We start from the raw sequence: 144,179 nt of genomic DNA on the forward strand, positions 1-144,179 counted from the left end.
CAGTATAATATGCATACAGTGTATAAGTATTGAGCAGTAACATTAATGAAGTCCGTGATGACCTGTGGAAGGAATTATATAACGCCACAATATTGAGGTAACCGACCAATAAGGTAATTAATTTCAGAGGAAAGAAGCTAAATCGTAATCTCTATTCAGTCCACAAACTCCTGACCCATTCCGGCCTCTCACTTAACCAGATTCACCTATGCATTGAACTACTAACCATCATTCTTACTCGGAATTATTTTCTTTTTCAGGACGACTTCTATTTACAAATTCGCGGTACCGTGATGGGCTCCAATGTAGCACCCCCGTATGCTAACTGCTACATGGCCGATTTTGAGGACAGTCTGATATACCCTCACTCTCTCTTTCATGACAACGTCATCACGTGGAAACGCTATATAGACGATGTCTTTTGCATATGGGGGGGCTCATTGGAGGCCCTCGAGGTTTTCTTCGATTGGCTCAATACGGCCTGGCCAGGAATCTCCTTCACCATGTCTCATAGTACAACACAGATTAATTTCCTTGACACTCTTGTCATTCTCCAACCTGATGGCTCATTAGAGACCGACCTCTATATAAAAAATACGGATCGCAACAGCTTGCTGCATTTCACAAGCTTTCATCCCCCTGCCACTAAAAATTCAGTACCCAAATCACAATTCCACCGGGTCTCCAAAATTGTGTCAAACACAGACCTTAGACCAGTCCGCCTCCAAGAAATGGCCTCCAAGTTTACCCAACGGGGATATCCATTATCTATACTAGAAAAAGCTGCTGCCCCCCCCCACCCCACGATCTAACAGAGCCTCCAACCGAATCCCGTTTGTCCATTCATATCATCCATGCACATACATCCTGCATAGGTCGATTCGTCGACACTGGCACCTGCTATCCAAGGGATACCCCAAAATACCTGAATTCCAGAATCCTTTCCTTCCTTGTTTTAAACGTCCACCCAACCTTAAAGACTCTCTAGTTCAGGCCGACCTGGGATCAGGGGTTTCAGTTCCTCGCCAACGTTTTCTACAAAGCCCACGGACAGGGACTTTCCCATGCCTCAATTGCGCCCAATGCCATAATGTCCTCAAAGGCTCTTCTTTTCACCACCCCCGGTCCGGCAAGTCATTTCATATTCCTGATTTCTTCACATGTGCTTCTTCGTGGGTTATATACCTAATCAAATGCCCTTGCGGACTGATATACATAGGGGAAACTACACAACCTATACGAGATCGTCTCTAAACATAAGTCTACAATACGCCGAGAGAACCTATTGCTACCTATCCCCCTTCACTTTCACAATCAGGGCCACAAAGTCTCACAGCTACAGTATCAGGTGATAGAACATATCCCCCCCATCCGGCGGGGTGGTGACTGGATTGCCCGTTTAAAGCGAAGGGAGGCATTTTGGATTCATACGCTAGAGACCCTCCACCCCCGGGGACTCAATAGAGATTACGATTTAGCTTCTTTCCTCTGAAATTAATTACCTTATTGGTCGGTTACCTCAATATTGTGGCGTTATATAATTCCTTCCACAGGTCATCACGGACTTCATTAATGTTACTGCTCAATACTTATACACTGTATGCATATTATACTGTGAGCTAACTCTCTTTTTCCTCTTCTATTAGAGTCGCCTGTACTGAAATTTCTTTCACTCCACCCGTATGTCACACTCCTGCTTATCGTGTCACAAGGCAAAATGCTAGGACACAGGAGCACCAACACCAGGAGTCCGTCTACCTTCTAAGAAATCTCGTTTTGGGCACCCCAGCTCTAAGTCACCTGGTCCCGCAATCTATGTAATTTATTCCACATCCATGTTCTTAGTCTCTATACTATATCTTCCTTCTAACTCTATGCACCGGCTATATTTTAGCATCGGTCCGTCTCTATAGCAACGTGACGCAGCTTCCGCTCACTACACTCTCCAGCGTTATACAAAACTGCATGTCGCGGCCAGCCGCGTACCACGTCACTTCCGGTTTGTGGCCCGGCCGCTGATTGGCTCACGGGCATCTATCGTCCCGCCTCTTCCCCTTTTCACGGCGGCATTATCCCATACTGACAGACCAGCGGTGGAATCCGCGTCTGCCACAGCATCACCCAGTACGGTCTCCACAGGTAACACCCGCACTAGCGCATACCTTGCTCCGTCGTTCTTCCACGGCTTTGTAATTCCTTTTCTTATTATCTTACACCCACAGTACCGCTCCTATTGGGCTCAAGTACAAGGTATAACTTTTTGTATATCCCCCCGCACTACCTATTTATCAATTGAGATGAGTCTCATATATATATGGGGGACTTTTATACACCCACAGACGCTGCTTCTTAGAGCCTTTAGACCCTTTGGTCCCCTCTTTTCTTTAGTACGGTACGTATGTCACTTCTCACTTTGCTGTCTGGGTGGTCCTCTTTTGTTTCAGCTACAGTGGAACGTTCTAGCCTAGATCCTTTTGAGCTCTACCTGACGTATACTTCTTACATACAATCGACCAGATATTGTGTATTTATGCTGTAATCTTTCTCCAAATACCCATGTATATACTTTATTTGTACATTTATTCTTTTGTTATGGTGTTCACATTTGTTGTTTTTTTCACATGTAGTTACTGACGAAGGTCCAAATGTAGGACCGAAACGTTTATTGGGTAAGTAAACACAAACACACACACCTGAACACACATTGTCGCCAGCCTATGTAGGAGCATTAACAGAATGAACTTACATAGGCTTTAACCAAACAGCAACTGTTAATTTCAAAGAAAAAAATGAAAGAAAAATTGCGAGGGCTCCAGCGTAATTTTAATAAATAGCAGAGGGAAAGCCGATGGCTAAGGGCTGATGTTAATATTCTGGGAAGGAGCCAATAGCCATTAAGGTTCCCAGGCGATTAATTTAAGCTCACAACTGTTTGAATATCCTTTACTGGTTGGTTTACAGTAGGACCCCAGAAAAAAATTGACATAGTGTCCCCCTATAAAATCTAACCAGCAAAGGATGGGCAGACCAGTGCGAGCTGATATTAATAGCCTAGGAAGGGACCATGGATATTGGCCCCCTCCCAGACTAACTAACATCAGCTCTCAGCAGCCACAGAAAACGCGCTTCTATAAGTTGCTTCAAATCTGGCACTTAGCCTCGCTCTTCCCACTTGCCCTGTAATGGTGGCAAGTCGGGTGTTATGACCCCAATGGCAGAGGGTCTCAGAAGTTATTTCCAAGTCTGCAAACACAAAAACCAGCTCATAGGGCAGTGGTAACTAGGCTGACCGTATACCTGATCCTAGCACCACAAATAGCAGCAGCCGGGGAACGTACCTATGTTGGTTCTAGACGTCTCGCGCCAGCCGGAGAACTAACTAACCCTAGAAGGGAAAAGATAGACCTTTCTTGCCTCCAGAGAAAAGACCCCAAAAGTTGGATACAAGCCCCCAACAAATAATAACGGTGAGGTAAGAAGAAAAGACAAACGTAAGAATGAACTAGGTTTTTAGCAAAGAGAGGCCCACTGACTAATAGCAGAATATAGGAAGATGACTTATATGGTCAGCAAAAACCCTATCAAAATTTCCACGCTGAATACTCAAGAACCCCCGAACCGTCTAACGGCCCGGGGGGAGAATATCAGCCCCCTAGAGCTTCCAGCAAAATCAGGAATCACATTTAGTACAAGCTGGACAAAAATAAGAGCAATGCAAATAACCAAAAAATAAGGAAGCAGGACTTAGCTTATTTTGCAAGAACCAGGACCAGCAGACAGGAGCAAACAGAAAGGAACTGATTACAACGATGCCAGGCACCAGACTGAAAATCCAGGAAGCTTAAATAGCAACACCCCTGGACTAACGAGCCAGGTGGGTACCAAGCTGAGGAAAGAAACTCAAAGTGTCATGTCGCTAGTGACCACAAGAGGGAGCCAAAAAATCCAATTCACAACAGTACCCCCCCTTAAGGAGGGGTCACCGAACCCTCACCAAGACCACCAGGACGATCAGGATGAGCAGCGTGAAAGGCACGAACCAAATCGGCCGCATGAACATCAGAGGCGACCACCCAGGAATTATCCTCCTGACCATAGCCCTTCCACTTGACCAGATACTGAAGCCTCCGTCTGGAGAGACGAGAATCCAAGATCTTCTCCACCACGTACTCCAACTCGCCCTCAACCAACACCGGAGCAGGAGGCTCAACAGAAGGAACCACAGGCACAACGTAGCGCCGCAACAAAGACCTATGGAACACGTTGTGAATGGCAAATGACACCGGAAGATCCAAGCGAAAGGACACTGGATTAAGGATTTCCAAAATCTTATAAGGACCGATGAAGCGAGGCTTAAATTTAGGAGAGGATACCTTCATAGGAACAAACCGAGAAGACAGCCACACCAAATCCCCAACACGAAGTCGGGTACCCACACCGCGGCGGCGGTTGGCAAAACGCTGAGCCTTCTCCTGTGACAACTTTAAGTTGTCCACCACATGATTCCAGATCCGCTGCAACCTATCCACCACAGAATCTACCCCAGGACAGTCAGAGGGCTCAACATGTCCCGAGGAAAAACGAGGATGAAAACCAGAGTTGCAGAAAAATGGCGAAACCAAAGTAGCGGAACTAGCCCGATTATTAAGGGCAAACTCAGCCAATGGCAAGAAGGTCACCCAATCATCCTGATCTGCAGAAACAAAACACCTCAAATAAGCCTCCAGTGTCTGATTTGTTTGCTCCGTTTGGCCATTAGTCTGAGGATGAAAGGCAGACGAAAACGACAAATCAATGCCCATCTTAGCACAAAAGGATCGCCAGAACCTGGAAACAAACTGGGATCCTCTGTCAGACACGATATTCTCAGGAATGCCGTGCAAACGAACCACATTCTGAAAGAATAAAGGAACCAGATCAGAAGAGGAAGGCAGCTTAGGCAAAGACACCAAATGGACCATCTTGGAAAAGCGATCACATACCACCCAGATGACAGACATACCCTGAGACACCGGAAGATCTGAAATGAAATCCATGGAAATGTGTGTCCAAGGCCTCTTCGGGACAGGCAAGGGCAAGAGCAAACCGCTGGCACGAGAACAGCAAGGCTTAGCTCGAGCACAAGTCCCACAGGACTGCACAAATGACCGCACATCCCGTGACAAGGAAGGCCACCAAAAGGACCTAGCCACCAAATCACTGGTGCCAAAAATCCCCGGATGCCCTGCCAACACCGAGGAATGAACCTCGGAAATGACTCTGCTGGTCCATTTATCAGGAACAAACAGTCTGTCAGGTGGACAAGAGTCAGGTCTACCAGCCTGAAATCTCTGCAACACACGTCGCAAATCCGGAGAAATGGCTGACAAGATTACTCCCTCTTTAAGAATACCAGCTGGCTCTGAGACTCCAGGAGAGTCAGGCACAAAGCTCCTTGAAAGAGCATCAGCCTTCACATTCTTTGAACCTGGTAAATACGAGACCACAAAGTCAAAACGGGAGAAAAACAATGACCAACGGGCCTGTCTAGGATTCAGGCGTTTAGCAGACTCGAGATACATCAGATTTTTGTGATCAGTCATGACCACCACACGATGCTTAGCACCCTCGAGCCAATGACGCCACTCCTCAAATGCCCACTTCATGGCCAACAACTCCCGATTGCCAACATCATAATTCCGCTCAGCAGGCGAAAACTTCCTAGAAAAAAAAGCACATGGTCTCATTACAGAGCAACCAGGGCCTCTCTGCGACAAAACGGCCCCTGCCCCGATCTCAGAAGCATCCACTTCAACCTGAAAGGGAAGTGAGACATCAGGCTGGCACAAAACAGGCGCCGAAGTAAACTGGCGCTTCAGCTCTTGGAAAGCTTCCACGGCTGCAGGAGCCCTGTTAGCAACATCAGAACCTTTCTTGGTCATATCCGTCAAAGGTTTAACAACGCTAGAAAAGTTAGCGATAAAACGACGGTAGAAGTTAGCAAAACCTAAGAACTTCTGAAGACTCTTAACTGACGTGGGTTGAGTCCAATCATGAATAGCTCGGACCTTGACTGGGTCCATCTCCACCGCAGAAGGGGAAAAAATAAAACCCAAAAAGGGAACCTTCTGTACTCCAAAGAGACATTTTGAGCCCTTAACAAACAAAGCATTCTCACGCAAAACCTGAAACACCATCCTGACCTGCTTTACATGGGAGTCCCAATCATCAGAAAAAAACAGAATATCATCCAGATAAACAATCATAAATTTATCCAGATACTTCCGGAAGACATCATGCATAAAGGACTGAAACACTGAAGGAGCATTAGAGAGCCCAAAAGGCATCACCAAGTACTCAAAATGACCTTCGGGCGTATTAAATGCAGTTTTCCATTCATCTCCTTGCTTAATGCGCACAAGGTTGTACGCACCACGAAGATCTATCTTGGTGAACCACTTGGCACCCTTAATCCGGGCAAACAAGTCCGACAACAGAGGCAAAGGATACTGAAATTTAACAGTGATTTTATTCAGAAGCCGATAGTCTATACAAGGTCTCAAAGATCCGTCCTTCTTGGCCACAAAAAAGAATCCCGCACCAAGAGGGGAAGAGGATGGACGGATATGCCCCTTCTCCAGAGACTCCTTGATATACGAACGCATTGCGGTATGCTCAGGTACAGACAGATTAAATAATCTTCACTTAGGAAATTTACTACCTGGAATCAAATCTATAGCGCAGTCACAGTCCCTATGAGGAGGAAGAGCACTGGACCTGGACTCGCTGAATACATCCTGATAATCAGACAAATACTCAGGAACTTCCGAAGGAGTAGAGGAAGCAATAGACACCGGCGGGGAATCACCATGAATTCCCTGACAGCCCCAACTTGACACAGACATTGCCTTCCAATCCAAGACTGGATTATGGGTCTGTAACCATGGCAGACCCAAAACGACCAAATCATGCATTTTATGCAAAACAAGAAAACGAATCACTTCTCGATGTTCAGGAGACATGCACATGGTCACCTGTGTCCAAAACTGCGGCTTATTTTCCGCCAATGGCGTAGCATCAATACCTCTAAGAGGGATAGGATTTACCAACGGCTCAAGAACAAAACCACAGCGCTTGGCAAATGACAGATCCATAAGACTCAGGGCAGCACCTGAATCCACAAACGCCATAACAGGGCAGGAAGACAATGAGCAAATTAAAGTCACAGACAAAATAAATTTAGGTTGCAAATTACCAATGGCGACAGGACTAACAACCCTTGTTAGGCGTTTAGAGCATGCTGATATAACATGTGTAGAATCACCACAGTAAAAACACAACCCATTCTGACGTCTATGATTTTTCCGTTCATTTCTAGTCTGAATTCTATCACATTGCATTAAATCAGGTGTTTGTTCAGACAACACCACCAGAGGATTAGCGGCTTTGCGCTCCCGCAAACGCCGGTCAATTTGAATAGCCAGCGCCATGGAATCATTCAGACTTGTAGGAATGGAGAAACCCACCATCACATTCTTAATGGCTTCAGAAAGGCCATTTCTGAAATTTGCGGCCAGAGCACACTCATTCCACTGAGTAAGCACGGACCATTTCCGAAATTTTTGGCAATACACTTCAGCTTCATCCTGGCCCTGAGAGATAGCCAGCAAGGCTTTTTCTGCCTGAATTTCAAGATTGGGTTCCTCGTAAAGCAACCCGAGCGCCAGAAAAAACGCATCAATATTTGCCAATGCCGGATCTCCTGGCGCTAACGAGAAGGCCCAATCCTGAGGGTCGCCCCGCAAGAAAGAGATAACAATTTTAACTTGCTGAGCTGAGTCTCCAGACGAACGGGGTCTCAGAGATAGAAACAATTTACAATTATTCCTGAAATTCCTAAACTTAAATCGGTCTCCAGAGAACAGTTCAGGAATAGGTATTTTAGGTTCAGACATAGGACTACTGGTAACAAAATCTTGAATGCCCTGCACACGAGCAGCAAGCTGATCCACACTAGTAATCAAAGTCTGGACATTCATGTCTGTAGCAAGCTCAAGCCACTCAGAGGTAAAGGGGAGGAAGAAAGAGAAAAAAAAAAAAAACTCAGAATTTCCTTTCTTATTATCCCACTTCTGCAATGCATTAAACATTCACCTTCGGCCTGGCATACTGTTATGACCCCAATGGCAGAGGGTCTCAGAAGTTATTTCCAAGTCTGCAAACACAAAAACCAGCTCATAGGGCAGTGGTAACTAGGCTGACCGTATACCTGATCCTAGCACCACAAATAGCAGCAGCCGGGGAACGTACCTACGTTGGTTCTAGACGTCTCGCGCCAGCCGGAGAACTAACTAACCCTAGAAGGGAAAAGATAGACCTTTCTTGCCTCCAGAGAAAAGACCCCAAAAGTTGGATACAAGCCCCCAACAAATAATAACGGTGAGGTAAGAAGAAAAGACAAACGTAAGAATGAACTAGGTTTTTAGCAAAGAGAGGCCCACTGACTAATAGCAGAATATAGGAAGATGACTTATACGGTCAGCAAAAACCCTATCAAAATTTCCACGCTGAATATTCAAGAACCCCCGAACCGTCTAACGGCCCGGGAGGAGAATATCAGCCCCCTAGAGCTTCCAGCAAAATCAGGAATCACATTTAGTACAAGCTGAACAAAAATAAGAGCAATGCAAATAACAAAAAAATAAGGAAGCAGGGCTTAGCTTATTTTGCAAGAACCAGGACCAGCAGACAGGAGCAAACAGAAAGGAACTGATTACAACGATGCCAGGCACCAGACTGAAAATCCAGGAAGCTTAAATAGCAACACCCCTGGACTAACGAGCCAGGTGGGTACCAAGCTGAGGAAAGAAACTCAAAGTGTCATGTCGCTAGTGACCACAAGAGGGAGCCAAAAAATCCAATTCACAACAGTCGGGTTCATATCTGTGGGCTTGATGTTATCTTTGTATTGTCAGGTGACATCAATTCCACAGGTTAGTAAAGGAGAGGCGCCTATAAGACACCTATCCATTCGTAATCCCATATTGATATTGTATAAAAAAACACACACCCAGAAGTCCTTTATTTGAAATAAAGACACAGACTCTTTTAGTGAATCTTAATTAAACCATACTTGCCAAATGCCTAATCCATGCTACTGCCTGTAAGACTGTCAGAGCAGTGCGAGGTCATGCTGTTAGATGTCAGTGTAACCCCGCAGCTGTGACCCGCAGCATTGACCTGCGGTAAAAAGCTTATCACAGGTCAGGAGGTGTGGGCTGATGAGACTACTGCTCCCATCGGGCTACATCTGCCGTCACTGATAACAGTGACAGCATGTGCCACTAATGGAAGAAGTAGTCTCATCTGCCATCACCTGTGCTCACAGTTAAAAAGAAAAAAGTTAAATAATTGTATACATGTTCAAATAAAAATAAAAAAGCCCATTATACGCACCTAACACCAAATCCCCAATGCCCTCATCTCCTAAAAATAATGTAAAATAATAAACAGCCATATACTCGCCTGTCCGCCGTAGTTCTCGTAATCCTGAGTGTCCCACGGCTATCACATGTGTAGAACAGTCACATTCGGAGCTGTAACTGATCTAATCGGTCGCTGACGATACACTGAAAGGAGGTAATCGCCCACGCAAGGTATCACTGAGCTGGCATGAGAGTTTACCAGAGTTCATCAGATGATCAGCTCTCACTTTCGGCACTGCTGCATGAGAATTTCTCTTGGCAGCTCGGTGCTAGACACTGTGGGAGTGATTACCTCTTGTCAGTGTATCACCGGCTGTCTTTGAGAACAGTCACATAACTGACCAGTGATCGTTGTGGGACATTATGGATTATCTTCTCTGTGGGCGGATGAGGAATATTGTGATTTATTATTTTATTTTTGTTCCAGGAGACAATGGCTTCAGTGGATTAGGCATTTGGTGGGTATGGTTTAATTAAGATTCATTAAAGGAGTCTCTGTCATTATTTCAAATAAAAGACTTTATTATTCTGTGTTTTTATACAATTTCACTATGGGGTTACTAATGTATAGGTGTGTTTTAGACACCTCTCCATTACTAATCCATGGGGTTGATGTCACCCGACAATACAAAAGTGACATCAATCCCACAAATATGAACCCCACTTGCCACCATTACAAGGGCAAGTGGGAAGAGCGAGGCTAAGGGTGGCTGAGAGCTGATGTTTTTAGTCTGGGAAGGGCGAATATCCATGACCCCTTCCTAAGCTATTAATATCAGCTGTCTGCCTAGCCTTTGCTGGTTAGATTTTACAGGAGCACCCTATGTCAATATTTTTCTAGGGTCCCCCTGTAAACTAGTCATTAAAGGCTAAGCAAACAACTGTGAGCTGATATTAATAGTCTGGGAACCTTTATGGCTATTGGCTCCTTCCCAGAATGTTAACATCTGCCCTCAGCCATTGGATCTCCCTCTGCTTGTTATTACAATTACTCGAAAGCGTATGCAATTATTTTTTTTCTCATTTTTTTCTTTAAAATTAACAGTTGCTGTCTTGTTACAGCCTATGTAAATTCATTCTGTTAATGCTCCTACATAGGCTGTTGACAATTTGTGTGTTTGTGTTTACTTATTGGCTTAGTAATGAGGGTGTTGGGCTGACACCTTTTCATTACTAAACCTAGGGCTTGATGTCAATGACAGCTGCTGACACTAAGCCCTAATCTCATTACCACTCATTGCCACTGCATCAGCATGAAAAAGGTGGAGTTTAGTGATGAGCAAGTGTGCTTATTACTTGATATTTCGGAGCATGCTCAAGGGTTCTCCTAGTATCTTGGGCGTGCTTGTAGATTACGTATATACTTGAGCATAAGCCAACCCGAGTATAAGCCGAGGCACTTAATTTTTCCACGGAAAAATGGGTACACTTTTTGACTCGAGTATAAGCTGGGCATGTCCCCTCATTCCTGTCCTGGTATGCATGACTCCTCATCTCTATCCTGGTATGCATGGCTCCCCCATCCATGTCCTTGTATGCATGGCTCCCCCGCAATGTCCTGGTATGCATGGCTCCCCCAATCGCTGTCCTTTTATACATGGCTCCCCCATTCTGTCCTGGCATGCATGGCTCCCCTGTCCTGTCCTGGCATGCATGGCTCCCCAGTCCTGTCCTGGTATGCATGGTTCATCTTCCACATGCCCTCGCAGCATCTCGTTGGTCCCGGCACCCTCACAGCATCTCATTGGTCCCAGCGCCGGCAGCTCTTCCTGTGCTGAACGATCACATGGTCCGCTCATTAAGGTAATGAATATTCCCTCCACGCCTATGAGAATGGAGAGGCGTGCATATTCATTACCTTAATGAGCGGAGCCATGGGATTGCTCTGCACAGGAAAAGCTGCTGGCACCAGGACCAACGAGATGCTGCGAGGGTGTGCAGGAGGGTAAGTAGGATGACTTCTGGAAGCCAGTGGCTGAGTGTGTCACTGTGCGCGCTATAAGAGAAATGAATATTCAATTCTCTTTAGCAGCAGCAGTACAGGCTTTAGCCACAGTTGCCGGCTCTTGCCTCTGTCACCTGCTGCTCTCCTTCCCCCACTGGCATTCTGGGAGTGGAGAGGCGTGTACATTCATTACTATAATGACAATTGACTCATGTTTAAGTGGAGGGGGGTGTCTTCAGCACAAAAAAATGTGCTGAAAAACTCGGCTTATACACGAGTATATGCGATATGTTTGTGTTGCCGCAGCTGCATGATTTACGGCTGTTAGACAATCTGAACAAATGCAGGGATTACATGTTTGTTACGGAATCCCCACATGTATTCAGGCTGTCTAGCAGCCACAAATCATGCAGCTGCTGTGACACAAACATAATCTACGAGCACGCCCAAGATACTCGGAGAACACCCAAGCATGCTCGGAAATCTCGAGTAACGAGCACACTCGCTCATCACTAGTGGTGTTGAACCAAGAAATTACATCACAAAACTTTTTTTCTAAAATATCTTTATTTAGCTCAAGAAAGCCTTCATTGCTGTAGAAAAACACATGCAAAAAGCGCATACAAAAACACGGCAAAAACATGCGTTTTTGCCATAATGTTTTTCCTGTCAAGAAATTTCTGTAAGCAAATACTCAATGTTCGCACATAGCCTTAATGTGTTTTAGTTATGGATTTTCCCCATAAAGTCCACAGATAAAAAAAAATTAGGTTTTATTGTGTTTCTGCAGAGGAAAGGCACTGAAAACTGAAATCCATACAATTGTGTCAAAGCAAAATAAAAGGTAGTGTCTAAAATAAGACAGTTTTGTTTTAAAAAAATACATATCAAAAATAGTTAAAATAATCATATAAAAATGTAATTAAAAGAACCCAAGTAACCTAATTTAGCTAATTGGTGTAGAAATGATGCAGAAAATCTGCAACATCAAAATCTCACCAAATACTCATTGTGGGAAAATAACCTTAGGGCTCATGTAGACAAGCATATAAATCGAACTTGTCCTGTTCGATTTTTGATCGGATAGTACACGGACACTGATCTATATTATTCAATAGGCCTGTTTAGAAGAACAATTTTTCTCTTGGTCTGACTTTCCATGAGAGAGAAATTGCAGCATGCACTACTTTCTTCCGAGTCTTCAATGACAGTAGCCTATTCAAGTCTATGGGTGGGTAAAAATAGTCGGATCCCTCCCACACAGAACATCTGAGTGGCATCTGATTTTTATGGAGACATTTCTATTATAAACCAAGGAAACTGCATTTGATCATGTACATTTTTTAGTGTGGATGTATGAAAATGGATCTCACAAGGATGTCAAATGGATGTTAAAAAAAAAGGACTCACGGATGGCACAGGGATTAAAATTGGGTGAAAATTAAAAAAAAAAACAATTCTCTGAGTTTTCTGGATGAAACTCCAACGATCTCCCAGATGCTCGTGTGCAGGGGGCCTAAATCAAAGTGCATGCATTTTAAGGAAAAAGAACTAGGCACACCACATAGAACAAAATACATAGAACTTAAATACCATCCGCAACTGAAGCAAAATTCAGGGAGAAAAAAAACTACAATTTTGTTTTTCGTGAACCAATCAATTCACACTAAATGATTTCATCTTGTATTCGCTTGGAAACTTTCAGCCATATTTCTTTCCCTGTCAAAATATTAGTTTTAGCAGCTAAAGAAACACTAATAAAAGGTTATTTTCTGGGTAATGATTTAGGTTCTGAAAATAGACCACTTGTGTGAATGAGAAATGGTTTTAACAACTGTATTTGTAGGCTGCGGAGATTGTGTCTCTTTCATGTTAAATGGCGCTGAACTTGTGGTCGTTATGTGTGATTGTAGCACCCTCCAAAGACAAAGGTAATGGGGACTTACATTATATTTTTGTGATTGCAAATGAAAGTTTTGCTATATGACTCATCTTTTTCTATCCAGTGTCATTAGGATTTATAGAAATTGGTTGTTTAAATTGTCTTTATCCATCACTAACTAAAAACCCAATTGTAAGGCTTAATCTGTTTCAACATGTGATATCCGTTTTCCTAAAAAAGAGAGGTTTATCAATCCAAGAAGAAAATTACATCCGCATATAGTTCAAATGTATTCATATCTCAAGACCACTTCTATCTCCACTGCCTAATGGATTACTGCCAAAGGAGAATCAACCTCTAACAGCTAATCAATGGCAAAGGGCACTTAGTTAAAATGGTAATTGTCTTAGTCGAATGCAAAATCAGCTGCCTGTTATATTGCGGAATAATCCTAAAATCCCTCTCAATGTAGGTTTAATTTTTCCTTTAAGCTATTGGATCTTTGAGGGTGTAAAATGTAATAGGTCTGTATTAGATGCTGCTAGCTTATGGAAATAGTTGGCTAACTGCATCCAAGCACACAGTGCAATTAAGTGCATTTCTTCAAGGACATATTGGGACAGATTTATCAAGATTGGCATTTTATATTACAGTTTAAGAAAGATTGATAGAGTAAATAATGAGACATTTATGAAACATCACAGCTTCTAAATAAATTTAGCTCCGTTTCAGTGTTCATTCAGATGTTTTTTGGGTACCAGTTTTATCTGTCTTTTTCATGGATAGAACTCGTACCTATTAAAGTCTATTGGGTTATTCACATGTCCATGTATTTTTGCAAATATCAAAAGACTGACCATCACTTCCAAACAGAAATCAGGTGTGAACAGGTGCTTACTAAGAGTAGCCATCTCCATATGCAACCAACAAATAAAGTTGCACTCTGTAGCGCCATAGCATGCAAAATATGAAAATTGAATTGCATTAATGCACTAGAAAATATGAAAAATTGAGAATACTTAGCACATAAATTGGCCAATTCATGTGTACCCGGCACACAATAAGGCGATTGTGGCTGCCGGGTACACAAGAAAGGATTCACACAGGCAGCTTACCAGCAACGAGAGTCGCCTTATTGTGGCTGCCGGGTACACATGAATTGGCCAATTTAGGCCCTAAGCATTCTCAATTTTTCAATTTTTCATATTTTCTAGTGCAGTAATGTACAGTGGGGCAAAAAAGTATTTAGTCATTCAGCAATAGTGCAAGTTCCACCACTTAAAAAGATGAGAGGCGTCTGTAATTTACATCATAGGTAGACCTCAACTATGGGAGACAAACTGAGAAAAAAAAATCCAGAAAATCACATTGTCTGTTTTTTTATCATTTTATTTGCATATTATGGTGGAAAATAAGTATTTGGTCAGAAACAAAATTTCATCTCAATACTTTGTAATATATCCTTTGTTGGCAATGACAGAGGTCAAACGTTTTCTGTAAGTCTTCACAAGGTTGCCACACACTGTTGTTGGTATGTTGGCCCATTCCTCATGCAGATCTCCTCTAGAGCAGTGATGTTTTTGGCTTTTCGCTTGGCAACACGGACTTTCAACTCCCTCCAAAGGTTTTCTATAGGGTTGAGATCTGGAGACTGGCTAGGCCACTCCAGGACCTTGAAATGCTTCTTACGAAGCCACTCCTTCGTTGCCCTGGCGGTGTGCTTTGGATCATTGTCATGTTGAAAGACCCAGCCACGTTTCATCTTCAATGCCCTTGCTGATGGAAGGAGGTTTGCACTCAAAATCTCACGATACATGGCCCCATTCATTCTTTCATGTACCCGGATCAGTCGTCCTGGCCCCTTTGCAGAGAAACAGCCCCAAAGCATGATGTTTCCACCACCATGCTTTACAGTAGGTATGGTGTTTGATGGATGCAACTCAGTATTCTTTTTCCTCCAAACACGACAAGTTGTGTTTCTACCAAACAGTTCCAGTTTGGTTTCATCAGACCATAGGACATTCTCCCAAAACTCCTCTGGATCATCCAAATGCTCTCTAGCAAACTTCAGACGGGCCCGGACATGTACTGGCTTAAGCAGTGGGACACGTCTGTGTCATGATCTCTGCAGGCAGAGATCATAGCAAGCCTATAGAGGGACAAGCTCTCGGAAGATGGAACTATACTGACCATGAACTAAGCCTGCCGCGCAACTAGAAATAGCCAGGTAGCATTTCCTATTTATCGCTAGATGCCCAGCTCTGGCCTAAGACCTAAATAGCTAGCAGAGGGAAATATAAGACCTGGCTCACCTCTAGAGAAATATTCCAAAGAAGACAGTAGCCCCCCACATATAATGACGGTGAGTTCAGATGAAACAACAAACGCAGCAGGAAAATAGTCTTAGCAAATTTGAGGTCCGCTTACTAGATAGCAGAAGACAGATAGTATACTTTCATGGTCAGCAGAAAAACACTAACAAAACACCATCCAGAGATTACCTTAAACTCTGGCATTAACTCATAACGCCAGAGTAGCAATCCCTGATCAACGAGAGCTTTCCAGACACAGTAACAAAACTTCAGCTGTGAACTGGAACAAATAGGCAAAACAAAACATGGACAAAAGTCCAACTTATCTAGTCGTTGTCTAGAAGCAGGAACAAGCACTGAGAGGCATCAGATAACATTGTTGACCGGCAAGAAACCACCAGAGAAATGAGCTTAAATAGCGACACCCACTACTGATGGAATCAGGTGAAACAGGAAAGAGGATGACAAGTCCAATTCCACAAGCGGCCACCGGGGGAGCCCAGAATCCAAATTCACAACAGTACCCCCCCCTCAAGGAGGGGGCACCGAACCCTCACCAGATCCACCAGGGCGACCAGGATGAGCCCTATGGAAGGCACGAACAAGATCAGAAGCATGAACATCAGATGCATTGACCCAAGAATTATCCTCCTGGCCGTAACCCTTCCAGTTGACCAGATACTGGAGTTTCCGTCTGGAAACACGAGAGTCCAAAATTTTCTCCACAACGTACTCCAACTCACCCTCAACCAACACCGGAGCAGGAGGCTCAACTGAAGGTACAACAGGTACCTCATACCTGCGCAATAACGACCGATGAAAAACGTTATGAATGGAAAAGGACGCAGGGAGGTCCAAACGGAAAGAAACAGGATTAAGAATCTCCAATATTCTATAAGGGCCGATGAACCGAGGTTTAAACTTAGGAGAAGAGACCCTCATAGGGACAAAACGAGAAGACAACCACACTAAATCTCCAACACAAAGCCGAGAACCAACACGACGATGACGGTTGGCAAAACGCTGAGTCTTCTCCTGGGACAACTTCAAATTGTCCATAACCTGCCCCCAGATGTGATGCAATCTCTCCACCACCGCATCCACTCCAGGACAATCCGAGGATTCCACCTGACCGGAGGAAAATCGAGGGTGAAACCCCGAATTACAGAAAAACGGGGACACCAAGGTGGAAGAACTGGCCCGATTATTGAGGGCGAACTCTGCCAATGGCAAAAAAGCAACCCAATCATCCTGGTCAGCAGAGACAAAACACCTCAGATATGTCTCAAGGGTCTGATTAGTCCGCTCGGTCTGGCCATTAGTCTGAGGGTGAAAAGCAGATGAAAAAGACAAATCTATGCCCATCCTAGCACAGAATGCCCGCCAAAATCTAGACACAAATTGGGTACCTCTGTCAGAAACAATATTCTCAGGAATACCGTGCAATCGGACAACATTCTGAAAAAACAGAGGAACCAACTCAGAAGAAGAAGGCAACTTGGGCAGAGGAACCAAATGGACCATTTTAGAGAAACGGTCACAGACCACCCAGATGACAGACATCTTCTGGGAAACAGGCAGATCTGAAATAAAATCCATCGAGATGTGTGTCCAAGGCCTCTTAGGAATAGGCAAGGGCAACAGCAGTCCGCTAGCCCGAGAACTACAAGACTTGGCCCGAGCACAAACGTCACATGACTGCACAAAGACTCGCACATCTCGTGACAGAGAAGGCCACCAGAAGGATCTTGCCACCAAATCCCTGGTACCAAAAATTCCGGGATGACCTGCCAATGCAGAAGAATGTACCTCAGAGATGACTCTGCTGGTCCAATCATCCGGAACAAACAGTCTATCAGGCGGACAACGATCCGGTCTATCCGCCTGAAACTCTTGCAAGGACCGCCGCAGATCAGGAGAAACGGCCGACAAAATTACTCCCTCCCTAAGGATACCTGTGGGTTCAGAATTACCAGGAGAGTCCGGGTCAAAACTCCTAGAAAGGGCATCTGCCTTAACATTCTTAGAACCCGGTAGGTATGACACCACAAAATTAAAGCGAGAAAAAAATAAAGACCAGCGCGCCTGTCTAGGATTCAGGCGTCTGGCAGTCTCAAGATAAATCAAATTTTTGTGGTCAGTCAATACCACCACCTGATGCCTAGCCCCCTCGAGCCAATGGCGCCACTCCTCAAACGCCCACTTCATGGCCAAAAGCTCCCGATTCCCAACATCATAATTCCGCTCTGCGGGCGAAAATTTGCGAGAAAAGAAGGCACAAGGCCTAATGACGGAGCAGTCGGAACCTTTCTGCGACAACACTGCCCCAGCTCCGATCTCCGAAGCGTCAACCTCAACCTGAAAAGGCAGATTCACATCAGGCTGACGCAACACAGGGGCAGAGGCAAAACGGCGCTTAAGCTCCTGAAAGGCCTCTACAGCATGAGGGGACCAATTAGCAACATCAGCGCCTTGTCTGGTCAAATCAGTCAGTGGTTTAACGACATCCGAAAAACCAGCAATAAATCGGCGGTAAAAGTTGGCAAAGCCCAAAAATCTCTGAAGACCCTTAAGAGAGGAGGGCTGAGTCCAGTCACAAATAGCTTGCACCTTGACGGGATCCATCTCAATGGAAGAGGGAGAAAAAATATACCCCAAAAAGGAAATTTTCTGGACCCCAAAAACGCACTTAGACCCCTTCACACATAAAGAATTAGACCGCAGAACCTGAAAAACTCTCCTGACCTGCTGGACATGAGAGTCCCAGTCATCAGAAAAAATCAGAATATCATCCAGATATATTATCATAAATTTATCCAGAAAATCGCGGAAAATATCATGCATAAAAGACTGGAAAACTGAAGGGGCATTAGAAAGACCAAAAGGCATGACCAAATACTCAAAGTGGCCCTCGGGCGTATTAAATGCGGTCTTCCACTCATCCCCCTGCCTGATCCGCACCAAATTATACGCCCCACGAAGATCAATTTTAGAGAACCACTTAGCACCCTCTATACGAGCAAACAAATCAGTAAGCAATGGCAATGGGTATTGATACTTAACAGTGATCTTATTCAGAAGCCGATAATCAATACATGGTCTCAAAGAGCCGTCTTTTTTTGAGACAAAGAAAAACCCAGCTCCCAAGGGAGAAGAAGATGGACGAATATGTCCCTTTTCCAAAGACTCCTTTATATATTCCCGCATAGCAGCATGTTCCGGCACAGACAAATTAAACAAACGACCCTTTGGATATTTACAACCCGGTATCAAATCTATGGCACAATCGCACTCACGGTGCGGAGGTAACGACCCAAGCTTGGGTTCGTCAAAGACGTCTTGATAATCAGAGAGGAACTCAGGGACTTCAGAGGGAATGGACGACGAAATAGAAACCAAAGGTACGTCCCCATGAATACCCTTACATCCCCAGCTCAACACAGACATTGCTCTCCAGTCCAAGACTGGGTTGTGAGACTGCAACCATGGCAATCCCAGTACCAAATCGTCATGTAAATTATACAGCACCAGGAAACGAATAGTCTCCTGGTGATCCGGATTGATACACATGGTTACTTGTGTCCAGTATTGTGGTTTATTATTAGCCAATGGGGTGGAGTCAATCCCCTTCAGAGGAATAAGAGTCTCCAAAGGCTCTAAATCAAAACCACAACGATTGGCAAAGGACCAATCCATAAGACTCAGAGCGGCGCCAGAGTCAACATAGGCGTCCGTGGCAATGGATGACAAAGAGCAAATCAGGGTTACAGACAAAATAAACTTAGACTGAATGGTGCCAATGGAAACAGACTTATCAAGCTTCTTTGTACGCCTAGAGCATGCCGATATAACATGAGTAGAATCCCCACAATAGAAACACAATCCATTCTTCCGTCTAAAATTCTGTCGCTCGCTCCTGGACAGAATTCTATCACACTGCATACTTTCTGGCGTCTTTTCCATAGACACCGCCAGATGGTGCACCGGTTTGCGCTCCCGCAGACGCCTATCAATCTGAATAGCCATTGTCATGGACTCATTCAGACCTGCAGGCAAAGGGAACCCCACCATAACATCCTTAACGGCATCAGAGAGACCTTCTCTGAAAGTTGCCGCCAAGGCGCACTCATTCCACTGAGTAAGCACAGACCATTTACGGAATTTTTGGCAGAAAACTTCAGCTTCGTCTTGCCCCTGAGATAGTGCCATCAAAGTTTTTTCTGCCTGAAGTTCCAAATGAGGTTCCTCATAAAGCAAGCCCAAGGCCAGAAAAAACGCATCCACATCGCGTAACGCAGGATCCCCTGCTGGCAATGAGAAGGCCCAATCTTGAGGGTCACCCCTGAGCAAGGAAATCACAATCCTAACCTGCTGAGCAGGGTCTCCAGCTGAACGAGACTTCAGGGACAAATAAAGCTTACAATTATTTCGGAAATTCTGGAAGCTAGCTCTATTCCCTGTGAAGAACTCCGGCAAAGGAATTCTCGGCTCAGATACCGGAGCATGTACCACAAAATCTTGTAAATTTTGTACTTTCGTGATGAGATTATTCAAACCCGCAGTTACACTCTGGAGATCCATTATTGTCAGGTGCACACAGAGCATACAGAGATTAGGAGGAGAGAGAGAAAAAAGACTGCAGCAAGGCAGACTGGAGGAAAAAAAAAAAAAAAAATTCCAGCAGACTTCTTATAACTCTCCTTTCTCAACCTGGGTCTTTAACACTTTATTGGCCGGTCAAACTGTCATGATCTCTGCAGGCAGAGATCATAGCAAGCCTATAGAGGGACAAGCTCTCGGAAGATGGAACTATACTGACCATGAACTAAGCCTGCCGCGCAACTAGAAATAGCCAGGTAGCATTTCCTATTTATCGCTAGATGCCCAGCTCTGGCCTAAGACCTAAATAGCTAGCAGAGGGAAATATAAGACCTGGCTCACCTCTAGAGAAATATTCCAAAGAAGACAGTAGCCCCCCACATATAATGACGGTGAGTTCAGATGAAACAACAAACGCAGCAGGAAAATAGTCTTAGCAAATTTGAGGTCCGCTTACTAGATAGCAGAAGACAGATAGTATACTTTCATGGTCAGCAGAAAAACACTAACAAAACACCATCCAGAGATTACCTTAAACTCTGGCATTAACTCATAACGCCAGAGTAGCAATCCCTGATCAACGAGAGCTTTCCAGACACAGTAACAAAACTTCAGCTGTGAACTGGAACAAATAGGCAAAACAAAACATGGACAAAAGTCCAACTTATCTAGTCGTTGTCTAGAAGCAGGAACAAGCACTGAGAGGCATCAGATAACATTGTTGACCGGCAAGAAACCACCAGAGAAATGAGCTTAAATAGCGACACCCACTACTGATGGAATCAGGTGAAACAGGAAAGAGGATGACAAGTCCAATTCCACAAGCGGCCACCGGGGGAGCCCAGAATCCAAATTCACAACACGTCTGGCACTGCAGGATCTGAGTCCATGGTGGCGTAGTGTGTTACTTATGGTAGGCCTTGTTACATTGGTCCCAGCTCTCTGCAGTTCATTCACTAGGTCCCCCCGCGTGGTTCTGGGATTTTTGCTCACCGTTCTTGTGATCATTCTGACCCCACGGGGTGGGATTTTGCGTGGAGCCCCAGATCGAGGGAGATTATCAGTGGTCTTGAATGTCTTCCATTTTCTAATTATTGCTCCCCCTGTTGATTTCTTCACTCCAAGCTGGTTGGCTATTGCAGATTCAGTCTTCCCAGCCTGGTGCAGGGCTACAATTTTGTTTCTGGTGTCCTTTGACAGCTCTTTGGTCTTCACCATAGTGGAGTTTGGAGTCAGACTGTTTGAGGGTGTGCACAGGTGTCTTTTTATACTGATAACAAGTTTAAACAGGTGCCATTACTACAGGTAATGAGTGGAGGAAAGAGGAGACTCTTAAAGAAGAAGTTACAGGTCTGTGAGAGCCAGAAATCTTGATTGTTTGTTTCTGACCAAATACTTATTTTCCACCATAATATGCAAATAAAATGATAAAAAAACAGACAATGTGATTTTCTGGGGTTTTTTTTCTCAGTTTGTCTCCCATAGTTGAGGTCTACCTATGATGTAAATTACAGACGCCTCTCATCTTTTTAAGTGGTGGAACTTGCACTATTGCTGACTGACTAAATACTTTTTTGCCCCACTGTAATTCAAATTTCATGTTTGCATGCTATAGCGCTACAGAGTGCTACTTTATTTGTATCGTATTGTATCGTGTAGGGAGCAATACTCAGCACTTTAATTTATTATTATTATTATTATTTATTGTTATAGCGCCATTTATTCCATGGCGCTTTACAAGTGAGGAGGGGTATACATAATAACAAGTACAATAATCTTGAACAATACAAGTCATAACTGGTACAGTAGGAGAGAGGACCCTGCCCGCGAAGGCTCACAATCTACAAGGGATGGGTGAGAATACAGTAGGTGAGGGTAGAGCTGGTCATGCAGCGGTTTGGTCGATCGGTGGTTACTGCAGGTTGTAGGCTTGTCGGAAGAGGTGGGTCTTCAGATTCTTTTTGAAGGTTTCGATTGTAGGCGAGAGTCTGATGTGTTGTGGTAGAGGGTTCCAGAGTAGGGGTGATACGCGAGAGAAATCTTGTATACGATTGTGGGAAGAGGAGATAAGAGGGGAGTAGAGAAGGAGATCTTGTGAGGATCGGAGGTTGCGTGTAGGAAAGTACCGGGAGATGAGGTCGCAGATGTAAGGAGGAGACAGGTTGTGGATGGCTTTGTACGTCATGGTTAGGGTTTTGTACTGGAGTCTCTGGGCAATGGGGAGCCAGTGAAGGGATTGACAGAGGGGAGAGGCCGGAGAATAGCGGGGGGACAGGTGGATTAGTCGGGCAGCAGAGTTTAGAATAGATTGGAGGGGTGCGAGAGTGTTTGAGGGGAGGCCACAGAGCAGAAGGTTGCAGTAGTCAAGTCAATTTAGTCACATGCAGCCTTTGTAGGATGGGTTATACTTGTCGGCAATAGTGCGCGCTGTTCCTATTGCTCGCTCCTGGACTCTTCTTCTTCCGGCACACAGGAACCCGGCTGACACGCACAGTGGCCGTTGTCATGGCTGCCTGCTTGTTTGCAGTTCATTTGCCAGACGTAACGAGTCACCTTCCGGGAAAGTGGCTGAGGGATTCAGTGCGCTGCTCTTCAGTGACAATGTATAACATCACACGTGATACCAGCCGGATGGCACATTGATCACATGGGGATTCTTAAGGTCCTGCTTCCCTCTTCCCCAACACGCCCCCTGAAGAAGTGTGTAGGAAACACGTATCGGGGTGGAGGGACACGGCATCGAATCCACACGTCCAGTAAGGGTACCGTCTCACATTGGCACTTTGATCGCTACGACGGTATGATCCGTGACTTTCCAGCGACATCCATACGATATCGCTTTGTCTAACATGCTACTGCGATCAGGGACCACGCTGAGAATCGTACGTCGTAGCAGATCGTTTGAAACTTTATTTCGTCGCTGGATCTCCCGCTGTCATCGCTGCATCGGTGTGTGTGACACCGATCCAGCGATGCGTTCGCTTGTAACCAGGGTAAACACCGGGTTAGTAAGCGCAGGGCCGCGCTTAGTAACCCGATGCTTACCCTGGTTACCATCGTAAATGTAAAAAAAAACAAACAGTACATACTTACATTCCGGTGTCCGTCAGGTCCCTTGCCGTCTGCTTCCCTGCACTGACTGTGAGCGCCGGGCGTAAAGTGAAAGCAGAGCACAGCGGTGACGTCACCGCTCTGCTTTGGCCGGCGCTTACACAGGATGCAGAAGGAGTGCAGGGAAGCGGACGCAGGCATCGGAATGTGAGTATGTGTTTTTTTTATTTTACGTTTACGCTGGTAACCAGGGTAAACATCGGGTTACTAAGCGCGGCCCTGCGCTTAGTAACCCGATGTTTACCCTGGTTACCCGGGGACTTCGGCATCGTTGGTCGCTGGAGAGCTGTCTGTGTGACAGCTCTCCAGCGACCACACAACGACTTACCAACGATCACGGCCAGGTCGTATCGCTGGTCGTGATCGTTGGTAAATCATTTTGTGTAACGGTACCCTAAGTCATTGAGGAGAGATTTTTTGTATATTTAGAAATTATTCATGTATTAGCCATGTCGGTGATCACTGATAGTGGCATATCAGGCGTGATAAGAAGTAAGGACATCAATTGACCAAGCTCATTCACAAGTTGCTCTGATACATAGTCCAACTATACAGGAAGGTTATCTGGACATATTATCAGCTAAGGGGCATTAGGGATTCATTTGGCTTCTTTTCTCTCAGTGACTTTCTGTAAAGCTATACAGCAAAAGAATATTCGATTTTATGTGTATAATGGATTCTTTAGCCATGTGTCTCTCACATCTGAGGTCTTGATTTGTATTTTAACTTTTTGGATTTACTTTAAGATATTTGTAATAAAAATATTATTTTAATTTTATTTGTGATTATATGTGCTTTTTCTGTTCACTTCCTCTAATATAGGGAGCAGAGTGTTACGGAGTGGTTTGTCATATATGTGTTTAGCACATGAAATTGTTGGATTTTGTTAGTGATGTAAACAATCACTTAATTGTGCAGGGAAACAGCGTAAAGACCACTATGGCTCAGGTCTGCTGCTGTTAAAAGCTGCAGTGTGACCGCTGCATGTGTACGCAGCCAAAAAGTTGTTGACTACCCCCCCTCTTGGTATACCATGCAAAATTTTCCAAAGTAAAGAAAATGTTCCACAATTTGCCACTTTGTGAGGCATATTTTTTTTTGCACGTAATGCTTTTTTAGGGCTTAATTTAAATAACTTGCAGAAACTACTTTATCATAATTGTGGCCATTTATATTTCAATGTCTGCTAAGTCTATAAGTGATCAGTACCGTTTAGATGTTATATGAAGTGCACATCTCTGAAAAGTTTATGTACAAAGAACTTAACTCAATTTCAAATATTAATAACACTGGTCAACGCAATTTTTCTGGCAAAAGGTTTTAAAACATATTTTAAGTCAATTTTGGCTGCTGATTACGAATATGAATTCTGTTTTTGGCTATCAGGATTTCGAGATATTTTCAATTTTTGATGAAAATTACTCCTCATGTTTTATAAAAGCACATGATTTTCGGTACTACATTTTGTATATTTTTAATCAAGGAATAACAAGATTACAAAGTCTATGTACAGCAAATCAAATATACTTACAGAATTAAACTACAAAATATAAAAACACATATATATGGCACACAGATGAATGACAAATGGCAGTTATTTGAACTTTCTTTTCTTGGCTGATCTGTGATGTACAGCTTCTGGGTTGTCTCTCATCAAGCTCCAGCAATAGTCAGCCATCATATGTGAGTCCCACCGGCCTTGATACCATTCTTCCATTGTTTTAGTGTCCTGATGAAAACGCTCCCCTTGTTCCTCGCTCACATCTCCAAGGTTCTCTGGAAAAAAGTCCAAATGGCTGTGTAAATAGTGAACATTGATACTCATTCTACAGCCAAGATTTCGCAGACTCATTAGTAGCTCTTCCACAATCTCTTCGTAGTTGTCTGCTTTCTTATTTCCTAGAAAATTCTGCACCACATTACAAAATGCATTCCAAGCTCTATGCTCTGTCTCATTCATTGTGTCTCTCATAAGTGTTCTTATTTGAGGTCCATCAAATATTCCAGCCTTTTTCTTCTCTTCACTAAGACCAGGAAAAGTTGAACATATATAGTTAAAGCATTCTCCACTGTGATTGAGAGCTTTGACGAACTGCTTCATCAATCCAAGTTTTATGTGTAAGGGAGGAAAGACAATGTCCTTCCTATCCACTAGAGGATCATGGATGACATTCTTATGGCCAGATGCCAAACTCTGTCGCTGAGGCCATTCAGTTTTCACCCAATGCTCTGCTGTAGCTCTACTGTCCCAGTAGCACAGAAAACAAGGGTGTTTTGTGTACCCTCCTTGCAGACCCAAAAGAAAGTTAACCATTTTCAAATCAACACAAATTAACCACCCAAATTAAACTAAATTTACCCTAGTGAACCGTATAAACCAGCACTTTTCATACACTACTTATATTTATCATGGAATTCATGAAAATGGGCTATATACCTATAGCGCAAAAACGTGATGTGATCGAGAATTTATAAGATCAGATTTGAATTCAGCACCCTCAAATTAGTCTAAAACTGTTCTTAAAGTCCATGCCATAAAATTTTCTTTTTTTTTTTATAGACCAGTGTAATCATTGGATGCAACAACATTTTTTTCAACATTTACAATCTATGACGATAACCAGTTTCCCATGATTGGTGGTTAACCCCTTTCCGATGTGTGACATACATGTACATCACAAGTTAGATTTCACTGTATAGTGTGTGCTCCAGAAGTGATATACATCTAGTACCTGCTTCTAAGAGCAGCTAGTTATCCACAGGACCACAGAACGGAGTGGTGGTCACACATGCGCACCACTACACTGTATTATCTATAAGTCTGCTGGAGACAGCCAAGTGAAGCACTCAGCTTTCTCCAACAGTCTTATAGTATAGCACTTGGCTTTCTCCAGCAATCCTATAAACCATTGTGATGCATTTCAGAGCGCAGTCCTTAGGATCACTGTTAGTCACAACAGTCAGAGCTCTGAAGTGGTGATAACATTCATAGTTGGTGGAAGGAGATGGGCGGCTTTCTTGTACTGCTGTCAACATCCCACAAAGGATAACAGAGAATCAATAGGATAAAAATATTTGTTTATTTTGTGTTGTGGTTCTAAGGCATTAGGGAGGAATCTCATAGTTGGACAGGTGCTCTTCAGGACTGGCAGAACTTAGATGCAAAAGGTAATTAGACAGAGGTCAGGCAGGCAACAAACAAGTCCAATAAACAAGCCAGACAGATTTAGAACAATAAAACTTTGCAAAGTACAGGAAGAGAATTGATCTAACTGCTTTACCATTGAGGGAAAGGCTAGAAGCCTAGAGAAACTCAATTAACTATTCCCCTGCATGCTCACCCGTGAAAGAGCTATGAGTTAGTGCATTCAAAGAAGATAGTGGTGGAAGGGATAGGAGACAGACAATGGCCACAAGCAAGGGAAAAATATAGGAAAACAGCAGGTAAGCAGTGATGGGGAGCATGACAAATAGCACAACAGCCCTATTATCACTCCACAAAAAAGCTGTTATATGGCGATTGTAACAAGGGTAGGGCATGACAGGCTAGCCAGGGATATTAGCTGGCAAAGAATAGTCAGGAACCCCGATAAAACCAGGATGCCCAGAACAGCAGCAGATTGCCAGGCAGGCGATTGTTCAAAAAACAGACTGAGGTCAAAACAGGAGACTACTGTGAAAACAGAAGTGGGTAGAAATGTATAGACCAGATATAGCAAAACTATAACTGGCCATAGGAACAGGTCTCCAAGATCTTAAATAGCCAGTCACCCAGCCCTGGATTAACAGCAGGAACCAAAAGACTATTAACCCCAGAGTTACAGATAAGGACGATACAACAAGCCCCAAAACCATTGAATATTAACCCTGCATCTTCTGTGACAAAGACGCAATGAGACTCAGCAATGGAAGCAGAAACTAAGTGGGCGGACACTGACACGGATGTCACACCTGTGTGAGTTGGATGGTAGAATAATTAATGTGGTATTATACTGCACAACATTTATTGTAATAACAAGTCATTTTAAAATGTCACGTGTCATATGTTTAGAATTTTACAGTTCAGCTACTCATTTTTCCAACTAATGTTACAGGTTGTCATGTAAATAATGGTTACAGTTTAGAAACCATCTAAAAAAGCCATAAATAACAGAAAATTGCTTCAGTGTGATGTAAAAATGTGTTATTTTGAAAGTAATGACTGATATTTGGGAAAGAGAACCCTGATTTCAAATCCTAATTACCCAGATGGAGAAATCACAGTGAAATTGTTCAAATGACAGATTTGTTGAAATTACAGCTTTGAGCTCGTTCTTTGTCTGTGAGAGAACACCTAATTGCTACATTAATAAATGGTAAAAAAAAAGTCTTACAATAGATTGTCCGTAACTGTGATATGACCTTGTTTTACTTCTACAAAAAATTACTTGTATAGAGCAATGTATGAAAATACTTCGTTGGGCTACATGAAAAATGTTTTATAGTAAATTATACTATGTCACATTTTTCCTCTTAAATTCATGGTCCTGTAGTACAGCTCTGAGGCAGCATAATACAGGTAGAAATGTCAGTCAATAAAACCGTGACTATAGACTATCAAGATACAAGCTACAGGTTGTTTGGCACGGACAGGGTAGTCGGATATTTAAATAGCTTGTTGTAAGTCAATCTTGGAGGTATTGTTAAAGCTGTCCCATCAATAAATATCATGGTCATTGCCTGTTTATAATAAAAAATAACAATGTTTGCCAGTAAAATAATGACCAGAAATAGTTTTATTCCTCATTTATACACAAATTACAGCTTATTCTAAAAAGTTAGCTGAAACAACAGGTTTGCTTTAAAGATCTGTATACTAGAGATTAGCAAATCGATAATCAATTCAATTCGATTTGATTTCGGTCAAATTTTTAGGAATTCGCTAAAAGCATTGTGTAGATTGTCTAAAATGGCCACCAGCATTTTACACATTGCAGATGATTGCTTTAGCTAAGAAAGGTTTGCAATCCCTTGATTATCACATCACCTAGTACAGCCAAATAGGAGAGATTTTCATAGCCTGTGTAAAAACAGAGACAGGGAATGCAGCTGCAGAAGTTTGGCTTTGTTGCTTCACAACTATTGCTTGTCACAAAGTACTGATTTTTCTTCATGGCCATTTTGGGCTAAGTTTTGGTGAGTTTTGTATGCTGAGTATTTACAAAAAAATGCAAGAAACCTATTTTATTTAATGGGTGCAGAAAATCTGCGACATCAAAAACTCACCAAAAGCTCATTGTGGAAATGTGACCAAATTTGTCACAGATAGCTAGAGCTGCATCGTCTATCAAATATATTTCACTTCAGTGCTGCATTCGTAGCTACACGTATACTGCCATATATTGTCTAGCATTCTGCTGCTACATGACACAGATACTGTGATCTGTTTCCCTGCTGTTTTTTGGGCTTGCCATGGGCCTAATATTTCTTAGTGTTTCCTTTTGGGGTACGTGCAAATTGTGTTGAATAAATACAAAAGAGAATTTTTGAAAAATGCAAGCATTTAACTGTACAGTAGAGATAACAGTGTCTTAGAGCCATTATTTTATAAAGGACCTGATAGGAGCTCAGCAGCCTCAGACTTGCTGGTGACTGTCTATGAGTTTAGAGTGTAGAGGACTAGTTAGAGGGCTAGTTCTCTCTGAGGTCTCCCCTATGTGCTGAACCCTTAGGCTACTTTCACACTAGCGTCGGGCCAAGGTTACCGACGCTAGCGTTCTCTGCGCCGCACAACGGGGGCAGCGGATGCATTTTTCCAGCGCATCCGCCGCCCCATTGTGAGGTGCGGGGAAGTGCGGGGAGGTGGGGGCGGAGTTCCGGCCGCGCATGCGCGGTCGGAAAAAGCGGACCGTCGGCAGCAAAAAAGTTACATGTAACGTTTTTTGCAGCCGATGGTCCACCACAATACGGCGCATCCGTCGCACGACGGTTGCGACGTGTGTCAATTCGTCACAATGCGTCGTTAATGTTAGTCTATGGACAAAAAACGCATCCTGCAAGCACTTTTGCAGGATGCGTTTTTTGATCAAAATGACGCATTGCGACGGAGGACAAAAAACGCCAGTGTGAAAGTAGCCTTAGCTATGCCTATAAATGCACAAACAGAGAAGATAGGGATTCTGTCAAGTAAGAGGCAATTTGTTGGGCTCCAGTCTAGCATCATGGAAAACTGACATGGTCATTGAATTGGGTCCTGCCAATCAATTCACACAATTGTAAGGGGTCACAGAGACTGCTTTATACCCCAAGCATGTCCAGGTTTAAATGTTGTACATTTAGCAACATTTAACATGTTTTAATACCTTGTTCTGCTAAGTGTACTTTTGTGTGTGTGTATATACACTCACTGGCCACTTTATTAGGTACACCTGTCCAACTTCTTGTTAACACTTAATTTCTAATCAGCCAATCACATGGCGGCAACTCAGTGCATTTAGGCATGTAGACATGGTCAAGACAATCTCCTGCAGTTCAAACCGAGCATCAGTATGGGGAAGAAAGGTGATTTGAGTGCCTTTGAACGTGGCATGGTTGTTGGTGCCAGAAGGGATGGTCTGAGTATTTCAGAAACTGCTGATCTACTGGGATTTTCACGCACAACCATCTCTAGGGTTTACAGAGAATGGTCCGAAAAAGAAAAAAAATCCAGTGAGCGGCAGTTCTGTGGGCGGAAATGCCTTGTTGATGCCAGAGGTCAGAGGAGAATGGGCAGACTGGTTCGAGCTGATAGAAAGGCAACAGTGACTCAAATCGCCACCCGTTACAACCAAGGTAGGCCTAAGAGCATCTCTGAACGCACAGTGCATCGAACTTTGAGGCAGATGGGCTACAGCAGCAGAAGACCACACCGGGTACCACTCCTTTCAGCTAAGAACAGGAAACTGAGGCTACAATTTGCACAAGCTCATCGAAATTGGACAGTAGAAGATTGGAAAAACGTTGCTTGGTCTGATGAGTCTCGATTTCTGCTGCGACATTCGGATGGTAGGGTCAGAATTTGGCGTAAACAACATGAAATCTTTGGGATGTGGTGGAACGGGAGATTCGCATCAGGGATGTGCAGCCGACAAATCTGCGGCAACTGTGTGATGCCATCATGTCAATATGGACCAAAATCTCTGAGGAATGCTTCCAGCACCTTGTTGAATCTATGCCACGAAGAATTGAGGCAGTTCTGAAGGCAAAAGGGGTCCAACCCATTACTAGCATGGTGTACCTAATAAAGTGGCCAGTGAGTGTATATATATATATATATATATATATATGTTTCTAAAGCTGCTATGTATATATATTTATGTGGTGTGTAGATAGGGAGAGTTTAGTACCTCAAGATGCACACTAGATGTACAACAGTGTACATAGTTTTTATAGGAGGAGCTAACTGTGTAAAGAGAGAGGGTTTTTCCTGTTCCTAGTCAGTAGGGGCCATAGAGCCCAGTCAGGGTGGTCAGCTCTGCAACATTTAAGAAGGTTACAGTAGGAAAAAGTACACAGGTCGCGCCAATATGTGGCAGCTTTCTACATGGGCAGATGCCCTCCTGACTGGTTGGAAACAAACAAGGGAATCCTCCTTTTGCATCAAAGACCTCGCTCTATCCTGGATCTCCTCATACCTTTCCAACTGCATATTTAGTGTCTTCCACTCCCACACTATCTCCTCATCCCACCTTCTCTCTGTTGGAGTCCCCTAAGGCTCTGCTCTAGGACCCTTACTCTTCTCAATCTATACACTTGGCCTGGGACAACTCCTAAAGTCCCATGGATTCCAGTACCACCTGTATGCTGATGACACTCAGATCTACCTCTCTGGTCCAGACGTCACCTTTCTGCTGTTCAGAATCCCAGAGTGTCTATCAGTCATTGTTAGGTGTCGAGTTCCCACCTCTGCACAGGGGGAATCTCAAACCATCTCCACTGCAGTCTCCCATTCTTCTCCAGCTGCAGTGGAGTCTGCTCAGCAGAGACGTCAGTCCCAGCGTCTTGCTCAGTCTCACTCTGTGCATAGGGTTACTGCTGCTTTTCCAGCTTCTGCCATTGAAGCCAGTGCTGGGCAGTGGTGAGCAGATGCTTTTGGGACTAAGTCCTGCTTTTCCCCTTCTGAGCATGCCCAGGGCAAGATCTCCCATTGGAGACCGAGCGTCACATGCTCAGATACTGCAGCAGATCCCATTGGTCCTCCAGGAAGGTCCTGAAGGTGCTCAACTTCTGTGGCAGCTTCCCATTGGTCCTTCTGGGAAGGTCCTGTACATGCGGCAGCTATAAAAGGTTCGCATGACCGCACGGCCATGCGCTAGTGTACATTTGTATATGTGTGTGTGTTGATGAGTGCAAATCGTCCTTAAATATCCCATCCCTATTGAATGACTGCTCGCGTAAGGTGGATGATTGATATCTAGTGCCCGACTTAGCCATCAGCACGTAACACACCAAACAGCGTCTATTGCTGTGACCGCCAGTGCGGCGCCGTGCGCTTTCACATCGCTTTCCTGACCCAAGCCTGGGTGGTTAGTGGCGTCCGCCAGTGCGGCACCGTACGCACTCTCGTGCATCTTTATTAATATTATTTCTTTCTCTCTGACACCCCAGTTGCGGTGTCGAGCGCAAGAGGTCTATATGAACTCAAATCCTGTGTCTTGGGATTGAGTTCTGGGACTCCTTGCTTGCACTCTTGGTGGGGTACCGCGGCCCTGTGACGCAACAGGGTTCGCTTCCTCCACACAGGGTGAAGTTAACCCGTGTGTGTATCCACATTGTACTGCCATATAGTCCGTCATTACTTAGCAGCAGGTTCCATCTCTGCACGGTGGACCCCGGGCTGCGAACGCACCTTACTCTATCTATTCTAATTATTTGGTGCGTTCCGCTAGCCCTAACAGCCATATCCTCTCTTTCACCTCTCACTTCCTTAAACTCACTGTGGACAAATCTGAATTCATCATCTTTCCTCCATCTCACAGATCTTTCTTACCTGATATATCTATCACCATTAATGTAATCACGCTTTCCCCCGTACCGGAAGTCCGCTGCCTCGGCGTAACCCTTTACTCTGCCCTGTCCTTCAAACCATACATCCAAGCTCTTTCTGCCTCCTGTCACCTCCAGCTCAAAAAATATACAGAATCCATCCTTTCCTCAACCCTCAATCTACTAAAATGCTTGAGCATGCCCTCATCATCTCCCGCATCGACTACTGCAACATTCTTTTCTGTGGCCCCTCTGCTAACACTCTCGCACCTCTCCAGTCCATCCTTATCTCTGCTGCCTGACTAATTCATCTCTCTCCTCGCTACTCCACCGCTTCTCCCCTCTGCAAAACTCTTCACTGGCTCCCATTCCCTCAGCATATCCAGTTCAAATTACTAATAATGACCTACAAAGCCATCCATAACCTGTCTCCTCCATAATTCTCTGACCTAATCTTCAGATTTCTTCCCTCACGTAATCTCCGGTCCTCCCAAGACCTCCTTCTCTCCTCCACACTTATTCGCTTTTCACATCATCGCCTCCAAGACTTCTCCCAAATATCCCCCATCCTCTGTAATTCTGTGCCCCAACATGTCCGACTATCAACCACATTCGGATCCTTCAGACGAAACCTGAAAACCCACCTCTTCAAGAAAGCCTACAGCCTGCAATGACCCCTCTGCCTCCTCACTACCACCAGAGCTACCATCAGAGCTACCCTCCTCACCAACACCAGAGCTGCCGCAACCCCCAACCTGTTGTCTCCATCCCCACCATCCTGTGGAATGTAAGCCAAAGCCAAGTAAGGGCAGGGTCCTCGCCTGTTGTGAACTCTGTTTTTGGGCTCCTTCTTGTGGTCACAAGTGGTACTGTGTGAGTGTTGTCTTTGGGCTCCCTCTGGTGGCTCTTTGTGTCATTCTGCAGGTCTGAGGTTGGATCAGCTGTCTAGTTATCTGTTAGCTGGTTCCTATTTAGTTCAGCTGGACTCTCAGTGGTTGCCTGCTGTCGTTGTATTCAGTGCTATTCTGATTGCTCCTGTCTACATCCGTTATCAGTCTCTCCAAGAGAAGCTAAGTTTTGTTTGCTTATTTTTGCTCATCTGTGTTCAAGATGTGTCCTAGTATATGATGTGTTTTGGTCCAGCTTGCTAATATGTGATTTCCCTGCTTGCTGGTGCTCTGGGGTGCTGAGTTGCTCCCCCCACATCGTTAGTTGGTGTGGGGGCTCTCGCATTCTCTGCGTGGATATTTTTGCATAGGGTTTTTTACTGACCGCACAGATCCCTTGCTATTTTCTGCTATCTAGCGTTAGCGGGCCTCATTTGCTTAACCTGTTTCATCTCTGCGTTTGTCTTTTCCTCTTAACTCACCGTTATTATTTGTGGGGGGCTTCTATATCTTTGGGGTATTTCTCTGAGGCAAGTGAGGTCTTACTTTCTCTTTAGGGGTAGTCAGTTTCTCAGGCCGTGAAGAGACGTCTAGGATTTCAGGAAACGTTCCACGGCTACCTTTAGTGTGTTTGGTTAGAATCAGGTTTGCGGTCAATCCAGTTACCACATCCCCAGAGCTTGTCCTATTATCTCTGACTTAGCTGGTTAGATTTGTGATCCTAAGCCACTGGGATCATAACAGTACAGCATGCCTGAAAAGTGTTTAATGCATCGCAGAAGTGGGATAAGAGAAGTCCTGAGTACAATTTTTTTTTTTTCCCTCTCCCTTTGCTGCAGTCTGTCCAGCTTCTCTCATCCCCTTAATCTCTGGGTGGCTTTGAGTTCAGCTGCAGACATGGATATTCAGAGTCTGACTTCTAGTGTGGATCATCTTGCTGCAAGGGTGCAAAGCATTCAGGATTTTGTTGTTCACAGTCCTATGTCTGAGCCAAAAGTACCTATTCCTGAGTTGTTTTCTGGAGCTAGATCTAGGTTTCTGAATTTTAAGAATAATTGTAAATTATTTCTTTCTTTGAGACCTCGTTCCTCTGGTGATTCCGCTCAGCAAGTTAGAATTGTTATCTCCCTGTTACGTGGCGACCCTCAAGATTGGGCCTTCTCCCTGGCGCCGGGAGATCCTGCATTGCTGAATGTGGATGCGTTTTTTCTGGCGCTTGGATTGCTTTATGAGGAACCTAATCTTGAGAACCAGGCAGAAAGGGCCTTGCTGGCTCTCTCTCAGGGCCAGGATGAAGCTGAGGTGTATTGTCAAAAATTTCGGAAATGGTCGGTGCTTACTCAATGGAATGAGTGTGCCCTGGCTGCAAATTTCAGAGAAGGTCTTTCTGAAGCCATTAAGAATGTTATGGTGGGGTTCCCCACGCCTGCAAGTCTGAATGACTCAATGGCTTTGGCCATTCAGATTGATCGGCGTTTGCGGGAGCGCAAGTCTGCGCACCATCTGGCGGTGTTTTCTGAACAGAGACCTGAGTCTATGCAATGTGACCGAATTCTGACCAGAATTGAGCGGCAAAATCATAGACGTCAAAATGGGTTGTGCTTTTACTGTGGTGATTCAACTCATGTTATCTCAGCATGCTCTAAGCGCGTAAAAAAAATTGCTAAATCTGTCACCATTGGTACTATACAGCCTAAATTCATTTTGTCTGTTACTTTAATTTGTTCTTTGTCATCCTACTCGGTTATGGCTTTTGTGGATTCAGGTGCTGCCCTGAACCTGATGGATTTGTCGTTTGCCAGGCGCTGTGGTTTTGTCCTGGAGCCTTTGGAATTCCCTATTCCACTGAGGGGTATTGATGCTACACCATTGGCTGAGAATAAGCCTCAGTATTGGACTCAAGTGACCATGTGCATGACTCCTGTACATCAGGAGGTGATTCGCTTTCTCGTGCTGCATAATCTGCATGATGTGGTAGTTTTGGGTCTGCCATGGCTGCAGGCCCATAATCCAGTTCTGGATTGGAAAGCTATGTCTGTTTCAAGTTGGGGTTGCCAGGGGATTCATGGCGATGCTCCTTTGGTGTCGATTGCTTCTTCCACTCCTTCTGAGGTCCCTGAGTTTTTGTCGGACTACCAGGATGTATTTGATGAGCCCAGATCCGGTGCCCTGCCTCCTCACAGGGATTGTGATTGTGCTATAAATTTGATTCCTGGTAGTAAGTTCCCTAAGGGACGACTTTTTAATTTGTCTGTACCAGAACATGCCGCAATGCGGAGTTATATAAAGGAGTCTTTAGAGAAGGGACATATTCGCCCGTCCTCCTCCCCTCTTGGTGCAGGATTCTTTTTTGTGGCCAAGAAGGATGGTTCTCTGAGACCTTGTATAGATTATCGTCTTCTAAATAAAATCACGGTCAAATTTCAGTATCCTTTGCCATTATTGTCTGATCTGTTTGCTCGGATTAAGGGGTCCAGTTGGTTCACCAAGATAGATCTTCGTTGTGCGTATAACCTTGTGCGTATTAAGCAGGGGGATGAATGGAAAACAGCATTTAATACGTCCGAAGGCCATTTTGAGTACTTGGTGATGCCTTTTGGACTCTCTAATGCTCCTTCTGTGTTCCAGTCCTTCATGCATGACATCTTCCGAGAATATCTGGATAAATTTATGATTGTGTATCTGGATGACATTTTGGTCTTTTCTGAGGACTGGGAGTCCCATGTGAAGCAGGTCAGGATGGTATTTCAGGTCCTGCGTGCTAATGCCTTATTTGTGAAGGGCTCAAAATGTCTCTTCGGAGTACAGAAGGTTTCCTTTTTGGGTTTTATTTTTTCTCCTTCTACTATTGAGATGGACCCAGTCAAGGTCCAGGCTATTCATGACTGGACTCAGCCTACATCTGTTAAGAGTCTTCAGAAGTTCTTGGGTTTTGCTAATTTTTACCGTCGCTTCATTGCTAATTTTTCTGGCGTGGTTAAACCCTTGACGGATTTGACCAAGAAGGGTTCTGATGTGACTAATTGGTCTCCTGCGGCCGTGGAAGCCTTTCGGGAGCTGAAGCGCCGGTTTTCTTCGGCTCCAGTTTTGTGTCAGCCTGATGTCTCTCTTCCTTTTCAGGTCGAGGTTGATCCTTCTGAGATTGGAGCAGGGGCTGTTTTGTCGCAGAGAAGCTCTGATTGCTCTGTGATGAAGCCTTGTGCTTTCTTTTCAAGTAAGTTTTCGCCTGCCGAGCGGAATTATGATGTTGGTAATCGGGAGTTGTTGGCTATGAAGTGGGCATTTGAGGAGTGGCGACATTGGCTCGAGGGAGCTAAGCATCGTGTGGTGGTCTTGACTGATCACAAAAATCTGATTTATCTCGAGTCTGCCAAGCGGCTGAATCCTAGACAGGCTCGTTGGTCGTTGTTTTTCTCCCGTTTCGATTTCGTGGTCTCGTACCTGCCTGGTTCGAAGAACGTGAAGGCTGATGCTCTTTCTAGGAGTTTTGTGCCTGACTCTCTGGGAGTTTCAGAGCCGGCTGGTATCCTCAGAGAGGGAGTGATATTGTCTGCCATTTCCCCAGATTTGCGACGAGTGCTGCAGAAATTTCAGGCGGATAGACCTGACCGTTGCCCACCAGGGAGACTGTTTGTCCCAGATAGATGGACCAGCAGAGTTATTTCCGAGGTTCATTCTTCGGTGTTGGCAGGCCATCCTGGGATTTTTGGTACCAGGGATTTGGTGGCTAGGTCCTTCTGGTGGCCTTCCTTGTCGCGGGATGTGCGTTCCTTTGTGCAGTCCTGTGGGATTTGTGCTCGGGCTAAGCCTTGCTGTTCTCGTGCCAGCGGTTTGCTTTTGCCTTTGCCTGTCCCGAAGAGGCCTTGGACGCACATTTCCATAGATTTTATTTCGGATCTTCCAGTCTCTCAGAGAATGTCTGTCATCTGGGTGGTGTGTGCGTTTTTCCAAAATGGTCCATTTGGTGCCCTTGCCTAAGTTGCCTTCCTCCTCCGATTTGGTTCCTCTATTTTTTCAGAATGTGGTTCGCTTGCACGGCATCCCTGAAAATATTGTGTCTGACAGAGGATCCCAGTTTGTGTCCAGATTTTGGCGGATCTTTTGTGCTAAGATGGGCATTGATTTGTCTTTTTCGTCGGCCTTCCATCCTCAGACGAATGGCCAAACCGAGCGAACTAATCAGACCTTGGAAACTTATTTAAGATGTCTTGTTTCTGCTGATCAGGATGATTGGGTGACTTTTTTGCCATTGGCCGAGTTTGCCCTTAATAATCGGGCTAGTTCTGCTACTTTGGTTTCGCCTTTTTTCTGCAATTCTGGTTTTCATCCTCGTTTTTCCTCGGGTCAGGTTGAGCCTTCTGACTGTCCTGGGGTGGATTCTGTGGTGGATAGGTTGCAGCAAATTTGGAACCATGTGGTGGACAATTTGAAGTTGTCACAGGAGAAGGCTCAGCGCTTTGCCAACCGCCGTCGCGGTGTGGGTCCCCGACTTCGTGTTGGGGATTTGGTATGGCTGTCTTCTCGGTATGTTCCTATGAAGGTTTCCTCTCCTAAATTCAAGCCTCGCTTCATCGGTCCTTATAAGATTTTGGAAATCCTTAACCCGTTGTCATTTCGTTTGGACCTCCCAGCGTCGTTTGCCATTCATAACGTGTTCCATAGGTCTTTGTTGCAGAGGTATGTGGTGCCTGTGGTTCCTTCTGTTGAGCCCGCTGCCCCGGTGCTGGTTGAGGGCGAATTGGAGTACGTGGTGGAGAAGATCTTGGATTCTCGTATTTCGAGATGGAGGCTTCAGTATTTGGTTAAGTGGAAGGGCTATGGTCAGGAGGATAATTCCTGGGTTGTCGCCTCTGATGTTCATGCGGCCGATTTGGTTCATGCCTTCCATGTGGCTCATCCTGATCGCCCTGGGGGTTTTGATGAGGGTTCGGTGACCCCTCCTCAAGGGGGGGTACTGTTGTGAACTCTGTTTTTGGGCTCCCTCTTGTGGTCACAAGTGGTACTGTGTGAGTGTTGTCTTTGGGCTCCCTCTGGTGGCTCTTTGTGTCATTCTGCAGGTCTGAGGTTGGATCAGCTGTCTCGTTATCTGTTAGCTGGTTCCTATTTAGTTCAGCTGGACTCTCAGTGGTTGCCTGCTGTCATTGTATTCAGTGCTATTCTGATTGCTCCTGTCTACATCCATTATCAGTCTCTCCAAGAGAAGCTAAGTTTTGTTTGCTTATTTTTGCTCATCTGTGTTCAAGATGTGTCCTAGTATATGATGTGTTTTGGTCCAGCTTGCTAATATGTGATTTCCCTGCTTGCTGGTGCTCTGGGGTGCTGAGTTGCTCCCCCCACATCGTTAGTTGGTGTGGGGGTTCTCGCATTCTCTGCGTGGATATTTTTGCATAGGGTTTTTTACTGACCGCACAGATCCCTTGCTATTTTCTGCTATCTAGCGTTAGCGGGCCTCATTTGCTTAACCTGTTTCATCTCTGCGTTTGTCTTTTCCTCTTAACTCACCGTTATTATTTGTGGGGGGCTTCTATATCTTTGGGGTATTTCTCTGAGGCAAGTGAGGTCTTACTTTCTCTTTAGGGGTAGTCAGTTTCTCAGGCCGTGAAGAGACGTCTAGGATTTCAGGAAACGTTCCACGGCTACCTTTAGTGTGTTTGGTTAGAATCAGGTTTGCGGTCAGTCCAGTTACCACATCCCCAGAGCTTGTCCTATTATCTCTGACTTAGCTGGTTAGATTTGTGATCCTAAGCCACTGGGATCATAACACTCGCCCCTCTGTATCAGTCTGTCATTGTTAGTTTGCTTACTATAAGTGATGTCCGTAATTAGTATGCAACCCCTCCTCATGTACAGCACCATTGAATCAATGCTGCGATATAAATAATATTAATAATAACTTCTGAACGTAGTAAAGTTGAACAGGGAGGACGCTGCAGTATCGGTCGAGACGGGATGAATCGGGTACAAACTGAAGGACATAGGAAAGAGCACAGGGAAAGTAAAGGATGTGAATGGTGCAGAAATCTATGTTGATGCTGCAACTGATGTGGATGTGCTGCGATTGAATACAAGTAAAGTTCTACATTTAAAGTTGGAATTGGACTCTCTTTATGTGTGACACTGGCAGCAGCAGAACTTCAGCAGCGCCGATGGGACTCTGATGATGCAGAGGGTGAAGCCGAAGGTATGCCAAAAAAGTGACATTGTATTTATGTGACAGGGAACCAGGGCACAATTGAGCAATACATGTCAGCCACCTCTACGGCCCTGGCACCCCTCACACAATCAATGGCACTGGATCACTGAAAATTCACAATGACCGCTTGAACAGACACGAGAGTATCCAAAAATTAGCATTTGGTACAAATGGACAATGGATACTTGTATTGTGAATCCAATATTCTTTGATTAAAATATGAACCCAGTTGTTTAAGTGACATCTTAAAGCAAATGCTATGGACAGTTACCTGATAAAGAGAGTTTTTTTCTTTCAGCAAGAAATAGGTTTCTTTCATCATGGGCAATCTGTATAATTTTACTATTTATTCATATAATGATACCTTACTGGTCCATTCCACATTATCTTCTTGTAGTCGGAGTAAGATGTACTATTTATTTTTGGGAAAATCCCATTTTCTTACATTGCGTGCGCTTGCTTTATATCAACCTGGAATAAAAGATTAACAGTTTGATTCAATGTCCATATTGTAATTGTTAAATCATGAATAAATTACTTAAAGATAAATGAACAACAGAGGCTTGGTAATTACCAGTCGAGCTCCAAAATATGATTCTGCATCATTAGCTCAGCAAGATTCTAGCTTGTGATGCCGAACTGTAAAATCAGAAATTTCTTCTAACAAAGTCATGTAAAAACCAAATCTGCAAGCAGTTGTTACTATTATTATCACAATGAATACATCAAAATCTGCAGTATAAATAGGTAGAAATTAAGCTACCATGACACTTAAGCGAGAGTCAATTGGATATTCCAGAATGTATTGACGAGCCGGTTCTCTGCGCTGCAATATACGCCACCCGACAAATAGAGGCTGGTAGCTGACAGTGATGCACGGGCACAAGGCAGCAACATCATGTGCTGCCCAAGCTGGCACTCTGAAGTCTTCTGCTGACTTCTGCGACATGAGGGGTGAACATATATGTCTTTACAGTATCTAGAATGCTACAAGGGCCCATACATCTGACTAGCATGCAGGTTGGGGACAAAGGCCAAATTTTGCATAGCGGCCCATCATACTCTAGTTACACCAGTGCTCCTGTCACTTAATATTAATCACGGGCAGCAAATTTACTGTACATTGATGTCATCCATGTACTGATTTTCACGGACCCACAGACTTGTATTGGCACTTTTCATCCATGACACTGGAAAAAAATGTACATCACCATGATTTTTGCATGGACCTACAGTCTTGGGTGACATAAGACAGTATAAATCTAGGGTATATACACTGCTCAAAAAAATAAAGGGAACACTTAAACAACAGAATATAACTCCAAGTAAATCAAACTTCTGTGAAATCAAACTGTCCACTTAGGAAGCAACACTGTTTGACAATCAATTTCACATGCTGTTGTGCAAATCGAATAGACAACAGACAGAAATTATTGGCAATTATCAAGACACCCACAATAAATGAGTGGTTCTGCAGGTGGGGACCATTGACCACATCTCAATACAAATGCTTTCTGGCTGATGTTTTGGTCACTTTTGAATATTGATTATGCTTTCACACTCATGGTAGCATGAGAATGACTCTACAACCCACACATGTGCCTCGGTAGTGCAGCTCATCCAGGATGGCACATCAATGTGAGCTGTGGCAAGAAGGTTTGCTGTGTAGATCAGCGTAGTGTTCAGAGGCTGAAAGTGCTACCAAGAGACAGGCCAGTACACCCGGAGATGTGGAGGGGGCCGTAGGAGGGCAACAACCCAGCAGCAGGACCGCTACCTCCGCCTTTGTGCAAGGAAGAACAGGAGGGGCACTGTCAGAGCCCTGCAAAATGACCTCTAGCTGGCCACAAATGTGCATGTGTCTGAACAAATGGTTAGAAACCAACCCTATGAGGATGGTCTGAGTGCCCGACGTCCACAGATGGGGGTTGTGCTCACAGTCCAACACCATGCAGGATGCTTGGCATTTGCCACAGAACACCAGGATTGTCAAATTTGCAACTGAAGCCCTGTGCTCTTCACAGATGAAAGCAGGTTCACACTGAGCACATGTGACAGATGTGACAGAGTCTGAAGATGCCATGGAGAGCGATCTGCTGCCTGCAACATCCTTCAGCATGACCAGTTTGGCAGTGGGTCAGTAATGGTGTGGGGTGACATTTCTTTGGAGGGCCGCACAGCCCTCCATGTGCTCGCCAGAGGTAGCCTGACTGCCATTAGGTACTGAGATGAGATCCTCAGACTCCTTGTGAGACCATATGCTGGTGCGGTTGGCCCTGGGTTCCTCCTAATGCAGGACAATGCGAGACCTAATGTGGCTGGAGTGTGTCAGCAGTTCCTGCAAGGTGAAGGCATTGAAGCTATGGACTGGCCCGCCCGTTCCTCAGAACTGTATCCGATTGAGCACATCTGGGACACATGTCTCGCTCCATCCACCAATGTCATGTTGCACCACAGACTGTCCAGGAGTTGGCGGATGCTTTAGTCCAGGTCTGGGAGAAGATCCGTCAGGAGACCATCCGCCGCCTCATCAGAAGCATGCCCAGGCATTGTACAGTAGGGAGGTCATACAGGCACGTGGAGGCCACACACAATACTGAGCATATTTTCCTTGTCATGAGGCATTTCCACTGAAGTTGGATCAGCCTGTAGTTTGATTTTCCACTTTGATTTTGAGTATCATTACAAATCCAGACCTCCATGGGATACTCATTTTGATTTACATTGATAATTGTTATGTTTTATTGTTCTGAGCACATTCCACTATGCAATGAATAAAAATTTGCAACTGGAATATTTCATTCAGCGATATCTAGGATGTGGTATTTTACTGTTCCCTTTATTTTTTTGAGCAGTGTATATGCACAAGCTAACAGAATTTTTTTTTTATAAAATATAACCTTTATTAGGTATGTACTAAAACATTGAAATCAAGATTCCTGTTAGATTAAGTATAGATAAAAAGCATCAGTAGCGAAAAGATAATAACAAATGAGAGTATCAGAGGGGTACTGTAGCCCTGTAGCCTTATACTCAATGAGCACTCTACAAACTGCAGAAGGTGACAGCTTAGAAAATACACTAGCCATCTTTTGTATCAGCTTTATAGCTAGATAATCCTTAGTAAAGGACAGATAAAGACCGACACACCATGCATTTTATCTATACTTAACCTAATAGGGTTTCTTGATTTCAATTTTTTAGTACATACCTAATAAAGGTTATATTTTATAAAGATTTTATAGGGTTTTGGCCAGTTTTTATAGGAAGAGGGCATGACCAGATCAGAAGGAGCTGAAATGGAGCTGCATGTTTCTGACAAGCATAGAAAGGGTCCTTAGCCTCTTCAGCACCGAAGGAGACTAAACCTTTTAATATGGAACACAAATCACACCATCCCAACTAAAAGTTGTTTTCATCATTAAAATGTCATTTTGATTAAAAATCATGACATCATTAGGGGTAAAATCAGTTTTACCTGCGTTTTGCTTGATCATTCTCCCTGAGAGATATCTTTTTGTGAAAGTAATCCATATTCTTTCCTTATCGCGAAAAACAACTCCATGTATTCATCCACACTTACATTACGCCTGTTCCCCTGGAATCTGTATCCTTTTCATTTTTTCGAGTTTCCCTACTTCTTACCTATACTTGTTTTTTCACTGATTTTTTATTACTATTTTTCTGCCCTTCTCTTTCAATCACTCATTCACTCTTAAACATTTATTAACACAATCCTCATATATCTCTTTTTCTCCATTCCCGCTTTTTCTTTTTTACTTTATTAAAGGGGTTGTCCACTACTAGGATAACTCCTTCATAAACTAAATTTTCTACCCCTATAAAATAATAAAGCCTATACTCACCTGCCGTGTCGGCTTCGTTCCAGCGTTGTAGGCACTCATGCTACCGGGGCTGTGATGCGGTAGAATGACCCATGATGCCCGGTGCCCAATCAGTGCTGTGGCCATTGTCTCTGCCTTAGGACAAACTGAACATGAAGAGAAAGCCAGGGCCGCAGCTCATCCCGGACTTCCTCTTCATATTCAGTTTGTCTTAAAGTGGAGACAGTGGCCACAGCGCTGATTAGGCACCTGGTACCACGTGTCATTCCACCGCATCAAAGCCAAGTGCCGACAATGCTGGAACAGAACTGACATGGAAGGCGAGCTTAGGCTTTATTACTTTATTGGACAAGGATATGGTTCCTGATCATTTGGCACTGGTTTTTAAAAAAATTTAAACACCAGTGTATTTCTTTGTATGTTTAATTTGGTTTTCTTCTGAGAAAGGGGTCTGTCCGACGTGGAAATGCTTTGATAATAAACTTCACAACTTCATTCTTTTGACTCTTGGATTTCTTCATCTCCCAGCAGCGATGCAGATACATCCATGTTTTTGTTTTCATATCTTCCAAAAGGATAAGTTTGTAGCTTTACTTTTTCTAATTTGTGTGCAATTTGCTGCAGATGAATAGAAAAAATGAGGTTGGAAATTAGCTTGAATCTCTGGCTAGAAATGGTGTAGACCTAAAATTTTTGCTATTTTCTCTTCATCTGATCAAACCTGATTAGATGCCAAGAGAGTGAGTTTGAGAATAAGCTGAAAGATGACAAGAAGCGAAGCACACATAGGGCATTTTACACAGAGCATTATTACAGCAGTATGTGCTCCCATGGTTGATTCGTGAAAAGCACAATACTCTTAGATGGGTTTTATGTGTAAATCCAGCTGCTCTTGCCCCACTTGTTAGAGGGATTCCAACAAATATTAATTAATTAAAATTGAGTGCAGAGCAAAACCCCTTCCGGAATCTTGAAGTGAACTGTACTCCACGGTCAGAGATGATCTCATCCGGAACCCCATGCAACCGAAAGACATTCTGTATAACCAAGTTCACTGTATCTTTAGCTGAGGGGAGGCCGATGCATGGAACAAAATCAGCAGCTTTAGTCAGGCGATCAACTACCACCATGATTGTATTCATGCCCCTCGATGTAGGCAGCTCCACAATAAAGTCCATTGATATAGACCCCCAAGGGCGGGATGGAACAGGTAATGGTTGTAGAAGACCCGTAGGTTCCACATGAGGAGTCTTGTAACGGGCACATACCTCGCAAGAGAGAGCATAGTCCTTGGTATCCTTCAGGCAAGTTGGCCACCAGAAGAATCGGCTCAGGAACTCTTGTGTCTTCTATACCCCCCTGTGACCAGCCAACTTGGAGTCATGTACCAACTTGAGGATCTGCAGACGGACGACCTCAGGGACGTAGATACGTCGATCTCTGAACTACATGCCACCCTTAAAGACAAGATTAATATCTACAGGTGGGTTGGTCAGAAATACATCACCGTCATAGGCCTCCCTGCACTTCTTCCACAAGTCCTGATCGTGGATAACTCTGATGAAATTGGCATCAGATAGAATGGTCTTGGACGAGGCTCCAGGTATGGAATCTGCAGCATGGATTCGGGATAAAGCATCAGCCTTCCCATTACGAGAACCTGGACGGTACGAGATAACAAAGTTAAATTGATTTAAAAATAAGTTACAACGAGCCTGATGAGGAGAAAGACATCTAGCGGATCTAAGGAACTCTAAATTGCGATGGTCAGTTAGCACTATGATCTGTTGTGCAGCTCCTTGCAGATGATGCCTCCATTCTTTGAAAGCCGCAATAATAGCCAGCAATTCCTTGTCTCCCACGTCGTAATTCTTCTCTGCTGAGGTTAGTCTATGGGAAAAGAAAGCACAAGGATGTAGCAGACCCTTCTCTCCAGTTCTTTGGGAGAGAATAGCCCCCAAAGCATTATCAGAAGCGTCCACCTCCACAATGAATGAAAGTGTTGGATCTGGGTGTATCAACAGTGGTGCTGATGTGAAACAGATCTTAAGCCGATCAAAAGCTTCTTGAGCTTGTGATGACCACTTAAAGGGCGTTTCCTTCTTTGTCAAGGAAGTAATGGGACGGACAATATCAGAAAAATTTCGAATGAAGCGTCTGTAGAAATATGCAAAACCAATAAAACGTTGGACCTCCTTAACGTTCTTGGGTACCGGCCAGTCAAGGATAGCCTGAATCTTACCAGATTCCATGTTCAGCCCCTGGGGAGAGATGATATAACCTAAGAACTGCATCTCAGAATGATGGAACTCGCATTTCTCCGGCTTGATATACAGATGGTTCTCTTTCAGACGTCTTAAAACAGCTTTGACATGTTCTTCATGATCCTGTAGAGAGTCAGAAAAGATTAGAATATCGTCCAAATAGATCACCACAAACTGGTCCAACAAATCTCTGAAAATGTCATTAGCAAGGTGTTGAAACGTTGCAGGGGCATTACAAAGCCCGAAGGGCATCACGAGATATTCAAAGTGTCCATACCGGCATCGGAATGCTGTCTTCCACTCATCCCCTGGACGAACACGCACCAAATTATAAGCCCCATGAAGATCCAGTTTAGAGAACACCTTAGCATGGCGCACTCTTTCCAGTAATTTGGGAATCGGAGGCAAAGGGTAACGGTTTTGTACGGTTACCTTATTGAGTTCCCGATAGTCAACACAGGGTCTCAGGGTCCCATCCTTCTTTTTTACAAAAAATATAGGTGCCCCTGCTGGTGAGGAAGGATGTATGAAGCCTTTGGCCAGATTTTCATCAATATACTCTTTTAAGGTTTGAAGCTCAGGTGCCGCCAAAGGGTATACGTTACCAAAAGGAATAGCTGCCCCAGGAAGCAGCTCAATGGGACAGTCATAATGCCTGTGTAAAGGAAGCTGATCTGCATTCTTCTTGTCACAGATGTCAGAGAACTCTTTATATGCTGGAGGTAAAGAAAATACCTGTACATGTGGTTCCGTAGCCGTGGACTGAGGGACAGCTTCTGTTAACGCTGAGTTGCTCCTTGTTGGAAAGATAATCTCCTTGGTCTCCCAGTTGATAATTGGGTTCTGAGAGCGCAACCAAGGAATGCCTAAAATCACAGGAAAATGAGGAGAATAAATAAGCAAGAAAGAAAGTTGCTAGTGTTGAGCGATACCGTCCGATACTTGAAAGTATCGGTATCGGAAAGTATCGGCCGATACCGGCAAAGTATCAGATCTAATCCGATACCGATACCCGATACCAATACAAGTCAATGGGACTCAAGTATCGGAAGGTATCACTGATGGTTCCCAGGGTCTGAAGGAGAGGAAACTCTCCTTCAGGCCCTGGGAACCATATTAATGTGTAAAATAAAGAATTAAAATAAAAAATATTGATATACTCACCTCTCCGACGCAGCCTGGACATCACTGCTGGTAACCGGCAGCCTGCTTTGTTTAAAATGAGCGCGTTCAGTACCTTCCATGACGTCATGGCTTCTGATTGGTCGCGTGCCGCTCATGTGACCGCCATGCGACCAATCAGAAGCCGTGACGTCATCCCTCAGGTCCTAAATTCCTAATTCTAGGAATTTAAGACCTGAGAATTACGTCACGGCTTGTGATTGGTTGCGTGGCGGTCACATGGGCGGCCGCGACCAATCACAAGCCGTGACGTCATCTAAGGCCCTGAACGCGCTCATTCTTAGGAAGGAAGGCTGCCGGAAAGAAGCCGAGGGTGAGTATATTCCTATTAGGTATATACTCACCCTCGGACGCGCCCTGCTTCTTTCCGGCAGCCTTCCTTCTTAAGAATGAGCGCGTTCAGGGCCTTAGATGACGTCACGGCTTGTGATTGGTCACGGCCGCCCATGTGACCGCTCACGCGACCAATCACAAGCTGTGACGTAATTCTCAGGTCCTAAATTCCTAGAATTAGGAATTTAGGACCTGAGAATTACGTCACGACTTGTGATTGGTCGCGTGGCGGTCACATGAGCGGCACGCGACCAATCAGAAGCCGTGACGTCATGGAAGGTACTGAACGCGCTCATTTTAAACAAAGCAGGCTGCCGGTTACCAGCGGTGATGTCCAGGCTGCGTCGGAGAGGTGAGTATATCAATATTTTTTATTTTAATGCTTTATTTTACACATTAATATGGTCCCGATACCGATTCCCGATACAACAAAAGTATCGGATCTCGGTATCGGAATTCCGATACGGCAAGTATCGGCCGATACCCGATACTTGCGGTATCGGAATGCTCAACACTAAAAGTTGCTCCTGAGGATTAGGCTCCAACAAAATTTCAAGGGGTACGGTCTCCTGATCTACAGGCCCAGAGATTAAAGGTGACCCATCCACTGTTTCCATGGTAATTGGAGAGGCTCTTTGCTGAATTTCAATACCATGTTCCTTGGCAAATGCGATATCCATGAAATTGCCACCTGCACCTGAGTCAATCATAGCTGCACTGGAAATCCACTGTCCTGAACACAGGATCTTAATAGGGAGAGAACAGTGAGATTTCTTCTCCTTCAACTCCTTGGGGGGTGAAGTCATAGAAAGTGAATGGAACACAGCGTTTAAAGGCAGGCTATATTCAGAGATGTCAGATTCATCATCACAGTTGTCATACTCCCCTACTGCTGCTAGCACCTTGCTAGGCCGTCTAGGACACTTAGGACAATTGATCAAGAAGTGGTCAGACTGGCCGCAGTAGAAACATAGACTTTCACGAAGGCGATGCTCCCGGCGCTCATTGATCTCACGGCTCTGAACGGAATCAATTTGCATGGGCATCTGTTGTGAATTCTGCTTTTGGGTTCCCTCCGGTGGTAGTAGGTGGTAATGCAGTTGTCCCTGGGTTGCAGTCCTGGTCAGGTGTGTCTGCTGATTGCAGTTCTGACTGGGGTATTTAGGTGTGCAGGATTCATTAGTCCTTGACAGTTGTCAATTGTTGTTGGGAGGTGTAGGACCTCTGCCTGGTTCTTCCTGCCTTTCTGCCAAATCAGCAAAGATAAGTTTCTGGGTTTTTTTTCCTGTGGCACACATGCTGTGTGCTTCACAATTCAGTGCTATTCTTTGTGTTTTCTTGTCCAGCTTAGATTGTGTCAGTATTTTCTCAGTCTTGTTGGATTCTCTGGAGTGGCAGATATACATTCCATGTCTTTAGTTAGATTGTGGAACTTTTTGTATTATCTGTTGTGGATATTTTTGGAAGGGTTTTAATATTGACCGCCTAGTAATCTGTCCTATCCTTTCCTATTTAGCTAGAGTGGCCTCTTTTGCTAAATCCTGTTTTCTACCTGCGTGTGTCTATTCTTCTCCTACTCACAGTCATTATTCGTGGGGGGCTGCCTATCCTTTGGTGGTCTGCTCTGAGGCAAGATAACATTCCTATTTCCATCTATAGGGGTATTTAGTCCTCCGGCTGTGTCGAGGTGTCTAGGGTTTGTTAGGCACACCCCACGGCTACTTCTAGTTGCGGTGTTAGTTCAGGATTTGCGGTCAGTTCAGGTTCCACTGACTCCAGAGAAAGTTTTCATGCAGCTCCAAGGTCACCACATCATAACAGGCACCTCCTCCACCTCCCTAGAGGTTTTACCTGCAGGCTCTTTGGAAGGAAGGGAAAAGTTAGAAATACGGTTATATGAAGCAAATTTCTCCTGCCTACGCTCAGTAAGGCGAATGTCTATGCGCACATAATGCTGTATAAATGTCTCTAGCTCTTGTGGTGACTCAGAGCGAGCTAGTTCATCTTTTATTATACTAGACAGGCCCCTTTTAAAAATAGGCAATTGTGCATAACTGTCCCAATTGGTATCTACTGCTAATCTCCTGAATTCAGTGGCATACTCAATAACAGAACGTTTAGCCTGGTGTAAAGACAACAAAGCAGATTCAGCGGTTGCATGGCGATTAGGGACATCAAACCTTAATGCCACAGCGGCCAAGAAATCATCCAAGTTATTTAACCGTGGGTCACGAGACTCAATCATCGGATTCGCCCAGGTGAGCGCTCGTGAGGTCAGTAGCATTATTACACACAATACTTTGGATCTATCAGTAGGAAAACGGTCAGCATGCACATCAAAATATAGCATACATTGATTCACAAAGCCACAAAATTTGTCGCGATCACCATTAAATCTGAATGGGGGCAACTTAGGTGGGCTAGCTGGTGGCGGTTGCCCAGAGGGTAAAGTCACTTGTGCAGCTATTTGCGTGCTTATGTCCTGAAAAGCCCATCCATACTGGGACTCTATGCCAGCAAGTTTGTTTTCCTGGGCTGCCATGCGGTTGCTTAAGTCCTGCAAAGTTTGTCCAAACACTTGTTGATTGTGTTCAAAGCTTCCAAACTTCTTTTGCAAACCTTCCACATCTTTCTGCAGTGATCTAATTATGGGAAACACCTGCTCTCCTTTTCCTTTCTCCTTTTTTTTTAGGCTATGGTATCCTGTAATACTTATAGGGGATAACTCAGGAGACTCTTTGCGTGGAACAAGACAACTACAGGACACAGTTTTATAAGTGGTAAAGTCTATATTATTACACGGTGATTCAAACAGGTGCAGAGAGAAACTCAAGTCCACAACACTTGGTGCAAATAATAAACGCAGCTTAGCAGTCTATAGGAAACTTCAGAGGAAAATGCAATCAAGCAGAAAGTCTATGAAGCACAGTTATTCTTGAGGATACTTGACACGAATAAATCCTTGTCTTAGTCCAGGCACAGATAGATATGCTTATTAGACAGTTCAAATCATATCTTAGCTCAACCAGGGAGGCCTGGTTAATAGTCTCAGGTTATTGCAAAGCAGCAACAGCTTACATGACCAGCAAATGCAGATGGAAGTAAACACGAACAGCAGATGAAGGAGGATTACTGGAAACTTGTGTATGCAGCAGGAACTCAGAGCAGAGTAGCAGGATCACCACACAGGTTCACAGGAGCAGGTGTATAGCCAGGGAGCAATCAGAGGTCAGGAGCTGGATGCAAGGCAGAATACTCTAGCACAGACTGAAGGCTGGGGTGGAGTTTTATAGCAGGAAGACACAGTGCACATGAGACCAAAGACGCCATCTTGGAAAAGGGCAGTAATGCACAAAAGGTAAAAAATGTTCAGAATCCTGACACAGGGTCTGCCTATAGGGGCTCTGCCGTATAATACAGGGTCTACCTATGGCGTGCTGCCTTATACTACAGGGTCTGCCTATGGGGGTGCTGCCTTATAATACAGGGTCTGCCTATGGGGGTGCTGCCTTATAACACAGGGTCTGCCTATGGGGTGCTGCCTTATAAAACAGGGTCTGCCTATGGGGTGCTGCCTTATGCTACAGGGTCTGCCTATGGGGTGCTGCCTTATAATACAGGGTCTGCCTATAGGGGTGCTGCCTTATAATACAGGGTCTGCCTATAGGGGTGCTGCCTTATAATACAGGGTCTGCCTATAGGGATGCTGCCTTATAATACAGGGTCTGCCTATAGGGGTGCTGCCTTATAATACAGGGTATGCCTATGGGGGTGCTGCCTTATACTACAGGGTCTGCCTATGGGGTGCTTCCTTATACTACAAGGTATGCCTATGGGGGCGCTGCCTTATACTACAGAGTCTGCCTGTGGGGTGCTGCCTTATACTATAGGGTCTGTCTATGGGGTGCTGTCTTATACTACAGGGTCTGCCTATGGGCCTATGGAGCCATCAAACAGTTTGGAGGCTACTAAGGGGTCAGTATACTGTGTGGGTAGTACTATACAATGAGGGTGCATTATACTGTGTATAAGAGAGCATCATACTGTGTATAGGGGAACTGTACAGGGGGAGACTCAGGACATTATTAAATGTAAAGTGGGCACGTATTGATATAAGGGAACTCAGGTTACTGTGACTGTCAAAGGGGCACACAGGGCAATATTACTCTCTAGGGGGCAAAATGTGGGCACTGTTTTCTAGGGCTCTTGCACCTGGCATTGCTATATTATAGAGGGTGCTTTAGTATTTAGAGGGTACAGAGAACCACACAACAGGTGCAGTAATAGGGACAAATACGGCAGCAGCGGCTCAGTATTGGGATATCAGGTGGCGTAATAGGCATGATTAGCGTCAGCTCCCGGTGCACCCGGGCAAGTGCTGGGGCCCTGGCGAGATGGGGGGGCCCATTCACGGTACAATACACTGAGGCTCCTGGGGGCCCCTGCAGAAAGGACCGGCATTAGGGACAGGCAGCTGCCTAGGGCCCCTGCTCCCCCAGGGGCCCTCAGCTAGCGGAAATCATGCAGCAACTATGGGGCCCCTGTGAGGCAGGGGGCCTGCCTGCCACCAGCACCGACTCTGCCGCCGCCGCATTGAACTATACCGGCGTCTGCCGGTACAGATCAAAGCAATGATGGAGGAGAGAATGTCCCTCCCCCATCATTCTCTGCTCTGCCTCTGACACTGTGGGTGCGCGATGATGTCATCCTGCACTAACTGTGCCAGGCAGTGCAGCCACTGAGACAGGAGCAGTGAGGAGAGGTGAGGAGTGTGTCTCTTTTTACTATAACAGTGAGTACTGGACTGTGGGGCCATTCTTGGGGGGGAGATGCGGGCTGTGCTATATACTACATGGCTGTGCTACATACTATGTGGGCTGCATTATATACTACATGGCTGTGCTATATACTATGTGGGCTCTGCTATATACTACATGGCTGAGCTATATACTACGTGGGCTGTTACATACTATATGGCTGTGCTATATACTACGTGGGCTGGGTTATATGCTACATGGCTGTGTTATATGCTGCGTGGCTGTGCTATATACTACGTGGCTGTGCTATATACTACGTGGCTGTGCTATATACTACATGGGCTGTGTTATATACTATATGGCTGTACTATATACTACATGGGCTGTGTTATATACTACGTGGCTGTGCTATATACTACGTGGGCTGTGTTATATACTATGTGGCTGTGTTATATACTACGTGGCTGTGCTATATACTACATGGCTGTGCTATATACTATGTGGCTGTGCTATATACTACGTGGCTGTGCTATATGCTACCCATTTTGCACTTTTTACAAATGTTCTACGTTAATACTTTCTAATGTTTACTTTAAAAAGCTTTCCATTAAAAATTGTCATATTCAATGTATGCAGTTTTTTCTTTGGAGCAACTTCAGCTAACAATAAAATACCTACTGGTAACTGAGGAAGAGAGAGTAGGTCACAAAATGTGGCATATAAGGGGTTGACTTATATAAAGCCCCTCTGCTGTATGGTATTGTAGAATTTACAATGTAAGAAGTGAAATCTGGCATTGTACTATACCTATATTTCTCTGCTGTGTCTGTGCATCATAAATCGTGGTATGTGTTAAAGGGGGGCCCACTGAGACTCTTTCGCCGGAGCCCACAAAAACCTGGAGCCGCCCTGGTCATAGGGACACATATGGCGCCAGCGGCTCAGTATTGGGGTATCAGGTGCAGTAATAGGGACACATATGCACTGGCATAGCTAGAGCTTTTGCCGCCCGGGGCTGTTCCCGAGTTTGGCGCCCCCCCCCATTGCCGTCACTCAACGCCGGGCACCGCCCCCTCAGCGCTGTTTACCCATGAAATCCGGCGCCTGCGCTGTGTATCGCTGTTTGGTGCAGGCGCAGAGAGCTCTGGCCGTCTGACGTCACAGCCAGGCTTGCAGACTGCGCCTGTGCGGCGAGTGCGGCCACCCACCTTGGTAATCCCAGCCCCGCAGTGTGTTATGCATTATGCAGAGTGCGGGGCTGGGATTCACAAGCAGGGTGGCCGCAATCTGCCCCAGTGTTCAGCATTGCCCCAGTGTGTCCAGCAATCTGCCCCAGTGTCCAGCATTTCCCCCAGTGTGTCCAGCAATCTGCCCCAGTGTCCAGCATTGCCCCCAGTGTGTCCAGCAATCTGCCCCAGTGTGTCCAGCAATCTGCCCCAGGGTCTCCAGCATTGCCCCAGTGTGTACAGCAATCTGCCCCAGTGTCTCCAGCATTGCCCCAGTGTGTCCAGCATTGCCCCCAGACAGTGTGTCCAGCAATCTATCTGCCCCAGTGTGTCCAGCATATTACCCCCAGTGTGTCTGAGTCAGTCAGACATAAAGAAAAAAAAAGAAAAATCCTCACCTCTCCCGTTCCCAGCGCAGGTCCGGTGCACTCAGCGTCTCTCCGGCTCTGCAGGACAGAGAGGCTGAGCATGCAGTGATGACGTCATCGCACCCTCTGCCCTGAGACATCGCAGAGTCAGAGGGCGCTGAAGACGCTGCAGCTGCCGCAGGAACCAGGAGAGGTGAGTATTAGAACAGGGGGCCCAATGCCAGCGCTGTAGAAGGGGGGCCCAATGCCAGCGCTGGCATCGGGTGGGGCCCTGGTCGTGGCGGTGGTCGGCGCCGCCCGAAGATTTAAAGGGCCCGCGTCTCTTTTTTTTAATTTTCTTCCTCCTCCTCCTCTCTGGGTCGGACCCGCCCCGGCATTGTTATGCCCGTGGCGGCCGGCCCCCCCTGCACCCCCCTTCCTACGCCACTGCACATATGGCAGCAGCGGCTCAGTATTGGGGTTTCAGGGGCAGTAATAAGGACACATACAGTAGCGTCTCAGAATTTGGGGTATCAGCAGGATGACGAGTTTGTGCAGGTTGGGAATAGATGTTGATGGGGCAAGAATGTCAGAAGAGAAACGTGTATTTGTTGTATTCTCTGCAGCCGAGTCCTGGTTGGAAGAAGTTGTCATGTCGGTCTGGGCCAGATGGAAAAGATGGGAAAAGTGAACGATTCCATCAGAAAGAACGTCAGCGGTAAGTCATTATCTGTAACTGTGCTGTGATCTCTTATATGTTCTGCAGGGCTGGAATCTTCCACTGACCATATGGCGGTAATATCAATGTTGGTCGTTATTTATAGATTATCTTCAGTAGCAGCGCAGTCATCTGCTGATGTTCTCCTCCACTATAAGGGCGCGTCACCAAGTTGTAATGAAGGTTACCTGGTTAGGGGCCCACTCAGAAGTTTCGCCCCCCTGAACCAAAACCCTAGCTACGTAGTTTGCTTTTATCTCTTCACTTGATTAAAGCTTATAAAATGCCAAGAGGGTGAGTTTGTAGGGGCGTAGAAATGAGCAGGTGATGTTGCTTCATATGCTGATGGAGACTTGTAATTCCCAGTCTATAAGAGCTGGGATGTCCACGGATTATTTTCGTCTTGCACAGCCTGCAGAGTGCCATAGAATTGTTTGGTGACAACGTGCAAAATAACTCACACACACGAGAAGCACGCTCCTATTGTGGTGCCCCAGGGTCCTGGTCATCACAGTAGCACTGCTTTCCTCACGGGGAGAGTGATGTTACTCTTGAAGGCAAGGAGGGATAACTGCAACCAGGTGCCTCAAACATGCAACACATTCACACTTCAGGCCACCAGGGGGAGCTTTTGATCCTATTTACTAGGTGACTCCCCATATATAAAGTAGTTTTTGGAGGGAAAGGTCTGAACAGTTCCTGTCAGAGAGACAGAGGGGAAGGAAGCAAAAAGATGTGCTAGAGAGATTGCCAGAAGGGAGCTTGTCATGGAACATCAGCTGAGGCGGAGCTGGTACGATTAGAGAATAGCTGAGCAGACGTGGGGGTCTGCAGCTCCTGGCAGAAAGAGGAAACTGAGAAGGAAAGAGAGAATTCAGTCTTGCCAGTAAACAGATTGGATCAGTCTGAGGCAGAGAAGAAGGTTTTACGGAGCTGTGTAGCCGCAGTGCAGCAGTTCCTGGAAAGAGACATTCAGAAAGCCGAATTAATTGCAGTGAACGTGCAGGAGAGCAAAGCACAGGAGAGGATACCAGGGGGAGACCAGCCCCGAGCAGGCTGCCTCCTTCTGAGGCACAGAAACCAGTAGCTGGAACACCGAGGTTGTAACAACCTCTATGTCTTACATCAGAGACCAGCAGGACAGCTGAACTCCACGTTACTTGTCCGACCTAATACCCAGGAGGCACGGTAACACCCTTCAGAGGCCGGGGTGTGCTAGAGTCCCTATAAACAGCCTCAAGCCACCAGTCATACGAGTTATGTCCTATCCTATCCGGGGGACAGAGAGAGAGATAACATCTGTGAGGACCTTATGTAAAGCCCTAGGCAGTAAGGGACTACAACACCACGGCGCTAGAGGAAGGCTTTTGATTTCCACCTGGATAAGGGGACTCCTAACTTGACTCTAAGCTGGCCAGACCCTGCCTGCCCTGTGTTCTGGTGCCCTGGACTGTGGCTGCCTGAAGTCGACAGTAAACAAGGTAAAGAGACTGCAAACTTGTGTCCTCATTCTTTACTGCGCCATTCACCACCTTCCATCCACACTTGGAGCCCTGGGGATATACTTCACCTGTGGGAAGTTATACCATCTAGCTGCCATAGCATCACCCCAGAGGACCCCTTAAAGTATTGTCAGTCCCCACTGACCGAATACCACAGGTGGCATCACGAACATAAACTTTATTCCCTTTAAAGACCTTTCCCTTTTGCATGGGCACCCAGGGCCATGGACCGGATCGCAGCCACCGTGACATCCCCCTGTGAGACACCGGACCCGGTACAGAGTACCCCACGGCCCTGGCGGGTGACTCACTATAATGTGACATTTCAGACACTGTAGAGCCTCCTCGATCAACAGCATGTGTGGTGGTCTCCAGAGGGGACCTCAGGAAAAGCTGATTCAGATGCACATGATTTTTTTTATGTATGTCACCTGCACTATGCATTACCAATGACACCAACCTTCATCTCTGATGATCGAAACTCCTGGTCCCCCTACCTAGTTCCACAGTTTTGATCAACACAGAATCACCATCATCATCTATGATTCAGTTGGCAGGTACCTCTATGTGTGTGAAATGGCCAGTGCTCTGTCCTCCCTCCTCTGATTCTTATCCAAAGGTTTGGCCTGCTGTCCATTGTTTCTGGCACATGTCTTCCAAGAACAAAAGTTGACTGTTCATGTCTTCCAAAGTGTCATCTGGAATACATTTTTCTAGTGTAGCATGTTCCTTAGCCCCCAGAGTGCTGCTATGGGTTAGGGGACAATGGGGCAGAATAGAAACAGGTATCTTTGATGTTTTGGAAATAACACTATAATACAACATTAAGTATTATCGTCTGATTGATGGTGTCGCTGTCAGTAACTACATCATATGCTGTGATCTGAGATGAGAGATGGGTTATGTACTCCATTAAACCCTCTGCTTCCTCCTTGCTAATGTGCTTGCCAGAGGCAAAGGAGGCTAAATGTGACTTACCCGTATATACTCGAGTATAAGCCGAGATTTTCAGCCCAAATTTTTGGGCTGAAAGTGCCCCTCTCGGCTTATACTCGAGTCATGATCGGTGGTGGGGTCGGCGGGTGAGGACTGTCATATACTCACCTAGTTCCAGCGTTCCTGTCGCTCCCCCTGCCCGTCCCACTGTCTTCGGTGCCGCAGCCTCTTCCCCTGAGCGGTCACGTGGCACCGCTCATTAGAGAAATGAATAGGCTGCTCCACCTCCCATAGGGGCGGAGCCGCATAATTCATTTCTCTAATCAGCGGTGCCGGTGACCGCTGACAGAGGAAGAGGCTGCGGCACCGAAGACCAGCTGTCTGGGGGAAGGAGTGGGACGCCGGGAGCAGATAAGTATGTCATATTCACCTGTCCTCGTTCCACACGCCGGGCATCGCGCCATCTTCCCGGCGTCTCTCCACACTGACTGTGCAGGTCAGAGGGCGCGATGACGCATATAGTGTGCGCGCCGCCCTCTGCCTGATCAGTCAGTGCAGAGAGACGCCGGGACGGGACGCTGAGGAGCTGCAAGCAAGAAAGGTGAGTATGTGTTTTATTATTTTTATTGCAGCAGCAGCAGCAGCACAGGTTTATGTGGAGTATCTATGGGGCAACGGTGCAGAGCACTATATGGCACAGCTATGGGGCAACGGTGCAGAGCACTATATATATGGCACAGCTATGGGGCAACGGTGCAGAGCACTATATGGCACATAGTTATGTGGAGGATCTATGGGGCAACGGTGCAGAGCACTATATGGCACAGCTATGGGGCAACGGTGCAGAGCACTATATGGCACAGCTATGGGGCAACGGTGCAGAGCATTATATATGTGGCACAGCTTTGGGGCAACGGTGCAGAGCACTATATGGCACAGCTATGGGGCAACAGTGCAGAGCATTATATATATGGCACAGCTATGGGGCAACGGTGCAGAGCATTATATATATGGCACAGCTATGGGGCAACAGTGCAGAGCACTATATGGCACAGCTATGGGGCAACGGTGCAGAGCACTGTATATATGGCACAGCTTTATGTGGAGTATCTATGGGGCAACGGTGCAGAGCATTGTATATATGGCACAGCTTTATGTGGAGCATCTATGGGGCCATAATGAACGGTGCAGAGCATTATATGTGGCACAGCTTTATGTGGAGCATCTATGGGGCCATAATGAACGGTGCAGAGCATTATATGTGGCACAGCTTTATGTGGAGCATCTATGGGGCCATAATGAACGGTATGGAGTATCTATTTTTAATTTTGAAATTCACCGGTACCTGCTGCATTTTCCACCCTTGGCTTATACTCGAGTCAATAAGTTTTCCCAGTTTTTTGTGGCAAAATTAGGGGGGTCGGCTTATACTCGGGTCGGCTTATACTTGAGTATATACGGTACTTTCGATGCTGTTACTGCTAGGATGGTTACTAACAACACTTCCTGGGATGTTAGAGCTGCTTCTTGCAGCAACTACATTATTTTCCATGGTATTGGGGTCTTTCTATTGCCCTTCTACATCTGTAATGTGATGTTTTGGTTTGCATACATTTTGGTGAAAAGTATAACTTTTCATTTGTTCTTAAAGTTTGTCGAAAAACTTAACAAGCTTAATTTTTTTTATTTAAAGTTCTCCCACCCCTAACAAAAAAAATGTTACCCTAAACAATGAGTTTGTTATGGAGTTACATGCACAGGTAGTAATTTATGGCAAAAGCCAACAGAATTGTTGTTTATTTATTTATTTTTTTTAAAGTATAATTTGTTTTTTTTTTAAATAATGATGAACTACAATGAGCTCAATAATCTGTGGTGGATCAATCCTGAGTCGAATTTCCTGAAATGAACGCAAATACTTTTATATTCAATTTGCAGCTTGAAAAAAAAAAAAAAAACTTGCCCAGCACCATTTCCCACACTGCTGAAACACCAGAGAGAGGGCTGATGTCATTTTTCGTGACCTTCCCATGATGCCCTGCATCTCCTGTATAGTGTAAGCTATTATGGTCAGTGATGTCCTCGCTCTCTTTATCTCTCTCTAATCACAGATTGTTCAAATTCACATGGAACCACAGATTTCAGGAAATTTGACTCAAATTTTATCCTCCACAGATCAACCTCTCTTCCCTAGTAAATATATGTCTAAACAATAAAGGTTATGTTACTTACCACCATAATAAAATACTTTGTCGAACATACCCAATTAGCCAAATAGATACAAAAAATGTCATTTTAAAGTACGTTTAGCTGCTATATGATTCTATATTAACAAGCAAGGTGAGTAATCCAACGGAGTCAAAATTGAAAATAGCAATTGGATACTATAAAACTTATCCTTCCTTAAAAATGTACTTAAAACTACAGAAAAACAAGGGGGGAGGGAAACCCTAATGAGAAAAAGTGCCCTAATACCCAAACACAGAATTGGAAGACTGACAAAAAATAAACGACATAAAACATTAACAAATTGACAGTGCTAATTGGTCTCTGAACCAGTGATATCACCATCAGATAGACAAAGACAGTCTCTACTGAGGTGAAAAAAAGGTTCTCTCTTAGAACACTTTACAGAGATCCAGAGTAGAAGACACAGCCCTTGATTGGGCAGGTATAGGGAATTTGATGATCAAAGTTGCATACGAGCTAATTTTCAATAAGGGCTGAAACCCTGTCTATTACGATAAATGCAGCCCTGTATCTGTTTATTACGTGTATACACAATACCTTGCAATCCAATCTAAGAGTCTAGCAGCTTGTGTGACTCCAGACTCTAATATTGTGTCAAGAGGCTTGCTTCACAGTACATGTGACAATTATCAATGAATTATTAGCTTCTCATAAGCCCCATATTTACTGTCAATAAATTCAGCAGCATATCCGTAAGGTTTCAGAACTGAAGAATGAAAAAAATCATCATTCCCGCAAATATATAGAACCACATATAAAAATGAAACCATGCTTCCTCATCAACTGTTTATGAGAGTTCCCCTGTGGTTAAGTTGCGGTCATTTTCAACAATTTACCATATAGTTTTATTTGAATGCTGACAAATGTAGGACAGCATAATGATAAAAGAATCCCACAAATGTGGGTGGATCTCACCGCAGGTTGGAGCAAAAATGTGCCCTATGTTCAATTTCTTAAATGCGGTGCGATAAGGTTGAAGCCTCGGCTATGGATAGCGTCTCCCGATGCGTTTCATCCTTGCGGAATCATCAGGGGAGTATAATGACCTGCTTTCGCCACTTTACCGATCTCCCCAATTCTGTGATATTTAAAGATTCAGCCCAAAGGCGCGTCGGGAAAAACCCCGCCCCTGGCGTGTGACGCGTCCTGTGTCGAATCAAGTACTTCCGGTATCGTTGGAGCGCTTGTCCGAGATAGTGGAGCGCAAACACACATCAAGGTGGAATACAAGCGTTCACCTGTGATGTGAGCCTGCGCGTAATCGGAGCTATGGCTTATTGGCCCCTATACCTCTACTGCGGGAAATATATCACGCACGGGTGAGTATCAAACCAGTGCTAGAAAATCCCGATTTGTGCTGCGCATATATTTATGGATGTCTAAGTGTATATAGCAGGCATCCTTTATGGGCTAAGCACTCAAAATAAGACAGATGCGTGATATATTTCCCGCAGTAGAGGTATAGGGGCCAATAAGCCATAGCTCCGATTACGCGCAGGCTCACATCACAGGTGAACGATTGCGTCCCACCTTGATGTGTGTTTGCGCTCCACTATCTCGGACGAGCGCTCCAACGAAGTACTTGCTTCGACCCAGGACGCGTCACACGCCAGGGGCGGGGTTTACCCGACGCGCCTTTGGGCTGAATCTTTAAATATCACAGAATTGGGGAGATCGGTAAAGCGGCGAAAGCAGGTCATTATACTCCCCTGATGATTCCGCAAGGATGAAACGCATCGGGAGACGCTATCCATAGCCGAGGCTTCAACCTTATCGCACCGCATTTAAGAAATTGAACATAGGGCACATTTTTGCTCCAACCTGCGGTGAGATCCACCCACATTTTTGGGATTCTTTTATCATTATGCTGTCCTACATTTGTCAGCATTCAAATAAAACTATATGGTAAATTGTTGAAAATGACCGCAACTTAACCACAGGGGAACTCTCATAAACAGTTGATGAGGAAGCATGGTTTAATTTTTATATGTGGTTCTATATATTTGCGGGAATGATGATTTTTTTCATTCTTCAGTTCTGAAACCTTACGGATATGCTGCTGAATTTATTGACAGTAAATATGGGGCTTATGAGAAGCTAATAATTCATTGATAATTGTCACATGTACTGTGAAGCAAGCCTCTTGACACAATATTAGAGTCTGGAGTCACACAAGCTGCTAGACTCTTAGATTGGATTGCAGGGTATTGTATGTATACACGTAATAAACAGATACAGGGCTGCATTTATCGTAATAGACAGGGTTTCAGCCCTTATTGAAAATTACCTCGTATGCAACTTTGATCAACAAATTCCCTATACCTGCCCAATCAAGGGCTGTGTCTTCTACTCTGGATCTCTGTAGAGTGTTCTAAGAGAGAACCTTTTTTTCACCTCAGTAGAGACTGTCTTTGTCTATCTGATGGTGATATCATTGGTTCAGAGACCAATTAGCACTGTCAATTTGTTTCAATTTGTTCAATGTCGTTTATTTTTTGTCAGTCTTCCAATTCTGTGTTTGGGTATGAGGGCACTTGTTCTCACTAGGGTTTCCCTCCCCCCTTGTTTTGGTATTTTCTGTAGTTTTAAGTACTTTTTTTAAGGAACTTATTAAAGGTTAAGTTTTATAGTATCCAATTGCTATTTTCTGTATGATTCTATTTTCTTTGTTCTATTTTTTCCTACCATTGTTAAATATTCATAATTAAATTGCTTTTTAATTCAATAACAGACATATGTAACTGTAAGGACACATAGCTGCAAGCTACAAGTGGAATTTCATCAACAATCAGAATCAGAATCATCAGCAATTAGAATATCATCAAAAAGTTAATTTATTTCAGTTCTTCAATACAAAAAAGATGTTATATGATTGTGGAGCCTACTGAAACAGACTAAGGGACCTTTTCAAATGCTTAGGAATCCTTTGCAGGTGTTTTTTGCTATTTATTCTAATTTACTAAGATCATTACTTTTGGGTTTTCGTTGGCTGTAAGCCATAATCATTAACATTAACAGAAATAAACACGTGAAATAGATCACTCTGTTTGTAATGATTCTTTATGATATATGAGTTTCACTTTTTGTATTGAAGAACTGAAACAAATTAACTTTTTGATGAAATTCTAATTTTGTTAGAAGCATCTGTATGTTCACAGAAATTCTTTAATAATACACTGACACAATTATCTTCACATCAGCTGTATGTTAAAGGAGTTATCCAACCTTCAAAAAACAACAACAGATATAAATATATAAAACAATATCCTTATCTGTTTATCAATTAGTGGCCTTAGCAATTATATACCATCGCTTGGCAGTGAGAGCCACAATTTCCAATGCTGAGTCCTGGGCAGCTCATACTGTTGTTCTGCTCTCATGGCCAGTTTGGTCATGGTCGGTCACAGCTTGGCGCGGGAGCGCCGCTTCTTACAGCAAACACTACAGATCCACATTACTGGACATCTGCATGTGGACAATTTTATCATAATAGTGTATGTATATCACTACTGGGACTTTCCCTTTTCTACACACCACTGTCTTAACTGGAATAAGCGATCACGTGACAAAGGCTCTGGTTGAGCCGAAACGTTGTTTAAAGATCGCATAAGCTGTAATATTCTGTTACGCTCCCAGATTATGTACACCAAATTTTGCATATAAATCTTATAGAGTGTGCGGTGAATTTTAATCCCTATGGTTATTTGGGGCCATTAGTCCATTACTCCAGCACCTCGCCCCATTAAGGCTGAGTGCACACCAAAATCTTTTCTCTCATGGCCAGTTTGGCGTTAGCTATGACCTATGGAAAACAACATGTGGTCTCTATAACAATAAGAAACTTTGGGAGCTCATGTATCACATCATGAACTTTTAGTTGTTGCCTGAAATAAACAAAATTAGGGAACTGTAGATTGAATAAAGAATGTAACTTTTTATTCATTTTACAAAAATATGTAAAGACAGAGCACACAAGAAAAATATCATGATGACCTTATATCACAATTCTACCTTTTCTCACCTTCTTCTATTGTATATTCCATATAATATCTTAGATATAATATTCTTTTGTCTTTGTAGTTCTTCTTTATTTTGCTATAAAAACACAGATTCCATGAAGCGATGTCTTTTACATGCTGTTGACACACATTTTTTGCGTAACTAAGGTACACTGCTAATGTTTCTGTTACCTCCAGTAGAATAAAAGATGTTTTTCTAAATAGGTTAAAATGAAAAGGTAAAATGGAAACCATGACATACAGTACACAAGTAAGCTTTCAATGTGTAAAAAATATGAAATGCCGTAGAAAATAATAACCGCAAACAATCTATTCAGCTTACTAAAGGCTAATGCATCAACTGAAAAGAAAATTTTCAAAAAGAAAGTAAGAGAAAGAAAATGATATTTTTGTTCTGTGCAACACAAATCTTGTGAAATGTTTAAATACTGTTTCAGCATTATATTATTGGCCTGCAATAATGTAGCCTGTGTGCCTACCTGCAAGTAACATGCAGTCAAGGGGCCCACCACAGCCTTTAGAGTATGATTACACAATGTAGTCACAATGTGTTTTTTGTGCAATTTTGCTAAATAGTCATAACAATACACAGCTTTTGTCAGAGTTTTCCAAAATTGCTTTAAAAATGCATAAACTTTACCTATATTTTGGAACATTGTGGCAAAAAATAACCACAAAGTAACACACTGTTTCTTCTCAGTGCTGCAGGTCCCTTCCTCTGCTCTCCTGTGTGCTTTCTGATAGAAATAGATCTCAGACAGTGAGAGAAAAAAAAAGGAGAGAAACATTGAATGAGTGAAAGAAAAAATAAAAAAAGAAATAAAGAGAGAAGTAAAAGTGAGAGGAAGAAATAGGTGAAGATAAAGGAAAAGAGGGGAGAAAATGGAAAGAAGGTAATCTAAGAAGTAATGTAGTTATTGTATTAGGTAATCACTGTCAGTACATGCCTGGTTTTCTAAAAAAAAATCCATAAGATGACTTTGTTATCCACAGCAAATAATTCATGTGATGAATAATCAGACTGATGGGCTAGAGAACAAACAGTGCATGTTCTAGTATCCCCTAGTAAACATGATCATATTCTCTCCTGAATGAATAGCAGAACAAAGTATAGCATAGCTGAGCTGTTCTACAAGTTGGCTGTCAGGGCAATGAGGATCTACTGAGGGTGTTTTATCAGGTGCATCTTCAAATAGCTTTGGTGGTACCTCCAGGAGTTGGACATAGCATAACCAATCTGTGTTACACCCTCGCTGTTAGATCAATGGGGACAATATGAGAATGTTTTATTAGACACTATTATTAGGCTCATTTGTGCATGCTCAAATGACATCATTAGAACTGCTGGAGGAAGGACTCGGTGACGATGGATGTTAAAGAGAGCCATGGTAGGGGACATCATTAGGAGGGTGATGACAGCCAATTAGTGCAGCTTTAAGAATAAGTTGTATTGGCACACATGATTAAGGTACTTAAAACTAAGAGTACATTATGATTTTTAGAATGACTATTTATGTTAATCGATTTTTGCACAACTGGATCCAACTTCTCTTTCTTAATGCGAACATGTCAGGATGATTTCAGCCTCCAATATCATGACCACACTGACCAGCTCCTCACTTGATTGACATGCCAAAGCCCAGGAGGATATGTCATTACAGGCCAATTCTGACAGCTTCCACCATATGCACAATCCATAGATGAAACCAAGGCCATTACGCCTTTCTCAATTGTGCATGTGTGAAATGAAACTGGAGGTCTGCTTGTTATAATGCTTAATTCCCATGGCATGTCAATCAAGCCAGACTGCCCTGCATAACTCTTCAGAGGAATAAGTCCACCACAGTGACTCTTTATATGTAACTTTAATATAGTTCATGCAGTTCTTCAAAAGGTTGTTGGTGTTTTGAAGGCCTCCTAAAAGTATAAATCCTTAAATAAAATTTCACTAAAAAAAGTAACTCAAATGGCCAGAGGTGAATATGTGTTACTATTTTACAAGGTGGACCATGAAGATTGAGAAGTTGCCAAAGTAGTGGACAACCCCTTTAATGCCATGGCTGGCTGTTCATTAGTATTATAATTATACATGCATACCTCCAATCCAAGTAGAGTACTTTCAGTATGACCTATGGCTATGGCTTATCCATAAGTCCTAAAAGCACTAAGGTTGTTCTGATGGGCTATCCTCCTGAAATCTCATATGGGTTTTAACTTGACATTTTTATTTAAACCCTTCACAACTTGGAAATTTTCCCTTTTTTTATTTATTCTTTCTTCCCTTTCTTCCAAGGGCCGTAACTTTATTATTTTTTTGTCAACATACGGCAGCTTTATGACTGCTTTCTGTTTGTGGGACTAGTTGTATTTTTTAATGATACTATTCATTTTATGTTTTCATTCCATATACTGAAAAACGGTAAAAAAAATTCATGTGCAGTGAAATTACGCAAAATATGTAATTCAACATTATTTTCGAGATTTTGTTTTTACAGTGTTTGTTGTGTGCTAAAAATAGCCAGTGATATTATTTTCCAGGTTAGACTGATTACAGCAATACTACACTTGTATATACAGTATATATATATTTTATTTACTTTGCAGAAACAAATTCATAGAAAAAACAAAGTACCAATGTACTGGAGTATATAGTAAAAATAACGGTCTCCTATGGATGCCAGCCCCAAACTGGTCGACATGGGAGCACTGTCATGGCCATCACGGGGGTATTAAGTGGTCCTGCAGCTGCCTTGGGGGTAAGTAGATGGTGGCATGGAACGTCAAACCCTGGGTTGCACCCTGTAAATGAGATTGATAGCATCATATTAGAAGTTAACAGTAGCTGTCGAACTTCAACTCCATTCTCTGCTTTGGAGGGAGCCATCATCTGCCAACAATAATGCAGGCTCAGCTTCTGAGCCTGCTTCACAGACTGAGACCCTAACCTATGATAAATAGTATACCATATTTCAGGAAGGGGTTAAATCAAACCAGCTACACAAATGTACTGTATAAAACTAATATTTTAGTATACAATGCCATACTAGTTCATTACTTTTCTGTTACCAATGGACGCTTGGATTCAGGATTGTGAATCTGGATATTAATAATTCTATAAACCATTCCACTATTCAGTGGAGCACCACTTTTTTGTTGCAAAACTGTTTTAAATGAAAATGTGCAAGAGTGAAAAGAAGATAAGGTTAATTGAATGGCAAGGTAAGTTTTTATTTGACTGCTCTTGTTCTGAAGTAATTGGATTCATAATTCATGCATGTTTTGTCATTGAAAATGGAATGATTTGGAAATGCATTAATCAGTACACTGCGCTGGAAAATTTAGATACATTTTCTGCTTTGTGCATTATCATTACTATGCTTCCTCTTTAAGTGGAAAACATTTATCTTTCACTTGTAAGACAAAAATAACAGTATAATATGTGCAGTCAAGTATCTGAAACTTACTTTGCTATAAGTTGTGCTTGACGGAATCTATTAACAATGTGGTTCTTAAGGCGTTTTGCCACAACTTTGATACTAGTTATTAGGGTTGAGCGACCTTTACTTTTATAGGATCGGGTCGGGTTTCACGAAACCCGACTTTTTCAAAAGTCGGGTCGAGTGAAATCGGCCGATCCTATAAAAAAGTCGGGGTCGGGGTCGGCCGAAACTCGAAACCCAATGCAGTGCATTGGGTTTCCAATGGTTCCCAGGGTCTGAAGGAGCGGAAACTCTCCTTCAGGCCCTGGGATCCATATTTAAGTGTAAAATAAAGAATTAAAATAAAAAATATCGCTATACTTACACTCTGACGGGCCCTGGTACTAACCGGGAACCTTCCTTCCTTAGAATCAGCCTTCCAGGACCTCGCGGTGTCGTCGCGGTGACGTCGCGGCTTGTGATTGGTGCGCGGCCGCCCATGTGACCGTGACGTCACCGGAGGTCCTGGAAGGGCTGATTCCTAGGAAGGAAGGCTGCCGGAACGAAGCCGAGGGTGAGTATATTCCTATTAGGTATATACTCACTCTCGGACACGCCCTGCGTCGTTCCGGCAGCCTTCCTTCCTAAGAATCAGCCCTTCCAGGACCTCCGGTGACGTCACGGTCACATGGGCGGCCGCGCACCAATCACAAGCCGCGACGTCACCGCGACGTCACCGCGAGGTCCTGGAAGGCTGATTCTAAGGAAGGAAGGTTCCCGGTTAGTACCAGGGCCCGTCAGGGGGTAAGTATAGCGATATTTTTTATTTTAATTCTTTATTTTACACTTAAATCTGAATTCCGATACCAATTCCCGATATCTTAAACATATCGGGAATCGGTATCGGAATTCCGATTTTAGATTCAGAAGATCGCCGACTTCATGGCCGACCCCACACAGGGGTCGGGTCGGGTTTCATGAAACCCGACTTTGCCAAAAGTTGGCGACTTCTGAAAATTGCCGACCCGTTTCGCTCAACCCTACTAGTTATCACTTAATGCTAATTTTACCCTTGAGAAGTCTAGCAATTAACCAATGTCATTATCAAGGCGCTAACTAGAACTCTGTCTATTAATGAAAATAACGGGAGATTCAATGATACCATTGCACAGTATACTCAGTGCTCCAGTCTCTCCAACTTGCATCAGATTTTTAAGGCACACAAATCAACTATAGGTCAAACCTGACACTGTTTTCTGACATTCTCCCAAGTACAAAAAATGTTGAAAAATTTACATATATTAATCAGAACACATTCAAACATATTGGAAAATGTGCCTTAGGTGTTTATTAAATATCTATTTTTATTGGCTTCCTGTCATACTTTCCTCCAATGCAGATGCGAATAGAACTGTTATGATGCCAGCCATGAAAAGCACATATGGAAAACATTCCCATATCTCTGCACTGCACTTTCAGAAACAGCAGAAATATGGAAAATATAAAACTGTACTGAACAGTGTAACTGTGAATTCAGCTCTAGGTTGAGGTTTAACAATCACTAGAAACTGTAGCAACGGAGATCTATGTGTACCTCTTCCTCTGTCTCTGATCAGACTTTTGTAAACAGATTTCAACCTTCAAACCTTCAATTCAGATAGAGATCTTAGTGCAGAGTGTGAGCAAGGGAACTGACAACTCATCATATACACACACAGACACACACACACACACACACACACACACACACACACACACACACACACACACACAAAGTCATAGCTGAAGGTTTTGAAATTGTTCCAGAAAATGAAGTATTTCTCTCACAAAATTATTGCAGTTACACAATTATTTTGTTATACACATGGTTATTTCCTATGTGTGCATTGGAGCAAAACAATAAAAAACACAGAAAATTGGACATAATTTCTCACAAAACCGCAAAAATGGGGTGGACAAAATTGTTGGCACCCTTAACTTAATATTTGGCGGCACACCTTTTGAATTAAAGAACTGCAATCAATCGCATCCTATAACCATCAACAAGCTTCTTTCTCCTCTCAGCTGGAATTTTACACCACTTATCTTCTGCAAACTGCTCCAGGTCTCTCATATTTGAAGGCGCCTTCTCCCAACAGCAATTTCAAGATCTCTTCGCAGGGCTTTAATGGGATTTACATTTGAACTGATTGCTGACCACTTCAGCACTCTCCGTTGCTTTGTTTTCATCCATTTCTGGGTGTTTCTTGAAGTATATTTGGGGTTATTTTCCTTCTGGAAGTTCCATGACCTAGGACGCAATCCCAGCTTTTTGACACTGGGCATTTTGACCCAAAATCCTTTGGTAATCTTCAGATTTCATGATGCCTTGCCCACAGTCAAGGCACCCAGTGCCTGAGACAGCAAAACAACCCCAAAACATCTTTGAACCTCCACCATGTTTGACTATAGGTATTGTGTTCTTTTCATTGTAGTCCTCATTCCATTTTCGGTAAATGTGTTGAGATGTGCTTTACCAAAAAGCTATATCTTGGTCTCATCTGTCCCAGAAGGATTTGGGCTTACTCACATAATTTTTGGCAAACTAGTTTAACTTTTGTATGTCTCAGCAGTGGGTTCCTTCTGGGTCTCCTGGCATAGTGTTTCATTTCATTCAAATGTCAATGGATAGTTCGGCCTGACACTGATGCACCCTGAGCCTGCAGGAGAGCTTGAATTTCTTTGGAACTTGATTGGGGCTGCTTATCCACCATGTAGACTATCTTGCGTTGCAACCTTTCATCAAATTTTCTCTGCTGTTCATGTCCAGTGAGATTAGCTACAGTGTCATGGACTGGAAACTGCTCACCGTGGACAAAGGAACCTCAAGATTTCTGGAGATGGACTTGTAACCTTGAGATATTGTTATTTTTCGAAAAATTTGGTTTTCAAGTCCTCAGACCGTTTTCTTTTCCTCTTTCTTTTCTCCATGTTTAGTATGGCACACACAGACACACAATGCAAATATTGTAACAAGAAAAAAGAAAAAATGCTAGGACTAATTTTAGATTATATAGCAAAATTGATAAACTTTATTAGCTCAATATTAGTGTTGAGCGATACCGTCCGATACTTGAAAGTATCGGTATCGGAAAGTATCGGCCGATACCGGCAAAGTATCGGATCTAATCCGATACCGATACCCGATACCAATACAAGTCAATGGGACTCATGTATCGGACGGTATTCCTGATGGTTCCCAGGGTCTGAAGGAGAGGAAACTCTCCTTCAGGCCCTGGGAACCATATTAATGTGTAAAATAAAGAATTAAAATAAAAAATATTGCTATACTCACCTCTCCGACGCAGCCTGGACCTCACCGAGGGAACCGGCAGCGTTCTGTGCTTAAAATGCGCGCGTTTCCTTCCTTCCGTGACGTCACGGCTTCTGATTGGTCGCGTGCCGCCCATGTGGCCGCGACGCGACCAATCACAGCAAGCCGTGACGTAATTTCAGGTCCTGAATACCTATTTCTGCATTCAGGACCTGAAATTACGTCACGGCTTGCTGTGATTGGTCGCGTCGTGGCCACATGGGCGGCACGCAACCAATCACAAGCCGTGACGTAATTTTAAAATGCGCGCGTGTCCTGCCTACCATGACGTCATGGCTTGTGATTGGTCGCGTCGCCCATGTGACCGCGACGCGACCAATCACAAGCCGGAACGTAATTTTAAAATCCTGAATGCCTAGAATTAGGCTTCCAGGACCTCAAAATTACATCACGGCTTGCTGTGATTGGTCGCGTCGCGGCCACATGGGCGGCACGCGACCAATCAGAAGCTGTGACGTCGCGGGAGGCAGGAAACGCGCGCATTTTAAGCAAACAACGCTGCCGGTTCCCTCGGTAAGGTCCAGGCTGCGTCGGAGAGGTGAGTATAGCAATATTTTTTATTTTAATTCTTTATTTTACACATTAATGTTGTATTTTACACATTAATGTTGTTTCGATACAGATACCCGATACCACAAAAGTATCGGATCTCGGTATCGGAATACCGATACCCGCAAGTATCGGCCGATACCCGGTACTTGCGGTATGGGAATGCTCAACACTACTCAATATTAAAATTAAAAAAAAAACAGACACAGGAAAAGATGGTGGGTGAGACAATGCGGGGCATACATGAGAATTAATAACAGATCAATAATCTATCTTAAACAGATTATGCATTTATCCACAAAGCAAGTGCCCCCATATAGGTAAGGAGGTGTGAATATATTGCCATGTGCATATACATTTGCATTGATCTTTGAGTGTGTTACTCAGTAAATTCTGCCAAAAACTCAAACACTCCTAGTGTCAGGTTCAACACACTAAAGGCAAAGCAACCATTTATTCATTCAAGAAGAATTAGTAAGGTTAGAGGAAGTATAGTCATGCATTGTATGCACATGGAGGAAAACTCCCCAAAGAAATGGATAATAAATCACATAAAAAGCACATAAAAGAAGTGGCTTACTCACCCACCAAGTACCCAAGCACATTTATTATTAACACAGTAAACATGAGATTATGCTGCAGCGCAGGTGCCACATGCATCCCCCTGACTGACTGGGCTGTGGGCGGCGTTTCACCTCCAGCACGTGCTTGTGGCCAATTAAGGCAGAGGAAAGAGGGAAAGAAAGCGCTGGATATTGAGCTCTGAAATGCAGTGAAATTACAGTATGTCCACAGCCCAGTCAATCAAGGTGGATGCTCGCAACTGGGTCAAATCCAGCCAGGTGTGACCCTGTTGCATGCATCCCCTCTGATTGACTGGGCTGTGGGTGGCGTTTCACTGCACTTCACAGCCCAGTATCCAGTGAGGATTTGCGGCCAATGAAAGCGGAGGAAGGCGAGAGATGCTACTGTGCCATCAAAAAAATTAGGCGCCATCAAGATGGCACCAGCGGCACCTGAGCAGTAGCATCTGTCGGAACACAATAGATGCTACAGCACAGTCGCAGCTACTAGCTCCATTTTGATAAGACATTTATTTTTTCTTACAACAAAACTATATGTCTAAAATAACATAAAAACACATAAAAACAGCCATATTATCCACCTTATCATGCTAAAGCACAACGAATGTGAATATTTTTTCTAACCCTAACTATGCAGTATGTAAAATAGGGGGTGGATCACTGAGGGATCAGTGACTTGTCATAAGCCATACAGTGGAATACGTAATCAGAGCACCACATGAAGCCCCACCCATAGGCCTCCCACAGCCCCATCCACAGGCCGCCCACAGCCCCATCCACAGGCCGCAAACATCAGACGATGGGCCATAAACCCTGAATATAAAAGCCCACAAGGATTAGATAAAACCACCAGAGACAGAGGTTAAATAAACCTTCATGTTTTACTAAAACAAACAACAAACATAGAGAAACATAGAACTGTTTGTGAGGTACAAGCTTTCAGACAATAAGTAAACAGTCCTCAAGATTGTTTCACTATGAACATTGTCTGTCTGTAAATGTATGACCAGCAATGCTGCTCTCTCATGGTGTATATGCATTCTGTATGTTTCAATATGGGTTCAGAGCTGGCCACACAAGGACCAGGAGACTTCACAACTCACTAGTAGACTACACACTGTCTAATGATTCAAGGTTGCTTGGAACCTCCCTATTGGGCAGGGTGCATTTTAAACAAGATGCCTCCCAGCTATTGGCTGGGAGCCATCTTGCAGACACACTCTTATACTAAATGCCTCACAGCTATCGCCTGGGGCATATAACTATATGGAGAAAGGGAGCACACTAGAAACCACGAGGCGAACCTGGTGCGGTATACTGGCATCCCTGCATGGAGGGGGAAGAGGAACCATGTAGGGGCCCCGGCAATGGCGTTACAATACCCACTAGGCTATTGTCATTGCTAGTTGTTGTACATATTATACTGCCATGTTAAGTTATTGTGGATTGACATTGTACTTCACCTGGCTTGTTTTTGTTTATTCTGCCATGGATCACCAGACTACTTCTTTCCCTAAAGTTACTACCCATCCTTCTGTCTTTGAACCCAACTATTCTTCATTACACTTTGACACCCATTTTGTCCTTTTCCCGAACTCTCTGGCTCTGACTTTGCTACATTGTTTTTTTTCCATCAAACCCATTTCACCTACCAGTAACTATTACCAGCTAGGAGAATGCCAGGTCGAATCTCTGAATTGAGGTGAAAAGGTGAACACACCATGGTGCTACTGGGACTTGCTTAGCGGAGTTACTAGTGCAAAGTCCGACCACTGATAACTATTTTAAGGTTTCTTTTCAAGAATTCCTGGGGAGTAGTTGTCAATCCTTGAATTGTCTTTGTCATAAATGTTTTCAAAAGTTGTGCTTTCTGTCCAAAGACATACTGATATGGAATTTAGATTGTGAGCCCCAATGCGGGCAGCAGTGACAATGTGTGCAAGCGCTGCGGAATATGTTAGCGCTATATAAATAAAGAGATTATTATTATCAGTGACAGAGCAGGGCAGTGGGGTACTCGGTACCAGGTCCGGTCACTCTTAACGGGGATGTCACGGTGGCTGCGACCTGGTCCGTGGCCCTGGGACTCACTGTAACAGGGGAACGGTCTTTTAAGGGAAATGGTGAAAGTCTATTGTCGTGACGCCACCTGTGGTTTTTGGTCAGGGTGACCAACGCTGCTTTAAAGGGGTCCTCTGGGGGATATTGATGCAGCAGTGATGGTGACGCTTCCCACAGGTGAAGCGGGGTCCCCAGGGCTCCCAAGGTGAGTGGCGATGATGGTGTATTCCAGTGAATGAGTAAAGGACACAGCGTTGCAGTCTTTACCTGGTTTACTGAAGATGTAGCAGGCCTCAGTCCAGGGTACCGGCAACAGGTACATAAGGAGTCCAGGCAGCCCGAAAACAAGTGAAATCCCTTTGGCAAGTCATGTTGGAAGCCTTCCACTTTAAGCTCGCTATAAGTTCCTTGCTGCCTGAGGTATCCTAACAAGGTCCTGGTCCTCTTTCTGTCCTGGGACAGTGCCTGTATGATAGGCAGCTTGAGCTGTTCCTTCTGGGGTCTCCGCACGGTGACTCCAGGCTCCAGAATGCTGCTGTACCACAGGCTTAATGTGGGCATATACGTATAGTTTTATGCCCTCCTGTTCTGCTGTGGGGCTTGCAGCTCCCCACAGCCTCAGGCTCCTGTTACCCGGTCTCTGCGCTATGGCTCCTCAGAGGCCCAATAGCAGCCTCTTTGGGCCCTAAATCTCTCCTCTGCTTCTTTCCCTTCACTGTCTGCTCCAGACTAAACTAACTCCTCCTCCAGACCGGGATCTTTATTCAGGGAAGCTGCCCTGAACCCGGGTTTAGAGCTCCCCCTCCTGGCCTGGATTCAGAAGGTGTTGTGTGCGTGGTTTACCTGCCAAAGGAATTCCTCTTGTTTCCAGGCATAGCACTACACTCCCTGAGAGGAAGGCAGCACTACTGTGGTACCCGAACTCCTGGGGTGCCACATCAGTAGTTCAACTCTATTATTACACTGGCCAACAGTGAAAATGTGTCTGAAATGAAAATAGCTGGTTTGTAATAATTTTAGCATCCTAAAAACGAATATGTTACTTAAAAATCATTATTAGCTCTTGTTGCTGAGATACATGTCATCCCTTCACCCCCGGAGCTTTTTCCGTTTTTCCGTTTTCGTTTTTCGCTCCCCTCCTTCCCAGAGCCATAACTTTTTTATTTTTCCGTCAATTTGGCCATGTGAGGGCTTATTTTTTGCGGGACAAGTTGTACTTTTGAACGACATCATTGGTTTTACCATGTCGTGTACTAGAAAACGGGAAAAAAATTCCAAGTGCAGTGAAATTGCAAAAAAAGTGCAATCCCACACTTGTTTTTTGCTTGCCTATTTTGCTAGGTTCACTAAATGCTAAAACTGACCTGCCATTATGATTCTCCAGGTCATTACGAGTTCATAGACACCTAACATGACTAGGTTATTTTTCACCTAAGTGGTGAAAAAAAATTCCAAACTTTGCAAAAAACAAAACAAAACAAAATTGCGCCATTTTCCGATACCCGTAGCGTCTCCATTTTTCGTGATCTGGGGTCGGGTGAGGGTTTATTTTTTGCGTGCCGAGCTGGCGTTTTTAATGATAGCATTTTGGTGCAGATACGTTCTTTTGATCGCCCGTTATTGCATTTTAATGCAATGTCGTGGCGACCAAAAAAACGTAATTCTGGCGTTCCGATTTTTTTTCTCGTTACGCCGTTTTGCGATAAGGTTAATGCTTTTTTTTTATTGCTAGATCGGGCGATTCTGAACGCGGCGATACCAAATATGTGTAGGTTGGGGGTTTTTTTTATTGATTTATTTTGATTGGGGCGAAAGGGGGGTGATTTAAACTTTTATGTTTTTTTTATTTTTTTCACATTTTTAAAAACTTTTTTTTTTTACGTTTGCCATGCTTCTATAGCCTCCATGGGAGGCTAGAAGCAGGCACAGCCCGATCGGCTCTGCTATGCAGCAGCGATCATAAGATCGCTGTTACACAGCAGAATTGCAGGTGTGCTGTGAGCGCCGACCACAGGGGGGCGCTCACAGCCACCGGCAATCAGTAACCATAGAGGTCTCCAGGACCTCTATGGTTACCTTCCTGATGCATCGCCGACCCCCGATCATGTGACGGGGGTCGGCGATGCGCTCATATCCGGCCGCACGGCCGGATGCGGTAGTTAAATGCCGCTGTCTGTGTTTGACAGCGGCATTTAACTAGTTAATAGCGGCGGGTGATCGCGATTTCACCCGCCGCTATTGCGCGCACATGTCAGCTGTAAAAAACAGCTGACATGTCACGACTTTGATGTGCGCTCACCGCCGGAGCGCACATCAAAGCGGGGGTCCCGACATGTGACATACTATACCGTCACATGTCGGGAAGGGGTTAAGATTATTATGCAGGAAAATAGGGAAATTTTGAATTTTCAACAAATGTGTATTGGTAAACCTGATTACAGACCTGTTGAACCAATGTCAGCCATTTTATTCATTGTGTCTGCATAGTTTGTACTAATTGAAGTCTCTTTCTCTTGTTGCAGTAATTTTGTGGAGAGAATTTACACTTTGAAAATGCCTCGTAAATGTGCAAATATTGTTAACAATTTTTGTTACGTGTGTGGTTATGTGACATTTGCCAACCAAAGAAGACCAATTACTCCACTTGTGAAGACTGCTTACCATCATTACTTTGGTGTAAAGGTTGGTGATCAGGAGAAGCCCTGGGCTCCACACATTTGCTGCAATAGTTGTTCAGTAAATCTGGTTGCATGGTTGAAGAATAAAGGACGTTCTATGCGTTTTGGTGTGCCAATGATTTGGAGGGAGCCAAGAAATCATGTAGACGACTGCTATTTCTGCATGGTTGCTCCTCTTCAGCATGGCATGTCAAGTAAAAAGAAGGGGACTATTGAGTACCCTAACATCCCCTCGGCTATAAGACCAGTCCCACATGGGAAAGATCTTCCCGTTCCTCGCCCTCCAAAGGAATATGTACTGGAATCAGATCAGGAGGAAGAATCGCCCGGAAGTTCATCACAAGATCTTGAATATGATTCACAGTCTGCATCAAATGAACCACATTTGCTTTCTCAGGGTGAACTCAATGATCTGATACGCGACCTGGACCTGTCGAAAGAAAAGGCAGAGCTTCTGGCTTCAAGATTAAAACAATGGAACTTTCTACTGTACAATGTTAAAGTGACTGCCTATAGGCATCGACAAAGAGATTTACATGTTTATTTTAAAAAGCAAGACAATCTCGTTTTCTGCACCAGTGTTGATGGTTTAATGTCCGCTATGAATGTTCAGTACAACCCACTAGATTGGAGACTTTTCATCGACGGTTCAAAGGTTAGTTTAAAAGCTGTACTATTGCACAATGGAAATGTTCTTCCTTCCGTTCCTGTAGGCCATGCTGTTTGCATGAAAGAAACCTACAACAATATGAAACTGCTTCTGGACGCAATAAAATACAGTGACCACCAATGGCAGATCTGTGCAGACTTGAAAGTGGTTGCAATATTGTTAGGCATGCAGTTGGGATACACAAAATATTGCTGTTTCCTATGTGAGTGGGACAGCCGTGCTAGATCTTCTCACTACAATATAAAAGTGTGGCCTACAAGGGACAAAATGTGTCCTGGAATTAAGAATGTTCAACACTGTCCACTTGTTGAACGCAGTAAAATCATTCTGCCGGCGCTACACATTAAACTTGGTCTTATGAAAAATTTTGTTAAGGGAATGAACCAAGAAGGAAATGCTTTTAAGTACCTCAGAGGGAAGTTTCCACAACTCAGTGATGCTAAAGTGAAAGAAGGTGTCTTCATTGGTCCTCAAATTCGTGACCTACTTAGGGATGGAAATTTTGACGAGATCCTACAAGGCAATGAGAAGGCGGCATGGCAAGCCTTCAGAGATGTTGTACGTGGCTTCTTGGGAAACAGACGAGTTGATAACTATGTTGATATTGTGAATAACCTTCTTACGAAGTATCATAAATTAGGCTGCAACATGTCATTAAAAATACACTTTCTGGACTCTCATCTGGATTTCTTCCCGGACAATTGTGGTGCAGTAAGCGATGAGCATGGTGAGCGATTCCACCAAGATATTTTAAATATGGAACAAAGATATCAGGGCAAGTGGAATGCTTCCATGCTTGCAGACTACTGTTGGACATTAATCAGAGATGTACCAGAAGAAAACTTCAATAGACAAGCAAAAAGAAAGCGTTCTCGTGAATAGGTCTTGTCTGAACTGTTGTGTTCAGTTAATGTATTGTGTTCTTGCTATTTTAATCATATTTTAAACAATATTTCAAGTTTGAACATGACATTTGTGTGCAATTTATACTCTTGTAATGAATGCTTCTCGCTACCTACAGCACATACATCCATGGCGTGTATCTAAAAAACGAGAGCTAATTAAACAATTCTGTGGGTATATTTGAGTTTCTCGACCCAAAATTAGTAATATTTGCCTATTTTCATCAAAGAAACATAAAAAAAGTTGTTTTTTGTTGGCCTGTGTTATTATTATTATACATTTTTATAGCGCCATTTATTCCATGGCGCTTTACATGTGAACAGGGCAAATATAGACAAGTACAATAAACATGAGTAAAACAAGGCACACACAAGTACACGAGGAGAGAGGTCCCTGCCCGCGAGGGCTCACAGTCTACAGGGGATGGGTGAGGATACACTAGGAGAGGGCTCTATGCAAATAATATTTCATATTGAACTATATAACTTTTTTTTATTATGAATTGTGTAATAATAATAATATGTATAACATGCTCCTTGTATAAAATCAGCTATCATGGATTGGTATTACACATCTCCCTCTTTCTCTCATTAACTTAGCATAAAACCTTTTTTTTTCTAACAGGGGTCACTTACAGAAAAGAAACTTTCTATCGTTTTGAGAAACAATTCTATATAAAATATGGCTTTTGATCTGTTGGAATCCATATCTGTAAGACAAAAATAAAAAGTATATATGAAAGTGAAGAGAGTTTTCATTAACTGCTTACAGATTCTATATTTTTGAAAACAAGCACCTACATTCACCATTATAAAAATGGGATTTGTTAAATCCTTTATATACAATCCTATCAGCACTATGAGCAGAGAAACAAAAAGCTTTAATCTATTTGATCAGCTTCTACAATTGGAGTTTTCTAAACATCATTACATTTAATTATAACATACACTGCAGCAGATAAATGAAGACTCTGAATTACAGAAAATGAATTCCTTTCATTTCAGACCCAATAATGGCGACGCTGTAAGCTTTTCATAGGAAGAACTACTGATGTTGGAAATTTTGTACAAATGATAGTAATACTAGAAGTCGCATTCACATTCTTCAAACATAACTTCGGGATACACCAGCAAATAGAGTTGTCCACATTTCATACGTCCCTATATGAATAATGAAACATGAACCTAAGCATACTGAAACATGAACCTAAGTGGAGACAGATTTCTCACTTCTGTGTGGAAACCAGCAGGGAACAACCAGTTCTAACATTGAGATCCATGGTCTCACCAATGATCACATCCTTCTGCTTGACCACCATTACTGGGAATTTTTAGCAAGCTTTAGATACTTGTCTTATTGGAGTGATTTTACATCTGATCTGAATTGGACAAGCTGCTATCAGTCACACCGACATGTCATAGACAACTCATGGAAAGTACGGGGTTCTCCTTGTGGATATCTAGCTGGTGTGTGAAGTCATACAGGCAATGCTATACAAGCAAAAACTATGCAAACTAGCTTTCATCTAAATAAAATTGTCACTCTAATTACACTGATTACACTGATTGGTACAATAGCGACCGTGTAATTAGATTTCTTTAATGTACCAGGTCCAGGTACAGGAGCTCCACTTCTGGTCCTGTGCTTGACATTTCGTGTTGGAATCTATACCTGTAAGAAAAAAAGAAAAAAGTATATATGATAGTGAAAAGAGTTTTCATTAACTGCTTAAAGATTCTACGTATATCTTGGCAAGCACCTACATTTACCATTATAAAAATGGGATTTGTTAAATCCTTTAATACAATCCTATCAGCGCTATGAGTAGGTAATTTAGAAACAAAAAGCTTTAATCTATTTGGTCAGCTTCTACAATTGGAGTTTTCTAAACAGCATTACATTTAATTATAACAAACACCATTAGAAATAAAAGTATTATATGAACATATTGGGAATGGCGATGAGCAGATATGACAAAATTCAAATTAGCCAGATCGTGTTCAGATTCAATTTGCAGGGGATTCGAATCTCAATGCATAATTAATGGAAGATGTAAAAAACAGAAAAAAACTTTTACCCACCTCATCCCCTACTTGCCAGGCCCTTCCGCTGCTCTCTGCCCACTGTCCGGTCCTCAGAGCTGCCTCTTCTTTCCCATTTTGTGTACCATCTCTATCAACCTGTTTGCTCTAGGCTGGGACTTCTGGCCTTTACAGAGGTAACGTCTTGACTTCATAGGCACACAACTCTCAGTGACCTCTAAGACCTGGTTGCAGATGGAAATCCCGGCCTAGAGTAAACAGGCAGGCGCTATGACAGCAGAAAGAAGAGTTCCAGTGAGCACTGCCCACTGTCTGGTCCTGCTCTGTCTGCTGTCACATCATCGATCTGCAGCTTTAGGCCGGGACTCCCAGCTTTGACCAGGCCTCAGAGGTCACTGTGCATCACATGTTTGTGAGGTGCAACTTGTAGGGACCTCTGAGGCCAGGTCGTGGCAAGAACTCCAGGTCTAGTGGGAACAGGTTGAGAGATACAGCAAGTGTTGGAAAAAAGAAGAGGCGGCTCTGACCCTCAACTTTCGGCAGCGAACAGCGGTGGGACCACACAGGTGAGCAGTGGGGTGACCATAAGATTTTTTTTTTTAACTTTTACAAGCCGTCTACAGTTCAGCACAATGGTGGCCATACGATGTAAGTGTAAGTGTATACAAGTGTAAGTCGGGGATGGACATATTATTGGTGCAACCAGTGTAGCCGCACCAGAGCCCAAAGGGTAAGGGGAGCCACATTCAGCTCCTAAACCGGAGGAATTTTGCATTCTGGTCAAAGCAAGGGCCCATATACTGTTCTTGCACAGGAGCCCTATTTTGTCTGTGTCTGCCAGTGGTGTAAGTGAATAAGTGACTGTCTCATCCAAAAAATGTATAAACATAATAATTATGGAAATTATATGTATAGCGATGATTATTGGTGGTTATTACAGATAGTAATAATAAAAATGGAAATCATATACACGATTGCATGTCAGGAAAATGGCAATACAAGGCTTACAGCATAATGATGAACATAATAATTTACATGGATTATATAACAATATAATACACTGAGTGAATGGGAGAAAGAAAGACTGGCACATGAGTCTTGAATACAAAAGGAGCAGTGATGTAGAGAAAGTGGAATATAATGCGAAAAAAATGAAATACAATGATGAGGTGTGTGAAGATGAATAAAGAACGTCAAAAGGAGTGAAGATGAGAAAAAAACAATGTACAATGAATGAACACAAGTGTAGGAAACGTGGTGTGTAAGGAATGAAGGCGGTAATGTGATAGAACAATGCAAAAGATAAACAGTGGACCTATATGGGGCACAAGTCATCAAAATCACATAAAAGATGCGCCAAAATTAAAACAGACACCGGAAAGTACAAACATTTAAAAAAAAAAACTGGATTGAATGGGAAGTGTAATACTTAAATATATACTCCAAAACACTAACTAAATACAAAACTTTATTGAAAATCTCCATTAGAGAAACGAGACCATATAAAAAAATAGACAACAAAATTAAAACAGGGAAAGAGAGGGCAGTGCACACCATGAACAGTAAGCAAAATGAGGTAATAGGAATGATTAGAGGCATGATAGATAAATACATAATACACCTAATAATAACAATAATTAAAATAAGTAATTTACCCCCTTTAAAGGGAACCTGTCAGCAGGATTGTGCCCAGTAACCTACACACAGTGTCAGGTCAGCGCCGGTATACCTTGGTTGATGAAATCCGTCTTGTGGTTGTTGCTTAATCTTTATTTTCAGTTTTGTGTTAATGAGATTCTCGTGCCCTAAGTGGGGTTCAAGTATGTGTGCTCTGATTATACAGTATATTCATAACGCAGCCTGCTGACAGGTCACTGATCCCTCACTGACCTGCCCCCTAGTTTGCATAATGAATATACTAATGGGTGTATTTGAAAAAAAGCATGTCACTTAATCAAAATGGTGGCACACTTTCTCTTATTGGTTAGTGCCTATTATCTTCCTGTGTTTCAAAAGAAAAAAAATCACCATCAATATGGCGCCATCGGGTGACCCCATTTTGGAAAACTACACTTGTCAAACAATTCCACATTTTAAACCCACAAGTATTTCACAGAATTGAATAACATTTCAAAAGGGATAATAGCAGAAAATGAACCACAACATTTGTTACGCAATTTCTCCTGAGTATGACAATGCCCCATATCTGGTAGGAAACTACTTTTTCGGCACAGTGCAAAGCTCAGAAGGTAAGGACCACCATATAGGAGTGCAGATTTGCCTGGAAAAGTTTGCGGGTGCCACGTCACATTAGCAGAGCCTCTGAAGTATCAAAACAGCAGGACCCCACATAAGTGACCTCATATTTTATAAATTACACCGCTTAGTAAAATCATCTAGAGGTATAAGATTTCAAATGCCAGGTTTCCCACATCTTATCATAGCCCATCTCCAGATTCAAAATCCAGTAGCTCTTGCAGCTTCGTCGGGGAAAGTGACGCAATAGAGCAGCGATACGCATGGGAATTGCCTTCCTCCCCTGACAGGGTAACCATGCACAAGGGCACTTTTCTAACAGACCAACCTTAAAGCCTCTCATCATTGGGCTCATTATGCTATATCTACCACTCTACAATTAGATAGGAACCCTTTGCTGTTTTACTGCAATTACCACAACACATACGTATGGGTCACTTTCAACATTTCTGAGATTGCGTTTGCTTGATCTGCTATTTTAGAATTCTATTTGTATTGTGCTTGCTTAATAGTTATCACAGGATAAGAGGTCTTGTATTAACTAGATGTTAGCTAAGTTCTATGCTAATCCCGTGCTGCTATTATCTTTATTTAATTTACTTACAGCACCTGTTGTCCTATGGTTGCTACATTATAGATGAATGTGGGGATGCCCACTTGGATATACATGTGTGCATATTCATGATTTTGCTCTTTTGTACACTCGTCTGCATATTTGTACTCTTATGTGCATATATACATTAGGGTCCGCTACTACTTTTGGTCTCCAGTTGCTAACCACCTACCAGTATCCATTACCTAACATTTTACCAGGGGATGTTATGTATGTCACCTTTTTGTGTGATTTTTATGTGGTTTTAATGGTATGTCAATAGGTGTAATAAAGTTATATCTCTTTTATACTTGAATATTCCATGTGTGCGCAACATATTGCGTGGTCTCTTTTCTTCTTTTCCTTACATAGTTGTTTCATGCAGGATGCAGCACCCACTTCTCAATTTTTGTCCTATTAGTAGTGCACCCACTTTTCCGTGTTTATTCTCCTTCCGCGGTGGGACCTTGAGGAGCAGGTCAGCTGTCTCATTTTTTTTCCAATAACTTCCAACCAGACACTTTTTAATACTGACAAAACAACATTCAAGACAGCCTGCTCGAGTGCGAGACCTTTAAGCCATACTCTTTCCTTGTCTTATTCCTTGCTGATTGATCCTGCAGATCTTACGGTCGCCCAGTTTCATACACAATGGGAGGAGGGAACCTGAGTCTATTTATATTAAAAGACCAATGAAGTGTTTTCCATAATGCATAAAGCATCGATTTGTTCTCGTTTTCATTAAGCCAGTTATTAACTGCTTTCTCGAGAGTCACGACACTCCTGCACTCTATTTTCATTGAGCCAGTCCCTTGTGCTGGATATGCGGGGAAGAAGAGGGGGATCTCTTACATATCTTTTGGTCATGTAAGTTAATCACTCCCTTTGGGAATAAGTGCAATTATAAATACAAAGGATCACAGATCTTATGTCAGATCTGTCTTCCTTCTCCATCATTGTTACATCCCTCTAAAAATGTGCAGGCATTCTACACTTAGACACTTAAATGCGGCAGCCCGTGCATGCAAAACCCAGCTCTGGAAAAAGACTCCGCTCCGACGATCTGGCTCTGATTCTCTAAAATAAATGAAGTGATGTTGATGGAGGAATTGACCACTACAGTTGATAACTCTTATGACTGCTTTACAAAACCTGGTTTTATTGGTTGTAATTTAGATCTTCATCCAAATACCGGGCCCATATTGCGGATAACTGAGCGTAGGACCTTATAATTTGGTTAACATATTGGCTATTGATCATGACATCTGGAGGGTTAATCAACCAGGGGCGGTGCGAGCTTCGGCCCTGGCTTTTACGGCAGGAATTAGGCTGTCTGCAAAGTGCTGTTCGTGCTGAGAAATGCTGAGCATTTCAGCATTTTCCACCAATCAGAGACTGTGATTGGTCAGTCAGCTTGACTGACAGATCACAGTAATCAGAGAGTGGGGACTGCTGAAATGGGTCCTTATATCTTTAGCCATGCTGGTCAGCTGTCAGTGACAGCTGTCAAAATGGAGCTGTCACTGTGTGTTTTCATACAGTGACAGCTTACAGTCATGACGGGTATAGCACGTCATGAACCAAGAATTGACACCTGCTCAGTCATGATGTACTATACCCGTCACGCGGCGATGTTAAGGGTTTAAGGTGTCAGTGCCTACATGCTAATTAACTAGTAGTACTCATATGTAGAGTAAAAAAAAAAGGTAAATATGTAGACACCTTAATTGCACTTGATTTACTTGATTTTCACCATGGGATACATTCTAAACTGCTTGTTTAATTATCATTTACTTTATAACACCAGCATTAGAGTTGAGCGACTTTCATTTTTTTAAGATCGAGTCGGGTTTTGTGAAACCCGATTTTGTCCAGAGTCGAGTCGAGTGCAGTCGGCCGATTATCGCTAAAAGTCGGGGATCGACCGAAACACGAAACCCAATGCAAGTCAATGGGGAAGCATAGTCGGCAGTGAGTGGAGGCCAGGAAAACACCTACAGTGCCCATTTTAATGCCAAAAACATCCATTCTTGTTTCTGAAGCTTGTCAATCTTAATTAACTTTATAATAATAGTTGGGCATAGGGAATTGGGGGTCATTTGGCAAAAGTTGTGGGGGGAGTAGGGCTGGCTCAAGTTTTTCGTGGGCCCAGGAAATGCGGACTACGTCACGGCGGTGTTGCAGGGAAAGGTAAGTATTTCAACGTTGCAAGTGCTGTGATCCTGAGCAAGCAGGGGGGGCCCACTCGTTCGCATTGGCACTGGCACAGGGCCCCTCAAAGTACAGCGGTGTGTTTGCATGGCGGGGGCGCCTCCCACCGGCAGCGACACTTTTGCGTACTCTGAGGGGCCCTGTGCCAGTGACGTCGCCAACGAGTATGCCCCCCTACCTGATGAAGGAACCTGCACTTTCATCTGCACCTTCCTCTCTGTCCCTGTGTAAGGTGGTATAACATGCGGGAAGGGGAACCTTACTTTCAGCAGGGTCAGATTCTGGCTGTGTAGAGTATAAGGGGAATGTAGTGGTCTAGGTCAATGTACCAGCAGACTCATCTAGCAGTGGCTGGGCAATGGGCAGGATGAGGAGGAAACAGATATAGGGCCAAAGAATAAAGTAGGCTAAATGCAGTTCAAAATTGGTAACAGGACTAAACAGGCGGCATTGCTTTGTTCAGTGGAGTAGCAAACCCAAGAGCAGCAGACACTGTTTCAAGGGCCTAACCACACTAGTAGGCCAAATGCAGTTTAATATCTGATAGTATAGGGCGAAAGCCAGAATGTGGAAGCTCAGCTTTGTTCAGTTGAGGACAACACCAGGCAGGGGCAGACAGAAACCTTTAGTAGGCCGGAACAGCCAATGGCATTTTTAAAAATGGTAATTTGGAACAGAAGGTTGAAGCACAGCTTTGTTCAGTTGAGGACAACACCAGGCAGGGGCAGACAGACACCTTTAGTAGGCCGGAACAGCCAATTTTTTTTAAAAAAACAGCAGTTAGTAAGAGGCAGAAGGTAGAAGCTCAGCTTTATTCAGTTGAGGACAACACCAGGCAGGGGCAGACCCCTTTAGTAGGCCGGAACAGCCAATTGCATTTTTAAAAATGGTAATTTGGAACTGAAGGTTGAAGCTCAGCTTTATTCAGTTGAGGACAACACCAGGCAGGGGCAGACAGACACCTTTAGTAGGCCGGAACAGCCAATGGCATTTTTAAAAATGGTAATTTGGAACTGAAGGTTGAAGCTCAGCTTTATTCAGTTGAGGACAACACCAGGCAGGGGTAGACATTCACCTTTAGTAGGCCGGAACAGCCAATTGCATTTTTAAAAATGGTAATTTGGAACTGAAGGTTGAAGCTCAGCTTTATTCAGTTGAGGACAACACCAGGCAGGGGCAGACAGACACCTTTAGTAGGCCGGAACAGCCAATGGCATTTTTAAAAATGGTAATTTGGAACAGAAGGTAGAAGCTCAGCTTTATTCAGTTGAGGACAACACCAGGCAGGGGCAGACATTCACCTTTAGTAGGCCGGAACAGCCAATTGCATTTTTAAAAATGGTAATTTGGAACTGAAGGTTGAAGCTCAGCTTTATTCAGTTGAGGACAACACCAGGCAGGGGCAGACAGACCCCTTTAGTAGGCCGGAACAGCCAATTGCATTTTTAAAAATGGTAATTTGGAACTGAAGGTTGAAGCTCAGCTTTATTCAGTTGAGGACAACACCAGGCAGGGGCAGACAGACACCTTTAGTAGGCCGGAACAGCCAATTGCATTTTTAAAAATGGCAATTTGGAACAGAAGGTTGAAGCACAGCTTTGTTCAGCTGAGGACAACACCAGGCAGGGGCAGACAGACACCTTTAGTAGGCCGGAACAGCCAATTTTTTTAAAAAAACAGCAGTTAGTAAGAGGCAGAAGGTAGAAGCTCAGCTTTATTCAGTTGAGGACAACACCAGGCAGGGGCAGACCCCTTTAGTAGGCCGGAACAGCCAATTGCATTTTTAAAAATGGTAATTTGGAACTGAAGGTTGAAGCTCAGCTTTATTCAGTTGAGGACAACACCAGGCAGGGGCAGACAGACACCTTTAGTAGGCCGGAACAGCCAATGGCATTTTTAAAAATGGTAATTTGGAACAGAAGGTAGAAGCTCAGCTTTATTCAGTTGAGGACAACACCAGGCAGGGGCAGACAGACACCTTTAGTAGGCCGGAACAGCCAATGGCATTTTTAAAAATGGTAATTTGGAACTGAAGGTAGAAGCTCAGCTTTATTCAGTTGAGGACAACACCAGGCAGGGGCAGACATTCACCTTTAGTAGGCCGGAACAGCCAATTGCATTTTTAAAAATGGTAATTTGGAACTGAAGGTTGAAGCTCAGCTTTATTCAGTTGAGGACAACACCAGGCAGGGGCAGACAGACACCTTTAGTAGGCCGGAACAGCCAATGGCATTTTTAAAAATGGTAATTTGGAACAGAAGGTAGAAGCTCAGCTTTATTCAGTTGAGGACAACACCAGGCAGGGGCAGACAGACACCTTTAGTAGGCTGGAACAGCCAATTGCATTTTTAAAAATGGTAATTTGGAACTGAAGGTTGAAGCTCAGCTTTATTCAGTTGAGGACAACACCAGGCAGGGGCAGACAGACACCTTTAGTAGGCCGGAACAGCCAATGGCATTTTTAAAAATGGTAATTTGGAACAGAAGGTAGAAGCTCAGCTTTATTCAGTTGAGGACAACACCAGGCAGGGGCAGACATTCACCTTTAGTAGGCCGGAACAGCCAATTGCATTTTTAAAAATGGTAATTTGGAACTGAAGGTTGAAGCTCAGCTTTATTCAGTTGAGGACAACACCAGGCAGGGGCAGACAGACACCTTTAGTAGGCCGGAACAGCCAATGGCATTTTTAAAAATGGTAATTTGGAACAGAAGGTAGAAGCTCAGCTTTATTCAGTTGAGGACAACACCAGGCAGGGGCAGACAGACACCTTTAGTAGGCCGGAACAGCCAATTGCATTTTTAAAAATGGTAATTTGGAACTGAAGGTTGAAGCTCAGCTTTATTCAGTTGAGGACAACACCAGGCAGGGGCAGACAGACACCTTTAGTAGGCCGGAACAGCCAATGGCATTTTTAAAAATGGTAATTTGGAACAGAAGGTTGAAGCACAGCTTTATTCAGTTGCAGCTTCTTGGCAATAATATAAAGAAGACGCAACAGGACAACACTCGGTGGATGCCATATCTGTGTTTTCAATGGAAAAAAACCTTTCAGTTAACTACTTGCAGGAGAAAGTTTTTGTAGCTGGTGGACAATTTTTTTAAAAAAAGCAGTTAATAAGAGGCAGAAGGTAGAAGCTCAGCTTTATTCAGTTGCAGCTTCTTGGCAATAATATAAAGAAGACGCGACAGGACAACACTCGGTGGATGCCATATCTGTGTTTTCAATGGAAAAGAACCTTTCAGTTAACTACTTGCAGGAGAAAGTTTTTGTAGCTGGTGGACAATTTTTTTTTAAAAAAGCAGTTAATAAGAGGCAGAAGGTAGAAGCTCAGCTTTATTCAGTTGCAGCTTCTTGGCAATAATATAAAGAAGAAGCGACAGGACAACACTCGGTGGATGCCATATCTGTGTTTTCAATGGAAAAAAACCTTTCAGTTAACTACTTGCAGGAGAAAGTTTTTGTAGCTGGTGGACAATTTTTTTTAAAAAAAAGCAGTTAATAAGAGGCAGAAGGTAGAAGCTCAGCTTTATTCAGTTGCAGCTTCTTGGCAATAATATAAAGAAGACGCGACAGGACAACACTCGGTGGATGCCATATCTGTGTTTTCAAACCTTTCAGTTAACTACTTGCAGGAGAAAGTTTTTGTAGCTGGTGGACAATTTTTTTTAAAAAAAGCAGTTAATAAGAGGCAGAAGGTAGAAGCTCAGCTTTATTCAGTTGCAGCTTCTTGGCAATAATATAAAGAAGACGCGACAGGACAACACTCGGTGGATGCCATATCTGTGTTTTCAATGGAAAAAAACCTTTCAGTTAACTACTTGCAGGAGAAATTTTTTGTAGCTGGTGGACAATTTTTTTTAAAAAAAGCAGTTAATAAGAGGCAGAAGGTAGAAGCTCAGCTTTATTCAGTTGCAGCTTCTTGGCAATAATATAAAGAAGACGCGACAGGACAACACTCGGTGGATGCCATATCTGTGTTTTCAATGGAAAAAAACCTTTCAGTTAACTACTTGCAGGAGAAAGTTTTTGTAGCTGGTGGCCAATTTTTGTACTGTACCAGTTTTTTGTTGTATGTGTTTTTGTTTTTAATGTTAAAATGTCTGCATTTGATATCTCTCCAGTATTTTCTTTTTTATAAGCAAAATACTGCAGTTTTACATCGGTTACATGGATACACGGGCAGGCAGCTTGGTGGTCAGTGGAGGAGTATTTAAAGTAGGGACCGCAGACAGGCTATCAAAGGCCTAAAATAACAAACAATAGGCTCATGGCAGTTTTAAATCGGTTACATGGATACACGGGCAGGCAGCTTGGTGGTCAGTGGAGGAGTATTTAAAGTAGGGACCGCAGACAGGCTATCAAAGGCCTAAAATAACAAACAATAGGCTCATGGCTGTTTTACATCGGTTACATGGATACACGGGCAGGCAGCTTGGTGGTCAGTGGAGGAGTATTTAAAGTAGGGACCGCAGACAGGCTATCAAAGGCCTAAAATAACAAACAATAGGCTCATGGCAGCTTTACATCGGTTACATGGATACACAGGCAGCTTGGTGGTCAGTGGAGGAGTATTTAAAGTAGGGACCGCAGACAGGCTATCAAAGGCCTAAAATAACAAACAATAGGCTCATGGCTGTTTTACATCGGTTACATGGATACACGGGCAGGCAGCTTGGTGGTCAGTGGAGGAGTATTTAAAGTAGGGACCGCAGACAGGCTATCAAAGGCCTAAAATAACAAACAATAGGCTCATGGCAGTTTTAAATCGGTTACATGGATACACGGGCAGGCAGCTTGGTGGTCAGTGGAGGAGTATTTAAAGTAGGGACCGCAGACAGGCTATCAAAGGCCTAAAATAACAAACAATAGGCTCATGGCAGTTTTAAATCAGTTACATGGATACACGGGCAGGCAGCTTGGTGGTCAGTGGAGGAGTATTTAAAGTAGGGACCGCAGACAGGCTATCAAAGGCCTAAAATAACAAACAATAGGCTCATGGCTGTTTTACATCGGTTACATGGATACACGGGCAGGCAGCTTGGTGGTCAGTGGAGGAGTATTTAAAGTAGGGACCGCAGACAGGCTATCAAAGGCCTAAAATAACAAACAATAGGCTCATGGCAGCTTTACATCGGTTACATGGATACACAGGCAGCTTGGTGGTCAGTGGAGGAGTATTTAAAGTAGGGACCGCAGACAGGCTATCAAAGGCCTAAAATAACAAACAATAGGCTCATGGCTGTTTTACATCGGTTACATGGATACACGGGCAGGCAGCTTGGTGGTCAGTGGAGGAGTATTTAAAGTAGGGACCGCAGACAGGCTATCAAAGGCCTAAAATAACAAACAATAGGCTCATGGCAGTTTTAAATCGGTTACATGGATACACGGGCAGGCAGCTTGGTGGTCAATGGAGGAGTATTTAAAGTAGGGACCGCAGACAGGCTATCAAAGGCCTAAAATAACAAACAATAGGCTCATGGCTGTTTTACATCGGTTACATGGATACACGGGCAGGCAGCTTGGTGGTCAGTGGAGGAGTATTTAAAGTAGGGACCGCAGACAGGCTATCAAAGGCCTAAAATAACAAACAATAGGCTCATGGCAGCTTTACATCGGTTACATGGATACACAGGCAGCTTGGTGGTCAGTGGAGGAGTATTTAAAGTAGGGACCGCAGACAGGCTATCAAAGGCCTAAAATAACAAACGTTAGGCTCATGGCTGTTTTACATCGGTTACATGGATACACAGGCAGCTTGGTGGTCAGTGGAGGAGTATTTAAAGTAGGGACCGCAGACAGGCTATCAAAGGCCTAAAATAACAAACAATAGGCTCATGGCTGTTTTACATCGGTTACATGGATACACGGGCAGGCAGCTTGGTGGTCAGTGGAGGAGTATTTAAAGTAGGGACCGCAGACAGGCTATCAAAGGCCTAAAATAACAAACAATAGGCTCATGGCTGTTCTACATCGGTTACATGGATACACGGGCAGGCAGCTTGGTGGTCAGTGGAGGAGTATTGCAAGGAGTGTCTGTCCCAGTACTCCCAAAATATAAATAGATGTTAATGTCTCGCAAAACAACCAAAAAAAAAAAAAGGTGGCATACTTAGGTACAGGGGTGGGCTCATCTGCTGAGTTTCTGACATAGTAATTTGGCAGTAACTATTTAATGGTGCCAATATAGGACACAGACACAGACTACTTTAAGTTGCATCATAGATGTCTACAAATTTGTATTGTCAGTGCCAGACATTGAATGATGTCAGCGAATAGACTAAAGATTGGTGGAGCTGTGCGACATAATTTTGCACGTGGTAGAGCACAGTTTGAGCTGGGGGAGGGGGGAACTCTCTTGAGGCCGGCGGGACCGCCCCAGGGCCCCTCATGTTACAACGGTGTGTCTGACGTTGGGTGCGCACCACCACCGCCAGAGACACTACATTGTACTATGAGGGACCCAGTAGCAATGCCGTCAACCAAAAGCGAGCACACCCACCTCTTCAGACAAACAGCAGTCTCACGGGTGCTTGCGCCAAGTCGCGATACCACGGCCCCGTGTGGGGAGTTTGGCCATTTAGGGAGGTGTAAACATGTCGTATGCTGTACAATCAGCTGCAGCAAATTAGACATTAGAAAAGTAATTCACAGGCAAGAGCTTTTCATAGGAAAGCTAGGTGTCGGCCGGGCAAGGTGGGGCAAAAGATTTCGAAATCCAGTTGTGGTTCATTTTAATGAATGTTAGATCGTCAACATTTTGGGTAGCCAGACGAGTCCTTTTTTCGGTTAATATTGAACCTGCAGCACTGAATACTCTTTCTGATAGGACACTTGCTGCCGGGCAAGCAAGCTCCTGCAATGCATATTCTGCCAATTCTGGCCAGGTGTCTAATTTTGATGCCCAGTAATCAAATGGGAATGACGGTTGAGGGAGAACATCGATAAGGGATGAAAAATAGTTAGTAACCATACTGGACAAATGTTGTCTCCTGTCACTTTCAATTGATGCAGCAGTACCTGTCCTGTCTGCGGTCATAGCAAAATCACTCCACAACCTGGTCAGAAAACCCCTCTGTCCAACGCCACTTCTGATGTGTGCACCCCTAACACTCCTAGTCTGTTGCCCCCTTGAGCTCGTGTGAGAACGATCACGTGCGCTGTGTGCTGGGAATGCCTGAAGCAAACGGTCAACAAGAGTTGATTGTTTGGTTGCTAATATTAGTTCCAAGTTCTCATGTGGCATAATATTTTGCAATTTGCCTTTATAGCGTGGATCAAGGAGGCAGGCCAACCAGTAATCGTCATCGTTCATCATTTTCGTTATGCGTGTGTCCCTTTTTAGGATACGTAAGGCATAATCCGCCATGTGGGCCAAAGTTCCAGTTGTCAAATCTCCGGTTGTGATTGGGTGAGGGGCAGTTGCAGGCAAATCTACGTCACTTGTGTCCCTCAAAAAACCAGAACCCGGCCTTGACACGCAACCAATTTCCAGTGCCCCCGGGAAAGGTTCCGCATTAAAAATATACTCATCCCCATCATCCTCCTCGTCCTCCACCTCCTCTTCGCCCGCTACCTCGTCCTGTACACTGCCCTGACCAGACAATGGCTGACTGTCATCAAGGCTTTCCTCTTCCTCTGGTGCAGACGCCTGCTCCTTTATGTGCGTCAAACTTTGCATCAGCAGACGCATTAGGGGGATGCTCATGCTTATTACGGCGTTGTCTGCACTAACCAGCCGTGTGCATTCCTCAAAACACTGAAGGACTTGACACATGTCTTGTATCGTCGACCACTGCACACCTGACAACTCCATGTCTGCCATCCTACTGCCTGCCCGTGTATGTGTATCCTCCCACAAAAACATAACAGCCCGCCTCTGTTGGCACAGTCTCTGAAGCATGTGCAGTGTTGAGTTCCACCTTGTTGCAACGTCTATGATTAGGCGATGCTGGGGAAGGTTCAAAGACCGCTGATAGGTCTGCATACGGCTGGTGTGTACAGGCGAACGTCGGATATGTGAGCAAAGTCCACGCACTTTGAGGAGCAGGTCGGAGAACCCAGGATAAGTTTTCAATAAGCACTGCACCACCAGGTTTAAGGTGTGAGCCAGGCAAGGAATGTGTTTCAGTTGGGAAAGGGAGATGGCAGCCATGAAATTCCTTCCGTTATCACTAACTACCTTGCCTGCCTCAAGATCTACTGTGCCCAGCCACGACTGCGTTTCTTGTTGCAAGAACTCGGACAGAACTTCCGCGGTGTGTCTGTTGTCACCCAAACACTTCATAGCCAATACAGCCTGCTGACGCTTGCCAGTAGCTGGCCCATAATGGGACAACTGGTGTGCAACAGTGTCATCTGCCGATGGAGTGGTTGGCCGACTGCGGTCTGTGGAAGAGCTGTAGCTTCTGCAGGAGGACGAGGAGGAGGAGGGGGTGCGAACGCCTACAGCCAACTGTTTCCTAGACCGTGGGCTAGGCACAACTGTCCCGAAATTGATGTCCCCTGAGGACCCTGCATCCACCACATTCACCCAGTGTGCCATGATGGACACATAACGTCCCTGGCCATGCCTACTGGTCCATGCATCTGTAGTCAGGTGCACCTTTGTACTCACAGATTGCCTGAGTGCATGGACGATGCGCTGTTTAACATGCTGGTGCAGGGCCGGGATGGCTTTTCTGGAAAAAAAGTGTCGACTGGGTAGCTCGTATCGTGGTTCAGCGTACTCCATCAGGGCTTTGAAAGCTTCGCTTTCAACTAACCGGTAGGGCATCATCTCTAACGATATTAGTCTAGCTATGTGGGTGTTAAAACCCTGTGTACGCGGATGCGAGGATAAGTACTTCCTTTTTCTAACCAGAGTCTCATGTAGTGTGAGCTGAACTGGAGAGATGGAGATCGTGGAACTTGCGGGTGTGCCGGTGGACATGACAGACTGCGAGACGGTTGGAGATGGTATTGTTTCCGCCGGTGACCTAGATGCAATATTTCCTCCTACAAAACTGGTGATTCCCTGACCCTGAGTGCTTTTGGCTGGCAAAGAAACCTGCACAGATACTGCCGGTGGTGCGGAAAATGGTGGCCTTACAGTGACGGAAGGGATGTTGCGTTGCTGACTAGCTTCATTGGCCGAGGGTGCTACAACCTTAAGGGACGTTTGGTAGTTAGTCCAGGCTTGAAAATGCATGGTGGTTAAGTGTCTATGCATGCAACTAGTATTGAGACTTTTCAGATTCTGACCTCTGCTTAAGCTAGTTGAACATTTTTGACAGATGACTTTGCGCTGATCAATTGGATGTTGTTTAAAAAAATGCCAGACTGCACTCTTCCTAGCATCGGATCCCTTTTCAGGGATTGCAGACTGAGCTTTAACCGGATGGCCACGCTGTCCTCCAACAGGTTTTGGCTTTGACACGCGTTTTGGGCCAGATACGGGCCCGGCAGATGGAACCTGTTGCGATGTTGATGCCTGCTGTGGCCCCTCCTCCACCTCCGCTTCTGAACTACTGCCGCCTGCACCCTGTTCCCCCAATGGCTGCCAATTGGGGTCAATAACTGGGTCATCTATTAACTCCTCTTCGAGCTCGTGTGCAACTTCGTCTGTGTCACTGTGTCGGTCGGTGGTATAGCGTTCGTGGCGGGGCAACATAGTCTCATCAGGGTCTGATTGTGGATCAGTACCCTGAGAGGGCAATGTGGTGGTCTGAGTCAAAGGAGCAGCATAGTACTCTGGCTGTGGCTGTGCATCAGTGCACTCCATGTCAGAATCTACTTGTAATGGGCATGGCCTGTTAAGTGTTTCACTTTCTAAGCCAGGGACAGTATGTGTAAAGAGCTCCATGGAGTAACCCGTTGTGTCGCCTGCTGCATCCTTCTCTCTTGTTGTAGTTTTTGCTGAAGAGGACAAGGAAGCGACTTGTCCCTGACCGTGGACATCCACAAGTGACGCGCTGCTTTTACATTTACCAGTTTCAGAAGAGGAGGCAAAAGAGCTAGAGGCTGAGTCTGCAATGTAAGCCAAAACTTGCTGTTGCTGCTCCGCCTTTAAAAGCGGTTTTCCTACTCCCAGAAAAGAGAGCGTTAGAGGCCTTGTGTAGCCAGACGACGAAACTGGCTCCACAGCTCCAGACTTACGTGGAATATTTTTATCCCCACGACCACCTGATGCTCCACTACCACTAACATCATTACCAGCTGACAATGAACGCCCACGACGACCTCTTGCACCAGACTTCCTCATTGTTTTAAAAACTTAACCAAAGTAACTTTATTTGTTGCTGTCAAACAACTTACACGGTGCGCTATAACTTCAGTATGATTTCAATATCCCTTAACAGGTTGGTGAGACCACAAGGAAAATCAGGCACAATGTTACACACTCTGTTTTCTGTGGCACCAAATCACAGAGATGCCACACACGCAGGAATGTCACTCAAACACAAATGTCAATATTAATCTACCACCTATTTTTTTTTTTTTTTCCCTCAGGGAGACTTTAGAAACCAAATAAGATAAATTGTTTTTTTCAGGGACAATTTAGAAACCAAATAATAATAATAATAAAAAAAAAGCTTTCTATGGCCCAGTGCCCACTGAGTGAGAGATGGCACACACAGGAGTCAGGATAAGGAGTGGCACACAAGCCCTGAGGACAGTATTAATCTCCCACTGATAGATGTAGTGTTTTTTTTTTCAGTTAGATTTTAGAACCCAAATCAAGCAAAAAAATAAATAGGCTTTCTATGGCCCACTGAGTGAGAGATGGCGCGCACAGGAGTCAGGATCAGGAGTGGCACACAAGCCCTGAGGACAGCATTAATCTCCCACTGATGGATGTAGTGTTTTTTTTCAGGTAGATTTTAGAACCCAAATCAAGCAAAAAAATAAATAGGCTTTCTATGGCCCACTGAGTGAGAGATGGCGCTCACAGGAGTCAGGATCAGGAGTGGCACACAAGCCCTGAGGACAGTATTAATCTCCCACTGATGGATGTAGTGATTTTTTTTTCAGTTAGATTTTAGAACCCAAATCAAGCAAAAAAATAAATAGGCTTTCTATGGCCCACTGAGTGAGAGATGGCGCTCACAGGAGTCAGGATCAGGAGTGGCACACAAGCCCTGAGGACAGTATTAATCTCCCACTGATGGATGTAGTGATTTTTTTTTCAGTTAGATTTTAGAACCCAAATCAAGCAAAAAAATAAATAGGCTTTCTATGGCCCACTGAGTGAGAGATGGCGCGCACAGGAGTCAGGATCAGGAGTGGCACACAAGCCCTGAGGACAGTATTAATCTCCCACTGATGGATGTAGTGGTTTTTTTTTTCAGGTAGATTTTAGAACCCAAATCAAGCAAAAAAATAAATAGGCTTTCTATGGCCCACTGAGTGAGAGATGGCGCTCACAGGAGTCAGGATCAGGAGTGGCACACAAGCCCTGAGGACAGTATTAATCTCCCACTGATGGATGTAGTGATTTTTTTTTCAGTTAGATTTTAGAACCCAAATCAAGCAAAAAAATAAATAGGCTTTCTTTGGCCCACTGAGTGAGAGATGGCGCGCACAGGAGTCAGGATCAGGAGTGGCACACAAGCCCTGAGGACAGTATTAATCTCCCACTGATGGATGTAGTGTTTTTTTTTTCAGGTAGATTTTAGAACCCAAATCAAGCAAAAAAATAAATAGGCTTTCTATGGCCCACTGAGTGAGAGATGGCGCGCACAGGAGTCAGGATCAGGAGTGGCACACAAGCCCCGAGGACAAAATTAATCTCCCACTGATTGATGTAGTGTTTTTTTTTCAGTTAGATTTTAGAACCCAAATCAAGCAAAAAAATAAATAGGCTTTCTATGGCCCACTGAGTGAGAGATGGCGCTCACAGGAGTCAGGATCAGGAGTGGCACACAAGCTCTGAGGACAGTATTAATCTCCCACTGATGGATGTAGTGATTTTTTTTTCAGTTAGATTTTAGAACCCAAATCAAGCAAAAAAATAAATAGGCTTTCTATGGCCCACTGAGTGAGAGATGGCGCGCACAGGAGTCAGGATCAGGAGTGGCACACAAGCCCTGAGGACAGTATTAATCTCCCACTGATGGATGTAGTGTTTTTTTTTCAGGTAGATTTTAGAACCCAAATCAAGCAAAAAAATAAATAGGCTTTCTATGGCCCACTGAGTGAGAGATGGCGCGCACAGAAGTCAGGATCAGGAGTGGCACACAAGCCCTGAGGACAGCATTAATCTCCCACTGATGGATGTAGTGTTTTTTTTTTCAGGTAGATTTTAGAACCCAAATCAAGCAAAAAAATAAATAGGCTTTCTATGGCCCACTGAGTGAGAGATGGCGCTCACAGGAGTCAGGATCAGGAGTGGCACACAAGCCCTGAGGACAGTATTAATCTCCCGCTGATGGATGTAGTGTTTTTTTTTCAGGTAGATTTTAGAACCCAAATCAAGCAAAAAATAAATAGGCTTTCTATGGCCCACTGAGTGAGAGATGGCGCGCACAGGAGTCAGGATCAGGAGTGGCACACAAGCCCTGAGGACAATATTAATCTCCCACTGATTGATGTAGTGTTTTTTTTTCAGGTAGATTTTAGAACCCAAATCAAGCAAAAAAATAAATAGGCTTTCTATGGCCCACTGAGTGAGAGATGGCGCGCACAGGAGTCAGGATCAGGAGTGGCACACAAGCCCCGAGGACAATATTAATCTCCCACTGATTGATGTAGTGTTTTTTTTTCAGGTAGATTTTAGAACCCAAATCAAGCAAAAAAATAAATAGGCTTTCTATGGCCCACTGAGTGAGAGATGGCGCGCACAGGAGTCAGGATCAGGAGTGGCACACAAGCCCTGAGGACAGTATTAATCTCCCACTGATGGATGTAGTGTTTTTTTTTCAGGTAGATTTTAGAACCCAAATCAAGCAAAAAAATAAATAGGCTTTCTATGGCCCACTGAGTGAGAGATGGCGCGCACAGGAGTCAGGATCAGGAGTGGCACACAAGCCCCGAGGACAATATTAATCTCCCACTGATTGATGTAGTGTTTTTTTTTCAGGTAGATTTTAGAACCCAAATCAAGCAAAAAAATAAATAGGCTTTCTATGGCCCACAATTAGAGAGAGAGAGGTGGCACACCCAGGAGTCAAGACTGGCACACAAGCTGAAAGGGCAATATTACTCTCCCACTGTTTTTTTATGTATTTTTTTTTTTCAGGGAGACTTTAGAAACCAAATAATATTAAACAAAGCAAAAAAATAAATAGGCTTTCTATGGCCCACAATTAGAGAGAGAGAGGTGGCACACCCAGGAGTCAAGACTGGCACACAAGCTGAAAGGGCAATATTACTCTCCCACTGTTTTTTTTTATGTACTTTTTTTTTTTTTCAGGGAGACTTTAGAAACCAAATAATATTAAAAAAAGCAAAAAAATAAATAGGCTTTCTATGGCCCACAATTAGAGAGAGAGAGGTGGCACACCCAGGAGTCAAGACTGGCACACAAGCTGAAAGGGCAATATTACTCTCCCACTGTTTTTTTATGTTTTTTTTTTTTTTTCAGGGAGACTTTAGAAACCAAATAATATTAAACAAAGCAAAAAAATAAATAGGCTTTCTATGGCCCACAATTAGAGAGAGAGAGGTGGCACACCCAGGAGTCAAGACTGGCACACAAGCTGAAAGGGCAATATTACTCTCCCACTGTTTTTTTATGTTTTTTTTTTTTTTCAGGGAGACTTTAGAAACCAAATAATATTAAAAAAAGCAAAAAAATTAATAGGCTTTCTATGGCCCACAATTAGAGAGAGAGAGGTGGCACACCCAGGAGTCAAGACTGGCACACAAGCTGAAAGGGCAATATTACTCTCCCACTGTTTTTTTATGTATATATTTTTTTTTTCACGGAGACTTTAGAAACCCAATAATATTAAAAAAAACAAAAAAATAAATAGGCTTTGTATGGCCCACTGAATGAGAGATGGCACACACAGGAGTGGCACACAAGCCCTGACTGAGGCCAATATTTTTCTCCCACTGATTGATGTAGTGTTTTTGTGTTGAGGTAGATTTTAGAACACAAATCAAGGAAAAAAATAAATAGGCTTTCTATGGCCCACTCAGTGAGAGATGGCACACACAGGGATGGCACTGTAGCAGAAATGCCAATCTTAATCTTCCACAAAAAAAAAAAAAAAAAAAAAAAACAGGGACTGTCCTACAATTACTATCTCCCTGCAGTAATGTAAGCCAGGTATGGCAGGCAGCAATAGGAGTGGACTGATGCACAAATTAAATAAAAAGTGTGGACAAACAAAAAAGATAGCTGTGCAGAAAGGAAGGAACAAGAGGATATGTGCTTTGAAAAAAGCAGTTGGTTTGCACAGTGGCGTACACACAGCAATACAGCTATCACGGAGCCTTCTAGGGCAGCCCAATGAGCTACAGCGCTGAGGGAAAAAGAAAAAAAAAAAAATTAGCTTCCAGTGTCCCTGCACACCGAAGGTGGTGTTGGACAGTGGAAATCGCTACAGCACAAGCGGTTTGGTGGTTAGTGGACCCTGCCTAACGCTATCCCTGCTTCTGACGAAGCGGCAGCAACCTCTCCCTAAGCTCAGATCAGCAGCAGTAAGATGGCGGTCGGCGGGAACGCCCCTTTATAGCCCCTGTGACGCCGCAGACAGCAAGCCAATCACTGCAATGCCCTTCTCTAAGATGGTGGGGACCAGGACCTATGTCATCACGCTGCCCACACTCTGCGTTCACCTTCATTGGCTGAGAAATGGCGCTTTTCGCGTCATTGAAACGCGACTTTGGCGCGAAAGTCGCGTACCGCATGGCCGACAAGCACAGGGGTCGGATCGGGTTTCATGAGACGCCGACTTAGCCAAAAGTCGGCGACTTTTGAAAATGAACGACCCGTTTCGCTCAACCCTAACCAGCTTGTATTTTTTATATACTTAATCTTTCTAGGGTATACATATTTACCTTATTTTATTTACTTTACATGTGTATTATTGTTATTATTAGGTGTCATCTATTTATCTACCATGTTTTTATTTGATTAAAGGGAACCTGTCACCCCCAAAATGGCTGGTGAGGTAAGCTCACCGGCATCAGGGGCTTATCTACAGCATTCTGTAATGCTGTAGATAAGCCCCCGATGTTACCTGAAAGAGGGAAAAAGACGTTAGATTATACTCACCCAGGGGCGGTCCCGGTGCGGTCAGGTCGGATGGGTGTCTCCGGTCCGCTCCGGCGCCTCCCATCTTCATTCCATGACGTCCTCTTCGGGTCTTTATGCCGCGGCGCAGGCGTACTTTGTCTGCCCTGTTAAGGGCAGAGCAAAGTACTGCAGTGCGCAGGCGCCGAAAAGGTCAGAGAGGCCCGGCGCCTGCGCACTGCAGTACTTTGCTCTGCCCTGAACAGGGCAGACAAAGTACGCCTGCGCCGGAGCCGCGGCATAAAGACCCGAAGAGGAAGTCATGGAATGAAGATGGGAGGCGCCGGAGCGGACCGGAGACACCCATCCGACCTGACCGCACCGGGACCGCCCCTGGGTGAGTATAATCTAACGTCTTTTTCTCCTCTTTCAGGTAACATCGGGGGCTTATCTACAGCATTACAGAATGCTGTAGATAAGCCCCTGATGCCGGTGAGCTTACCTCACCAGCCATTTTGGGGGTGACAGGTTCCCTTTAAGTCGTCTGACTCCACATTACTCTAATTATTCCTATTATCTCATTTAGCTTAGTGCTCATGGTTTGCACTGCCCTGTGCCCCTTTTCCTGCTTTAGTATCTATATTTGTTATATGATATTGTCTAATGGAGTTTTTCAATAAAGTTTTGTAATTATTTAATATTTTTGTCACAACACTGTTGTTGGGTGTCCCAGGACCAAGGGATCCAATACAAACATTGTCTAATGGAGTTTTACAATAAAGTTTCGTAATTACCGTATTTAATATTTTTGTCACGACACTGTTGTTGGGTGTTCCAGGCCCATTGATCTAATACAAACAGGAGTACCGAAAAATACCAAGCATACAAATATAATAATAAATCTTTATTTTTACATTGCGCTATCATATTCTGCAGCGCTTTACAGTCTGCACATATTATCATCGCTGTCCCCGATGGTGCTCACAATCTAAATTCCCTATCAGTATGTCTTTGGAATGTGGGAGGAAACCGGAGAACCCGGAGGAAACCCACAAAAACATGGGAAGAACATACTCCTTGCAGATGTTGTCCTTGGTAGGATTTGAACCCAGGACTCCAGCACTACAGTGCTAACCACTGAGCCACCGTGCTGCCCACAAATTCTCACAAATACAACAGAGGAATGCACCAGGGAGTCGAAGATGGGGTTAAACCAAAGTAGGAGAAGAAAGGGAATTATCACACACTCAAAACCTAGCAAGAGTCTCAGATAAATCCACCTTCTCCAATAACAACCACCAACAGCAACTTCCAGCCATACAGCATAAGCTATTCTGACAATGAGTGCTAGCCAGGGCCTAGTTTACATAGGAGATGGGAGTGGTTAACAGTGCACAGCTGAGAACCTCAACACAGGAAAGCTTCCAGGAGCTCCCAACTGTGCAGATTAACCCCTGCACTGCTAAAAGAAACTTGCATGAAGGTGAAGTGCTTATAATCAGTTCAAGAATAGGAGAAATGAGACACTGTGGTCTTCTGGCTCCTCTCCATCATGGGAAACCAATGACAATTTTGGTGTATATTTTTAGTTATTACACCTCTCATTCAATGCAGTTTTTATTTTGCTTCATTGGTTCATGTCTGCTTTGAATTGGTGCGTCATTGCTTTATTTATCTTTCCTACATTGGGCAATTCCTTCTATCATAGGTTTCAAGTACAAAAAAATGTAGAAATTAAGAAAATATAAACAGAAAGACAAATACAAATAGGATAATATCAAACAGAGGGTGTTCTACCTAAAACCATTTGAGGAATCTTCAGATAGAATGATGTTTGAAGATAGGAACATGGTCAGTATCACACAAACAGATAATTATAGCACTAAAATTAATGAGACTGAACATATACAATATACAGCTCTGGCAAAAACTAAGAGACCACCACATCAAAACCCTGTCATGGGCAGCCCAATCTCCAGACCTGAACCCCATTGAAATCCTCTGGAATGTAATCAAGAGGATGATGGATAGTCACAAGCCATCAAACAAAGAACTGCTTACATTTTTGCGCCAGGAGCAGTGTGAAAGACTGGTGGAAAGCATGCCAAGACGCATGATAGCTGTGACTAAAAATCATGGTTATTCCACAAAATATTGATTTCTGAACTCTTCTTGAATTAAAACATTAGTAGTGTTGTTTCTAAATTATCATGAACTTGTTTTCTTTTTATTATTTGAGATCTGAAAGCACTGGGTTTTTCTTGTAATTTTGACCATTTCTCCTTTTCAGAAAAAAAAATGTATTGCTTGGAAATTCGGAGACATGTTGTTGGAAGTTTATAGAATAAATGAACAATTTACATTTTACTCAAACATATACCTATAAAGAGGAAAATCAGACAAACTGAACATTTTGCAGTGGTCTCTTAATTTTTGCCAGAGCTGTAGTTAAAGATGTTGACCACTACATTTTTATTGACAGCCTATCATTAAGAAAGTATATAGATCAAGGGGGCTAGCTGTCAAAAAAGAGCAATGCCTTCAGGAAAAAGGTAAAACAGTCACTAGATTAACCTGAGGCAAAAGGCTAATAGTAATGCCAAAATTTATTTTAATGTAATGACCAATCATGAATTTGATAGGTGGGGATGCGACATCCAACACCCTTAGCAATCAGATATTATCGGTTGTGGCCAGAAGATTTTAGATGTTGTCGTAACATAGCAGCTTCTTCAAAATTATAGTGGCCACTATGGTAATGATGGAGCTGCTGGGTTCCGGCAGCATCCGATAACTTCCGGCCGGCACTGGTAACAGTAGATCGGTGGGGCAGCCAAGTGCCAATCAGATATTGATGGCCTATCCAATGTCTAGGCAATTCATAAAAAAAGTGTGGCCAACCATTTTAAAAAATAATTTAAAAAAACTCACAGAGATTTAAGGGAGAAACCTCTTTGTGAATGACCAGACGAATGGAGTGAGATTAATTCAGACTAATTGTTGGACTGTCACCAAAAAAATTGCACTCCAATCTGCAGGCTTCACATTATAAAGCTGTGGAAACTGAGCAGTTGCAGAGATTGATACTTTTCACTATATAAGTACAAACATACAGAGAAAGCTGTTAGTTACTGGTAGGACCTCCAATTAGTCCAAAAATCCCAGAATCTTCTCAACTCCCCATGGTCCTGAAGATTGGACTACAGTTTCATGGTGATAGGTTTCATTTGAGACAAAAAGGATAAGATTTGTTCAAACTCCAACTCCATTGGATTGTGCATTTTGGGCTAATTGGTCACTCATGTCACTTTAGGTATGCAATCAATACTTCAAATTTTTAGAAGGGAACCGTCACAATTGTGGAAAGTTTATAAATGATGTGGAATGGATTTTAGAGAAACATATTTAACTGTCTGAGCTACCTCAGCTTACAGTGCGGGAAATAAGTATTTGTTCCCTTGCTGATTTTGTAAGTTTGCCCGCTGACAACGATATGAACAGTCTATAATTTTAAGGGTAGGTTAATTTTAACATTGAGAGACATAATATCAAAAATAAAATCCAGAAAATTACATTGTATAAATGATATAAATTTATTTACATTTTGCAGTGAGAAATAAGTATTTGATCACCTACCAACCGTTAAGAGTTCTGGCTCCTACAGACCAGTTAGACGCTTCCAATCAACTCATTACATGCATTAAAGACAGCTGTCTTACATAGTCACCTTTGAAAATACTCCTGTCCAGAGACTAAATTAATCAGTCAGACTCTGACCTCTAGAGTATGGGCAAGACCAAAGATCTTTATAAGGATGTCAGGGACAAGATCATAGACCTGCACAAAGCTGGAATGGGCTACAAAACCATAAGTATGATGAGAAGGAGACAACTGTTAGTGCAATAGTAAGAAAATGGAAGAAATACAAAATGACTGTCAATCGATATCGATCTGGGGCACCATGCAAAATCTCACCTCGTGGGGTATCCTTGATCATGAGGAAGGTGAGAAATCAGCCTAAAACTACACGGGGGGGGGAACATGTTAATGATCTCAATGCAGTTGGGACCACAGTCACCAAGAAAACCATTGGTAACACAATACACTGTAAAGGTTTAAAATCCTGCAGTGCCCGCAAGGTCCCCCTGCTCAAGAAGGCACATATGTAGGTCCATCTGAAGTTTGTCAATGAAGACCTGGGTGATTCTGTGAGTGATTGGGAGAAGGTGCTATGGTCAGATGAGACAAAAATTGGGGTATTTGGCATTAACTCAACTCGCTGTGTTTGGAGGAAGAAAAATGCCGACTATTACCCAAAGCAAACACCGTCCCCACTGTCAAGCATGGAGGTGGAAGCAATATGTTTTGGTGGTGTTTCTCTGCTAAGGGCACATGACTACTTCAACGCATCAATTGGAGAATGGATGAAGTCATGTACCATAAAATCCTGAGTGACAACCTCATTCCCTCCACCAATACATAAAAAATGGGTCGAGGCTGGGTCTTCCAGCAAGACAATGACCTAAAACATACAGCCAAGGAAGCAAAGGAGTGGCTCAAAAAGAAGCACATTAACCCCTTTAATCCAAGGGTGGTTTGCATGTTAATGACCAGGAACATTTTTACAATTCTGACCACTGTCCCTTTATGAGGTTATAACTCTTGAATGCTTTAACGGATCCTGGTGATTCTGACAATGTTTTCTCGTCACATATTGTACTTCATGATTGTGGTAAAATTTATTGGATATGACTTGCATTTATTTCTGAAAAAAATGAAAATTTGGCAAAAGTTTTGAAAATTTTGCAATTTTCCAAATTTGAATTTTCATGCCCTTAAATCACACAGATATGTCACAAAAAATACTGAATAAGTAACATTTCTCACATATCTACTTTACATCAGCACAATTTTGGAACTAAATTTTTTTTTTGTTAGGGACTTGAGTTATAAGGGTTAAAAGTTGACCAGTGATTTCTCATTTTTACAACACCATTTTTTTTAGGGATCACGTCACATTTGAAGTCACTTTGAGGGGTCTATATGATAGAAAATACCCAAAAGTGACACCATTCTAAAAACTGCACCCCTCAAATGCACAAAACCACATTCAAAAAGTTTTTATTAACCCTCCTGGAGCTTCACAGGAATTTTTGGAATGCTTTTTTCACAAAAAAATTCTTCAGATCCAATTTTTTTTATTTTCCCAAGGGTAGCAGGAGAAATTGGACCCCAAAAGTTATTGTGCAATTTGCCATGAGTACGCTGATATTCTATATGTGGGGGAAACCACTGTTTTGGCACATGGCAGCGCTCGGAAGGGAAAGAGTGCCGTTTGACTTTTTCAACGCAAAATTGGCTGGAATTGAGATCGGATGCCATGTCGCATTTGGAGAGTGCCTAAACAGTAGAAACCCCCAACAAGTGACACCATTTTGGAAAGTAGACCCCTAAGGAACTTATCTAGATGTGTGGTGAGAACTTTGAACCCCCAAGGGCTTCACAGAAGTTTAAACGTAGAGCCATGAAATTAAAAAATCATATTTTTTCCACAAAAATGATCTTTTCACCCCCAATTTTAATGTTCACAAGGGTAACAGGACTCCAAACGTTATTGTGCAATTTGTCCCAAGTACGCTGATACCCCATATGTGGGGGTAAACCTCTGTTTGGGCGCATGGCAAAGCTCGGAAGGGAAGGAGCGCTGTTTGACTTTTTTGAACGGAAAATTGTCTGGAATAGAAATCGGACACCATGTCGCGTTTGGAGATCCCCTGAAGTGCCTGAGGTGTTTCACTATAGTTTATAGCACCCGGGCGTGAAAATAAAAAAATCACATTTTTTCCACAAACATGATCTTTTAGTCCCCAATTTTTTATTTTCCCAAGGGTAACAGAAGCAATTGGACCCCAAACGTTGTTGTCCAATTTGTCCTGAGTATGTTGATACCCAATATGTGGGAGAAAACTACTGTTTGGGCACATGTCCTGGCTTAGAAGGGAAGTAGTGATGTTTTGGAATGCAGACTTTGATGGAATGGTCTGCGTGCGTCATGTCACATTTGGAGAGCTCCTGATGTGCCTAAACAGTGGAAACCCCCCAATTCTAACTCCAACCCTAACCCCAACACATCCCTAATCCTAAGCTTAACCATAAACCTAACCCTAATCCCAACCATAATCGTAATACTAACTTTAGCCCCAACCCTAACGCTAACGGGAAAATGGAAATAAATACTTTTTTTAATTTTATTATTTTTGCCTTACTAAGGCGGTGATAAAGGGGGTTTGATTTACTATTTATAGCTGTTTTTTTATAGCGGGTTTTTATGTTTGGTAGCTGTCACACATTGAAAGATGCTTTTTATTGCAAAAAATAGTTTTTGTATCATCACATTTTGAGAGCTATAATTTTCCATATTTTGGCCCATAGAGTCATGTGAGGTCTTGTTTTACCATTTTTGGGCACGTGACTTTTTTGACCGCTGTTTATTCTGATTTTTGTGATGCAAAATGAACAAAAAAACAGCAATTCATGAATTTCTTTTGGGGGGGTGGCGTTTATACCGTTCCACGTCTGGTAAAATTGATAAGGCGGTTTTATTCTTTGGGTCAGTACTGTGACGGTGATACCTCATTTATATCTTTTTTTATGTTTTTGCGCTTTATACAATAAAAACTATTTTATATAAAAAAATAATTATTTTTGCATCGCTTTATTCTGAGAGTTCTAACTTTTTTATTTTTCCGGAGATGGAACTATATGGTGGTTTGCTTTTTGCGGGACAAAATGACGTTTTCAGCGGTACCATGTTTATTTATATCCGTTTTTTTGATCGTGTGTTATTCCACTTTTTGTTCGGCGGTATGATGATGAAGCATTGTTATTTTGCCTTGTTTTGTTTTTAATGGTGTTCACTAAAGGGGTTAACTAGTGGGACAGTTTTATAGGTCATGTCGTTACAGACGCAGCAATACTAAATATGTGTACTTTTATTGTTAAGATTTTTTTTATTAATATTTATTCCATCAATAAAAATTATTTTGTTTTTTAATTATTTTTTTATTATTTTTTTTTAAATATTTTTACAATTATTTAAAAAATAAATAAAATTGGTTCTAACTTTTATACTTTGTCCCACTATGGGACACTCATTTTGTGCAGGCTGATTACTTATATGGCATGCACATCTGCATGCCATATAAGCTGTCAACGCTGCACTCTGTGCACACTGACCTCAGAGACTTCCTGACATGCACTGCGCATGACAGGAAGTCTCTCAACTCAGGTAACCCAGATGTCGTCATGACGAAATCAGGTTACCATGGGAGCAAATGGGACCCCTCTGCCAGCTCCAGAACGCTGCAATCATGTTTGATCGCAGTGTGCCGGGGGTTAAAGTGTCGGGAGCGGTCTGTGACTGCTCCTAGCACTTAGTGCTGGGTGTCAGCTGTGACAATCAGCTGACACCCGGCCGCGATCAGCCGTGGTCCCGCTGATCGCATGTGCCGTTCTATTCCATTCATGGGAATTAAGTCCCAGGTCACATGGACGGAATAGTGCGTCCAATGCCAGAAAGGGGTTAAGGTCATGAAGTGGCCTAGTGTCATGATCTCAATGGCAAGAGAACATAGCATCAGCATATATAGGAACTAGCTCTTGGAAGATGGGAACTGAGCTGACCATGAACTAAACCTAACGCACAACTAGCAGTGGCCGGGTAGCATGCCTACGTTGATTCTAGATGCCCAGCACCAGCCGGAGGACTAAATAAAGCTAGCAGAGGAAAATATTAGTCCTAGCTCACCTCTAGAGAAATACCCCGAAAGGAGACAGAGGCCCCCCACATGTATTGGCGGTGAATTAAGATGAAATAACAAACGTAGTATGAAAATAGGTTTAGCAAATTTGAGGTCCACTTACTACATAGCAGAAGACAGAAAGGACACTTTCATGGTCAGCTGAAAATCCTATCAAAACACCATCCAGAAATTACTTTAGGACTCTGGCATTAACTCATAACACCAGAGTGGCAATTCCTGTTCACAAGAGCTTTCCAGACACAGTAACGAAACTACAGCTGTGAACTGGAACAAAATGCAAAAACAAACATGGACAAGAGTCCAACTTATCTAGTAGTTGTCTAGGAGCAGGAACAAGCACAGAGAGGCTTCTGATAACATTGTTGACCGGCAAGCAACTAACAGAGCAGCAAGGTTATATAGCGACTCCCACATCTTGATGGGAACAGGTGAACAGAGAAGATGAAGACACCAGTTCAATTCCACCAGTGGCCACCGGGGGAGCCCAGAATCCAAATTCACAACAGTACCCCCCCCTCAAGGAGGGGGCACCGAACCCTCACCAGAACCACCAGGGCGATCAGGATGGACCCTATGAAAGGCACGAACCAGATCAGAGGCATGAACATCAGATGCATTCACCCAAGAATTATCCTCCTGGCCGTATCCCTTCCACTTGACCAGATACTGGAGTCTCCGTCTGGAAACACGAGAGTCTAAGATTTTCTCCACAACGTACTCCAACTCACCCTCAACCAACACCGGAGCAGGAGGCTCAACGGAAGGCACAACCGGTACCTCATACCTGCGCAATAATGACCGATGAAAAACGTTATGAATAGAAAAGGATGCAGGGAGGTCCAAACGGAAGGAAACAGGGTTAAGAATCTCCAATATCTTATACGGGCCGATGAACCGCGGCTTAAACTTAGGAGAAGAGACCCTCATAGGGACAAAACGAGAAGACAACCACACCAAATCCCCAACACAAAGCCGAGGACCAACACGACGGTGGCGGTTGGCAAAAAGCTGAGTCTTCTCCTGGGACAACCTCAAATTGTCCACCACCTGCCCCCAGATCTGATGCAATCTCTCCACCACAGTATCCACTCCAGGACAATCCGAAGATTCCACCTGACCAGAGGAAAATCGAGGATGAAACCCCGAATTACAGAAAAACGGGGACACCAAAGTGGCAGAGCTGGCCCGATTATTGAGAGCGAACTCCGCTAATGGCAAAAAAGCAACCCAATCATCCTGGTCAGCAGACACAAAACACCTCAGATATGTCTCCAGGGTCTGATTAGTCCGCTCGGTCTGGCCATTCGTCTGAGGATGGAAAGCGGACGAAAAAGATAAATCTATGCCCATCCTAGCACAGAATGCCCGCCAAAATCTAGACACGAATTGGGTCCCTCTGTCCGAAATGATATTCTCAGGAATACCATGCAAACGAACAACATTTTGAAAAAACAGAGGAACCAACTCGGAAGAAGAAGGCAACTTGGGCAGAGGAACCAAATGGACCATCTTAGAGAAACGGTCACACACCACCCAGATGACAGACATCTTCTGAGAAACAGGCAGATCTGAAATAAAATCCATCGAGATGTGCGTCCAAGGCCTCTTAGGAATAGGCAAGGGCAACAATAATCCACTAGCCCGAGAACAACAAGGCTTGGCCCGAGCACAAACGTCACAAGACTGCACAAAGCCTCGCACATCTCGTGACAGGGAAGGCCACCAGAAGGACCTTGCCACCAAATCCCTGGTACCAAAAATACCAGGATGACCTGCCAACGCAGAAGAATGAACCTCAGAGATGACTCTACTGGTCCAATCATCAGGAACAAACAGTTTATCAGGTGGGCAACGATCCGGTCTATCCGCCTGAAACTCCTGCAAGGCCCGCCGCAGGTCTGGAGAAACGGCTGACAATACCACTCCATCCTTAAGGATACCTGTGGGCTCAGAGTTACCAGGCGAGTCAGGCTCAAAACTCCTAGAAAGGGCATCCGCCTTAACATTCTTAGAACCCGGTAGGTATGACACCACAAAATTAAACCGAGAGAAAAATAATGACCAGCGCGCCTGTCTAGGATTCAGGCGCCTGGCGGTCTCAAGATAAATCAAATTTTTGTGGTCAGTCAATACCACCACCTGATGTCTGGCCCCCTCAAGCCAATGGCGCCACTCCTCAAAAGCCCACTTCATGGCCAAAAGCTCCCGATTCCCAACATCATAATTCCGCTCAGCGGGCGAAAATTTACGGGAAAAGAAGGCACAAGGCCTCATCACGGAGCAGTCAGAACTTTTCTGCGATAACACTGCCCCAGCTCCGATCTCAGAAGCGTCGACCTCAACCTGAAAAGGTAGAGCAACATCAGGCTGACGCAACACAGGGGCAGAGGAAAAACGGCGCTTAAGCTCCCGAAAGGCCTCCACAGCATCAGGGGACCAATCAGCAACATCAGCACCCTTCTTAGTCAAATCGGTCAATGGCTTAGCAATATCCGAAAAACCAGCAATAAATCGACGATAAAAGTTAGCAAAGCCCAAAAATTTCTGAAGACTCTTAAGAGAAGAGGGCTGCGTCCAATCACAAATAGCTTGAACCTTGACAGGATCCATTTCAATGGAAGAGGGAGAAAAAATATATCCCAAAAAGGAAATCCTCTGTACCCCAAAAACACACTTAGAACCCTTCACACACAAAGAATTAGACCGCAAAACCTGGAAAACCCTCCTGACTTGCTGGACATGAGAGTCCCAGTCATCCGAAAAAATCAGAATATCATCCAGATACACAATCATAAATTTATCCAAATACTCGCGAAAAATATCATGCATAAAGGACTGGAAAACTGACGGAGCATTAGAAAGACCAAAAGGCATCACTAAATACTCAAAGTGGCCCTCGGGCGTATTAAATGCGGTTTTCCACTCATCCCCCTGCCTGATTCGCACCAAATTATACGCCCCACGAAGGTCAATCTTAGAGAACCACTTGGCCCCCTTTATGCGAGCAAACAAATCAGTCAGCAACGGCAATGGGTATTGATATTTAACAGTGATTTTATTCAAAAGCCGATAATCGATACATGGTCTCAAAGAGCCGTCTTTTTTTGACACAAAGAAAAAAACGGCTCCTAAGGGAGATGACGATGGACGAATATGTCCCTTTTCCAAGGACTCCTTTATATATTCTCGCATAGCAGCATGTTCAGGCACAGACAGATTAAATAAACGACCCTTTGGGTATTTACTACCCGGGATTAAATCTATGGCACAATCGCACTCTCGGTGCGGAGGTAACGAACCAAGCTTGGATTCTTCAAAGACGTCACGATAGTCAGACAGGAACTCAGGAATTTCAGAGGGAATAGATGATGAAATGGAAACCACAGGTACATCCCCATGAGCCCCCTTACATCCCCAGCTCAACACAGACATAGCTCTCCAGTCGAGGACTGGGTTGTGAGATTGCAGCCAAGGCAATCCTAACACCAAATCATCATGTAGATTATACAGCACCAGAAAGCGAATAATCTCCTGGTGATCCGGATTAATACGCATAGTTACTTGTGTCCAGTATTGTGGTTTATTATTAGCCAATGGGGTGGAGTCAATCCCCTTCAGAGGAATAGGAGTCTCCAAAGGCTCTAAATCATACCCACAGCGTTTGGCAAAGGACCAATCCATAAGACTCAAAGCGGCGCCAGAGTCGACATAGGCGTCCGTGGTAATAGATGACAAAGAGCAAATCAGGGTCACAGATAGAATAAACTTAGACGGTAAGGTGCAAATGGAAACAGATTTATCAAGCTTTTTAGTGCGCTTAGAGCATGCTGATATAACATGAGTAGAATCACCACAATAGAAACACAACCCATTTTTCCGTCTAAAATTCTGCCGCTCGCTTCGGGACAGAATTCTATCACACTGCATACTCTCTGGCGACTTCTCAGTGGACACCGCCAGATGGTGCACTGGTTTGCGCTCCCGCAAACGTCTATCGATCTGAATAGCCATTGTCATGGACTCATTCAGACCCGCAGGCACAGGGAACCCCACCATAACATCCTTAATGGCATCAGAGAGACCCTCTCTGAAAGTCGCCGCCAGGGCGCACTCATTCCACTGAGTAAGCACAGACCATTTACGGAATCTTTGGCAGTAAATTTCCGCTTCATCTTGCCCCTGAGATAGGGACATCAAAGTTTTTTCTGCCTGAAGCTCCAAATGAGGTTCGTCATAAAGCAACCCCAGGGCCAGAAAAAACGCATCCACATTGAGCAACGCAGGATCCCCTGGTGTCAATGAAAAAGCCCAGTCTTGAGGGTCGCCCCGGAGCAAGGAAATCACAATCCTGACCTGCTGTGCAGGGTCTCCGGCAGAGCGAAATTTCAGGGACAAAAATAATTTGCAATTATTTCGAAAATTCTGAAACCCAGATCTATTCCCCGAGAAAAATTCCGGCAAAGGAATTCTCGGCTCAGATACAGGTGCATGACAAACAAAGTCTTGCAAATTTTGTACCTTCGTGGCGAGATTATTCAAACCTGCAGTTACACTCTGAAGATCCATTACAAACAGGTGGACACAGAGCCATTCAAGGATTAAGAGGAGGAAAGAAGCAGCAGGCTGCAATTACGGCTAGGCAGCACACTCAGAGTAAGAGAGAGGAAAAAAAAAAAAAAAGGTTCCTCAGACTTCTTTTCCTCCTACTTCAGCCAATACAATTAACACTTTGTGGGCCGGTCAAACTGTCATGATCTCAATGGCAAGAGAACATAGCATCAGCATATATAGGAACTAGCTCTTGGAAGATGGGAACTGAGCTGACCATGAACTAAACCTAACGCACAACTAGCAGTGGCCGGGTAGCATGCCTACGTTGATTCTAGATGCCCAGCACCAGCCGGAGGACTAAATAAAGCTAGCAGAGGAAAATATTAGTCCTAGCTCACCTCTAGAGAAATACCCCGAAAGGAGACAGAGGCCCCCCACATGTATTGGCGGTGAATTAAGATGAAATAACAAACGTAGTATGAAAATAGGTTTAGCAAATTTGAGGTCCACTTACTACATAGCAGAAGACAGAAAGGACACTTTCATGGTCAGCTGAAAATCCTATCAAAACACCATCCAGAAATTACTTTAGGACTCTGGCATTAACTCATAACACCAGAGTGGCAATTCCTGTTCACAAGAGCTTTCCAGACACAGTAACGAAACTTCAGCTGTGAACTGGAACAAAATGCAAAAACAAACATGGACAAGAGTCCAACTTATCTAGTAGTTGTCTAGGAGCAGGAACAAGCACAGAGAGGCTTCTGATAACATTGTTGACCGGCAAGCAACTAACAGAGCAGCAAGGTTATATAGCGACTCCCACATCTTGATGGGAACAGGTGAACAGAGAAGATGAAGACACCAGTTCAATTCCACCAGTGGCCACCGGGGGAGCCCAGAATCCAAATTCACAACAGCCTAGCCAGTCTCCAGACCTTAATCCCATAGAAAACTTATGGAGGGAGTTGAAGCTCCGAGTTGCCAAGCGGCAGCCTCAAAATCTTAATGATTTAGAGATGATCTGCAAAGAGGAGTGTACCAAACAGATGTGCAGGAGAGCAGAGAAAGTTGACCATAGCTGAAGAGAGACACACAGACTGGCACTACAGCAAGAAAAAGTGGGTAACACAGACCATGCAGCTTCATAATTCTTTTCAAACTAACTTTTTGTTATGGTGATTTATAGTAGGGATTGTGGCGAATATTAAAGAAGCACTCCTCCTCCCATCAAAGTTTTTATCGTCTTAATATATTGCAATCATCATATTATTTGTACTTACAATTGCTCATTTTGCCTTTCTACCCAGTAAATTATTCTCTTTTTTCTGCTCTATGTTGAAACAGGAAGTATCTTGTCTCTGCATTCATTATCCCCTCTCTTCAACTCCTGACCCACCTGCTCCTTCCTTCCTGCTGACATAGACTTGTGCAGTGACTCACGACTTGTGCAGACAAAATTGACCTCCTGTTTCTACATAGCACTTAAATGAGTTATGGCCACCGCCTTTCAGGGCTGATCTACAGCATTCTATAATGCTGTAGATAAGCCCCCGATCCGACCGGCAAGAAAAGAAAAATAACTTTTATTATGCTCTCTTGCGGGGCAGTCTGGTCAGATGGGTGTCACTGGTCTTGGTCTGGTGCCTCCCATCTCCTTGCTATGCCGTCCTCCTGCTTTCTTCACAGGCTCCCTAGCATCGCGCTCTGGCGCAGTCATACTTATCTGCCCTGTTAAGGGCAGAGCAAATTCCTGCCCTGAAAGGCAAATAATAATAATAATGACCTCCACAGTCCCATATACAGTATGGTCATCACAGCTCCTCATATATTTTGCTGTCACCCCTTCATAGACCCTCATTTTATGGCACAAATGTACATCCCCTCATTTCATGGCTCCTCTGCACTGCCTCTCATTTCATGCCCCCCTGCACAGCTCCTTGTTTTATTCTCTCCTTTGCACAGCCCCTCGGTTTATTCCCCCATCTGCACAGTCCCTCAGTTTATCCCCCCATCTGCACAACCCCACATTTAATCTCCCTCTGCACAGCCCCTCAGCTTATTTCCCCATCTGCACAGTGACTCTACAGAGCCCCTCATTTTACTCTCTCTCTGCACAGTCCCTCAGCTTATCCCCATCTGCACAGCCCTTGTTTATTCCTCCCTTCTGCAGAGCCCCTCACTTTATTCCCCCATCTACAGAGCCCATCAGTTTATCCCCCAACAACTGCAAAGCCCCTTAACTTATTCCCCCATCTGCAAAGCCCCTCTGTTTATTTACACCCATCTGCACAGCCCCTCAGCTTATTCTTCCCATCTGCACAGCCTCTCATTTTATTCTCCCCATCTGCACAGCCCATTTTATTCCCCTCCTCTGCACAGCCCTCATTTTATTCCTCCATCTGCATAGCCCCTCACTTTATCCCCCCATCCTCTGCAAAGCGCCTCGTTTTATTCTCCTTTATACAAAGCCCCTCAGTTTATTCCCCCATTAGCAAAACCCCACAGTTTATTTCCCCCATCTGCACAGCCCTACATTTAATCCCCCTCTGCACAGCCCCTCAGCTTATTCCCCATCTGCACAGTAACTCAGTTTACTACCCCATCTACAGAGCCCCTCATTTTATTCTCCATTTGCACAGTCCCTCATTTTATTCCCCATCTGCACAGCCCATCAGTTTATTCATTATCATCTGCACAGCCCCTCATTTCATCCCCCTCTCTGCACAGCCCCTCAACTTAGTCCCCATCTGCACAGACCATCAGTTTGTTCCTCCATCTGCAAAGCCCCTCTGTTTATTCACACCCATCTGCATCTGCACTGCCTCTCATTTTTCCACTCTGCACAGCCCCTCAGCTTATTCTTCTCATCTGCACAGTGCCTCATTTTATACTCCCCATCTGCACAGCCCATCATTTTATTCCCCCTCCTCTCCACAGCCCCTCATTTTATTCCTCCATCTGCATAGCCCCTCATTTTATCCCCCATTCTCTGCACAGCCCCTCATTTTATTCCCCCTTTATGCAAAGCCCCTCAGTTTATCCCCCCATTTGCACAACCCCACAGTTTATTTCCCTGTCAGCACAGAAAGATGGCGGGCAGGCATTCAGCAATTTTTTTTTCAAACTGCGCCCCCCTGGGGTAGGCAGGATGTAGCACCCTAAACAGGTGCATACACTGCCTTCACCTCATCCCAACCCTGTGACAAGCAGGCAAGGAGATATCTGGCAACTGGGGTAGCAGCATTACATTAAAGTGCTATAAAACACAGTGGGCATGCAGGAGATGAGTGGCTGGTTTGGCTGTCTAGCAGAAGCCACAAGGCAGAAGTAGGATGTGTGGCGGTGTGAAGCCAGCTCTGGCAGTCCTTGCAGCGGCAGTACAATATAACACTAAAAAATAGAGTGGGTAGCCAGTGGCAGAAGCCACACGGTATTAAATTATGGCAGAGGTGGCAAGGAGATGTCTGGCAGTTTAGGGACAGCACTGGTAGACGTGCTTGTAGCAGTATTTCTAGAGCAACAAAATAAAAATATAGTGGACAGCTAGGAGATGTGTGGCTTATATGTTTAGTTGTGTTGGCAGAAGCCATATGGCATAGAAATATAATGGTGCAGGCAAGTAAATATCTGGCAGAGTCAGCATTAGCAGCTTCATCAGCAGCAATACTGTATAGATAACATTACAGACAGAGACTAGATGCTTGGCTGGGCATGGATCATCAGCACTAGCTGCAGCCAAACACTAGAAGATATTGAACAGGCAGGAAGGCAAATGCACGTGGGTGAATGAAAGTCACCACGGCAGGCATCCACTTGGCTGTGCCGAGCAGGGAACACAACTTATTCTGAAAATATTCCAATTTGGAACCTTTTAGAAGAAAAATCCCCCATTTTGCTTTCAAAATGTGGGTCTAAAGGCATAGCTATGCAGTAGTCGTCCCTTTGTTTGATAGTAATGATATGCTAGCAATCTCACAAACATTTGAGCATACATCTTCTAGCAACACCAAGGGCCTTGGTTCAAATTACTACTGAAAGGCTGCTTGTACAGACGCTCCAACATCTGTAGCATCAAATTCCAGTAGGTTGTTACATTGCAAATTAGGTAGGTGGCTCTCTAGCAGACTGTTCTGTTTTTCAATAATTAGAGGGCGTGCTACGCCGTGAAAGAATGGTTGAAATCATTCAATCATATTTACTAACTAAAGCAGATAGAGCGCAGATGGAAAAGATCCCACTCCAACGGACACTTCATCGCATTTAAACAGTCCCTCACTACTTTCAAGACCACACTCGCCACAGCTAAACAAACCTACTTCTCATCTCTCATATCCTCCCTGTCTCACAACCCTAAACAGTTATTCAACACCTTCAATTCTCTCCTCTGTCCCCCAGCACCTCCTCCCTCCCCACTTATCTCAGCTGAAGACTTTGCCTCATTTTTCAAGCAGAAGATTGATAACATCAGAGACAGTTTTGGTCAACAACCCCCAGAGCCCTTCCTCCCGAATTCCCAGCCCTCCACCTCCAAAACCAACTTCTCCACCATTACAGAAGATCAACTCTCCACTCTACTCTCAAGATCGCATCTCACCACCTGTGCACTTGACCCGCTTCCATCCCACTTCATCCCAAACCTCACCACAGTCTTCATCCCAACCCTAACCCATCTCTTCAACCTATCACTAACAACTGGTGTTTTCCCCTCAAGCTTTAAACATGCCTCCATCACACTTATCCTCAAAAAGCCTTCTCTTGACCCATCCTCTGTATCTAGCTATCGCCCTATATCACTTCTCCCCTATGCCTCCAAACTACTGGGACAACACGTCTACCTTGAACTGTCCTCCCATCTCTCTTCTTGCTCCCTCTTTGACAGCTTACAATCTGGCTTCCAGTCACACCATTCCACTGAAACTGCCCTAACTAAGGTCACCAATGACCTCTTAACCACCAAGAGCAAGCGACACTACTCTGTCCTCCTCCTCCTTGACCTTTCGGCTGCCTTTGACACAGTGGACCATTCCCTATTATTACAGACCCTCTCATCACAGACTTGGCCCTATCCTGGATCTCATCATACCTAACAGACCGGACATTCAGCATCTCCCACTCACACACCACCTCCTCACCTCGCCCCCTATCTGTCGGAGTCCCATAAGGTTCAGTCCTAGGGCCCCTGCTCTTCTCCTTTTATACCCTTGGCCTGGGACAGCTCATAGAATCTCATGGCTTTCAGTATCACCTCTATGCTGATGACACACAGATCTACATCTCTGGACCAGATATCACCTCCCTACTAACCAGAATCCCTCAATGTCTGTCCACTATTTCATCCTTCCTCTCTGCTAGATTTCTGAAACTTAACATGGACAAAACAGAATTCATCATCTTTCCCCCATCTCACGCGACCCCCCCAACGAACCTATCCATTACAGTAAATGGCTGCCCACTCTCCCCAGTCCCACAAGCTCGCTGCCTCAGGGTAATCCTTGACGCTGATCTCTCCTTCAAACCACATATCCAAGCCCTTTCCACTTCCTGCCGACTTCAACTCAAAAATATTTCACGAATCCGTACATTCCACAACCAAGAATCTGAAAAAACCCTAGTCCATGCCTTCATCATCTCTCGCCTTGACTACTGCAACCTCCTGCTCTGTGGCCTCCCCTCTAACACTCTTGCACCCCTCCAATCTATTCTAAACTCTGCTGCCCTACTAATCCACATGTCCCCCCGCTATTCCCCAGCCTCTCCCCTCTGTCAATCCCTTCACTGGCTCCCCATTGCCCAGAGACTCCAGTACAAAACCCTAACCATGACATACAAAGCCATCCACCACCTATCTCCTCCATACATCTGTGACCTCGTCTCCCGGTACTTACCTACACGCAACCTCCGATCCTCACAAGATCTCTACTCCCCTCTTATCTCCTCTTCCCACAATCGTATACAAGATTTCTCTCGCGTATCACCCCTACTCTGGAACCCTCTACCACAACACATCAGACTCTCGCCTACCATCGAAACCTTCAAAAAGAGCCTGAAGACCCACCTCTTCCGACTAGCCTACAACCTGCAGTAACCACCGATCGACCAAACCGCTGCATGACCAGCTCTATCCTCGCCTACTGTATTCTCACCCATCCCTTGTAGATTGTGAGCCTTCGCGGGCAGGGTCCTCTCTCCTCCTGTACCAGTTATGACTTGTATTGTTTAAGATTATTGCACTTGTTTTTATTATGTATACCCCTCCTTACATGTAAAGTGCCATGGAATAAATGATAATAATAATAACTACTCGCTATATTTTTTTTATATTTGACTATCTATGGCAGCTTGGCTACTTGTGTCTTGAGTCATTGAACTTTACCTGTATCCTGTGAAATATGATATACGGTATATGATTTTACCATGTAAAACTTTTAGGCCCCGTACAATATTCTATTTGATCGTTATATATTTTTCCTTTAACTATTGCCCACTAAATCTTTGTCTACATTTAGTCACCCATAGTATCCTGAATGATGCTTAAGTGTATCAATGTAATGTATGTTTCCATACTGTAACCTATGGAATACATGGTTTTATTTCACAATGGTTAAAGCTCACACAATATGTATTTTGGGTTAATTTGGGTCCATTTTTTCTAAATTAGTTTGTTAAAAAATCGTTCTGTTCTAGAATTGTGAGATTTTTTCTTTTGTTGCTCTTGTTTTATTCTTACAAACTTCATTGTGCTGTAAACATGACCTGGTATTTTCTTTTCAGCAGGTCAGCACAATAACAGAGATAACAAATGTTTATAATAATGTTTCTGTTTTAAAGTTTAAACAAATGAAAACATATTTTTTTCTTAATAGAGCTGTGTAATGGCTTTTTTGTATGGAGTGAGCAACAGACTTACTCTTTTTAAGTGACTAGGTGACTTAAAGAAATGGCAATTCAAACATCTTTTTACAGAGTTCACCAAGTCTGATAAATAATATTTCACAATTTTGGACTTTCATTACAGATGTTCCCTCTCTGGTTTGTATAGGGGAATTCTGGGCAAATAAGACTCATTAATTACATTCATATGCTGTATATACATCATTTTGCACTGTTGGCTGGTCTGCATACTGTGGCTGACACACATAGTAGATGCATTTACAGAATGGGTCATCTGCTGCCAGGATGCTCATGAAGGCATCTGTGGCTGCAATTCTCTACAGAGGGACATCAGTAGTTTATCATACCTGGAATAACCATTTCCAGCGACTCAGATTCACCATTCTCCTTTGTTTGTTCTTTCTTTTAAACTTCTTTTTATTAAGAGTTTTAACACAGATACAGCACAAAATATCCATGTAGAAATATGATAATAAAGTTTAAGACTTAAAAAGATTGGGATATCAAAACATGGAAATAATGATGCAAAGCATCGTAGTCAGCATATTTTGTTTGAGGAAGAAAGTAAAAATGAAAGTTGGGACAGAAAACATAGAACATTAGAGAGGAGGGATGGAAGAAGGAGGGGTGGAAGGGAAAATCTGATAAGTATTACAATAGGAAGGTGGTCTGCCAAAGTGGATCATAATATGGAAGATAAAACGTAGGTATAGGAAATCATGGAGTTTCTGATCCAAACATTAGACCATTCCAGAGAGTCGACCTAAAAGTGAAGTTTGCATCTTACGCCAGGGAGACCATGTGTCTATGAAGCTCAAGTGTTTTCTATACTCCCAACTTGAAAGCTCTTCCAGTCTGTAGATCTGTTCAACTTTTGTTATCTAGTGATGGATGGTGGGAGAGGATTCAGATTTCCACAAGGTGGGAATCAGAATTCTAGCTGCGGCAAGAAGGTGTCTGAGAAAGGTTAGCTTATCTTTTGGTATTTGGGCTGGGAAAAGATGCAAGAGGCAAATTTCTGGAGATGCAGTCAAATGTGTTTTAAGGATTTGATTTATGATGTGAATCACCTCTAGCCAGTATGGCACAATTTTTGGGCAAATCCACCACATATGATAAAAGGTGGCAACCTCAGAAAGGCACCTCCAACAGTTAGGACTATAATCTTTATCAAAGCGGAGCAGACTTGCTGGAGTGGAGTGCCATCTTGAGAGAATTTTAAAGCCACTTTCTTGTACTCAAATACACTTAGAAGAAAGTTTAGGTGCGAGAAGGATATGGTCAATTTCCGAGGATGAGAAGGATCTGTTGTGCTCTACTTCCCACTTGATCAGAAAAGGAAGTTTACTGGATAAGCTGAGGGATACTATTTGTTTAAATAAAGTTGCAACAACTTTCTTCTGGGGCTTGGTCAAAGCCATTAAGGTTTCACATTTTGTTAGCTGTCTATTTAAGTCTAGATCCATGGCAATCGTTTTAAAGAGAAGTGAGAATTTATGAAAGTGGAGAGGATTGAGTGTAGAGACATTTAATATTAACCCTACCTCAACTCTGGAGAGAACAAAACCTTTCTCCAGTAAATCATGTAAAAGTACACTTGAGTTACCTAAGGCACTATGAATCGTAGCATTATGTGTTTGTGACGGAGAAAGGAAAAGGTCTCTTATTTGCAGAAGAGGAGATGGAAAAAGGGACCAATGTCTCCTGATGTGGGGGAATGACCATATTTTATAAGCGGTTGCGGTGAAAGGGTTTTTAATGTGTTAAGGGTTCACATCGTTGGCAGGGGGGAAAAAAAGCTGACAAAAGGGAAATCCCAAACTATTTTCTTCGATCTGGACCCAAAATTTGTGTGCAGAGCACCTAATCCAGTCAGAAATTCTCTGTAGATGGATAGCGTGTTGAAAAAGGCATGGATTGGGATGGTCAATACCCCCTTTACTGTGCGGGAGCGTGAGGAGGTGATATGCGATTCTAGGCTTCTTACCTCTCCAAATAAATCATGAACACAGTTTATGTATTTCAACAAATGTTCTGTTCTTTCTCATTTTCTTCACACATTCCTTTAAAAAAACAAACAAAAAACTTTTGCTTGGAACGTTAGAATATATTATGTCTAACCACTAAAGTAACTATTAAACACATTCAAGCATTACACAAGCTTCACATTTCCATTATTGTGCTGGGATTCTCAGACTATATTGTACCTGGAATGACCTAATTAGAAGCATTAGCTCAGAATTGCACAGTTGTTACAATACATTAGCTAGTTACATAAGTTATGCTACAATACATTAACTGCATTTCATATTTCCATTTTTTAACCTGACTCAATTATTATTTTTACTGGAAACTTTTAATTGTGCCCTATAGTCCAGAAAGGCATTAATGTGATTTATGCACTCTCCTAATTGAGCATAAATAATATGTCAAATATACTGTGCTTATACTGCATGCATTCTGTAAATCTGCTCATCTGAATGGAAAAGATACACAAAGTAATTCCGAAAGATACATGCAACATGCATTAAAACATTTAAGATCAACTTTACAGCCATATACATTTGATCAGCACTTTACTTATATTTAGCATAATAATATTAGAGCAATCTAGAGTGGTGGCATTGTTACTCACCTGTTGTAGCTCCAGCGTCGGGCTTTTCGTTCTCTACAGTCAAGCATCTTATCTCCTGTGCACATTGGGTTACCATTATGGATTATCAAAAATTTTGAAAATAGAATTTGCCAGGTTTGGTGAATTTTTCCTAAAAATTGGAACCCTGGCAAATTTGTTTACGGCAAATGTCAAGTAGTTTAATTGCATTAGAATGGTGTGTAAAAACATTTTGCAATTTCCCAATCTGTTTTATTGCTTCCTCTTTCTCAGCCTGGCTGTTTTCCACATCTGCTATTTTGTTTTTTCCTCTTTTTTTTTTTTTTCCAAGAGCAATACCTTTTTTTTATTATTATTTATTTACATAGTCATATGAGGTTTGTTTTTTGGCGAGATGAGTTGTATTTTTAAATGACACCATTCATTTTAAATTTCAAGTGCAGTAAAATTGCGAAAAATATTGGAATTTCACAATCGTTATTTTTTTTTTATTTGCCATGTTCACAGTACGGTAAAAATGACCTGCCAAGATGATTATCCAGGTCAGTACAATTATGGAGACACCAAACATGCATACTTTTTTTTATTTCAATGGAGAAAGAAAGTAAAAAAAAAAATTTTTTGCTTGTGCGCCTTTTTCCGAGACCCATAAGGTTTAACTTTTTTGGCTCGTGGGTCTGAGTGAGGGCATATTTTTTGTGCCCTGTGCTGAAGTTTTTATTAATACTATTTTGTGGTAGTAGATTCCCTGTCCCACTGCCTTCCTCCACTGTTTGAAGAGGAGATTACAAACAGAGCAGGCAGGTCACTGAAAATTCAATGATCTGAAGGGACAGGGAATCACAGACAGGGAGAAGACCCCGTGTACAGTCCGGCCCCTGTGCACCAAAATCTAATTAGCCGAAAACTTCAAATGGTGATTAAAGAAGAACAACAAAGCGGATTTCTTTACCCAAGGCATCTATGTAATCAGTATTACAGCGCCATAACAGCCATATCTTTACTCAACGTTACGAAATCAGGCTGACAGATTCTCTTTAATGTTGCCGTGTTTCGGAGTAATACATACTGGCCTAAATTGTCAGAGCCAGTGTCTGATACATGCCGCCTGTCGTTAAAATGATTCATTTGCTTCTCTAATCACTTAAATCAATTGAAATGCCAGGGTATAAATTTCTGATTTCGCTTTCACCTTCTGATTGTGTAAGTCCTTAGCTTGTAATTGCAACTAATTTCATGACTCATTACATCCATAAACATTAGCACATTTGCATTCTGACAGGTTCTCTCATTATTTTGCCTCTTGACTCTTAAGGCATGTAGTCAGACCTTATCGCATTTAATATTCAGCAAAGTGATAGTGTTGGCAAATAAGAACTGATTGCACCTAAATAAAAAATCCCACTAATTACATTAAATATATTTATGCAATGGACCATTGACATTGAGTATGAACTTATTGTATGCAGTAATCACTTACCTGAAATGTTATGATGTTAGCGAGGTTTTCAAAATGGTCTCCATGATATCGAAAGGCTCATCCTACAGCACCACCTCATGTAACCCTAAAGGATTTAAGCAGGATCCTGGTCTCTGAAGATTGCAGGATGTTGGTCCAGCAGCCATGCCAGGACTCCATAATCGAGGGACCAGATCACTGTGGCCCTATTATCATGCTGCAGGGGAATGACATTGCGAGGGCTTATAAATCAGAACGAAGGTGCCCTGGAGATGCCTCAGCTAGTAAGAGAGTAGCAGTGCTCTGACCCCGCACCATGGGCTAGGAACGTGGCCACAGGACCAATGTCATGTGAATCTTTTTGCACAACTCTACTCCCTACTCATATACTAATCTCTGCAAGTTAAGAATGCGTGGTTGAAAATGGCGGACACGACGCGCAAAAAAAGTTACATGTAACTTTTTTTGTGCCGACGGCCCGCCAAAACACGACACGTGTGGCAATACGTCTCAATGCGTCGGTAATGTAAGTCTATGGGGAAAAAACGCATCCTGCAGGCAACTTTGCAGGATGTATTTTTTCTCCTAAACGACGCATTGCGACGTATTGCAAACGACGCTAGTGTGAAAGTAGCCTAAGAAACATTTACAGTCTCCTATACTGCATAATTGTAATCTATCTGTAAAAATCAGTTGCCATACTTATGGTCCATATTTTATCCAATTTTTTTCTCACACTTGTCAGATTTTGGAATGAAATCGCTCTATGCTGCAATGTTTTTTTCTCATGCCGAAAAAATACTCAGATCGGCAGATCATCACTGAATAAAACTGGTCCAAGTGTAATCCAATTTTTTATTGAATTGCACTCGTCCAATTTATAAGCTAGCGTAAGCAAGCCCTTAAAGGGAACCTGTCACCCCCCCCCCCCCCAGGCGTTTGAAACTAAAAGAGCCACCTTGTGCAGCAGTAATGCTGCATTCCGACAAGGTGGCTCTTTTAGTTATTGGTGCTGTAACTGCAGAAATAATTCTTTTGTAATTAGTCCCAAATACCTTTCTTCAGTCCTGGAGGCAGGCGTTCCCCCCCTGCTGCAGACGCCACACAGCCGTCACTCAAGTCTTCTTGGCGCCGGGCGCCGCCCCCTCAGCGCTGTTTTGATATGAGCCGGCGCCTGCGCTCTTTTCTCCTGCCTTGGTCAGGCGCAGTGAGCTCTGCCCGTCCTCTCTCCTCATATGCAGTCTAGCTGACTGCGCCTGTGCGGCTGCCCTGCCTGTGAATCCCCGCCCCGCAGTGTCTTCTGATTTATTCTCATTGCAGGGATTTTGGCCCACTACTCCATACAGATGTTCTCCAGATCTTTCAGATTTCGGAGCTGTCAATGGGCAACATTGAGTTTCAGTTCCATCCAAAGATTATCTATTGGGCTCAGGTCTGGAGACTGGCAAGGCCACTCTAGGACCTTGAAATGTGTGTTTTGGGTCATTGTAATGCTAGAAAACCCAGCCACGACCCATCTTAAATGCTCTTACTGAGTGAAGGAGATTGTTGGCCAAAATATGCAGAAAAACACCTCCAAAGTATGATGGTTCCCTCACCATCCTTCACCATGTGGACGGTGTTCTTGGGGTTGTACCCATCCTTCTTCTTCCTCCAAACTTGGCAAGTGGAGTTGATACCAAAAAGTTCTCGTTTGGTCTCATCTGACCAAATTACATTCTCCCAGTATTGAGTAGAAGCACCCTTTTGAGCTAGTACAGCCATGAGTCTTCTTGGGAATGATGCAACAAGTTTTTCACACCTGGATTGGGAATCCTCTGCCATTCTTCCTTGCAGATCCTCTCCTGTTCCATCAGGTTGGATGGTGAATGTTGGGGAACAGCCATTTTCCAGTCTCTCCAGAGATGCTCATTTGGGTTTAAGTCAGAGCTCTGGCTGGGCCAGTCAAGAATGGTCACAGAGTTGTTCGGAAGCCATTCCTTTGTTATTTTAGCTATGTGCTTAGGGTCATTGTCTTGTTGGAAGGTGAACCTTTGGCCAAGTCTGAGGTCCAGATATCTCTGTACTTGGCCGCATTCATGTTTCCTTAAATGTCAAGCAGTCGTCCTGTCCCTGCAGCTGAAAAACACCCCGATAGCATGATGCTGCCACCACCATGTTTCACTGTTGAGCTTGTCTTGGGCAGGTGATGAGCAGTGCCTGGTTTTCTCCACACATACCGCTTAGAATTATCACCAAAACAGTCTATCTTCCTCTCATCAGACCAGATAATATTTCTCATAGCCTGGGAGTCCTTCATGTGTTTTTTAGCAAACTCTATGTGGGCTTTCATATGTCTTGCACTGAGGAGAGGCTTCCGTTGGGCCATTCTACCATGAAGGTCGCACTGCAGGAGAGCTGCAGTGATAGTTGACTTTGTGGAACTTTCTCTCATCTCCCTACTGCATCTCTAGGAGTTCAGCCACAATGATCTTGGGGTTCTTCGTTACCTCTCTCACCAAGGCTCTTCTTGCACGATTGCTCAGTTTGGCTGGACGGCCAGGTGTAGGAAGACTTCTAATGGTCCCAAACTTCTTCCATTTAAAGATTATGGAGGCCACTGTGCTCTTAGGAACCTTGAGTACTGCAGAAATTCTGTTGCAACCTTGGCCAGATCTGTGCCTTGCCACAATTCTGTCTCTGAGCTTCTTGACCAGTTCCTTTGACCTCATGATTCTCATTTGGTCTGACATGCACTGTGAGTTGTGGCGTCTTAGATAGACAGGTGTGTGCCTTTCCAAATCAAGTCCTATCAGTTTAATTAAGCACAGCTGGACTTCAATGAAGGAGTAGAACCATCTCAAGGAGGATCACAAGGAAATGGACAGCATGTGACTTCAATATGAGTGTCCGAGCAAAGGGTCTGAATACTTGACCATGTGATATTTCAGTTGTTTTTTTTTATTAAATTTGCAAAAATTTCTACATTTCTGTTTTTTTCAGTCAAGATGGGATGCAGAGTGTACATTAATGAGAAAAAAATTAACTTTTTTAAATTTACCAAATAGCTGCTATGAAACAAATAGTGTAAAATTTAAAGGAGTATGAGTACTTTCCGTACCCACTATATGACCTCTGTTCTGCTTTATCTAGGTAATATTTAATCATCCTACATCTCCATCAATGAGCACAATTAGAATTGTACTGGTTTCACCCTCATACATCTCCAATTAGGAGTTTTAGAGAGATTTTACCCATTTTAAAATTATTCTACTCCAACAAGGAATTTAACTGGTTTGATCATTACACAATTGCAGTTAGGAGTATCAATTGAGGTTACTGGTATGACCTACACTATGTTCCAAATTATTATGCAAATTACATTTTTATCAGATTTTCCTAAATGGTATGTGCAAATGACAGTCAGTCTAATAAAAGTCCAAATCAAATATAAAGGAGGGACAGCACCACAGCAGTTGTGAAGACGAAAAAATTACGTTTTTATTCCACCTCCTGCAACGTTTCGGTCCGCAGACCTTTTTCAAGCATGACATAAAAACACTCCAACCACCATTATATACCAGTAATCCCGCCCCAGCAATTGACTCACAGCCAATGGGACGGTTCAATACAAACAAAACAGATATAAATTACATCAAAACCATGACAATACAGTTAAAATTCATAAACTATACATAGCCCACCACATATAATCACCCCCCAAAAGTTACAGCCTCCCTGATCGCTCTTTTAATATACAGTATCTCCAAAAAAGCCAAATATAAACTCCCCACGTTCTATTTGTGTACACCGGCGATCGCACCAATCCATTCACGTGGGGAGTTTATATTTGGCTTTTTTGGAGATACTGTATATTAAAAGAGCGATCAGGGAGGCTGTAACTTTTGGGGGGTGATTATATGTGGTGGGCTATGTATAGTTTATGAATTTTAACTGTATTGTCATGGTTTTGATGTAATTTATATTTGTTTTGTTTGTATTGAACCGTCCCATTGGCTGTGAGTCAATTGCTGGGGCGGGATTACTGGTATATAATGGTGGTTGGAGTGTTTTTATGTCATGCTTGAAAAAGGTCTGCGGACCGAAACGTTGCAGGAGGTGGAATAAAAACGTAATTTTTTCGTCTTCACAACTGCTGTGGTGCTGTCCCTCCTTTATATTTGATTTGGACTTGGATACCGGGATGGATCCCCTGGTAAGGACGTGCACCCCTATATCCATAGAGATATGTAATTTTTAAACTTATTTATACGGGTGCGGCTGGACCAGCGTTCTATTAGTCTAATAAAAGTCATCACCAGTTAGATTATACATCGAATTTATTGAAGAAACCTCCCAATGATAACAGTATAATCTCCAAAATGAATAAAAACTCAAAATGCACTGTTCCAAATTATTAGGCACAGTAGAATTTCTAAACATTTGATATGTTTTAAAGAACTGAAAATGCTCATTTGTGGAATTTGCAGCATTAGGAGGTCACATTCACTGAACAAAAAAGCTATTTAACGCCAAAACATCCTAACAGGCCAAGTTACATGGTAACATAGGAACCCTTCTTTGATATCACCTTCACAATTCTTGCATCCATTGAACTTGTGAGTTTTTGGAGAGTTTCTGCTTGTATTTCTTTGCATGAAGTCAAAATAGCCTCCCAGAGCTGCTGTTTTGATGTGAACTGCCTCCCACCCTCATAGATCTTTTGCTTAATGATCCTCTAAAGGTTCTCTATAGGGTTGAGGTCAGGGGAAGATGGTGGCCACACCATGAGTTTATCTCCTTTTATGCCCATAGCAGCCAATGACTCAGAGGTATTCTTTGCAGCATGAGATGGGGCATTGTCAGCATGAAGATGATTTTGCTCCTGAAGGCACGTTTCTGCTTTTTAGACCATAGAAGAAAGTTGTCATTCAGAAACTCTATATACTTTGCAGAGGTCATTTTCACACCTTCAGGAACCTTAAAGGGCCTTACCAGCTGTTTCCCATGATTCTGGCCCAAAACATGACTCCTCCACCTCCTCGCTGATGTTGCAGCCTTGTTGGGACATGGTGGCCATCCACCAACCATCCACTACTCCACCAATCTGGACCATCCAGGGTTGCTCAACACTTATCAGTAAACAAGACTGTTTGGAAATTAGTCTTCATGTATGTGTGGGCCCAATACAACCATTTCTGCTTGTGAACACTGTTTAGGGGTGGCCGAATAGTAGGTTTATGCACCACAGCAAGCCTTTGAAGGAGCCTACACCTTGAGGTTCAAGGGACTCCAGAGGCACCAGCAGCTTCAAATATCTGTTTGCTGCTTTGTAATGGCTTTATAGCAGCTGCTCTCTTAATCCAATGAACTTGCCTGGCAGAAATCTTCCTCATTATGCCTTTATCAGCACAAACACATTTGTGCTCAGATACAGCCACAAGTCTCTTAACAGTACGATGATCACGCTTATGTTTTTGGAAAATTTCTAATGTTTTCATCCCTTCACCAAGGCATTGCACTATTTGATGCTTTTCAGCAGCAGAGAGATCTTTTTTCTTTCCCATGTTACTTGAAAACTGTGACCTGCTTAATAATGTGGAACATCATTTTTAAGTAGTTTTCCTTTAATTAGAATCACCTGGAAAACCAATTATCACATGTGTTTAAGATTGATTTCAGTGATCCATTGAGCCCTGAGACACAATACCATCCACGAGTTTATTTGAAAAACAAAACAATTAAATCTTTATGACACTTAAATCCAATTTGCATAATAATTTGGAACACAGTGTATATATATTTCCAATTAGGAGTATAGACTGATATACTCCTGTTTTTGACCATTATACACAAAACTCCGCTAAGTGGTTGATCCAAAACTAAAATTAATTTTCATCCTAAATGTCTCTCTATTTATTTTAATAATATTAAAGTTTTTCTAATATAGTTTAATTAAATAGACTAGGCCTACCCTTTGTCTCTAATCTAATTGCTTTAATTTTATTTTCGTTTTGATGACACTTTGTTTGAAAACCCCCAGGGCATGCTGGGATATTGAAATGGGGTGTCATCAGGGGGCAAAGGCTGCAGCCACAAGCACAGCCTCTGTCCCCACCCTGAAACAAAGCATCATTAATTCATCTGTTTCAGGGGTTGTGCTAATATCTGCTGTACTGAGCATGCATCAGAATCAAGCTCACTGTCAGTGCATACTGTAAGGAGATAACCAGCGAAAAAGGCCAGCCACGCCACTGAAAGTAACAAAGCTGGTCACTTTCTCTGCTCGCCATGTTCTGTTCTTTCTTTGGAAATCACCAAAGATTTCATTGCACGCATTTTACAATCATTGACTTTGCAGAAGCATTTTTTTCGTTGCCTCTGCACCGAGGCTGACAGTACTTATTAGCTTTCACCAATGGCCATAAACAGTATATATGGATGGTGTTACCATAAGGTGCCCAGAATTGACCGACAATGTATGCTGCTGCAATGTCCTCCATTTTGCAAAAATGTACTCCTCTGTATCCAGAGGTTATGTTGCTTCAGTATGTGGATGATTTTTTGCTTTGCTGTCCTGATCAAATCTCATGTCATGAGTCATCTAGCTCCCTTTTGTGTTTCTTGGCACAGCATTGATATATGGCCTCTGAGAACAAACTGCAGTTCTATCAGCAGAAGGTAGTCTTCTTAAGACACTGCCTATCACAAAGCACCAATCATCTCACAGAGTAAAGGAACGTTGCAATATAGCAGCTTAAATTGCCCCAAAACATTACATGAATCAGAACATTTCTGGGACTAGTGTCATGCTACAGACCATGAATACAATCTGCATCTCAGCTCATGCAGACACTGTATGATTGTCTGTCTACACATCCCTTCCATCTGACCCCAGAAGGTGACCAAACTTTTTACTCCCTAGAACTCTACACTGGCCCTTGGATTAACAATACTACACCATTTTCTTTGCTCTGCACGAAGAAAAGCGACCATGCCACTTCATTACTTACCCAAAAGCATGGCCAACAGTAGAGACCTGTGGCTTATTATTCAGCCAGACTGGACCCCATAGCCAGGTTTAAACCCTCTTGTGACAGACATTTCTGTGGTACGTCATGCTTAAAAAGTCCACAGAAATAGTTTTTGATTAAAAGGTGATGTACAGTCTTGAATCCAGCTACACTCCTGCCACTGGTATCAAAAGGAGGAAATATGCAGAAGGTGACTTATTTTTTACATTCCCTAACAAAGGAGGAAATAGCAGACATACATAAACATCAAGATTGCGTTGCTCTGATGTAACAGGAAACAGCATTGTTTGATCAATTGATAAATTGGCCAATGTGTATGTAGACTCTCGATATGCTTTGGAACTTGTTAGACCTTTCCTAATGTCAAAAGGGAAACCAATAAAAACCACAGCCAGTGTACAAGCCCTGATGAAGGCTCTCCTTTTAAATACCAAGCATAGCATAGCAAAAATAAAAGCTCACACCTGAGTTGACACCGATGTAGCCAAAGGAAGTGCTCGCACTGACGCAACCACCAAGAGGGCAGCAAAGAGGCTGAGAGTTGAGATTTTGGTACCAATACAGACCATGACGTCAGCAGTACCTGTCACTACTGATATTCTTCAATTCTTGAGAACGTCTCAACAGGAAAAGAGGGAGTGAGAAACTAAGCGAGCCCAGCAGATTAAGGAAGATCTGTAGAAAAGAGCCATAATCTTTGTCTGCCATGAACTCTACACCATGATGGCCTAGATAACCAATTAACTAACGCATTTGTCAAAAATAGCTATGTGTACTTTGGTGCACAAAGTATAGGTGATGCCAGAATTCACTACCCAGGAGGCCATGCACACCCAATCTTGCATGACATGTGGCCAGCACAACGTAACAAAAACTCGGAGAAACACACCCCTTGTCCACGCTAGACATTCCAGAGATTGCAGATTGGCTATATACAGCTACCATGAGTAAGGATATATGAGTTTGTGATCTTTTCAGGTTGGCCTGAGACATATCCGGTGCAGAAAGCTATGGCTACGATAGGATATTTAACAGTCTCTGGGAATTAAGCAGACTTTCCACACAATTTACCATCCACAAAGCAGTGGGATGGTGAAAAGGCTGAACTTGACATTAAAGTTAGAAATCCAGAAACCGTGGTGGAGAGCAGCAAATTATGGAACAAATGCTTGTCTTTAGCTCTTTTCTCAATAATACACGCTAGAAAAACATATCTCTCTCCATATGAGATAGTTTTTGGTTCAGCCCCAATTACTTCATATGCAGAATGACAGCTTGGCCAAATATGTAGAAGCCTTTCATAATCGACTAAGCAGTGTGCAGAAACAGGTGAGTCAGTGTCAGGAGTTCACTTCTCAAGCCCAGGAGATTGGGTGGTCCTAAGAAGACACATGAGAAAAAGCCTTGAGCCAAAATTTGATGGGCCATTCCAGGTTCTCCTAACCACAGTAACTTCAGTGAGTCTTGAGAGAAAATCCACTTGGATACACACCAGCCACTGTTAAAGGTAGGTGCACACGGTCAGTAAACGCTGCTGGTTGGACACTGCGTACTTGTGCAGCATCCAATCCGCAGCATCCAGATGTTACAGCATAATGGATGGGATTTCAAGAAGTCCCATGCTCACTATGCGTGCACAGACGCCGCCAGAATACCTGCGGAGGCGGACATGTGGTGCGTCTTTCCAGTCCGCAGCATGTCTATTTATCTCGCACTAGTCTCTGCAACATATACACTCACCGGCCACTTTATTAGGTACACCATGCTAGTAACGGGTTGGACCCCCTTTCGCCTTCAGAACTGCCTCAATTCTTCGTGGCATAGATTCAACAAGGTGCTGGAAGCATTCCTCAGAGATTTTGGTCCATATTGACATGATGGCATCACACGGTTGCCGCAGATTTGTCGGCTGCACATCCCAAAGATGCTCCATACAAGGCAGGATGGATCCATGCTTTCATGTTGTTTACGCCAAATTCTGACCCTACCATCCGAATGTCGCAGCAGAAATCGAGACTCATCAGACCAAGCAACGTTTTTCCAATCTTCTACTGTCCAATTTCGATGAGCTTGTACAAATTGTAGCCTGTTTCCTGTTCTTAGCTGAAAGGAGTGGTACCCGGTGTGGTCTTCTGCTGCTGTAGCCCATCTGCCTCAAAGTTCGACGCACTGTGCATTCAGAGATGCTCTTAGGCCTACCTTGGTTGTAACGGGTGGCGATTTGAGTCACTGTTGCCTTTCTATCAGCTCGAACCAGTCTGCCCATTCTCCTCTGACCTCTGGCATCAACAAGGCATTTCCGCCCACAGAACTGCCGCTCACTGGATTTTTTTTCTTTTTCGGACCATTCTCTGTAAACCCTAGAGATGGTTGTGCGTGAAAATCCCAGTAGATCAGCAGTTTCTGAAATACTCAGACCAGCCCTTCTGGCACCAACAACCATGCCACGTTCAAAGGCACTCAAATCACCTTTCTTCCCCATACTGATGCTCGGCTTGAACTGCAGGAGATTGTCTTGACCATGTCTACATGCCTAAATGCACTGAGTTGCCGCCATGTGATTGGCTGATTAGAAATTAAGTGTTAACAAGAAGTTGGACAGGTGTACCTAATAAAGTGGCCGGTGAGTGTATTTCACCCATGCTATGTATTGGACGCTGTGAATCAACACAGTTCAGAGCACACATGCGGATTCACCTGCATTTAATAGCCAGCAGCACTTTGGACGCAGAGGACATGCGCTGGGTCCAAAGAGCAGCCAATTACTTAACGTGTGCAGCTACCCTAATTAGGGTATGTGCACACGTCCGGATTTCTTGCAGAAATTTCCTGAAGAAAACCGGAAATTTTCTGCAAGAAATCCGCATTTTTTTTTTGCGTTTTTTTTCTCCGTTTTTTTCGCGTTTTTTTTAGCATTCTGCAAGCGTAATTAGCTTGCAGAATGCTAAAGTTTTCCAAGCGATCTGTAGCATCGCTTGGAAAACTGCCTGACAGGTTGGTCACACTTGTCAAACATAGCGTTTGACAAGTGTGACCAACTTTTTACTATAGATGCTGCTTTTGCAGCATCTATAGTAAAAGATAGAATGTTTAAAAATAATAAAAAAAATAAAAAAAATGCTTATACTCACCCGCAGACAGCTGATCTCCTCAGCGACGTCCGTTCCGTATAGCTGGTGTGTGCGCGCAGGACCTTCCATGACGTCGCGGTCACGTGAGCGGTCACATGACCGGTCTCGACCAATCACAAGACGGCGACGTCATCAGCAGGTCCTTCACCGCACACCAGCTATAGGAACCGAAGCGACAGCGTGCAGTGGAGAGGCGGGAAGACATCGAAGGTGAGTATAGGACTATTTTTTATTTTAATTCTTTTTTTTTGACCAATTATATGGTGCCCAGTCCGTGGAGGAGAGTCTCCTCTCCTCCACCCTGGGTACCAACCGCACATAATCTGCTTACTTCCTGCATGGTGTGCACAGCCCCGTGCGGGAAGTAAGCAGATCAATGGACTCCCAGGTGTGCGGAATCCCCGCAATTCCGCATTTTAATGAACATGTTGCTTTTTTTTCTGCGATGCGATTTTTTCGCGGAAAAAAAGGCTACATTTGCACAAAAAATGCAGAATACACTGAAAATAATGGGAGGCATATGTAAGCGTTTTTTTCGCGTTTTTATCACGGTTTTATAGCGAAAAAACGCGAAAAAACCGCGAAAAATACTGAACGTGTGCACATGGCCTTAGAGTCACACCACCAGAATGATGGTCTCAGCTAATTTTAGTTACAAACGAGCACACAAAGACTCACAGTGGGGAGAAACATTTTCTTTCCTGAATCCAGCCAATTGATTCAAGGGTCTAAGCGGGTGGCTCTCAGGGATCATCATACAAACATGTAAATAACTAGTATTGTTTAGTTTGTTGTTATATATAGCCATAAAAGAGCTCATCTATGTTATACCCAAGGCATACACTTTTGCATCCCATCGATATAAATATATGTGGACTGATAATATTCAGCTGTCTAAAAAAATGCTATACTGTAGAAGACGCAAGTGAGGATGTGACGTGTGCTCTAAATGAGCATTATGTTTGTAAAGTCTGAATAGCACACAATTATGATATAAAAAACAACATCTCCTAAATTAATCAAGCATTGTTTAGTGCAACATTAATATTTACATCCATTCCCATATTAAAAAATAGTCTCTCCTATCTGAGATTAATGAGGTTTCCTTACCACCCGCACACACAGAGCGAGACCTGACTATTTACTTTACACCTGTCAAATAAATATAGAATGCAGGGAGGGAATCAATATATATTATTAGCGGAGGACAGACTTTAAAATAGATAGAGATTCTGTATGGATTTTTAGTGGAGCTGAATGTGTTCTCAATTAATTATGACGGAACAGATTCCTGAGGGGTTTGAGGTCTTGACGCTTGTTTATAATATGCATAATGGGAATGGCTGATAATTGAAATTAATTACTATGAAAATAAACTTTCTAACACAAATAGAGATCTCAACTAAATACAAATGAGGAAAGATAGAACAAAAAGTCAGTGCAGGGGCATGTATGTAGGGCCGTATTTAGAGTTTCTGCTGCCCTAGGCACTTTTAGTGCTGCCTCCCCCTTTGGTGAGTATGACACTATCGGCAGTGACTTTGGCAAGAATCGCTGATGTAAAAGTAGCCTTTTGCAGCAGATCGGGCAGTTTTTCTGCATCTACTGTATAACGGGCGGCTGGGGGGGCAGGGCTGGGGGGCGGTCGGTCGGGAGGTGACCCACGACTTAAATTTAAAAAAAAAACAAAAAAACCCCACAACCTTGCTCAGGTGCCGTCCCACGCATTGTCCCACCCTAGGCACGTGCCCTCAAGTGCCTAATGGCAAACACAGCCCAGCATGTATGGAATAGTAGGCCTAATCATTATAAAGGGGAAATACATGTCATAGGACTGAAGTGGAGCAACTATTTCAGTCTATGGCTTGTTTTTATGATGGGAAAATGGAGGGACACATCACAATCTAGGATTCAATCTGATTGTTTCTCGAAAATTGGTATATTCCAGTTCAAAAACAACCTATACATACAGTATAGAACCTACAGGGAAATCATATATAAAATAAGCACCAAAGCAACCAGTCATAAAATAATCTAAATTTTATTCATAAATAGTAAAAGTAACAAACAGAAAAACTTAATAGGGGAAACATCTGATACATCGCAACGATCCATGCAAACTCGTTTTGGTAATTCTGGAAAGAGAAAGTGGGATCAGAAGTCTAATAGCAATAAACGCGGCCCTGTCCCTTCACACAAAAAGGATACCCTTAAGGTAATAAATCTCTCAGAGCATAATCTTAGTTCAGATGAGATATCCTTACTTTCTAAAGGCCTTACTTTCTCTCCTAGCATGCGATTTGATCCCTTTGTGGCCCTTAAGGACTTACACATGTTTGCAAGGTCCCTTATTTTTAAAAAATGGCATCATAGTGAGGATATGCATCAGGCCTTTCCGTTACCTGAAGAGCAAATGGCCCTTCGAACATTGGAAGAATTGGCACAGGAACATGTTAATCCTACTTTGGGTAGGATGGCAGATTCTTTGCGTCCAAGGTCCACCAAGTTCCCGCCCTTGTCATTGTGCCCCAATGTGGAGATCTTTGTCAAGCTTATGTCCAATGAGTTTGACAGGATCTCCACTTCAGCACATTGCAACAATCTTTCTAGAGCTGAATTTTTGGGTTTACAAAAACTTAAAGAATTAAAGGACGTAATATTTAAACCGGCTGTCAAGGGCGGGAACATTGTGATTTGGCCATCTAAATTATATCTATCTGAGGCTTATAGAGATGCTTCTTGTTACAAAAAATTGACATTTAACCCTCTCATTTCCTATAAGAAGGAATTGGTCAAGATTTTGCAGAGGGCTGTAAGTGGTGGTATCATAACTCCACAGGTACGGGATGTCCTGGTGGTCAAGGATCCATGTATATCGACACTATACCTTCTTCCAAAGGTCCATAAGAACTTGCATAAACCCCCCAGGTAGGCCAATAATCTCTGGGGTGGGTGGGCTTACGGAGGGTGTCGGCAAATACATTGACTCATTTCTCAAGCCCCTGGTGGAGACTATTTCATCCTATTTAAAGGATACTTAGGATTTTCTTAAAAAATAGACTCCGTGCACATTGATGACGATATGATCCTGGTAACATGTGACGTTGAGTCATTATACACCAATATTCACCACCAGTATGGTTTGAAGGTAGTCTCACATTTTTTGTCCATGATGGGCTCCTCCTCCAGTGACAATGATTTTCTACTTGTACTTTTGAAATTTTTGTTGACTCACAATTTCTTTTTATTTAATGGGTCCTTCTACCTGCAGCTCCAGGGGACTGCGATGGGCGCGACTTGTGCGCCATTTTACGCTAATCTATTCCTGGGGCTGTGGGAGAGGAACCTATTCTTGTCAGATCGGGGGTCGTCAATGGAGCGGATCATATTTTGGGCCCGTTACATTGACAACATATTCCTGATCTGGTGAGGTACACCTTTTGAGTTACAGTCCTTTTTTCCGATTTGAATAACAATGATTTAAATATACATTTGTCTTTTAAATTTGATATGAATGTAATTGATTTTTTGGATGTCACTGTGAGGAGGGGCAAGGATGGCGTACTGATTGCCAACGCCTTTCGTAAGGACACGGCGGTCAATTCTGTACTGCATGCGTCATCTTCCCACCCTCCACATGTGATTAATTCTGTCCCTATTGGCCAATTTCTCCATATCAAAATGATTTGTTCATCCAATGAAGACTTTGAGGCATAAGCTAAGGAGATGATGAACTGCTTTCTGGACAGGGGCTATAGTAGGAGGAGTCTTAAAAAAGCGTATAGTAGAGCTAGAAATACCAAGAGGTATCAACTTCTGTACTCTTCCAGAAGGATCAAGGAAGACTCACAGGTAAGACTTGTGACCCCGTACCACTCTCAGTGGAATAAGATGCAAGATGCTTTGACTAAATATTGGCCAATTCTACTTGCTGATCCAATATTGAAGCAATATCTACCGATACGACCTTCAATTATGGCTAGGAGGTCTCGTAATTTGGGTGACCACCTGGTGAAGAGTTATTTTGCGCCACTTCCTCCATCTCCGATTTTCCCCTCTGGGTCAGTGCCCTGGGTCGTTTACTATGCATCGTGTCCTTGTAACAAAATTTATGTGGCCCTCACTACACGAGCTTTGAAGGTCCGTACCCGTGAACACGTTTGTGATATTATAGCTGCGGCTAAGAAAGACAATGTGGAGTCCTTGAAAACTATCCCACGCCATTTTAAGAAATATGACTCTTGTGATTCATCTGGGTTGAACATAAAGGGGATAGATCGTGTTGTTTCTAACCTTCGTGGGGGTAACTTAAGTCGCCTACTGGCACAGAGGGAATCATACTGGATTTGGATGCTCCGCACTGTACAGCCTCAGGGCCTTAATGAGGTTCTAAGCTTTTCCCCTTTTCTTTGAATGCGCTGGTGCTGTGTATATGGTTTTTATTGGCATTCTTCTCTTTTTTTAGTTTTTATTTTTACTCTGGTGTATGCATTATTAACTATTTTTTTATATTTTCAGTATTTTCCTTAGTTTACAGTCTGCTTCTTGTTGGTGATGAAACAACATCTGCTCGTATGTCTCGTGTGGATTCGCCTTGGATCAAACTAATTCTACCATGCGGCTTCCTTATTGGAATGCTTTTCTGTAGCCATTCAACTGAATTACTGTAACTCTTGTACTATTTATTTGTATCACTTACTTTTCTATATATGGGTACTTGGTTGTCTATATTTTGTATTTGGGCAATTTTTGATCACCTTGTATAAATGGTGGGTTTTTTTATCACCATATATTACTGTATATTACAACTTTTTCCATATATTCCCCATTTCTTGGGTTTTTTATATAGGTATTAGCATTTAATCCGTTTATAATATTGTTGTTCACTTCAATATTTCACCCTTGTATGTCACTAGTGAATAGGTGTCCATTGGATTCACATCATATGTTTATAAATTATTGCTGGCGTGAGGTGCGCCTACCTTTGCATGTTGCTACTGTTCAGGTGTTCGTGCACTTTTTTGTGTTTGAATTCCTCAGTATATCTATAACTTGCTGCTAGTGCGCATGTGCGCCTGCCCCTAGCGGCTGGGCTCTGATGATGGCGTCTCACCCGGCTTGGCTATTCCTGTGCACGGTGTCCCGGTCACATAATGTTGTGGGCGGTGCTTCGTGAGCAGACTGGCCGATCCGGTGATGCCCCCATTGGCCCCTGCTTCCGGGAGTGTCGGCGTCCACATGCGACACACATATGCAGCATTGATATGGTTTTTATCTTGCAATAGGGCAGCCCAGTGTATATAAGGTCCTGGCTATCTTTGGATGCCATCCCCCGGAAGAAGGCAAATCGCCGAAACGCGCATTGGGGACGGTGGCACCTTTGAGCTCCAGGTACCGTTCAGGTAATGTTTACAGGTCATCTTAGTTTACAAGTCTCTTCTTGCTCACCTTGAAGTTGTGCCATACAGCCTTTCTGTGGTCACTATGTTTTGGCCCTAGTACGTCTTTGGACTTTATAATGATTGGTACAATTTTTGGCATGATGTGTATACATACTTGTTGGAGCAACTAAATTTTCTTCTTATATGTAGCTGAGGGCATCTGTCTCATTTAAGGTGCCACCTTTATTTGGCTCACCTCTGTCACATCCCTATTAAGTTTTTTTGTTTGTTACTTTTACATATTTATGAATAAAATTTAGATTATTTTATGACTGGTTGCTTTGGTGCTTATTTTATATATGATTTCTATGTAGTATTAGCACTTACCTGCTTTATTTGTTTTGCACCTCCCCTCTTGGGCAGTAGGTGCGAGCCTTTTATTATTGGTTTTATATAGAACCTACAGGTGCAATGCCCAAAATTTGGACTAAATGTTAGAGTGAATATTAGAACGTTATCCCCTTCCCCCTGGGAGCATTCTTGGCCTTAATAACAATACAATTGTTTAGATGTTTGCATGTACACTCACCGGCCACTTTATTAGGTACACCATGCTAGTAACGGGTTGGACCCCCTTTTGCCTTCAGAACTGCCTCAATTCTTCGTGGCATAGATTCAACAAGGTGCTGGAAGCATTCCTCAGAGATTTTGGTCCATATTGACATGATGGCATCACACAGTTGCCGCAGATTTGTCGGCTGCACATCCCAATGATGCTCCATACAAGGCAGGATGGATCCATGCTTTCATGTTGTTTACGCCAAATTCTGACCCTACCATCCGAATGTCGCAGCAGAAATCGAGACTCATCAGACCAAGCAACGTTTTTCCAATCTTCTACTGTCCAATTTCGATGAGCTTGTACAAATTGTAGCCTCAGTTTCCTGTTCTTAGCTGAAAGGAGTGGTACCCGGTGTGGTCTTCTGCTGCTGTAGCCCATCTGCCTCAAAGTTCGACGCACTGTGCGTTCAGAGATGCTCTTAGGCCTACCTTGGTTGTAACGGGTGGCGATTTGAGTCACTGTTGCCTTTCTATCAGCTCGAACCAGTCTGCCCATTCTCCTCTGACCTCTGGCATCAACAAGGCATTTCCGCCCACAGAACTGCCGCTCACTGGATTTTTTTTCTTTTTCGGACCATTCTCTGTAAACCCTAGAGATAGTTGTGCGTGAAAATCCCAGTAGATCAGCAGTTTCTGAAATACTCAGACCAGCCCTTCTGGCACCAACAACCATGCCACGTTCAAAGGCACTCAAATCATCTTTCTTCCCCATACTGATGCTTGGTTTGAACTGCAGGAGATTGTCTTGACCATGTCTACATGCCTAAATGCACTGAGTTGCCGCCATGTGATTGGCTGATTAGAAATTAAGTGTTAACAAGAAGTTGGACAGGTGTACCTAATAAAGTGGCCAGTGAGTGTATATTATAATCATCCAGTGAAAACAGGCTACAAAATGAATGAATGAAAGATGAATAAGTAAAATGCTCATTCATTGGGAAAAAAATCATTTTTAGGCTGGCTTAAAAATCTTGATTCTCGGCAGCACATCGTCCTTTGTAAACAGGGCATGTGCTGTTTAGAACAATGGCAGTGTGTGCATAGAACAATCTACTACTGATCGTTTTATGTGCATATTCCTTCGGGTCATCCTAAACGCTCTATTAAATGAATGCATTTAGCCAATAGGCGGTCACATAACCTTGGCTAGAGTAGATCTGTTCTTGGCCTAGCCTAGTAAAGAGACTGTGATGTATGATTATTTACTGCATATCATTGTTATTGCCTGTAGGGAGAGGACGCAGAAAGATAATGAACATGATATGCAGTAAATAAGCATACGTCATCATCACATGATGCTAGTTCTCCTCCAGACAGTTGTCTGATATTAAGAGATTTACAAATGCAGCTCATGCCGTGATTACTGTCTGGGAAAGGGTTGGCGGGGGCTTATTATATAAATATCTGGGGCTTAAAATAAGCCCCCACCCATATTAGACAGTAATTATGGGCTTAAATTATATAATATTTTAAGTTAACTGCTTACTAATGGAGTGGCAAACTGAATGCTCCTCTATGGTGGGCAGTGACAACAATAGCAGCATAGCACTTTAAAGGTAAGGTTCTCATGCACTGCAGGAGTTCCAGTGTGTACGACCAATCAGAGTGTGCCCACTGGCCTAAGGAAAGTATTGTCCTGCCTGCACTGAACAGTACAATAGTAATTTCCACCTTTGTGACCCCTTAACAGTAGAAATGTCCCTCATTGTTGCCTCCATACAATCATACTTGTCATGAATCCCCAATGGCTAGGGATAGCACAGGACAAGCAAAGTACAAATAGATAACGGACGAGCTCTAGGGTGATGGAACCTGGGCTGACCGCTGCCCTACGCCTGACAAACGCAACTAGAGATAGCCAGGGAGCGTGCCTACGTTGGTTCTAGACGCCACGCACCAGCCTAAGAGCTAACTAGTACTGCAGAGAAAATAAAGACCTCACTTGCCTCCAGAGGAATGAACCCCAAAAGATATAGTTGCCCCCTCACATGTATTGACGGTGAAATGAGAGGAAGGCACACACATAGAGATGATATATATAGTTTTAGCAAATTGAGGCCCGCTGTCAACTAGAAAGCAGAACGATACAAAAGGGGGCTGAGCGGTCAGCAAAAAACCCTAATCAAAAAAACCATCCTGAGATTACAAGAACCCATGTGCCAACTCATGGCACATGGGGAGAACCTCAGTCCACTAGAGCTACCAGCTAGCATAGAGACATAATAAGCAAGCTGGACAAAAAACCAAACAACTGAAAATCAGCACTTAGCTTATCCTGAAAGATCTGGGAGCAGGTAGGCAGGAACCAAACAGAGCACATCTGAATACATTGATAGCCGGCAAGGGAATGACAGAAAGGCCAGGTAAAATAGGAAACACCCAGCCTCTGATGGACAGGTGGAAACCAAAGGCCGCAACCCACCAAAGTCACCCAGTACCAGCAGCAACCACCAGAGGGAGCCCACAAACAGAATCCACAACAGTACCCCCCCCTTGAGGAGGGGTCACCGAACCCTCACGAGAACCCCCAGGGCGATCAGGGTGAGCTCTATGGAAGGCGCGGACCAAATCAGTCGCATGAACATCGGAGGCGACCACCCAGGAATTATCCTCCTGACCATAACCCTTCCACTTAACCAAATACTGGAGTTTGCGTCTGGAAACACGAGAATCCAAGATCTTCTCAACAACATACTCCAATTCTCCCTCCACCAGCACCGGAGCAGGAGGCTCAACCGAAGGAACAACGGGCACCTCATACCTCCGCAACAATGACCGATGGAACACATTATGAATAGCAAACGATGCTGGGAGATCCAAACGAAAAGATACAGGGTTAAGAATCTCCGAGATCCTATAAGGACCGATGAACCGAGGCTTGAACTTAGGAGAAGAGACCTTCATAGGGACAAAACGAGAAGACAACCACACCAAATCCCCAACAAGAAGTCGGGGATCCACGCGGCGACGGCGATTAGCAAACTGCTGAGTCTTCTCCTGAGATAACTTCAAATTGTCCACCACCTGATTCCAAATCTGATGTAGCCTGTCCACCACCACGTCCACTCCAGGACAATCCGAAGACTCCACCTGACCAGAGGAAAAACGAGGATGAAACCCCGAATTACAAAAAAAAAGGAGAGACCAACGTGGCAGAACTAGCCCGATTATTAAGAGCAAATTCGGCCAGTGGCAAAAAAGCAACCCAGTCATCTTGATCAGCAGAAACAAAACACCTCAAATAAGTTTCCAAGGTCTGATTAGTTCGCTCCGTCTGGCCATTCGTCTGAGGATGGAATGCAGACGAGAAAGACAAATCAATGCCCATCTTGGCACAAAACGTCCGCCAAAATCTAGACACAAACTGGGATCCCCTGTCAGAAACGATATTCTCCGGAATCCCATGCAAACGGACCACGTTCTGAAAAAATAAAGGGACCAACTCAGAGGAGGAGGGCAACTTAGGCAAGGGCACCAAATGAACCATCTTAGAAAAGCGGTCACACACAACCCAGATAACGGACATTTTCTGTGAAACCGGAAGATCAGAAATAAAATCCATGGAAATGTGCGTCCAAGGCCTCTTCGGGATGGGCAAGGACAACAACAACCCACTGGCCCGAGAACAGCAAGGCTTATAGCTCGAGCACACACTTCACAAGACTGCACAAAGGTACGCACATCCCTAGACAAGGAAGGCCACCAAAAAGACCTGGCCACCAAGTCTCTAGTATCAAATATTCCAGGATGACCAGCCAACACAGAAGAATGGACCTCGGAGATGACTCTACTGGTCCAATCATCCGGAACAAACAGTCTTTCTGGTGGACAACGATCCGGTTTATCCACCTGAAACTCCTGCAATGCACGTCGCAAGTCTGGGGATACGGCGGACAATATTACCCCATCCCTAAGGATACCAGTAGGCCCAGAGTCTCCAGGAGAGTCAGGCACAAAACTCCTGGAAAGAGCATCTGCCTTCACATTCTTTGAACCTGGCAGGTATGAAACCACGAAATTGAAACGAGAAAAAAACAACGACCAACGAGCCTGTCTAGGATTCAAACGCCTGGCAGACTCAAGGTAAATGAGATTCTTGTGATCAGTCAAGACCACCACACGATGTTTAGCACCCTCAAGCCAATGACGCCACTCCTCAAATGCCCACTTCATGGCCAAAAGCTCCCGATTACCCACATCATAATTGCGCTCGGCGGGCGAGAATTTTCTAGAGAAGAATGCACATGGCTTCATCACCGAGCCATTAGAACTTCTCTGTGACAAAACCGCCCCCGCTCCAATCTCGGAAGCATCAACCTCAACCTGAAAAGGAAGTGAAACATCTGGTTGACACAACACAGGAGCAGAAGAAAACCGGCGCTTAAGTTCCTGAAAGGCCTCCACGGCCGCAGGAGACCAATCAGCAACATCAGCACCCTTTTTAGTCAAATCAGTCAATGGTTTGACAATACTGGAAAAATTAGCAATGAACCGACGATAAAAATTAGCAAACCCCAAGAACTTCTGAAGGCTCTTAACAGATGTAGGTTGTGTCCAGTCACAAATAGCCTGAACCTTGACGGGATCCATCTCAATAGTAGAAGGAGAAAAAATGTACCCCAAAAAAGAAATCTTCTGGACTCCGAAGAGACACTTTGAACCCTTCACAAACAGAGAATTGGCCCGCAGAACCTGAAACACCTTCCTGACCTGTAGAACATGAGACTCCCAGTCATCAGAAAACACCAAAATATCATCCAAATACACAATCATAAACTTATCCAGATATTCACGGAAAATATTGTGCATAAAGGACTGAAAGACTGACGGAGCATTGGAGAGTCCAAAAGGCATTACCAAATACTCAAAATGGCCCTCAGGCGTATTAAATGCGGTTTTCCACTCATCACCCTGTTTTATCCGCACCAGATTATACGCACCGCGAAGATCTATCTTAGTGAACCACCTAGCCCCCTTAATGCGAGCAAACAAATCAGTTAATAATGGCAATGGATACTGGTATTTGACCGTAATCTTATTCAGAAGGCGATAATCTATACAAGGCCTCAGGGAACCATCTTTTTTAGCCACGAAAAAGAAACCTGCTCCCAGAGGGGACGAAGATGGACGAATATGTCCCTTTTCCAAGGACTCCTTAATATAATTCCGCATAGCAGTATGCTCTGGCAGTGACAGATTAAATAAACGACCCTTAGGGAACTTACTGCCAGGAATCAATTCTATAGCACAGTCACACTCTCTATGAGGAGGGAGCGAATTGAGCTTAGGCTCCTCAAAAACATCCCTATAGTCAGACAAAAACGCAGGGATCTCAGAAGGAGTAGATGAAGCGATTAAAATCGGAGGTGCATAATCATGAACCCCCTGACATCCCCAGCTTAACACAGACATT

The sequence above is a fragment of the Ranitomeya variabilis genome, chromosome 4, assembly GCF_051348905.1.
Source record: "Ranitomeya variabilis isolate aRanVar5 chromosome 4, aRanVar5.hap1, whole genome shotgun sequence".
NCBI classification, from domain to species: domain Eukaryota; kingdom Metazoa; phylum Chordata; class Amphibia; order Anura; family Dendrobatidae; genus Ranitomeya; species Ranitomeya variabilis.